This window comes from Tenrec ecaudatus, chromosome 6 (genome assembly GCF_050624435.1).
Source record: "Tenrec ecaudatus isolate mTenEca1 chromosome 6, mTenEca1.hap1, whole genome shotgun sequence".
Taxonomy (NCBI): Eukaryota; Metazoa; Chordata; class Mammalia; order Afrosoricida; family Tenrecidae; genus Tenrec; species Tenrec ecaudatus.
In genome coordinates this window covers 79,368,175-79,509,840 of record NC_134535.1, presented here as the reverse complement: position 1 = coordinate 79,509,840, position 141,666 = coordinate 79,368,175, and the positions used below count along the sequence as shown (strand labels likewise).

General features: G+C 50.0%; 4 protein-coding genes and 2 pseudogenes across 9 annotated transcripts; 1 reads left to right on the top strand and 5 right to left on the bottom strand.

The window, feature by feature from the left end:
* Positions 1-31,324: 31,324 nt before the first annotated feature.
* On the bottom strand, positions 31,325-37,928 carry SMUG1 (single-strand-selective monofunctional uracil-DNA glycosylase 1). The gene is made up of 3 exons (XM_075551551.1): positions 37,897-37,928; positions 33,857-34,158; positions 31,325-32,889 (listed from the first exon to the last, which is right to left on the bottom strand). Exons 2-3 carry the CDS (start codon positions 34,145-34,147, stop codon positions 32,353-32,355), a joined length of 828 nt encoding a protein of 275 aa, XP_075407666.1. The 5' UTR covers positions 34,148-34,158; positions 37,897-37,928; the 3' UTR covers positions 31,325-32,352.
* A 36,088-nt stretch (positions 37,929-74,016) lies between these two features.
* CBX5 (chromobox 5) lies at positions 74,017-111,691 on the bottom strand. Of its 4 annotated transcripts, none has more exons than XM_075551546.1 (5): positions 111,544-111,691; positions 91,907-92,082; positions 86,305-86,491; positions 83,461-83,561; positions 74,017-81,794 (listed from the first exon to the last, which is right to left on the bottom strand). In XM_075551546.1, the coding sequence occupies exons 2-5, from the start codon at positions 92,041-92,043 to the stop codon at positions 81,644-81,646; spliced, it is 576 nt and encodes a 191-aa protein (XP_075407661.1). In that variant the 5' UTR covers positions 92,044-92,082; positions 111,544-111,691; the 3' UTR covers positions 74,017-81,643. The 4 variants fall into 4 exon arrangements, with proteins under 4 accessions (XP_075407661.1, XP_075407665.1, XP_075407664.1 ...); XM_075551550.1 differs by lacking the exon at positions 111,544-111,691 and adding an exon at positions 94,502-94,616; XM_075551549.1 differs by lacking the exon at positions 111,544-111,691 and adding an exon at positions 93,751-93,845.
* A 719-nt stretch (positions 111,692-112,410) lies between these two features.
* HNRNPA1 (heterogeneous nuclear ribonucleoprotein A1) lies at positions 112,411-119,024 on the top strand. 3 transcript variants are annotated; one of them, XR_012784906.1, is made up of 12 exons: positions 112,411-112,514; positions 113,044-113,160; positions 113,557-113,703; positions 113,790-114,000; positions 114,081-114,173; positions 114,572-114,664; positions 114,928-115,002; positions 115,232-115,372; positions 115,965-116,123; positions 116,281-116,347; positions 118,647-118,723; positions 118,899-119,024. XR_012784906.1 is itself a non-coding variant. In XM_075551544.1 (11 exons), the coding sequence occupies exons 1-10, from the start codon at positions 112,500-112,502 to the stop codon at positions 116,334-116,336; spliced, it is 1,107 nt and encodes a 368-aa protein (XP_075407659.1). In that variant the 5' UTR covers positions 112,411-112,499; the 3' UTR covers positions 116,337-116,347; positions 116,577-116,920. The 3 variants fall into 3 exon arrangements, 2 of the variants coding, with proteins under 2 accessions (XP_075407659.1, XP_075407660.1); XM_075551544.1 differs by lacking the exons at positions 118,647-118,723; positions 118,899-119,024 and adding an exon at positions 116,577-116,920; XM_075551545.1 differs by lacking the exons at positions 115,232-115,372; positions 118,647-118,723; positions 118,899-119,024 and adding an exon at positions 116,577-116,920.
* A 2,451-nt stretch (positions 119,025-121,475) lies between these two features.
* NFE2 (nuclear factor, erythroid 2) lies at positions 121,476-125,035 on the bottom strand. The gene is made up of 2 exons (XM_075552921.1): positions 124,922-125,035; positions 121,476-122,483 (listed from the first exon to the last, which is right to left on the bottom strand). Exons 1-2 carry the CDS (start codon positions 125,033-125,035, stop codon positions 121,476-121,478), a joined length of 1,122 nt encoding a protein of 373 aa, XP_075409036.1.
* A 7,677-nt stretch (positions 125,036-132,712) lies between these two features.
* LOC142451977 (U2 spliceosomal RNA) lies at positions 132,713-132,828 on the bottom strand (annotated as a pseudogene).
* Positions 132,829-139,807: 6,979 nt separating this feature from the next.
* LOC142451490 (cbp/p300-interacting transactivator 1-like) lies at positions 139,808-140,321 on the bottom strand (annotated as a pseudogene).
* Between the last annotated feature and the right edge of the window lie 1,345 nt (positions 140,322-141,666).

Sequence of the window (141,666 nt, the reverse complement as noted above, 5' to 3'; positions counted from 1 at the left end):
CTGCTACAGATGTGTTTATCTAGTGTCATGGGTCGGAAAGGGCCTAGAAGTTCGCGGACTCCCATCCTTGGGTTTTACGGAGGAGGAAGAGATCTGTGTAGAGAAAGCGACTTGGGTCAGAAGCTGAGGCCGCACTGCCTTCTGCTGCTCCGCTGAGCCTCCGTTTCTCCATTGCTGCAATGAAAACCTTGGAGGGGACTGCTGGTTCCCTTCTTCCTCTCCTCACCTCTCCTCTCCCTCTTCCCCCACTTCTTTCTTTTGCCTTAGAACCTCCTTTCAACAAAACCTCACTCAGAACCCCAATAAAAAGTGGAGCTGTTCTGAAGAAAACCAGTGGGGAGCCAGCAGGGGTCTTGGAGGGTGTCTGGCGCCTGGGAGGTAGCTCCACAGTCCTCTACCCCAGCAATGGCCCCGAGGCCTATTGCCCAAGCTCTCCGCAAACCCTCTCCATCTAGAGCAGCCCTGATGCCCTCCGGGCCTCCCCCGCTAGACCTCTAGGAACCGGGGCTCAGAAAGAATAAGAATCTCAGAGCCCCAGTGGGAGAGGAGGAGAGACCCAAGAGCCCTTCCTGTGGTGGAGGTTTGTCTGGGCACCCTCTGTGCAGGGCAACAGAAACAGGACGGAGCGGGAGGAACGAGGGGTGACCAGACCAGGGTGGTGGCTCTGTGTCTGTACAGCAGCTCTCTCTGCCTGCCCAGGTGCCTCCACCCTCTCCCCATTTCCCACTCGGAGCCGCTGCCTAAGGCCAGGAAAGCATGGCCACAAAACAGGCATTTGCTTTAATTTTCCCTCGAAGGGGCAATTTAGCACAGACCGTTTGCAAGCTGTTGGCGTTCTTTCTTTACGAGGCTCTATCATGTTTTCCCAAAAAACGCTACCCCCAAGTGGATTCCTGGGGTCAGAGTTCACAGATAATTATTTAGGGGGAAGAAGAGTTGGAAGGAGCATGAGAGATTGTGGAGAGTGTGTGTGTGTGTGTGTGTGTGTGTGTGTGTGTGTGTGTGTGTGTGTGTTTGAAATCTAGTCAAGAGTGACTGAGACACGAAGAGGAACAGAAAGGTAGGCCAGGACAGCCCCCTGGGCAGATGCTAGTGCTGTGTGACTTTGCTCCAGCATCCTCCCTCTCTGGGCCTCCTGCAAGCAGCGCTCAGACTGTCTTCCAAATGAAATGCTGTATGACTCAGGCCCAGCCTCTAGGGCCATCGCACATTTCTTCCCAAAGACCTGGATACTTGCATCCTTGAATTCACAATGGGTCCAATTTCAGTGAATTCTGACTTTGGCATTTTCTCCTCTGGGATTTCTGTGACTCCCACTTCCGACTACATCCGCCCCCAACAAACTGCTGAGACTTCCCTGCTCTTCATTTCCGTCCCTTGGGTCTCGCCTGGCTTGGTAGGGTCTGGCTTTCTGAGGAGAAAGTGCTAGATTTTAGAGATTCTCTCAGCTGCTCTGGGGAACAGGGAAGTCCCCAGCCCTGCTTCCTTCTAAAGCTGGTCTTTTTCCACGACCTCCATTTCCCCACGGTTCTCGCCTCCTCTCTGCCCGGACACAAGCTGACAGGCATCAGCAGAGAAGCCTCCCACTGTAGACAGAGCCGCTCCGCCCACGCCGCATGCACTGAAGTCCTCAGAGGTCCCACAGCAGGTTAAGAGTCAAAACCAAACCCACTGCTAATGGGTTAATTCCACGGCACAGTGTCTAGTGGGTTTGAACCGTCAACCTTGCCGTTAGCCGCCCAACATGTAACCCACTGCACCCCCAGGACTCCTATGGAGTAGGTGGGGACTGGGAAGCCAGAAGCTTGAGGTCCCCTCACATACTCCCTGCACAGAAGGTGCCCTGCCTCTGGTGTCTTCTCGGGGGCCCCAGCACCGAGGTGTGGAAGCATCCTCTGGGGCTTTCTTACGACCTTCTTCCAGGAGGGACGTGGGAAGGGAGGGGAAGCCCAAAGCCGCAATGTAGGACAGGGGTCTGCTCTCCCTCAGACTCCTCCTTCCTCATCTGTTTGGAGGAATGTCCCTGGCCTTTCTGAATAGTTCCACCCTTAGCACTCTCAGGAAAGTGTGTTGAGGCAGAGGACACTTCTCACACTGGGAGAGAGCCCCAAGGTCAGGGTCCAATGTGGGGGCAGGGCGTCCTAGAGGCAGAGGGACTGGGAATTGGGGACACTTGAGTGGTGGGAAATGCTGTGACTCCCACAGGAACAGCATTTGCAGAGTCGGCCCCGCCAGAGCTGGCCCTGGGAAGCTCACGGGCCATCCTGCAGCCTGGACCCTCCGAGCCGGCCCAGGAAACCCAGCCGGGCCAGCTACTGAGCCCTGGGGATGAGCTGAGATGAGTGCGGGTTCTTCCAGGCAATAGTCAAGGAGAGAGGAACAGAGAGGGGCCCACAGGAGGAGAGAGGAAACCCAGACAGAACTCCCAAATAACTCCCAAAGTCCCCACTATGTAATGCGTGCTGTGCAATCAACCTTCTCTAGGACACAAAGAGCTCTAGGAGCAGAGTGGGTTACGTGTTGGGCTGCTAATCACAAGCTCAGCAGTTCAAAACCTCCAGCCACTTCATGGGAGAAAGACAAGGCTTTCCACTGTAAAGAGTCTTAGAAACTCACAAGGGACAGTTATACCCTGTCCTATAGGGTCAGTATATGTTGGAACCAACTTGATGACGGTGAGTTTGGATTATTTATTTATTTGTTTGTTTATTTTTGGTTTAGCACACAATGGAGCCCTGGTGGCACTGCCTGGTAAGCACTGGACTGCTAACTTCAAGGTCAGCCATTTAAATCCACCAGCCGCTTTGTGGGAGAAAGTTGAAGCTACCTGTTCTCATAGATTTTAAAGCTTCAGAAATCTTCGACAAGGTCACTATGAGTCAGGATCAACTTGATAGCAGTGATTTTATGGGGTTTTCAGTACACAAAAGGTCTCTGTACTATTATCCCCATTTTTTCAGATACATAAAGTGAAGGTAAAGGAGGTAAGGGAGCTAGTCCACAGACTGTTGGATTTATTTGCCATTGATCTCACTGCCTCCCTGCCCTCTCCTTGGAAGGTATCTATCTGTGCTTGTGTGTCTGTCTACATCTTCACTAGCACAGAAACACAGGCTCTTACAGCAGGAGGCCCATCTCCTTGTGGTGCGGGGATAAAGCTACGGAGTCACAGCCAGGAAGAGTGACTTCATCCAAATAAGAGAGCTGCTCCGCCCTAGAACCAGGGGTTTGGCTACTGGTTCACACTCAGTCCAGGCACTATATTAGGCGCCAGGGAAATAAAGATGAACAAGTCTTGTCCTGAAAGGCTCTCCCACCCCAACCTCTCTGTGCCAAACCTTGCATACGAAGAAAGAAGTTGGAGCAGTCCAGAAAGACTTCCTGGAGGAGGCAAGTCTAAACCACTCTAAATCTGAGTGGGAGGAGGGCACTTCCTCCTGGTGACTCATGCAGGAGAATAAAAAAGCCCAACCCAGATTCCAACTCATAGTGTCCCTGTAAGATGGAATAAAACTGCCCCCGCAGAGTTCCCAAGGCTGTAATCTTCACAGAAGCAGACTGCCATCGCTTTCACTCACAGAGCGCTGGTGGTTTTGAACTACCAACCTTTCGATTAGAAGCTGTGAGCGTTTAACCCCTGACTCACCGAGGCTTCTAATGCAGGAATTGGGAAGGTGAATGCTTCTGACCGGGTCTTCTTTAGGAAGCTACTTCGGTGGGGTGCTTAAAGGAGAGGAGTCAGGTTGGGGCCAATTCAAAGACTTCGAATGACAAGCAAGGGGACTGTGCTTGACCCCATAGGCCCTGAGAAGTAAGTCACGGAAGGCTTTGTCTGGGGGTGGGAGTCCCGTGTAAAGGGATTTATTGGGAAATTTACCCTGGAAGCAGCCCGCGTGGCAGACTTCCTGGGAGAAAATCCAAGGCAGGCCCCAAGCATGCATGCCAACAGGAATGTCTGTCTGTAGGGGTGAGGGGGTGGCTTAAGAAAGAGTGAGAGCATGTGTGTGTTTGTGTGTGCCCTCATGGCCACACGCATGGTGCAGAGACCAGAGGAGCCTGGTTTCACAAAACCGCCTTGGTCGCTGGCTTTGGGGGGTGGAGTGATGGATCACCAGTTCCCCGCCCCTTCCTTTCTCCCTCCAGGAACCTCTCTGACTGGGCAAGAGTGCTGCCACCTCCCTGAGACATTCTGCATGGCCTGCAGCCGCTGCATGCTCAGAAGATGGCCCCCCTGGGAATGCGCACACGCACGCACGCACACACACACACACACACACACGGAACACGATGAGCACCCCTTGCCGCCTGACCCATTGCCCTCCCAGATCTCATGCCATGGAGAGGGACAACCCGGGTGCTGTAAAAGGGTGAGGGCGAGAGTGGGACGAATTAGGAGGAATGCCCACCCAGCATCCAGGAGTTGTGGGAGAGCGGGGGCGCTGTTGGGGAAGGCAGTCCAACCTTGGGGAGACATGCTCTGGAGAGGCAGGCAGAGTGGGGTGGGGGAGGACCATTCAGACAAGAGGTACTGGGGGCATTAGGAGCTCACTTACCCCTCCGCTTCCTGCTCCCCCCTCTCCTCACTCCACACACTGGCTGAAGGAAGGGGGAAATCTGCCTTCCCTGTCCTCCTATGGGAGCCGGGGTGCCCAGGAAATCAGAATTCACTTCCCTCTTCCTCTAGCTGAGAAACCTCAAGAGATGGGGGGGGCCTGGGCCTAATGAGTCCAAGTGGGGCTGTCATTACTGTGACCCGCAGTATCAATTAATAGTGATTAGCAGTCCTCAGAGCCCCCTCATCGCAGCCCCTGTTACCCAGGGAAAGGGAACTGGCAGCCAAGAAGCCTGGTGCTGCTCACATGGCTTCCCTTCTGGAAACCCAGGGAGAATCCTAAAGTTACACAACCGTAAGAAGGCAGTCCCAGAACCACGCCTTTAGAGTTCCCAGTCCCTCCAATACCATCTGTCTGCCCACCTCCAGTCTGGAATGCCACCTAGCGATGGCACTCCACCGGTGTTGTGCTTGTTCAATACTTGCCTGGACCCCCTAAGACCCAGATTCTCCTGCCCGGGAAGTCTGGGAGACATTGAAGCCAGTTTCATAATTCTGGATCCTTCCCCACTCCTCCTCCAGACAGCTCAGGGTTAGACTCCCACCCTGCTAAGTGACAACCTCCCCCAATGTCTGTCTAATCCCAGGCAATCCAATGCCACCTTCCAAGAAGCTCTTCTGCCTTCTAACCTCAAGGGCTTCTCCTCGAATCCAGCCACTCGCTGCGCAGGAAAATGACTGTCTTCTCAGGAACCCCTTAAGCCCCTCTCCCCAAGTGTCTCTCTTCCCCACCGGCCAGGAAGCTCTCCTTGATGTTCAACACGAAGCTTGCCCTCGGAGGGGAGAACTTGGAAACGTCACTTATTCAAAGTCCCATTCTAGCCTACCCAGGCCACTGGTGTGGTGGTTGTGATGTGTTTGGGTCCCTCTGTCACCCTTCCAGAATCCCTCTTCCCATCCCTCACGGCAGGCCAGGGCTCCCACTTTCTCCATCACCCTAGATCAGTCAAGGCCACTCAAGGAGTGGCCGCCTCCAGACCAGGCACTAGCTCAGGCTGTCTGCCGCAACCCCCAGTGGATTAAGGGGGGTGAGCATCGTGCAGCCCAGCCCCCAGTCCTCGCTAGAAAAGGAGGTAATTAGGAGCTGTGCGGTCCCTGTCCCCCAACAGGTACAGCGGAGCAGCGGCATCCATCATCGCGGCAGCTGCCAGAGAAGCGGAGGGTCACGTGGCTCTGCAGGACCAACCGGAAGGCGGAGGGAGGCCGAGGGCCACCGGATTGGCTGGGTTGCGTGGAGAGTCAGGGCTGCAGGGGATAACCTGAGAATGACCTTGTGGGGACTTTAGCCCCCCCTGGCTCTGCTCCTCCCTAGACACCCCCACCTCCCCCCAGCCCTACCAGCCGCTTTCGTCCACCTGTCCAGCGTGTAAAAGCCCCTCTTACTATAAGGGAAACGGCCCGCTGTGTGTGCTTAATAGATCACAATACGTGTGCATGGGGGTGGGGGCGTAAGTGGGGGAGGCAGTTGTCTGGCAGGAATAGGTGTGGGCAACTCCAGGTGCACCCCGCTGCTGCTGGGGCTGGCTCAAAGGAAGGAAGGAGGAATAAACAGAGGGAAAGGCGGAGGGGGCCTGTTTGGATGGAGGAGGGCTGGTGCAGGTGCGCTTGTCTCTAATTGCCTGCGAGGCTGCCAGGCCGGGAGTGCGAGGCAGCGCGCTGGCAGCGTGGGCACACCAGGGCGCGTCCATCTGCGTGGGTGCAGCAGCCCGGGCTGGCACACTTGTGCTGATCTGGGTGCGTGACCAAGGGCTGCAGGGCACTCAGCGCAGGGAGAGGCCAGTGCTGCCCTTGTGTCTGTCTGTCTGTCTGTCTGGGTGCAACTCCTGTTCATCTGGGCTCACACAGGAGGGTTGCTGGGCCTGTAGGTGCTTCTGCACCCACACCGTGGGCTTTCCCCTTGACTGTTTCTGACCCAGAGAGAAGAGGGCGAAGAGGGCCCTGCACAGCAGCCCCTCTCTCCGCCTCCTGGACAAGGACCCACCTCCTCCCCAGCTCCAGGTCAGGGTGGCAGCTGAAGAGGAGGGGCAGCTTCACCAACACCTGTGAGGGATCTGAGTTATATATGCAAATGCCCTCATTAAAGATGCAGAACACTTCCCCAAGCTAATCACTGGTGCAGCCGGGTCCAGGATGACTGTGCTGAACAGAAGGAGGCTGGGGGCTGGGGGGCGGAGGGAAGAGACAGGCCCCCCAGTCCTCTGGCTGGCCAGGCCCCAGTCAGTCCTGGGCCAGAAGGTGAGGAACAGAGTCGACTGACCACAGCACTTGGCTGTGTCTGGGCAGGCAGGCCCAAGCTGCCCCCACCCCAGTCTGCATCAGGACCTGCCAGCAAGGTCCTATGGGAAGTACCGCAGCCAAGAGAGGTGGCCAGAGGAGGAGATGAGATCTCTCTTGGCATACACCTGGCAAAGCAGCCTCCTTGTGGTCTTGTCCTGTTACCTCAAACATGGCCTTGAGAACCTGGTTATGGAGAAGGGAGGTGCGTTACCTCCCCAGATCTCTGCCTTCAGCTCCATTGGGCGTCCATTTAGAACACCAGGTATATGTAAGGACGGTTATGCCTCTCCAACCTCACTCACTGCCACCCACGTGGCACCAGAGACAGACACCTCTGGTGAACCCAGCCAATTCACCCACATGCCCGACACACTCAGACAGCCCTGCGCCTCACCAGAAGAGCACGCCTTGCCCCACCTAGAGCCATCTGCACTTAGACACATGCTCACAGGCAAACAGTCCCGCCAGCCTCTGCTGTCCTTGCACACGTCACCCCATTTTGGGGACAGAGTCCACAGAGATCTCCCCTGCCTTACCTCCTCCCACCCCCACCTCTCCTTTCTTCACTTCTCCCTCCCCCTCCCGCCCTCCTCCCTGGGCACCCATTTTCCAGGGTTATTTATAGAAGCAAGCGATAAATTCAGTGTGTTTCTCGGCGCGCAAAGCTATAAATAATGGCACAGATCATTAAACCCCGAGAGCAGGCCCAGCCGCCCCACAAACAAGATGAAGTACAAACCACCACGTGAAAAAGAGAGAGAGAGAGGGGTGCAAGGCAGAGCCCCAGGTTGGGGCCCTCAGCTTGCACCCCTTGGCCCAGTCCCAGTGAACTTGGGCCTCAGCGGGGCCTGTCCGGTGTGAGAGGAGGGAAGGAGCAGAGATGAGGTCGGCTTTCAGCCCCACCCCCACTTCATGCTTGCCCCCACAAATGTCTAAATCCTCCCTCCTTTCTTCCTTCCTCCCTCCTCCCTTCTCTCCCATTTGCCATCCTCTGCTCCTCGATCTGTACCCCCATCACTGTTCCTCCATCGCTCTTGTCACCTCCCACCTCTCCTTTCTCTCTCCATCCTCCCACCTCTCTCCTTTACCTTCTGCCCTTCAGCGCTCCTCCTCCATCCACCTGTTCTCCCTGGCCAGCCCTCCCTCCCACCCCAGTGCGTCCCTGGGCCCCAGGGGGGGGCCTGATCCCACAAGAAAGCAGAAAGTCCCCAGTCAGCAGAATGCTGGAACTGGCTGCTGATTCAGTGTCTGCAATCTCCCAGGCGGAGGCGGCTGTGGCAGGGGGGCATGCGGGGGGGGGGGGGTCCCCCGGGGGGGGAAGATAGATGAGGAGTGCAAGAACAAAATAGCAGGGACACCGGGGAGAGCCTCCAGTCTGAGCAAAGTTCTGGGGAGCAGAACGAGAGCCCCAAACTTCAACTCAATTCCCCACTGCCTGCTGAGGGAGAGACGTGTTTTTTGTGCACGGACAGATAGTGATCATGGGCGAGTAAGGAGCAAGCAGACAGAAGTGGAGGGAACAGACAGAGGCAGGAGGGAGAGGACATGGGAGGAGTCAAAGACAGAGGAGCCAGGGGGCAGAGGGGTGAAGGGCCAGAAAAGCACTGGGAATTCATAGAGGGATCGTCCCACCCAACCCTACCTCAATCCATAGGCAGACACTTGAAGTCACATTTCGCTCCTGAGTCTGAGCCATAATATATGGGAAGTCTGGGACTCCCAACCACGGCTACTATAGCCCAACCTTTCCATCACAGTTAGAAGTCGCTCTACCTTTTAGGTCTGGTAACGTAGAGGGGCAGCGAAACAGATGGACTGGCACCATGACTGCACCCAGGGGCTCAGGCATAGGAACGACAGTGAGGCTGGCGCAGGACCAGTGATGTTTCCTTCTGTTGTGAACAGGGTCTCTATGGGTTGGACTGACTCGATGGCACCTAACCACACCCCAACCCTAGCCCTAACCCTAACCACACCCCAACCCTATCCCTAACCCCACCCCAACCACACCCTAACCCTAACCCCAACCCTAACCACACCCCAACCCTAACCCTAACCCAAGCCCAACCCTAACCCCAACCCCATCCCAAACCTAACCCCAACCCCACCCCAACCCTAACGCTAACCCTAACCCCACCCCAACCCTAACCACACCCCAACCCTAGCCCTAACCCTAACCACACCCCAACCCTATCCCTAACCCCACCCCAACCACACCCTAACCCTAACCCCAACCCTAACCACACCCCAACCCTAACCCTAACCCAAGCCCAACCCTAACCCCAATCCCATCCCAACCCTAACCCCAACCCCACCCCAACCCTAACGCTAACCCTAACCCCACCCCAACCCCACCCCAACCCTAGCCCTAACCCTAACCACACCCCAACCCTAGCTCTAACCCTAACCACACCCCAACCACACCCCAACCCTAACCACACCCCAACCCTAACCCCAACCCTAACCCCAACCCTAACCACACCCCAACCCTAACCCTAACCCAACCCAACCACACCCCAACCCTAGCCCTAACCACACCCCAATCCTAACCCTAACCCCACCCCAACCACACGCCAACACTAGCCCTAACCCCAACCCTAACCACACCCCAATCCTAACCCTAACTACACCCTAACCCTAGCCCTCTTGTCGACATTTGGGCCCACTCTCCGCCATCGACAGCTAGAGTGTCATCAGGTCCTACTAGGAAAGTTTCGTTTCCCTTGACGGGAGAGAGCTGAAGTCCTGTGGAAGCCCCAGAATGCCAAGCCCTGCTGGGCTCTTTTGAAGCCTATCAAACCTAAGCCTGGTGCTCAATTGTCTGCCTCCCTCACCCGGGCTGGCAGGCAAATAGACTTCAAATGGGGCAATAGGGATAAACTTGACAACCGCCGAAATCCACGGAGTGTGGGAGATGCCAGACAGGGAAGTTAAGGACTCTGAAAGTTGAGGGGGACCCATGAGCCTGGACAAGGTGCCGCCTGGTATTGTGGCCAAGGGTGGACAAGAGAGCTTTGGAGCCTCCCCGCCTGGCTCTGCCCTCCTCACCCCTTAGCCAGTGTGGCCATCTGCTCCTGCTCACTGCCCTGTCGACCACTTTGATGCAGAGCTTGGTTATTTGCCCAGGGATTTATAGTAGGAGCCGGGACAGCAGCTAAATCCCCGAGCCACAGAGGTAAATCAGCCACAGCGATGGGCCGGAACGAGGGAGCTGTCGGGCTGGGAGGCTGCACAGCAGGGCTGGAGAGGAAAACACTTGTCCCTGCTCCCTGGGGCAGTCGCCCATAAATCCCCTCAGGCACCGATTAGGCCTGGCAGCCTGGCCCGAGCTGGAGGGCTGGTGGTGCTGGTGGTAGATATTCCACCACAGGGGGAAGAGCCCACAGAACGGCCACAGCCCTGCACGTGACCATGGCCAGGTCTGGTCCTGGTTCTGTCACTTATTAACTGGGTGGCCATGGCCCTGCAGGCCCTCCCTTGACCTTGGTTTCTCCATCTGTACAATGGGAATCATAATGCCCTGACAGAGTGATAACCAAACTTCCAAACTCACTGCCGTCGAGCCCACGCCCACTCATCCTGACCTTATCATTGGGCAGGGTAGACCTGTCCTTCAAAGCTTCCAACTGTTTACAGCAGTGGTTCTCAACCTGTGGGTCGCGACCCCTTTGAGGGTCAAATGAAACTTGCACAGGGGTTGCCCAATTCATAAAAGTATCAAAATGACAGTGATGAAGTAGCAACAAAAATAACTATGGTTGGGGGTCACCACCACATGAGGAACTGTGTGAAAGGGTCGCAGCGTCAGGAAGGTTGAGAACCGCTGGTTTACAGGAATAGAAACACCAACTTTCTCCCCAAGAGCTGCTGGTAATTTCAAGTCGCTGCCCTTGCAGCTCACACCCAACACGTGGCCACTGCACCGGGGCTCCTCACAGGTAAAGGGATGGCTCACGAGAGCACATCACACGCATGAAAAGCTTCGCTCCGTGCCTGGTGCTCAGCAGAGCAGTCACGCAGGCTACGTTGGTGAGGTGGGTTTCAGGGAGAGTAGGAGGCCTGGTGACCTCCGAGGGGATCTCAAGGGCTCTTAACTCTGGCTGGCAGAGAAAGAACAGCCGTCTCCCAAAGCCCGCAGAGACCCTCTTGATGACGATTGGGAGGAAGCTCCTTCGGCAGAGCTGCACTTGAGCCTGAGCACCCCATGAAGGTGAGACCTTCAGCAGGGTGACTTCATGACTTTCAAAGCCTTCCTCCCTGCTGCAAAACAGAGAGAAGAGGATTGGCCTCCCGGGCTTACTGAGCATCCATGAGCCAATACCCGAAGAGCGTAGTGGAGGGAGACATGTTCATAGTAAGTGCTCCTTAGCTTTTTGTCTTCCCTGCCATTTCCTCAAGGCGCCTCTGAACCTAGCCGCTGAGCGCAGAGACCAGGGAAGGGGAAGAGGGCAGTGGGGTGAAGATCAGGGGACAAGGGACCATAAGGGATAATAAGGAGAGACAGAGTCAGGAGAGGTAAGGAGTGGGGGTAGGAGGAACAGGTAGAAAAATCTGGGGCCCCTTGGCAAGAGGAGGGAGGAAGGAGGAGGGTGGAGGGAGGAGGGAGAAGGGTGGAAGGAGGTGGGAGGAGGAAGAAGGAAGGAGGGTAGAGGGAGGTGGGAGGAGGGTGGCAGGAGGTGGGAGGAGGGAGGAGGGAGGCAGGAGAAGGGCGATGGCAGCACAGAGGTCCTTCAGGGAGGTGGGGAAGAGAGCCAGCTGGTGGGAGACAGAGGGAACCTTACAGGAATGGATGGAGGGTGGAAAATGAAAGGCGCCTCCCAGCAGGCCCAGCAAGAGTCAGGGAGGTGGTGGAAGAGAGGCGAGGGGCAAAGGGACTCAGAGGTGGCCCGGAGGAAAGCAGGGGGACAGAGGCCAAGGATGGCAGAGAAACAAAGGAGGAAGAGTCTCGGTGGGGGGGGGGGGGGGGACAGCAAGGCCAAGAGGGGTGGCTCATCACATCAGGCAAACATGATTGCAGGCGGTGGGGCTCGGTCGCCCCCTCCCCAGCTTTCATTTTCAGCTTGGCTTCCCCAGCCTCCCTCCTGCCAGCCTCCACCTTCTCCCTGCAGTGCCCCAGGGCATCTGTGGCAGCAGGGAGGGTGAGGGGCTTGGAAGCAGCTCACCGTGGGGGGTAGGGGTGGGGTGGGGGGTGAGGTGGGAGGGAAGGAAAGAGTTCCTAAAGTGGAACTGAGCCCAGGGGTCCACGCCTCCTTCTGGCAGCTCCCCACCTCATCTGCAGGACGATGGACAGCACCGGATGAACGGCAGGAGCCGGAGAAGAGTAATGGCGGCAACATTAGCATTTTGCAGCTGACCACGAGTGTGACAGAGACAGGCAATATGCTCCACATTTATCAGCATCCTGCAGTGATAGCACAGCATCGTTTAGTGAGCCCTCCGATTCTCGACAGCGACCCCAGGAGGCCTTAGCATGCCCATTTTACAGAGGACAAAGCTGAGGCTGACCATAGGGAGACCTCTACTCCTCTTGGAAGATGAGGCTTTCTACTCCCATAAAGAGCTCGTCCTGGAAAGCGACAGGGGCAGCCCTATGCTGTCCTCTAGGGTCCTGATGGCTTGAGACCAGCTTGATGGCAGTGAGTGTGGTTGATTTGGGGGACAACCCTCTTTCTTGGTTTCTTATCTAATCTCCCCTCCTTGTCTTCATATTACTTTCCTACTCCTGCTGCCTCACCAAACTTCAAGGCTTTTGGGCATTTCTCCTGGTGACCAAGAGGACCTCGTGTGATTAGATGAGACTGGCAGTCCCTTCATGTAGGACCCACCTGGGCAGGTGGCACTCAAAAAAGAAATCAGCTGTGTGATCCAACGATATCAAGTACAAAATCCAAATAGGGCAAAGGGTAAAGTATCGGAGCTGAACTTGTGAACACCCTGTTGGCAGAAGGCTAAGGAGGACAGTGGGAGTCCCATATCCATCTGCAGAGCATCTAGTCAGATTAAGCCTCTGGCAGGTCCCCTCTAGCCACGGGGAAGGGTCTCGAACAACCATACTATCAGCTAGAGATCACTGTAATCTTGATTATGCTGGATCAAACTTGATACTTGGTCAGTTGACCTCCCTCTTGACCCAACCTGAATTTGTTCTAAGTGTAAGTATTTTTTGTTTATTCCATGACAAAAATTCCTTCCCTTATAGCATCTGGGTCTTAAAGGCTTGAAGTTTAACAGGCAGCCATCTAGCAAAGAAGCAACAAGCCCACGTGGAAGAAGCGCACCAGTCTGTGTGATCACGAGGTGTCAACAGGACCGGATAACAGGCATCAGAAGACCCATAACAAGCAAACAAACAAAAACACATTGTTGAGAACAAGGGGGTTGGAGCAGAGACCCAAAGCCCATCTGTAGACAATGGGACATCCCCCCACAGAGGGGTCACAGGGAAGGGATGAGTCAACCAGGGTGTAGTAAAGCACTGATGAAACAAACAATAATCCTCTGGTTCTTTGAGGATTCCTCACCCCCCACTATCATGACCCCAGTGCTGCGTCTCACTTCAGACTAGAGTGGAGCATGTACACAGGTACAAATAAGAATAAGAGCTCACAACATATGGAATACAGGAACAGGAATGGGAATAGAGACACCAGAAGGGGAGAGGGGAGTGGGGGAGAGGAGGGGAGGAAGGGATCACTGACGGAAATCCAGGGGGAAGAACAAAGAAGCCATGGGGGAAGGGAGACAGCAGTTGGTGTGAGATATGAAAATAATGATAATTTATAATCTATCAAGGGGTCACAAGGGTGGGGGGAGATAGACTCAACAGAAAAAAAGGCTCAATAGAATGTAAATGTCTAGAAAAGAATGATGGCAACATAAGTACAAATATGCCTGATATAATTGATGTATGGAATATAATAAGAGTTGTAAGAAAGAGCTCCGAATAAAATTATTTGTTAAGAAAGAAAAAGAGAAAAAAGTAATTCTTCCCTGGCTTTTTAAATATTGATGGCGGTCTTTCCTTTCTCATTCATCATTTGTATTTTTATCTCTATATTATTATAACTGTGTCATTGTCACTTTATTTTGGTTTGTTTTTTATTGTTACATTGGGCTTCCCAGTTTTTGAAGCACCAAAGGAGTAATGAATAGGGATAAAAATGGATGTGAGGAATATTTAAAGAAGGAGGAGTCAAGGTGACATCAAGGTAGAGTCACCCACCCGGTGCTCCTGCTGTCAGACCAGAAAATGAAGAGGCATGGGGAGCAAGCCCGAGGAGAAAGCAATGGAACCAATGTTTCTGGAAGGACTTGGGGGAAGAGGGGGTGGGGAAGGGAGCGATGAGCAAACAACACCATAGACAGGGGAACAAGTAGGAAGGTAAAATCAACAAGGAGAAGGATGTAGAGATACTGGGGTGCTGGAGCAACAGCACTCTAGCTGAGGGGAATTACTACGAGGCAGAAGAAGGGCGAGCATGATGGTGGGGCAGGAGGAAGGTAAAAGGAAGCAGAGGAAAGATCTAGGAAGCAAAGTTATGGATAGAGGTATAAGCATAGGTGTGTACATATGTAAATATATTAATTCATAGAAGTATTGGCCTATGTACATATATTTATATGGCAATACATTGAGGTAGTGGATGGACTTTGGACCTCTGTTCAAGCCATCCCTCAATGCAAGAATGCTTTGTCCTAACAACCTGGCATTCTGGGATGCTCACCTTCTGGACACAGTCGCTGATGATAAATGGGTGCATAAGCAAATGTGGTGAAGAAAGCTGATGGTGCCCAGCTATCAAAAGATATCGTGTCTTGGGTTTTAAAGGCTTGAAGGTAAACAAGTGGTCATCTAGAAGAGAAGCAACAAAGCCCACGTGGCAGAAGCACACCAGCCTGTGTGATCACGAGGTGTCGACATGGTCAAGTAATAGGCATTAGAAGATTCAAAAACAAACAAACAAACAAAACAGCATATTGTTTAGAATAAGGAGGGGCCTGAGAAGAGACCCTAAACCCATCTGTAGACAATGGGGCATTCTCTCACAGAAGAGTCACAAGGAAGGGATGTGTCAACCAGGTCTTAGTAAGGCACCAATGAAACACACAAGAATCCTCTGCTTCTTTGAGGCTTCCTCACCACCCACTATTATGACCCCAGTCCTGCCTTTCAGTTCTGGCTAGATTGGAACATCTACACTGATACAGGTAAGAGCTCAGGACACACCGAATTCAGGTCAGATAACTCCCTCAGGAACATAAATGGTAGTAGAAATACCAGGAGGGTAGAGGGAAGGTGGGGGAGGAAGGGAGGAAGTGGGAATTGATCAGGAGTGTGGGAGGGAAGGAAAAAAGAGGAGCTGATATCCAGGGATCAAGTACAAAGAAAATATTTTGAAAATGAGGATGGCAACAAATGTACTTGATACAATTGATGTATGGATTGTTATAAGAGCTGTAAGAGCTCCCAATAAAATCTTATTTAAAAAAAAGCAGATGCGAGAGTTTATAAGGGATGTGGGGGTGGGGTGGGCGATAGGGAGGGTGAGGTATTGGGGAGAAACAATGAATGTGGGAGGGGGAAGGGAACACTAGAACTGATTGCGATTACCCAACTCTTTTTAAAAGTGACTTAACCCCCAAATAAAACAAAGCAACAGGCTGTAAAATTGTTTGTGGAAATGATTGTATAACTCTTCTTAATATGATTTAACTATTGACTTACCTGATTTATGAGTAATGTGTCACTAAAACCGTTTTTCAATAAAAGAGAAGTTCTATGGTAACGGGGGCATATGATCCCTTCCTCAGAGGGGCTGTTTGCGTTCCCTCCCTTCCCCACAGTAACAGAGGGCTAGACCGCCACCCAGAGAAGCCATGAAACAACAGGACCAGGTAAAGTCGCACGAGTGCAAAAGCGGTGCCCAGAAAGGACGCCTACAAACGCCCGCTTACTGCAGGGGAACCCAACCCTCCACCTCCGCTCCCCAACCCAGGAAACAGGAGCCCAGACGCACTGCCATCGGCTTGTGCCTACTCATAGGGAGCCTATAGGGCAGGGTTGAACTGTCCCTAGACCTGGTTATGAGAGTAGAAAGCCCCGTCTTTCTCCTGAGGAGCGGCTGGTGGCTTCAAACTGCTAACTTGTGGATCACAGCCCCACGTGCAATCGCTACGCCACTAGGGATCTTCTGGCAAACCCAGGCAGTAGCTCAAGAACCCTCCTGGCCTATACAGACATGCCCTCCTTGTTCCTGCACTGTGCGCTGAGCACCAGCGTAGGCTCAAGGCAAAGCCAACACTGGCAACAGCTGTCCCTTCCTTCTACGCGTTAGAGGAGAATTTACCTGAGGTGCACTGGGCCCGTCTGCTGCAGGGGACATGGTGGAAGTCCTCTGGGGTGGAAGAGCTTGGAAGTAGTGAGGAAGATGAAGAACCCTCACCCAGACATCCGAGGGGCAGGCACCTCCCAGAGCTGAGGAACTGAGGTTGATCTGACACACACACATCCCACCCCCCCCAGAATGTCCCCCGTGCCTACTCAGCAGTCCCTCTGATTCCAAACCGGCCTCCGAGGGCCTCCGTCTACCCCACCTTCCCGATGGTGCTGGTGCCACCTGCTCCATCAGCACACCCCCTGGGGGCCGGGGAGTCCAGTGGATTAGAATTAATTGGCTGAAAATAACAGGCCCCTCTCTCCCACAGGGACAATAGCAGTCCTCCCTGCTGGGAGCACTCTGGACTGCGGGAGCCACCGGCAGAGTGAAAGGGGGACCTTGAGCACCGACCAGACAGGGCACAGGGACTTCTAGGGCTCTTCCCACAGCAACCACAGAACGGCCGCTCCCGCCCCTGCAGCAGCAAAAATTAAAAGGAGAGAGAGCCTGCCCTTTCATGTGCCTAGGTAGGAAACACACTCCTGTTAAATGTAAAACTTGGTTCTAAAGGAGGCTGACGCCGGGCTGGGAGCTGTAAGCATGAGGCATCGGTGATGGATCCAGGGGCACCCCCGCAAGGTCTGACTGAGAGGCTGCTAGGTCCGGGGTGGGCTGTGCTAGGAGAACATAGGCCAGACTGGAGGGCAGCTGAGGGGTTGGAAGATGCCTGTGGGCCGACCCACCGTCCCTGGGGAGGTCAGGCCCAGTATGCATCCGTGATGTGGTTTCCCTACTCATCCACCACCCCAAAAAATGAAAATGAAAACACTGACCTCCTCATTTCCCTTACCGAGGAGCCTCGGGAGCACCGTGGTGAAGGTGCTCAGCTTCTGAAAGGAAGATCAATAGTTTGAAACCCGCTGCCACTGGCCGGGAGGAAGGCTGTGGGACATGAAGAAGGCAGCTTCACTCTGCTGGGCGGTAGCCGTGGGTCAGAATCGACAGGAGAGCAAGGGCTGGGGTTTGCTCTTGCCTGAAGCCTCCCGTTTGTCCTCAGCAGAAGTTCTTGAGTCAAAGTGGAAGCTTCTAAGCCTTCCTGTAGCACAAAACTATTGTAGCCTTGTCACACAGGAGGGTCAGGGCAGAGGGCCAAAACTCGCTCCCAACTCACTCTACCACCCAGGCCCCATTCTGTTACTTTGAAAGCCGGGCCAAGGCCTCAGTGAGTAGACAGACAGACAGACAGACAGACAGAAAAGCCCACCCACGAGAAAGACGCCCAGCCGACAAACCCCAGGCAGCACCTTCCCTGCAGTGTCCGGCTCCGCCATCCCTCTACAGAAGGCAGTGCCAGCCCTCCTCCACACGCACACACTTCCCCCACAGGACAGCCCGCCATGGCTCCTGAATGCCAACAGACCCGCCTGCGTGCACGCCAAAATATGGCTTCCTCAACGTGGCATTTGCAATGAAGAGGGTAGGGGGCTACGGAACACTGCGAGCAAAATCAGTGTCATCGAATCGTACCACACAGACGTACTCATCATCAGTTAAAATACTACTTTAAATAGGATGGCCAGCTTGTTCTCGATGTCTATGAAGGTTATTTTCATGGTGTTTTTTTAAAAATTGTATTTAAAGTCTTCCTCAACGCAGACCCATTCTGAGTTCTGTCACGTTCCCTTCTTCCATCTCCCCTAGATAGTGGTTCCCTTGTGGCTCAGGAACATGCCCTCCACCACCCTGCCTCCAGCCCGTTCATCTTGCCTAGAACGGCCTCCCTGCCAATTTCCAGAAGCTTCCCCAAGCCCAGCAAACCTCTCTCCATTCGCCTCCAGTCCCAACTTCTTCCGCCATGCGAGTGGCTCCTCACCCCTGGATCTTGTTCAACTCTGTGACGGGTGTGGAGAGATGGCCTCGATATGTATTTGAAGAAGTGAATTAAGAACTCCAAATCTGTTCCCTGCCAAGCCCTCTTCTCTGCGACTCACAGAATTCCCAGAAATAAGGAGGCCAACCAGGGACACGAAGGTGAGCGCATTGCCAGTCCTCCGCTGCCCCCTGGGCTGGGGCCTCTGTGGGACGCAGGCCGCTGGGGTAGATGCTGGAGTAATTCGATGCTTCCTGACACCGGGACTGGGTGCTTCTGAGGGGCTCTAGGGGCCTTTAAACATATGGCCTGGGGCTCCCTGTCTTCCTTTGGTTCTTCCGTCATCGTCTGTCCAGCTCGGCTCTGTCCTCTTGGACCGTTAAAACATGGGGATCTTTGAAAATGATGAGGGCAAAGAATGTACAGATGCACTTTACACAATTGATGTATGGATGGATTGTGATAAGAATTGTATGAGCCCCTAATAAAATGTTTTTAAAAAATTGGGATCAACTCAATGGCGGTGAGCTGGGTGCAAAGCACTGTGCCGGGTGGGACCTAGGACACGGTGGTGACAGACGCAGACCAGGCAGACAGGCTACACAGAAGGAGCTCGGTGTCCCTCGCCTGGCCGTTCAGGCCGGCTCCGCAGAGGGGGAGAGAAGCATGGGTCAGGAGCAGGAGGACATTTGATTGTCGCATCTCCAGGGAACCTAAGGCTGGTGAGGGACCGCCACCCACCCACCCCACCCTGCCCTAATCCAAAGACAGAATCAGCCCCAAGTCCGAAGAGAAGGCTCAATGAGAATGAGAGAGAATACAGGGCAGAACCAAAGAAAAAACAGAGGAGACGGGAAATGAGCCTAAGACTTCCAGAAGGCCTCACAGCATTTCAGAAACACACCCAACTCTGCTTTTTTATGTCCTTGCTCGGTTCCCTGCTCCCGGATTTCCCAATCCCATCAGGTGGTCTCCAGTGACAGGGGTCCTCAGCCCCCCTGTCTAAATGCCCAGGCCCCTCCAAGCCCTCACCCTCCAGCCCAGAAAGTAGGCCACACCTGGAGAAAGGTAACTGGTTCCCTTCCCCATCCCCAAGAGGCCCAGACACAGAGTCTGGAGAGGCAGGATGATGTGACACTGTGATTCCGCAGTTAGACCTGGAGTCACCTAGAGGCAAGACTTAAAAGATGAACACTAGCTACTCACCAAAGCCATCGCATCACCAACCCTGCCTTGGGGAGCTGGAGGGCAGGGAGGGCAAAGAATAGGGCTCCAAAGACTATAGTGTCAGCGACTCAGACACTACCCTTGAAGGACAAATAGGCCATCAAGTGGTAAGACATTCCCACGGGGAACGGGGTAACAGTCAGGAGGAGAGGGAAGGTGGAGAGAATGGCCTGAGGCACAAACACACATCAAGAAACACACGGGCTCATAAAAGGATGCTGGGGTGAAAATTAAAAAGAAAGAAAACGGGGAACCGATCACAATGCTCGTCACACAACCATCACCATCTGACGAACGACAGAAACCACGGGGGGAGGGAGACAGCAGTCTGTGTAAGATATGAAAATAATAATCATTTAGAATCTATCAAGGGGTCATGAGGGTAGGGGAGGGAGGGAAGAAAGAGGAGCTGATACCAAGGGCTCAAATAGCAAGTAAATGTCTAGAAAAGAATGGTGGCAACATCTGTATAACTATGCTTGATACAATTGCTGCATGGATTGTTCCAGGAGCCCCCAATAAATGATCTTTTAATAAAAAGAAAGGAAGGACAAAGAATAGGGGCAAAGGCACCCACCTCACAGGCAATTAGCCATTGCATCAGGGATACAGGACACAGACCCAAAACAGGGTGAAGGCAGGTGGAAGCCCCATGCGAACAAACCCATAATAAGACAGACTACCGAGCTGGATACTCAGAAGATTGAAAAGTCAAATATAAGGATCAAGCAAAGAGCTCCTCCATGGCTATGCATTTCCCTAGGTACGGGGACGCAGCCCTGAACAGAACAGTGCTTACCCGCATGGAGTTTAGCCTCTAGTAGAAGGCTACAGACCATCCAGGAAGCAGAGATATTAATAAATAGGATCCTTGGCTTTATAGATTGTGGGAGCTATCTTAATTGTCATGTAGGGGTGGAGTCTAGCCTGTCAATCAGGTCACAGCCCCGATGGTCCCTCCTTATGGGCGTGGCCTTCTCATAAGGTGGGCCCTGGGAACCTCCCCCTCCCTCTCTGCCTTCCTCTTCCTGCTGGTGAGCCGTGCTGAGACCTACCAGAGCTCTGTGGTGCTTCCACTACCGTTCATCTTGTGATGGAGTCACAAGAGTTTGCACCCACAGGCCTGGGATATGCCCGCAGTCTGCATCATTGCAGGTGTCTGTGTGAGTCTGAAGAGGGATGTGTGGACTAGTATGGACTTGAGTTGGACTGGGCTAGGATGGTTTCCTGATCTATAACGACTTCTTGATATAAAGCTTTCTTACACATATGAGAGTCACTGGACTTGTTTCTCTAGTCAACCCGGCCTAACACATCTATAAACTGTAATATATATATATATAGAGAGAGAGAGAGAAAATAAAGCATAGTATTGGGGAGAAAGGGGAGGGGAGGAAGGAGTCCTTAGAGAAGTGAGGGTTACTAAGAGGAAGAGATATTGGAACTGAGCCATGAGAGATGGGAAGGCAGCAGCCAGAGAGTCGGAGTAGGATGGCCCCGTGTCCTGAACACCGAAAGGCCAGCCTAGCTGGAGCCTGGGGAAGGGCAGGAAAAACAGTTGGGCCTTCAGTTAGAGAAGTGAGCCTGGGCCAAACAGGTTTTGTGGGTCTTGTTGGAGTCTGGATTTCCCTTCACTGTAACGGAAACCTTGGCATGAAGTAAATTGTGGTTCAGAGCCACACCATGGTGCCAGACTCCACCACCGCGGTCCCCATCCTGACTTTACCACTACTGATCTGCGCCCTTTGGCAAGTTAATTGAACCACCTGCTTGGGTCTTTTCAGATACGGAGATACATGTTTTCACTGGGTTCTGGCGAGGATTTGATGAGCATATCTGGAGTACCCAGAATGCTGCCTGGTGCCTGGGAAAAGCAATTATGTTAGCGATAATTGTTCGAAGAGTTTTAAACCGGGCAGGGATCTGACCTTTTTTCTACCACCGCTTGGACTGCTGGGTGAAAAACTGGACCACAGGGGAACAAGCAGGATGCCGGCTGGATTGTCCTGATCAGCAGCACAAATGAGAGGAGACAAGTGGTGGCTAAGACCCCGCCAGAGGACATTGGGAGATAAAATGAGATTGGGTAGATATTTTGAGGATGGGGCCAATAGAACATACATGTGGATTGAACATGAGAGGTTCTCTTGGATCGAATGAGAGGTTCGGGTTTGGGGCCTGAGTCACTGGGTAGATTGGAGTAACCCAAAAGGATGTAGAGAAGGCTTCTGGAAGGGTCAGAGCGAGGTCTGTAGTGAGGAAAACCAAAGGCATAGAGCAGAGGGGAGTCCGTGTCGGGGAACCATAAGGACGAAGAGCGATGAGATGGAAGCATGGAAAAATCGCTCCGGGTTCTAATGGCATGGTGTCTGAGGGTAGGAATTGTACCTTCTGTTTCTACTGGAAACCTCACAACCCCGATGGCAGATGTCACCAGGTACTCAGCCAATCTTTGTTGTTTACTCGGGAATGACCCGACACTCAGGATGGAGTGACATTAAGAGCACTCAACATTGTCTCCAGAGTCCAAGTCACCTACTGGCTGAGGAACATTGGACAAGTCACTGGCTCTCCAGGCTTCAGTGTCCCCAAGGCCGCTTCTAGTCATGATTCTCATTCCCTGACACTACACTCAGTGCTGAGCGTTAGGAACCGCTGTGGGTCCTTGAGAAGAGGTGGCAAGGGGTGCTCTCAGAGCTGTTGTGCAGGAAGGGAATGAGGCAGAAGCTCAGTGAGTGGGCTAAGGTCCCCTAGTCAAGTCAGGAGAGCCTCTCCCCCACCCCATCTCCAAGCTGTCCTTCTGTGATAGGTCAGCGGTTCGTGCAGAACTCAACAACTTGTCCTTGTTGGAGTACCCAGACTCAGCCACTGGACACCCTTTCTTTTCTACCTGCATTCACTCCTAAGGGGAATCCATCCAGTTTTCACGGGTGACTCCCAAATTTCTATCTCCAGCCTGGATCATACCAGTTAACTCCAGATCCACATATTCAGTTAACCAAGTAGACACCTCTACTTAGATGCTTAATAGGGAGCTCAAACTTAATTCATCCAAACATCTCAATGCCAATGTGTCAAAAATTGACACCAAGTCCTCCTGCCATTCCCCCCTGCCCCACCCCCATCAACTCAGGCCTACATCATTGTTCTTGCCACACGGGCCCTCAGCCTTGGTCTCAACTGTGATGCCTCTCTTTTTCTCACATCCTGCATCGATCATCAGCAAAGAGTTTGGTTCTATCTGCAACTCACACCCATGAATGTGCCTGCTTCTCACCACCTGCCCAACCAACCTCCTAGATTCAAGGCTCCTTCACTTTTTACCTGCTACTGAGCTCGGCTCTAACGGGCTTCCTACTTCGGTTCTGGTTTTCCTTAGTCTATTCATAAGGTGGCAGTAATAAAATGCAAGGTCAACCCTGTCTCTCTCCTGCTCAAAACCCTCCCGTGACTCCCCACCCCAATCAGAGCAAAAGTTAAAGAGCTTATTGCGACTTATTCATCACATGATCTGGCTGCTCCTGCCTCTCAGCTCTGCTCACTTGTCCGCTCCCTTGATTCTTCGGGCTCCCTCTCTATGGGCCTCCATGCAATTCCTCAGACACACCAGCCAGCCTTCCATCCGGCCGCTGGCCCTGCTGCTGCTCTCTTCCCTGAGAAGTCAGCACGAACACGGCATCTGGTAAACGGCAGACTCCATATGTTGGGGGGCCTGAGAAGAGATGAGAAAGAGGTGAATTGGAAGAAGAGACAACGGATTCAGGTCCCATGCAAGAAACAAAAGGGCTCATCTTGCTTTCTCTGTCTTCTTTAGGAACCGGGCTTTAGAAAGAAGCTCAGGGGACCTCCAGATGGGGTCCCACCCAGGTTTGGGGGGAAGCACTCCACTTTCCACCCTACCCTGACAGGATCATGTCTCTCTAGCATGTTTGTGAACCTCTCCCTAACCTGATGGTGCGTGGGCCAAGCCTCGTAGCCAGTCCCTTCTGCTAGCTCACTTCAGTCCTATCGGAGTTATTCCCCCAGCTTCCTAGGAAAAACCGGGGGAACGGGTCTGCCCCCAATCATCCCCTTCCCTATTTATTTCCACCTTCCTCCCAATGAGCCTGAGCCCACCCATTCGTAGTAAATCACACCCCCTTCCCTTTTCCCTAAGCAGCCCAGGTAGTATAGTGGTTATTCATTGGGCTGAGATCTTGATGGTTGGTAGTTCAAAACCACCAGCAGCTCCTCTAGAGGAAAGACTGGGCTTTCTACTCCCACAAGCAGGTGCAGTTTGAGAAACCTACGGGGGTCACTATGGGTCAGCATGGGACACCATGCAGGGTGTGGGGGAAAGGTGAGGCTCTCTGCTCCTGTCTGGGAAACCCACAGGGGCCTAGTCACCTATAGACTCACTGAGATTTCTTTGTTTCCCTTGCCCCTGTCTCTCTTTCCAATCTCCAAGCCCAGCCAGGAACACACTTAGCAAACTCCCTCTGAGGTCTCCAGAGGGGGGAGGCTGGGGCGCTGGGAAAACCGGTGGATAGGCTGGCATGGTGAGATGAGCCAGCCCCCACTCCCTCCCCCCCCCCCCCCCCCCCCGCCGCAGGCCTGCATCAGGGGGGAAGGCTAGTGGACTTGAGGGCAAAGGTGGCGGGCAGAGGATGTGAAAGGCAAAGAAAGGAGACAGGGAAACAGACAGCCGCGTCTGCGAGGGCAGGTGAGGCACAGGCAGCTGACGTCAGCAGCAAAGGGAGCCAACGTCGGAGGCAGAAAGCAGGAAGCAGGAGCCAAGTGAAAAGTGACAGATGGCGGGAGTGGAGGCAGGAGGGGCGAGAAAGAGGCAGGCATCCAGAGAGGCAGAGACAGACAGATGGACAGAGGGGAGGCCAGAGACAGACAGCCCAACAGAGAGAGAGAGAGAGAGAGAGAGAGAGAGAGAGAGAGAGAGAGAGAGAGAGAGAGAGAGAGAGAGAAGCAGGCCAAAGAGGGAAAGAGACTGGGATGGGGAGACAAAGGGATGGGGAGACGGAGACAGCAGGAGAGGGGAGACGCAGGGGCAGAGGCGCGCGCGCACGCAGAGCAGAAGGCTGCGCCGAGGCGGGGGCGGGCGGAGCGGGGAGCGGGGAGCGGGCGGGCGCCGGGAGCGGGCTCGTAAAAGGCGCGCCGAGCGGGGAAATTGCCGCCAGAATCGCTGAGCTCCACAAAACGCAGGCCGCGCGGCCCGCCGCCGCGCCCGCTCCAATCTCCAGCCTCATCGCCGCGCGGGCTGGTTATGCATTTAAATGTTATTTAATTGGATTGCGGAGGAGCTGGGGGCCAGAGCCGGGCCCCCGCCCCCGCCCCGCACGCTCCGCACGCCCGGGCTGCTAGCCGCCTCCGCGAATCTGTTTTCCGAGTCACAGATTGCGGGGCGCCCCCTCCCTACACGCTCCCCCACCCCCGACGGCTCCCCTCCGTGCCTGAGCTGCTTCTGCGGTTCTCCCGCCCAAGTGGAGCCCGGGGACGGTCAGAAAGACACCAGGAACCCCCAAAGCTGTCCGGAAATGCAGAAGACGCCCAAAAGTCATAGAGACACACAGACACCAAGACAGGACAGGGCCGCAGCAAAGACGGGCCATGCGCTCAATTACACAAGTGGCACCTGGAAGGGTAGAAAAAGGCAGAGATCCCCATGGATCACAAGAGCCCACAAATGCAGGCGACACTGCAGAGGGAACACCACCGGCAACCAGACTTTGTAGATTCCAACTCCAAGACAGGGTAGTAGAACTGCCCATTGTGTAAGCACCCGGCCCCCAGGTCTCCCAGCAGCCATACCAGGGGACAACTGATGCTAACTTGATGGGCGCCCAGGGAGACACAGAGACTTCCTTCGAAGGTGGGTCATGAACACCGGCACCCTCCCCCTCGTCACCTGGAAACTCGTCCCTCAAAGACAATTTGTTCTTGGCCCACACAACAACAGCAATGGCCCTCAGGTGGGTCCGGAGAGGGAACTCAGGACACCAGGCATCAAGTTTCCAAAACGGAAAGAAGAAACAAACTGGACTAAAGTTACAAGTGGGCTTTGAACGAGTCCCAGGGCAGTGCGAATGGTGAACACACTCTCAGGTGCTAACCAAAAGGGTTAGCAGTCGAAGGCCATGCAAAGGTGCCTGGGAAGAAAGGCCTGGTGATCTATTTTCCCAAAAACACCTATTGACAATCCTATGGAGCACGCTGCCCCTCGGACCCCCGGGTCATCATGAGTTGGAATCAACTCACTCTAAGGCAACTGGGAATGGCTTGAGAGTAGACATCAGAAAACCCCTTTCTAAGAAGAGAACTATCAAGAGAGAAATCTGATATTTGTGTGAGGCTCAACTTTTCCCTTGGTAGTGTAATGGGTAATGCTTTCGGCTGCTAACCTCAAGGTCAGCAGTTCAAAACCACCCGCCTTCCTCAGGAGAAAGATTAGGCTTTCTACTCCTAGAAGATTTGCCATCTCAAAAGCCCACAGGAGCAGTTGCGCCTTGTCCGGTAGCATCAGAATCCATTGGATGGCAGTGAATTTATTTGGGGGGACTTTTTTTTTTTTTACTTTATTTGTACTGACTGCAATGGGAGACCAAATTTTACAGCTTGGACAAGAAGTTAGCACCGTAAAGGTAGATGGAAGGACAGAATGACCTGCAGAGGGATGTCCTCCACACACTCCCACCCTGCAGACAGGAAATTGGTGGCCTGAAATGATCAGGGTCAAGCTGCTTCAATTAATGAAAATGGCAATGGCAACGCGCTTGGCACAGGCCTCCGTGGAGGGCTGTTCTGGGCTCTCAGCCACCCCTTCTGTGAGCCTGGCCTAGAGACTGACGTCAGCTCCTTGAGTGGGACACGGGGCCAGAAACTGTGCAGCAAAATTCTACTGCCATGTTGGTTTCGTCTGTTTTTGAGAGACTGGAGACCAAAACAGGAAGGACGAGAAAGTTCCCCCCAGTAGTTATAAGCTTGGTCTCGTGCCAGGTTGGCATGAAGGTCTCTGGAGAAGAAAACAATTCAGGCTCCCCCAATGCCATCTATTTCTGCATCACTGATGGTCTGCAACACTGATGCTAGGAAATTTATCCATGGGTCTAACCTGAATGGCTCATGCTCCAGTTGAAGTTATGTCCTTCTTTGAGATGTATGTGTGTGTGTGTTATATGTTGTATGTGTGTTATATATATAACAGAAAACAGCTGGCCTGAATCCTCGGAAACAAGAATCCTTGGAGAATCAAGACTCAGTCTTCTCTGCCTCAGCTATGCCCAGGCTAGGCTCCCAAAGTCTTTTTGATCTAGCACCGGTATGAAGTTGTTTTTGATCTAACCCCTCCAGCCTCCCTGACTAAAGCTACCATTTGTCCAGGGCAGAAGTTAACAAAACAAGAACTGGCACGTCCCATCAGCCATCGTCACATCATGTACAGTCTTTATGTCCCTTCTAAGGGTTTCCTCCCGTCCCCTTCCCTCATCCTGACCTCTCGCCGCTTGAAGTTGAGGCTGAAAAACGATTGTGAATATCTGACATGGTGGGGTGCTAAAATTTTTTCTAAATCAAATGAGGAGCTGATACCAAGGGCTCAAGTGGAAAGCAAATGTTTTGAGAATGATGAGGGAAACATATGTACAAATGTGGTTGACACCATGGATGGATGGATGGATTACAGTAAGAGTTGTAGGAGCCCCCAATAAAGTGATTTAAATAAATTAAAGATTAAAAAAATCAACTTCATGGCAGTAGTAAGATTTAACAAGTGATTAGAAAAGAACTCTCCAGCTAATGCCTGCACACACACACACACACACACCCCTCCTACTCACACTGAGAACTAATCGCTTCTCCTTCAGTGTGCCCAGAGCACTGTTTATAACTCGCTCACATGTTTTCAGTCTGATTTATACTATAATTAGATGCCTGTATCTCTCTGCCCTAGACAGTGAACAACATGAGGGCAAAGAATCATCTGATTCACTTCTGTCACTCCCTACACCACCTAGCATGGGGAACAGCACCCTCCACAGCCGTGAGAAAGGCTGCCTCAAAGTGAGGGCCCACTGGCAACTCCGTCCTTGAAGCCGTCTGTCAAAACAAAAATAAAAGCGCAAAAGAAAGAAGCCGTCTCTTACCTCCCTAACTCAGCTCCCCAGCTCACCCGAGTCTCAGCAGCACCCCACACAGAGCCTTGCCCTCCATCAAGCTGTGTGTGTGTGTGTGTGTATGTGTGTGTGTGTGTGTGTGTGTGTGCGCGCGCGCGCGCGCGCAGGCATTAACTGGGGCGGGACATAGAAAGCTGCATCGCTCCTCTGAACCATCACTGGGCAAAAGTCAACTACACGGGCACCGTCTTTCATTTTCTAACAAAACGCCACTAGTGGATGACTTTAAAGAACAGACCATTTTCCAGGCGGTTCGAGTTTTGCCCACCTTGCTAACATGTAACACTGGGGCATTGCTGGGATCTACACCAGCAGGAATAGGGAAGCTACCCATTTTCTACAAGCTTGATCTTATTATACTCAGTACAATTTTGTTTCTGTGCTACTTTTTCAAGAAAAAAGAAAGAACAGAAATGTATTGTCTCCATTTTGGAAGCGAAAAGTCCAAATCAGGGAGCATCGACTCAAAAGCAGGGTTCTTCTTAGCTTGGAGATGCTGCAGGCAGTCCTCATGTTCCTGGGCAGGTGGGTGGGTGCATCTGCACACATCATGGGCATCTGTCCTTCCTTCTGGGTGTGCTGCCAGACAGGGTGAGGGTTAGGGTCCACCCACTCTGGTTAGAAATCACTAACAAACAAATAAAAGCTTTTATGCTGAATAGGATCCAGGTCACAGACCCAAGCATCAAGGCTTCAATAGATAATATTAGGTGGGGTGGTGAGTACAATTCATGCACCGTTTGAGCGTGTCCCCCAAACCAGTAGATTCGTACATGGCTTGCACATGCATACCCAACACCGATTTTACGCCAGGCCTAGTTACATACTAGGTGTGGTAGTTATATAATCGTTTGTCAATTTGAGGATTAAGAGTGAAGAGATGGAGGCTAGTCTGTCAATCAAGATATAACCAATGAGGCCTTTGTGTAAGCATGGCCTTCTCCTGAGAATCCTGGCAACTCCTGTATTTTCCTCCTTGGAGATGGGCAACACTTTCTCTGTGTTCACTCCCTGCGAGACATCCCTGAGGAGAAACCACATGGACCTACCCTGATGCAGCCCTGGAAGCTGGAGAAGCCACGTGGAGACCCCTGCCAGCGCTGAGATGCTTACACCGCCACTGGATCCAAAGACGTTCTGCCCACTGGCCTGTGATTCCTGCATTCAGCATCATCGCCTGTGTTCGTGAGTGGGAAGAGGACTTTGTAGATTGGTATTGGGCATATGGACTAATATCAGACTTTGGGGCTTGGACTGGACTGGGTTGGGATGTTTTCTCAATGTTCAACTGCTCTTGTATGTAAACCTCTTTCTTATACACACCTGTGTGTCCATGAATTTGTTTCTCTCGTCTCCCTAGACTAGCACGCTAGGGAAAGGCAGAAACAGAGATCTCCTGACCTTCAAGATGCCCACGGTCCAGTCTTTTCCTTGACCTGCTGCATGTTGGTAGCAATTGCTAAAGCAGATGCCCAGAGTGAACCTCGGACCTCCCGCGTGGAGCTGGGACACACAGGTCGCTCAGTCCCCACACGTTTCTGATTGACAGCCAGGGTTGTAAACCACTGGCGTTTACACAGCGCTGCTGTGTTCGTCAGGGTTGAGTACAGAAACAAATTCATTGACACTCACATGGGTGTAAAAGGGAACTTTATATCAAAGAGCAATTATACATTAAGAAAACATCCCAACCCAGTCCAGGTCAAGTCCATAAGTCTGATATTACACCCTATGTTGATACTAATCCATAAATTCCTCTTTGGACTCATGCAACACAGGCAATGGCACTGAATGCAGGAAGATCACAGGCCAGGGGGTGGAAAATCTTGTGGATCCAGCGGTGGTGGAAGCATCTCAGTGCTGTCGTGGGTCTCCACGTGGCTCCTGTAGCTTCATGTGGCTTGTCAACAGGAATGTCTCACAGGGAGTGTGTGTGTCCTGCCTCCAGAGAGCTATTTATCTCAAAAAAAGGTCATCAAGCTGCGACCTGATTGACAGGCTAAACTCCACATTTTCACTCTTAATAGTCTCAAGTTGACAACAGATTATGCAAGGACCACAGCTGCCCAGTGTGATCTGTGCTATGCGATGGTCATGTGCTATAGCCCTGTTCCCCAGCCAGTAGCCACTAGGCACGTGTGACTCCTGAGTACTTGAAATATGGGTAGTGACTGAGGAATCATTTATTTTCTTACTTTGCTGTACTTATTCTTACTGTATTTAAAGTTAAACAGCTATACATGGCGAGGGGCTGCCATATTGGACTGCAAATTTGTAAATGGTCCCAAATCGTGTTTGGTTTTAGAATACTTATAACCATACAGTTTCGTAGCAGCTGAAGTCTCTGTTCCTTTGGGCTCAGGAGAAAGTGGAAGATCCCATCCCCTAAGGACACTCTCATCTGAACCAAAGCTGCTCGGGGACAGGACCCGGTGTGGTGAGACCAAGTCCTATCAGCTAGCTAACCCACTGCACTAACTCCCCCCACCCCACCCAGAGCAAAGGCACACCTTAGTACCCGATTTTGCTCAAGGTTAACACTGGTGGGCAAAAGCAGCCGGGGCATGACCTTTGTTGCCCTTGGCCCTTAATCCACTTCTCCCCAGTAAAAGGCAATCAAGGAACGGAGGGGCAAAGCTCCACTAGAAGCAGATTTGTCTTACGGTGAGATTTTCTACTCCCAGAAAGGGTTTGAGGCCGGGAACCCCCAGGGGCAGACTCTGTCCGAATTGACCCCATGGCGGGGTTTGGTTTTGCCACCCTCAAGCCATCCAGCCATCATCCGGACCCCAACCATCCACATGCCTCTATGGGCACCCAACCCTACCTCCAGCCACTCACCTCCCAGTGCCCGGCCAGACCCTGGGCTTTCCTCTGGTTCCTGCTCCTCCCCGGAGACTCTTCTCATTCTGGTCGCATTGTGCCCACACGGATGGACTTCTAGCTGGCTAGCTCACCCCCACCTGTGGGTTTCTGCATGTTGCTGGGCATTTCACATGCATGTTCAGTGTATCCTGCTTGGCCTGCTCGACTGTGAGCGCTCACACTAGCCTTTTCACCAGCTGACCCAGCTCCCCCTCCAGCTCTCTCCCCAACCCGGCCAACCCAACAATCTATTTGCCATCCCTTGAACAGAATGGTGCTCTTCTCCAAGCTCCCTCAGAATGCCCCATTGGAAATTCCACCTCCTCCAGAGAGCCTTCCCTGATCACCTCTGCTAGACATATGCAGAAACAATGGGTCTTCTCTCGTTGTCATTACTCCAGTGTTTAATCCAGTGCCCTGCAAGCACTAGGCCCTGAGGTCCTGGCTCTGAGCACAGGGCCACTGAAAGCCGAGAGGGAATGGAGTCTAAAGGGGCGAGAGGACTAAGGAGTATTGGGGAGACAGCAACTAAGAACCTTACTACTTCTGAGCATTGGGAGAGCCTATCCCAGGAGGTGGTCGGACCGTGTGCTCCTCATTTGGGGGGGGTGTCTCTAAGGTAGCTCAACTTCCAGCTTGAGTCACTTTGCCAGGCCCCACCAAAGGGGCGCTCCACACAGTCGTTCTGCAGGTGTGAGAACCCAGTTGGCTGGAGACACCGTCCACCTGCCACCTGCTTCTCCCGGGCTCCGAGTGCCGGACAAACAAGTGGACAGGCCCTCACAGAGACCCTGCAGCGTTGGTGATGAAAGGTCTACCGCCCACCTGCCCAAGAGAATTCTTTGACCAATGAAGGAGAAGGGGGATCTATACACTTGCCTCCTCCTGGCAATGCACGAGGGAGAAGAAAGGACCAAGTCAAGAAGGTTTCGAGTTTTTAATGCTTAGACTGAAACATCACAGACTGGGTTTTCTGGGCAGTTATTGGTCCACCACTGGCTGGGCAAGAACTGGCCCGACCCCCAGGCTACAGGTGGAGGCCCGGACCCCCATAGCAAGCCTTCACAGGTGAAGGGCTTCCCGTGTAGTGTGTGGCGCAATGCCGACCAAAAGAGCACCTGCCCTCACTCATTCCACCCTCTGCCTCTCTCTCTCTAGGTGCGGATCTCAGGCTCAGAGAGGTCAGCGGACTTGTCAAATGCCACACAGAGAACAAGTCTCAGGAGGTGGGATGACAACCCAGGCCTTCTTGGGGGCACGGCAGGGGAGGGGAGCAAAGGGGGACATGGGGAGCTAGTAACAGCTAGTCCAAGAAGGAAGGTGTTCTAAAATCGAAGGTGGCCATGATTGTACCACTCTTCTTTATATGACTGAACTACAAAATTGTACGATGTGTACCCTTTATGCCAATACAAATATTTTTTAAAAAGAAAAGAAAATTCAGCCCTTCTAAGTCCAGTGCCTTTCCTACTGGGCCCCGAGGACTTCTCCCTTGGACCCAGCCACTCTGGACATTCGTGCCCTAAGCTTTGGCCTGGTCCCCATATGGAAAGTGGTCGGCTATTTTGTGAGAATGAGTGAGGATCCTGGAAAGCGCTTTCCTCCAAAGTGGGAGATATGACCGCTGGCATCCCGCACAGCTGACCAGAAGCTCCCATGGTGGTTGGGGCTGCAGAGCCCACCTCCGGCTGGGTCTCTGTGGACTCAGCCTTAGGAGACATGAGAGCGAGATGAAGGGAAGTGAGGAGAGCGAGAACCAAGACGGAGAGCAGCAATCTCGTCCACACGCCGCCAACACCACCACCATGGAGGGAAGTCGGAAGACAGTTCAACAGATCCCCCAGCGCGTCTCCCAGTGGCCAGGGGGTTGAAGAAGGCCTCGCTGCTCCAGGTCAGATGTGCTGCTGTGCTCTGCTTGCTGAGAGGGGCCTCGGGGTCCTGGACATGGCCTTTACTCAGGTCTCAGGGCACTTCTTTCACCAGCAGCGGCAGCAACCCCAACTCACCCAGCCTCTCCTTGGCCACTGCCTCCCAGCCCCTGTTGGCCTGGGGGCTACGGGGTGAAGGGTGCAGGAGTCCCTCCACCTGGACCTCTGGCATCAGGTCTGCCAGAGCCCGCCGAGCCCGCTGCTCGGCCAGCCGCCCCACACCCACCACCAGCCGCACCCCGAGCAGCTGCACCTGCCGGCAGAGGGCTGAGTCACAGAGCCCAAGCAGTTGGTGGCGCTGCTTGGCGGGCAGGTCGGCTGGGGTGAGGTTGCGCCCGCTGGGAGCCAGGAAGAGCAGAGGGCACAGATTGTGGACAAAACAGTGGCGGAAGAAGGCCTCCGGCTCTCCACAGAGCTTCCGGAAAAAACCCCAGAATCGGGCACCGCTCACCTCGGAATGTGGGCACTCCAGGCCCAGCACTGGGCGCTTGGGGTGCTCCTCGGGAGGGGGCAGCACCGGGCCCCCAATGCCCAACCAGTCCCGGACCACATTCACCTCCCCAAAAGGCACCTGTGGGGAGAGGAACGAGGCGGCCTCAAAGTGGAGACCTGACACCTGGGCCCTTGGTACCCTCCAAGGGTCCACCCTGACACCACCCCCAAAGGCCCGAGACCAGACTCCCCGGTCCTGTGGCTTGCTTGCATCTGTGCATCGGCCTCCTGGCTTCCCCTGTGGACAGTGATGCAGACAATCCTGGCTGCCTCTCCTCTCCACCCGCGGGGAGCAAGTGCAGAAAGAACCTGGAGGTGTTTGGCCCTGCACAAGGCACCATGGGAATGGAACGGACAGCCAACCGAGGCAGAAAATGGGCTGGGTGCAAGGAGGCACAAGGGCAGGGCTGACCCTAGGCTCTGGGGGTCCTCCCAGCCCCAAGCCTCAGGCTGCCTTTTCCATCGATCATCATTGATCATCTTTCATCACCCAGTGGGGGTCAATAAAAGCGATTGAGCCTCCTGCCCTGGAGCTTCTTCCCCTCCCCTGCCCTGTCAAGCACCCCCACTGAGTGGCAGTCACTCATACTGGACCAAAGAGAAAGCAGTGAGGCCCTGAGGCCGGTGGAGACACAGGAGTCAGGTGACCAGAATGTCCTGCATCTCTTCCCCATGCACCCCTGCCAACCAATCTCCTGAGAGCCTGGCAGCCCTGGGCCTCTCCTGATCCCCCCCATCTCACTCTAGGGGAATGGCAGATCCATCCAGCAAAGTGAGCAATGGATGGGGCTGGGCTGGCGGAAGGAAGGGCTCTCAGAGGCAATTAGAGAGCTCACAGGGGAACCGGAACTACCATTAATGTGCTTGGTTAACTCCCGGCAGAGCAGCCGGAGAGTGGCTGAGACCACAGGAGCCAGTGTGCCTACTGGGAGGGTATGGGGCAGGCCGGGGAAGAGAGCCCAGCGAGTCCACAGCATTCACACCCTGTCCACACCCCCATCTTGGGAGCCTCCCCCTCCACCCACCGGGGAGGCCAGGCCCTTTACCCCAGTCTGGGCCATGCCAAAGGGTCCTGGGTTCATGCCCAAGAAGAGCACTTCCTTTGGGCCCTGGCAGTAGCAGGTCACGTAGCTGCGATGTGGCTCCCAGGCATACTCCACGGGGTTGTAGATGATGCCCACAGGCTCGGGGAACTGCAGCTGGCGTAGCTCCTCATTAAGGCGACGCTCCTCCTCCAGGAAGCCCTCTGCCAGGCTTTGTGGACAGGGCTGCAGCTCCGGCTGGGCTCCAGCAGGCTCTTCCAGGAGCCCCAGGGAGAAAACCTTGGGCAGAGCCATGTCACTGTCACCTGAAAAGGGGGCAGAACAGGAGAGACTCCACGCTGGCCAGGGCTCACATCCCCATTTGCTGAGCTCAGCGGGGCCCCTAAGCCGCTATGGGACCCTCACCTTGCTCTTCCCATGCCCAGTCTCCCAGCTTTGAATCGTTCAATTCCTGCTCCATCCCGAGAATGTGCCTTTCCATCCCCCTGACTCCTAATCGACCTGTTAACAAGACTCCCCAGGTGAGTGTACACGAGAACCCCCTGGAACCCTGGAAGCGTCACCTGGGAGCTATCAGTGATCATTCGGTGCTCTCGGATCTGAGGGGGGGATGCACATTTTCAACAGAGCATCAAAGCACAATGAAAAGTCAGGTCCGCAGCCCTGTGTGGAACCCTTTGCACTCTCTTGCCTCTGTTGGTGAAATCAGTCACTCTGCACCCAATGCAGCCTAGCTTCCTCCCCGTGTCGAAGACTCATCAGTGGTGAGCAGGAAGACTACTAGACTCTGCTACTGGGCAGGGCACGTCACCCTCTGAGGCCCACATTCCCTCCTCCAAGTACGAAGGATACTAACCTCCCTATTACAGTGACACACACACAGAATGAGGAGCTGTGTGTGCACGGGGGGGGGGGGGGCGTCGAGTCGTGTAGGCGAGTCCGTTTTGTAAGCCATAAAGGGCGTTCCCCTCCACCTCCTTCACACGGCTCCCACACAAGCCCAGTGTCCCAGCCTGGACTAGTCCACTCACCCTTTCAAAGTGCCTTTCTTTTCTCACCCCCGAAAAGCTGTATATGCCACTGCCACAAATCGAACCAGACTCCTCAAACCCAGTTAGTAGGGAATGCGATTCCCTCATGCCACACATCCCAGTGGTGTCTGTCCTCGCAGATGCAGCTCAAAGCATCGCTCCTCAAGCACTGCGCTATGTCCCAGCTTCCCAGACACCATCCACATACACGGAGGGCTGGTGTGGTACTGGGACTCTGCCTTAAACATAGAGATGAAAAACCACCGTGTGTCACCAGGCTTTGTGGCTTTGGGAATGTGATAGTTGGATTTTATGTCAGCTCGACTTTGTATCCAAGTTGGGGGAGGGGTGTGCAACCTGTCAATCAGCTCACAGCCTGATGATGCCTCCTTGGGGGTGTGGCCTTCTTATAAGAGTGAAACTGGGAACTTCTTTCTGCCCCTCTGCCTTCCTGCTTGCTGGGACTCTGCTTGCCTCCAGAGGTAGCCCCACAAAGGCCTACCATCTTTCCACAGATCATGGATCCACATGACTCTGTGATCTTCCTGCTTGCCACGTCACCTCCCTGCATCATCAGCCTGCAGCTACGTGAATCTGAAGAGGGCTCCAGCTAGCACTGGATCCACGGGCTTAAGTTGGACTGGACTGGGGTACTCTCTTGATATGAAATTATCATATGACATAAAGCTCTTTCTCATACATATGAGTGTCGCTGGTTTAGTATCTCTAGACAATGCAGTCTAACAGGGAAGAATGCCCCACATTCTTCAATTTCCCTCCATATCTCCAAGGCTCTAGCTCTTATTACATACTCAGCAAACACCTGCTCAGCTTCAGCCACTCCTTCATTTTCAATCCTGTTCACCAGGAGTTGCTTCCTGAGGGATTCCTCTGTTTCTCCCGAGTCCGCTCAAGGTTTGGCTGCCATGTGGTGCACTGCTCACAGTTTACAGACTTAGGCTCAGCCCCTGGTGTATTTCCACTGGATCTGAGCCTCCCATTTGGCAAAGACTGTGATTCCTTCCTACCTCTAAAACCCGTCCTCAGACCAAGACTGACCTTCTTCCCCTAGATCCACTGTAAACAGTTGTCAACTGGTTCTCCGCCCCCAGCCTCCGACGGGTTGTGGGTTGTGGAGAACAAAAGGAAAGTGCGGCCAAACTGGAAATCCTTCTCAGCCTGACTTCCGCGGAAGTCCAGACCGGATCTGTCTGGGTGGCTACACAACAGCACCTCGGGAGACCACACTCTGCACCACGTTAGCACAGTGGCTGCTTCAGCCCTAAGCTGTCTTTCCAATCCTCCGTTGGGTCTACCTCCTGCACTGGGAGAGGTGTGTGCTGAAGACAGCAAGGCTAGGCCTACACAGGAGGGACCAGGCTGGGCCTTGGTTTCGATGTCTGAGTTCCAAGGCCCCCTTTGATTGAAAATGGCACAGGAGAGTCGATCTACTTCAATCCTGGTCCTGACTTCCTCTCTAACTAGGAGGTCCTCTTGAGCAAATCACTGAACTCTCCTCTCTGCAAAATGAAAATCACCCAGTTTCCACCAGCTGTGTTCTCTCTCCCCCTTTGTTTCAACATTTGAGTCCCTAGGCGCTGTGGCAATCTCGTGGTGAGGAAGAAATCCAAAAGGAATAAAATATACATGAGGCCATGTGACATGTAGATGAGGCCATGTGACATGTAGATGAGGCCATGTGACACGTGAGTGGGCAAATACCAGACTGTGCTGCAGCTGGGCCTTCAGCTGTAATGTCCTGGAGCCCAAAGGAGAAACCTGGAAATTCTATCTAAAGCCAGAAATTCTATCTAAAGAACCAGAGCTTTGAGAAACGGGTGTGTGTGTGTGTGTGTGTGTGTGTGTGTGTGTGTGCGCGCGGGGGTGCGGGTTATTTCTAAGTGACTGTATCTTATTCCACTACATGCAGGGTGACCCAATTCCATTTACTATCAGCAAACAGCTCTCACCACGCAGTACAGAAGAGTCAGACACTGGCAGCTGAATTCAGGAAAGTCAAAAGTCTGTTCCCCGCAGTGCCCTAAAGTTCTGAAAGGGGGCCTGATGAGTAGTTACATGCGGCACAGTGGTAAAAATGGCACACCAGTGCTAGAAAATACAACGTTTGCCCCCTGCAGAATGGGCTCAAAAGGAGCCCTGGTGGCACCGTGGTTATAGGCTGGGCTGCTAACAGCAAGAATGGGCTCAAGTTGGCTGAAGATCTTTACTGAAACATACGGACAAAGGGGACTGAGTGGGGTCTAGAAAGCAGGAGAATGGGCCAAAACCCGCTTGGTGACCAGATTTTAACATTGGTAAAGCCGGACACCAGCGGGACACCATTGATAAAACTCATATCCTGGCGAAACAGCCACATGGCAGCCGAAAACCAAAAACCCTAGCTTGTCGTGCATTCTTTCCAAAAATCGGGACTTTTTAAAAACGACGCGGGGCAAATTGTTCAAAAGCGGGACATCTGGTCACCAAACGAGCGGACCAGACCCCTAACACAGAGCAGGCCGGATTCTGGATGCCCCAGAGCCAGGAGGGGCCCGAGGAGCTTTCAATTTAAAGTATAAACACCACCGGTGTGGGCAGAAGGTGCACTTAGTCCTCGAGGTTCTCGGGCATCCAACTCGGGAAGCGAACGCGGGATCGAAGGCACTTTATCCACTCCCGGGGGCGGGGGAGGCTCTCCAACAAGAATCCACGGGCACCCAGCAGATCTTTAAAGCCCTGACACTAATAACGTTCCAATAGAGGCCTCAAATAGACCGTGTCATCCCCTCCTGGCTCCCAGAAGGCCAATTGCTAGGGCAGCCCGAGAGCTGGGCGTCCGCCCGCGTGCTCGGCGCGACGGGAGAGCCAGGTCTCCCCGGCCTCCCGGGGGCTCGGTTCTCCTGGAGGCGGAGTGCGGCCCAGTCAGAGCGAGGGGTCCCCGAAACACGGCGCCTTGAGAGCGCCCCGCCACCTGCACCGCACAGCCCAGTCACCCGGCCCCAACTCCCTCACCTGATCGGACTCCCCATCCGGTTTCCGGTTCCTCCCCCCACCCTGCACCCGCCCCCCAGGCCCCAGGAACACTGGGAATCGCAGTCCACCTGGTTGAGGGACGGCGATTGGCGTAGCGCGGCCACTTCCGGCGGAAGTACGCAAATCCCCGGAAGTGCGCTAAACGAACCCTGAGCGACACTGGGGGTTGTAGTCCACTCTTGACATCAGGGCTCGATTAAGACGTGTTGGCAGATGAGAGGCCCCACTTCCGCGAAGACTTCGGAGAGGCTGGATTCGGCCCCAGAACGTTCACCGCATGCTTCTCCCAAAGGGATGCTGAGTCAGAGAACTCCAGTCACCTCTCCGCCCCCGTCTATTTGGGAAGCGTTAATAATGCCTATAGACTACTGCCCAGGATGCGCTCGCACCTGGGCAGCCTCGCGAGGGCCAATACTTATCAGGCTGCCCTGTGTGGAAGCCCTTTGTCATCTCTTACAGCTCTTTAGCAAACACTCCACGGCTTCACCGTTTGACTTTGCCTTCACCGCTGCCTTACTATCTGCTCAGTCCTTCAGCCTCCCACTTCCCCAAATCTTTCCCATCACGCTCTCCAGGGACCCTTTTCCCCTAACAGTATCCGCCCCCCTCCATCCCAATGTCCAAAATTGTCACACCACTCCTGCCCTTCCCATATATCAGTATCTGCATTTGTAGCTTGACTGCAAAAACTTCATAAGACTCAAAATCCCCTACAACCAGGTATCTTCTAGCCTCCTTCCTCCCTCTGCTCCTGCACACACAGCTCAGCCAGCCAGCATTATGATTGCAAATGCAAAATCTCCCCACAGGTGGTGTGAACGAGATCAATGAACCCCCAAACCGGACAAGACAAGATAACAAGGAAGCTACACCCTCCCCAAGTCTCTTCTGGTCTCTTAAGAACAGACAAAAGCGTGCAGGGTGCAGCAGGAGGCTGAGGGAGCTGTCAGCAGTGACTCTCTGACACCCTGACACCGAGGGTGAGGCTCTGCCTCCCCCACCCTTGCCAGACTCTGGAGAGGGAATCAACCATCAAGCTAAGCCCATTATTTCCTGAGCTTTAATTTGTACCAGATTCTCCTCCTCTCCCTCTCCACCATGGAAATCTCTCTCTCTCTCTCCTGCTCCTCAGCCTCTTGTGTGGTTTTCTCTCTGTCTTGCTATATCTCTTGTCTCCTTCTGTGTACAAATCATTGTCTCCTTTTTCTGTAAGGATTGAAATAAGAGTATCCTAAGTTTCTACGGAGGTAAGCTTATGTTGCACGGAGGTGAGAATGTTTGCACAATGGAAAGAATGTAAGAGCTACTGAATCATACAGACAGAAATTATTGAATTGGTGTATGTTCTCTACACCATTCAATAGAAATAAAATATTTTTAAAAGACACCCTTAGCTTCTAGCCTCTAGAAAAGAAAAAAAAAAATCTGTCATCAAGCATATCCCCACTCCTAGTGACCCTCTAGAGCAGTAGTTGTCAACCTTCCTAATGCCCGGACCCTTTAATACAGTTTCTCATGTTGTGGTGATTCCCCAACCATAACATTATTTTCATTTCATAACTATAATTTTACTATTGTTATGAATCAGGCGACCCCTCCTGTGAAAGGATCGTTTGACCCCCAGAGGGGTTGCAGCCCACAGGTTGAGAACCGCTGCTCTAGAGGGGTTCCAAGGTTGTAAATCCTCACAGGAGGTAGGTAGCCTCATCTGTCGCCCATAGGGCGGTTGGTGGCTTCGAACCACTGACCTTGCAGTTCACAGTCCAGCATTTACCCCACAAGAACATCTGAAAGCCATCTGTGGTTTCCCTTACTTCTGTGCATCTGCACTGGTGTATCTCTACAACGTTGGGGTGTCATTTTGTTGCTTAAGAACTCAGGGGGGGGGCAGCGAATCTGGGCACTTAATTGGGGACATTGGATTTGCTGACCTACAGAAGTGGAGCCTTTGAGCTTAGGCTTACTGGTGTGGGGTGCCTTTGGGCGCTTACTTCAGGGAGCTGGGTTGGCTGTCCCATGTAGCTTGAGGTGTGTGCCTTCATGTTGAGACTTACAATGGAGTGGTGCGCCCACTAGGCATTTATTTGCAGACCTAAGAATATGTCCTGAAAAATGACTGAATCCTGGCCATTGTAAGCTGTCACCTTCCTTAATATACCCTTAAATCATGAAAGAAAGAAAAAAAAGAACTCTGAGAGACCCACCAACCCATGGATGACGCTGCCAGCCTGCCAGCTGCCCCTCAGCCACGTTCAGTTCGTGTCCAGCATTTCCGGTTTATCATCTTGGCAGCCCCTTCACATTTCAAGTCTGCTGCTGGCAAAAAGTTTCAGATAGAACACGAATGAGTACCAGGTAAGCAGGGATCCATCCCTCAGCACCAGCACTGTGCTCCTGGTTTAACTACCTGGAAGAACGGAGACTGTAAGCCCTGCCACTCTGGGGGTTCACAGACAGAGTAAAGATGAGGCTTGGGCAGCCCTGTGAGTTCCTTTAGTGACCCGCTATCCCCGAGGAGCACGGGGAGGGGGGCGCTTTGAGCCTCTGGTCTGCGGGTGCTGCTGCTCCCCACCTGATGACTTCCTCCTAGGGAACAGGGGAGGAGGGAGGAGTGCTCCTGAAGTAGGAGTGGGGCCTAGAGACTGTCAAGAGATAGGTCTCCGAAGACCTCCCCAGCCTGCCTTCTTCCCTGGCCCTCTGGAAGCTCTCCGGCGGGCTAGCTGGCTGTGGTTCCTGACAGCGACGATGGCCACGCAGTGGCTCGGGTGAAGACCTAAAGCGTTAGGTCACCTAGGCTAGGATGGCTCTTGGCCACCATGACGGAGTCGCTGAGGGCCTCGCTCAGGCGCGAAGGGGTTAACGCGCTGGCCGGTCCCTCGGGCTCGGCGGGCAGCGGGCAGCGTTGGGCCATGAGCGCCATCTATCGGCCTCTGGACGTCCTGGCGCTAGCTGCCCGTGCAGCCCTGCTCAGCCTCCAAACTCCGGGAAACGGGAGGGGGTGATCCAGCTCCAGAGCCTCTTGATGCTGAAAACAGGAATTTGGGATCAGAGACGTTGGTAGAGGATCATGCGTCCCTTTTTCAGGTGCCAAGTGGCAGCCTGTCAACTCCCATCACCTATAGCCTAGGGAATCACAATGGGTTGGTTCTGGGGTGGCCACCCCCCTCTCCCGTCCCACCCCACAGCTCTATACCACCAAGCAGACTGTCCTCCCTGAATCCGGTCAACGGTCAACGAGCATTGAGTAAACAACGTTGCAGGATCAGTCGGGGGAGAACTAGAGAGGAGGGGGGACTGAGTGTGGACCCTGGACTCAGGCTGCTGCGATTCAAATCCCAGCTCTGCGGCTGACCTTGGACACGTGACTGGACTTCCCCGAGCCTCAGTGAGGTGTTCTCTCTTCCTTTCTGATAAGGATGTTATTTGTTAAGTAAGAGACCTACTACTGTCCCTAGCACAGAACCGGGGGCCCGAAGTGTGGGTGGTCATTCTTACAGCCGTGTGCCTGCCAGGTGGGGCGGGAGTGGTGGTGGCACAGGCAGATGATGGGGCTCAGGGCACAAGATTCAGGACATGGACACACGGCACGGAGGGACAAGACTGGGCGATCCATTCCTAAAAAATCACCATGACCCACAGGGCCGAGACTTGGGGCCTAGAAGTTCAGGATCACAAGGAAAGTACTTTGTTGGATCTCCCAAATCCACAGGAGATGGGGGAGGAAGGCGTGGGAGAAAGCAATCAATCGTGAAGTCAAGCCAGCCAAAGGCAGGGAAGGCCTGAGGAGGAGACACCAGCGAGGGAAAAGGAGGGGGTCGCTGGTGTGCAGGGTAAGCAAGGACAACTGCCCCCCAGGGACATGCCCTCCCAAGCACAGACACCCAAGTCGGAAAGTTTGTCGAGAGTCCGGAGATCCCTGCAATCTATGAACTGGGCCATCCTGGTTCTGCGTTTCTACCTCAGGCATACTGACTCAGAATCTACAGCTTATCAAGATCCCCCCAGGTGGTTCTTACAGATATCTAAAACAGAGAGCCTAGGCTGGAGTCTGCCACCTGGGACAGGCCCTCAGAACCCTAACACAATGCTCCCAGGGCTGAGTCTGGACAAGCTAACTGGGCCTCCTTGTTTTCCTGTGGTCTCCGTCTCCCTGGACCACCAGAGCTGTGCTGAATCCAGGATCTCTAAGAATCACCTAGGGGTCTTGTTGAAATGTAGACTTTGATCCAGTACACTGGTATTTGGGGTGGACATGCAAATTCTCAACAGAAGTTGAACCAGAAGGGACCCGGTGAAGCCCTGCTGTGGAGACCACACCCTTGGACTTTCTCACAAGAGCAGCTGCTACCTACCTACTGGTCCCAAGGGCACTCCCCTCTCCAAGTCCCTTCCAGAACTGGAGGAGCAGAGGAATGACTGAGAATTCATCCTTCTGTTTCTCAACTGGGCTCGTCAGTCATCTTCCTGATTCTGTCTCCTGGATCTCTGGCCTCCATCTACCTTCCTGGGAAATGGGTACCGAGGCTTCTCCTTCGAAGGGTGAGGGTGGAAGAGGAACGCAGTTCTCTTAGGACAAAAATTGCAGAAGCAGGGGGCTCTTGTCATCACCCCATCAGCCCCCACCAGCTCCAAGGCAGCATAGCCAATGGATTGATGGCCACTTAGCCGAGGATCCTAAATCTCCGCAGCTCAGGTGGCCTCCCTCTCTCTGGGGTCTGGACACTTGGGTCCCCAGGAGAGGAGCCCAGGCTGCCTGGACGGGCTGATTTGCATCACTTGCTTGGGAAGCAATTATCGGAGGAGCTGTCAGCTCTGCGCAGCTCTCTCCTCACTAATCGGATTTTGCCAGAGCCCCGGGCTGGGGGGTGGGGTGGGCTGAGTAATTTGGCTTGATGCGGTGGTGGAAATGTCGGGCGAGGAGGCTGGACAATCTGTCTGAGCGACGCTAGAGTTGTCCAGAGAGGCGATCCTGAGGGGACCACACAGACAGCAGACGGATGGCCAGCCAAGGGGACTGGACTGGTCCCCGAGTCCTGCAGCAAGAAGTGAAGGCTTGGGAAAGTAGGAGGAGCATCTCCCACAGGTAGGATCAAAAGAGGAGGTAAAATGAGGCTGGGAGAAGACCAGGCTGCCTAGCAGGGAGGGATCCCAGAATCCCAGGTGTTCAGGCTGTCCTTCCAGGAAGCTGGCAAGAGAAGGGATTTGAATCAAGGATTCCTCTCCGGAGCCAGCCCCTCCCCCTGCAGTAGGCCCCGCCCACATTGTTCCTGCCCCTGTCTCTGGAGCTGTCCCTGGCCTACTTTTGTGCCTGCAGTCCTCTAGAACCTGTCTCCTCCCTTTCCTACCCACACTGCCCCCTCACCTCTCCCCAAGGTATTCATTGAACTGTGACCCTCGCCCTGCCCTTGTCCTACTCCAAGCCACCCTTTCAGAGCAGAGGTAAGGACGCTCATAGCAATCCCCAGGTGTTACTGGAGTGGGTGCTCAGCGGTTCACCTCTCACCTTGCACGTGGGAGTTGCTAGCAATGCCGCCCTGAGCAGTCACTGGAATCTGTGTGTGACTGTGACGCTAAACAGGTTTCAGTAGAGCGTCAGGACAAGGATGGCCTAGGAAGAAAGGCCTGGCAGTCTCCTTCCAAACATCAGGCACTGAAAACCCTACAAGAAAGAGTCTGATTCACAACCAGCTGGGAAGTTGGTGCAGGACCGGGCAGTGTTCTGTGCCACGGCACACAGGGTCGCCAGGACTCCAAGCCTGCCCAACAGCGGCTCATGACCAACCCCCTTTCCAGGAGGAGTGCTTCTTCTACACCAAACCCCACCTGTGCTTCCCACAGGTTCCCTCCTGAAATCTGTGGTAGCGTTGTGAGGGGCAGGCGCCTGCCATCTCCGTTTTAGAGATGAGGGCATGGCCGTGGCATGAAGATCGAAGCTATGGCTGATCGGTGCACCCGCTGCGACCAGGACAGCCCTGGCCCCTGGTGTACAGTCAGTGTCTGCTGGCCTACCCTGACTGACACCCACATTCCCTGGTGCGGCCTTTCAGCCCTCTCCTTCCCTGGCCCCCTTACCACCTTAGCCTGGCCTTCCTTACCCTTTATGCCTCAACCCCTTGGAAAGCTCACCTTCCTCATCCTGTCCTGCCCCTCCAGAGTAGCCCACTCAGTCCCCCTTCCCGCCTTTGCCATGGACTGAGTTCCAAGGACCCCCCAAAGCCCAAGTCAAGTGCCACCTCCTTTTGGAAGTCCCTGGTCCTCCTGTCGCCAGCTCACTGGTGTTTCACTCAAGACTAAACTGCCTTATGACACGGGCTACCGCATGCTTTCCTTCACCTAAGCCTCTGCCCGCTGCTTGGCGCCCACTGCCGTCCAGCTCTGTTTTTGGTCTTTCTCGGCGGCATTCAGAGATGCTGCCATGAGAAGCCCACCAAATTCCCAACAGGACACGTGCAGATGGCTCTGGCATTGGCAGTGGTGTGATCTTGGGTAGATCAGTATCTCTCTGAGCCAGGGGCAGGTCATTTTTTCCTTGACCTTGAAGGAAAATCTGACCATGCCTACCTCGTGGGACATCGCGCACACCTTGTCTTACGGCCCAGGGTTTGTCTGCAGAGCACTGATGAACCTCTCTGTCTCTGAAGCTCACCGGACTCCAGCAGGAAGCCTAGGAGAAGAGACCTACCACCCAGCTCCCTCACTGCCAATTCCCAGGGGACCCGTCCCACCTGGGCTCCCTGAGAACCCCTTTAACAAGTGAGACGCTGAGTCCTCCCTCTGAAGATATTAATAATGAAGAAATAAGGCACTGGGCAGGGAACCGGATGCAAATTGCTCCCAATTCTCAGTCCAGGAAAGAGCCAGCCTGAGCTGTGGACCTAGAGAAATCCTGTGCTCGTTTGCATGTCATTTGCATTATATTTACATGTGATCAATTTCATGTTCACAGGCACAATCCTCCCAGTTTTTCCCGCCCCCAGGGTCCCCTCCCTGTCGCTGCCCCCACCCCCCCTCCCCAGCCCCTTCCCTGCAGGCCGCCTTTCTCCTTCCTCGGACCAGGGTCCGCAGGCCCCACTCCTCCCGAGGGCAAGGACTGACTGCTTGCCCAGTGCCCACAGTAGCTTCTGGGGATCTCACCCCTTAGTTCAGGGGGGGGGCATCCCTGCCTGCCCCCTCCCACCCTGAGCCGGGCAGGCGCAGCAGACAGCAAGCGCGCCTCTCAGCAAATCCCAGCCCCATTCAGCCTGGTGATTAATGGCGATGCCCTCCCCATGAACCTGCTTTTAATACTGAGGAAGTTATGAAACCGCTATACATCAGCGGCTCCGGCCCCGCTCCTCCACCCCCACCCTCGGCTCCCTCTTCAAAACCTCATTTGGGCTCTTGCCGCCTGGGCCCACTCCTCCTCTGGTCTTTGGGGAGGGGTCTGTCTGCCCCTGCTGCCCCCCACCCACCCCTGTGAGGGTCCACAGCTCATTTTCCTTTCCTCTCTCTCCCCTGCTCCTCCCACCCCCCCCCCAAGGCTGCATCTCAGGACCCATTTAGAATTGCTGACATTTCATCTGCATTACATACCTCACTCAGTCCCAGCAGCCATCCCTCATGCATGGGAGGGGGCGGGGCAGGCGGTGGTCTTAAGCTTGGGGAGATGGTAGGGAAACAGGGTTGGGGTAGGGAGATGGATAGCACCTCCTCCGCACCCCTTTCCCCTGGCGGTCCTCTCCCCAGACCTGAGGCAGGTGGGAACCTGGGCTAAGTGATGGCAAGGGCTGGTCGGTCCCCTAGCCTCTGAATGTGACCTGCAGGTCCCTGAGACCTTACAACCTCCAAGACCTATTTTAGACTGCACGGACCCTCGGGAAGGTTGTGCTGCCCACCTCCCCCGCCGCAGGCTTCTCCAAAGGCGACCATGGGGGTGATTGTTTAGCCTCTTTTACCTGCCCTGCTATAGTGCTGTAGTGTTTCCAACAGCATCCTTTTGGGAAGTCCCTCTGCATATCTAACCACTGTGCCTCATGCTGCAGTCAGTATTTTCTTCTTGCCTTGTCCTTTCGGGTTGAAAAGAAGCCATTGCCCCCCTCGAAATTCACTGAACCCTTTGTTCCAATGTGTTAGACATCATAAATACAGTCATCCCGCACACATACTCCTGCATCTTAAACAAATGAAAGGAGGCAGAGGGCGGAGCCACCTCAGAAAGGAAGAAACAGAGACTCAAAGTCAAGAGGAGGAAAGGCAAGAGCCTTGCCAAAATCAGGAGGCAAGACCTCTGGGTCCCAGGAACCCAGAGGGGTGCTGCCCTTCACAGAGAGATGGACAAACAGCAGGCCAAGACAGGCAGGCAGACCCAGACCCACAGAAGGAAGGCGATCTGGTAGGGAGACAGGCAAACAAAGACAAACAAACAAAGAGCGAGACAGACAAAGGGACCCTGGGCCAGGAATGGGGCTGTCCCTGTGGCGGCGGCGGCAGGAGGAGGCCGGCAGAAGCGCTGGGCGGTATGTCCCAGGATGGACACTGGAGAAGAGCCATGGCCGCCGCCTCTCCGTCTGTCTCTGTCAGTCAGGGTCTCTGCTGGAATGTGTCTCTGGGGTCTCTTGGGCTTTGGGCTCACAGGGGCAGCCTCTAATCCTTTTCCTGGGGATGCCTTGTCCTTGGCCCTCCCCACCCTGTCTCTTGAGTCTCCCCTCAGACTCAGGCCATTTTTTCTGGGGGCCCCCATGAGAACAGGACAAGCCTCCAGGCATGGGCTGGTGTGGAAGGACTAACTCCCGCCCCCACCTTGGGCCGGGGAAGGTGAAGGTAACAGGGCTGTCTGCCCAATGTGGCTCAGCCCAACACACAGAACCAGGGCAGCTGGTGCTGAGCTAGTAGAGACTGATTTTCTTGTTGTTTGTATCTCATTTGCACATTCCTCATTCCCAGCCTGCCAGTTGCCAGTGCCAGGCCCCCCTTCAGCTCCGTCAGGCCCCTAGGAGCTGAGGGGGGAGCAGAGAGCCAAGGGCTTCCTCACACCCTCCTGCCTCCCCTCCTTCCACAGCGCCAGCCTCCTAGCACTGTGTCCCCCCTCCCCCAGGCATCTGCTCCTCCACACGCGACTTGTCTTGCCTCTGACTTTAGTCCCTTCTCCATGAGCTCGATCTTCCTTCGCCCTCCTTGAAAGTCAGCCACCAAGCCCTCCTCTTCCAGGAAGCCTTCGTGGGCACACAACCACCCCCCACCCCCACCCCCCCACAACCCCCACCCCTGAGCAATGACAAAGCTGCCGCTCCCGCTCCCAGGGCAGCGAGAAGGCAGGCCCCTCAAGAAGAGTGCGTCCTGGCCTTTCTTGTCTCCAGAGGGAGAAGGAAGCCATGGTCTTGGTCCTTGTCGTCCGTAGCTGCCAAGCCATTGCACATCTCAAGGTGACCCCACCGGTTTGCAGTAAGGTTTTCTTGGCTGCAGTCAGACCTTCCTTCTGCGGGGCTGCTGGGTGGGTGCAGAGCGCCCATCTGCGGGTTGGCAGCCAGTTGTCTCCATTTCACAGAGGAAGCAGCAGAGGCCCCGGCTGGGTAAGCCCATTTCCCAGGGCAGTAGAACCAACCGACTCCAAATTCACTGCCAAGTCCAGCACAGCACACAGCAACCTAACAGAACTGAGGAAAGCTTCCCCTTTGGGTTTCCAAGGCTGTGCCTCTTCTTGCCCCCCACCCCACCCCTTTAAATCGTGTAATTGTTGTTTTTTAATTGTGGCAAGAATACACACATTCTCCAATTCGATAACTTCTGCATGTGTCGTTCATCGATTATACCCTTCCCACTGTGCGACCATGGACTATAAATCTTTATGGGACCGGAGAGCCTCAACTCTCTCCCCACAGAGTGACTGGTGGATTCAAACCGCTGACCTTGAGGTTAGCAGCTCAACACCAAGCCCGCTAGGCCACCAGGGAAGAAATGAGAGAGGTCTTTTCAATGTCCCACCTCCTACCCAGTCCCATAGAGCTCCTGGCCAATCCCTATATCTTTCTTGATTTTGCTTAACAACATGCCCTTGGTTATGACAGGCCCTAGGCCAGATCTTTCTCCCTGTGTGCCCTGTGAGCCTGGCAAACTCCAGCTCCACTCTCACCTCCCCTGAGAACCCTCTCTGTGGCCCCTCCTCACTCCCTGGGCTGTTTGTTTCCCCAGCACCCTTGGAGGGCAGGGGCTGCCCAGTCCTGTCCAGCTGTGTCCCTAGGGCTCCCCCAGACACAGGCACAGCAGCTGGTGACGGAGCCAGATGTCATTGCCTCCCTCCCCTGCCAGGCTCCCTGGACAGGCATCTCAAGGGAAACAACTGACCCACCCACCCGGGAAGTCAAGAAGACAGACCAAGACTTGGGGACGAGAGCACACTAGGAACGGATCCAGGGAAGCCGGAGAAAACTAATTTTGTTTTCTACAGAACGCTGGCATCGAACAGATGAAGTGCTGAGTGAATGAACAAATGTAGAGAGGAACGCAGCAAAACGGAGGAAGCACAGGGGGGAAGGGGAATCACAAAAGATGGAAGGGAGGAAGGTACAGTTGGGTGAGGGTCAGGGTGAGGGGGAGAGAAGATGCAGGGGAGGTGCCTTGGGGCCCTATTTTCCTGCCTGAGGCATGGAGCCCTCTGCCTGCAGGAGGACAGAGGCATCTGCTGCACCCCCTGATGCTCAGTGGCCCTTCCACATCCCTCAACTCGCAAACCAGACAGCGATCCCTGCAGGCAGAGGGCCTTCCTGACTCCCCACTCTGCAACTACAGAGTCTGAGGCTATCTCCAAGGCCTGCCTCTCCACGACCCACCCAAGGGCCCTCTTGGCACCGAAGGCAAACAAACCAAAAAAGAGGCAGCGACCATATCCCTCCTCACTCATGGGGTCAGTCCAGATTCAGAGGCAGCGTGGGTCACCTCAACACCCCAGGAAGGAACGAGGGAGGAGGTGTGGTGTCATCTCCCACTCCAGGCAGGGAGAGCCCCTGCCTGGGCTCTGTCCTTGCCTGGTAGGTTGGAAATGCTTACTCCAAGAAGCTAAAGAACCTCCCCCCCTCCAAAAAACAAAACAAAACCTCGCTACCCTTGGGCCCATTCCAACGTATAGCTACCCTGCACAGGCGAGCGAGCGAAGACACATTTCAGGAGCTGCAGGAGACACCGGTCTTCACCTCTGCCTGAGACCAGAGACTGCCAGCCAAGGGAGGGTCTCAGGTGGCTCTCAGCCAGTCCTTTGAAAGACACCACTCAGCTCTCCACCCAGCAGCAGCCCTGGTTCCCAGGAGCTCAGGGGGCAGGAGGCAAGTCCTAATCGCGCTGGAGCCCCACTGGGAAATACACACAGGGACTGTGGGTCCCAGAGGACCCCGCTCACCCCAGGAGCAGGCAACTTCCCAGGCTACAGCCTCCCTTAGACACCCAACCCCGCTGGCCCATGCCACTCACTCTATCTGGCAGTCTCCCATGATGTGTGGGTTACATCTCTCCTGGGTCCTCACGAATGGCTAGAGTTGCAGTGGTCAGAGGACCTGGAATAGGACAAGTGCTTCCCTTGGGCCTGGAGGAGGGGTGCCAATGGCTGAAAGAAAGGGTGGCTGGCTCAACCCCACCCCTTCCCCGTAGCAGTGGAAACCAAGTACAGACAGATGGAAGGACTTGTTGGCCGAGAGAAGAAACGGGGTTATGGGTTGCAAAGAGTGCGTTCCCCTCTATAGGCTTCTCTCAGCCCGGGTGAGACCCTGGGCGGTGGCTGCACCGGCCTGGCCCTGGTTTTTCCGAAGGGACCCCTGTGCTGGGATGACGGGAATCCTGCAACTCCAGAGGAAAGCGGGGAAAACCTGGTCCCGGAGCCCCCTTGTGGTCACGTTACGCCATCACAGGCAGCTCTAGGTGGAGCCAGGTCCAGGGGCTCATGCAGGGGGACAGCTGCAGTGCCCCACTTTCAGTGAGAAACCCAAGATAAGCAGACCCAAGGACACTGGTTAGGAGGCAGCAGGGACCCAAGAGAGCACTGGAAAGGCAGCTGAGATAGCCCGAGTGAGTCAGCCTTCAATCTGCCCCTCTCCAGTGCACCCTGCCCCACCCACAGTGGACCTCCGTTTCCTTATCTGGAAATAGGAATCAAAAACTCCCCCTGACCCACTGGTGCCTCATAGAAGGGTGGTAAGCTCTAAGTGAGATCATCATGTTCTACAGATGAACAGCTCTGTGTAAGTCTTAAAACTCAGGGTCCGGTATGTGGTGCAAGGAACTGGCCCCGAGAGTCAGGGAAGGAAGTCTGATCCAGGCATGGATGGTTCAGACTCAGGGGTTCTCTCCGTCCATCCGTCCTCGAACCCCTCACTCAAGACCTCCTGGGGAGAAGAAGTCGCTGGAGGCCTAGGAGCCATGGCGGTTGGTAGGTTCCGACCCACAGTGGCCCTGTGTCCAACAGAAGGAAACGCAGCCCAGTCCCGTGCTGTCGCCACAGGTGCTGTTACCTTGGAGCCCAGTCTTGCAGCTGCCTCATCAATCTTGCCCAGGGTCTTCCTCTTTTGTTCTGACACCTCTCTTACTTTATCAAGCAGGATGTCCCCTCCCAGGGCCTGGCCTCTCCTGCTCACAGGCCCAACGTATGTGAGATGAAGTCTCGCCATCTTTGCCTCTAAGGAGCATTCTGGCTGTACGCCTCCCAAGACAGATTTGTCTGTTCTTTTGGCAGTCCGTGTATACTTTCCGTATCCGTTGCCATCACCGTGGTTCAAATGCATCGATTCTTCTCCCATCTTCCTTGTCCGATGTCCAACTTTCACAGGCATGAGGCGATTGAAAGGACCATGACTTGGAGCGGGTGCACCTTTGTCCTCAAAGTCACACCCTTGCATTTCAACTCTTTGCAGAGGTCCCAAGTGCGGTTTGATCTTTTGACTGCCGCACCCACGAGCATTGAGTGTGGCTCTAAGCGAGATGAAATCTGGGACGACTCCATCTTTCCTCCCTTGATCGTGCTGTGTGTGACCTGCTGGTCCGGCTGTGAGAATCTGCAGGGTTTGCTTTGTTATTTTACGTTCAGTCGTGATCCAGACTGAAGGCTGCAATCCTGGCTCTTCATCCACCAGTGCTTCCAGTCTTCCTCACCATCAGCCAGCGCAGTTGTGCCGTCTGCACATGGCAGCTGTTCATAAACCCCGATGCTGAGTTCTTCTTCACAGAACCCAGCTTTCCTGAGGGTTTGCTTAACATACTTGATGAAGTGTGGTGAGAGGATACAAATCCATCGCACACCTTTCCTGATTTAAAACCATGCTGCTGCCCTCGTTTTTTTCCTACGACTGCCTTGGATCCGTGTACAGGTTCTGCTGGGCACAATGAAGTGGTTTGGATCCGTGTACAGGTTCTGCTGGGCAAAATGAAGTGTTTGGGAATGGCCATTCCTCTCAAGGGAATCCATAATTTGTATGATCCACACAGCCAGAGGCCTTAGCATGGTCCACGGAACACAAGGAAGCAGCTTCCTGGCATCCTCTGCTTTGAGCCAAGACCAATCTGACATCAGCAACGATGTCCCTTGTTGCGCTTTCCCTTCGGAATCCAGCCTGAACGTTTAACTGCTCCCTACCGATGTACTGTAGCAATGATTGCTGGATGATCTTCAGCAAAATTTTATTTGCATGTGATACCAATGATATTACTCTATAATTTGCACATTCTGTTGGGTCACCTTTCTTTGGAATGAGGACACATACGAATCTCTTCTGGCCAGTTGGCCAGTAGCTGTCTTCCGGGAGCCCTTAGAAAACTCAAAAAAAACACCCCAAAACCTTCATTGCCATTGATTCCATTCCAATTCATAGCAGCCCTTTAGGGCCAAAGAGAACTGACCCAGTGGGTCTCCAAGACCAGAACTCTTGATCAGAGCAGAGCGAGGGGCAGTTTCGAACTGCTGCCCTTGTCCTAAGCGGCCCAACCCCTCACCTGGAAGACAAGAAGCGAAGATGCGAAAGACAGCTCCACACCAACACGGAGACAGACTGACTTTCCTCTGATCCATGCCTCCTTGCTGGACTGCTTTCTTCGGCTTTTTGGAAGTTCTCCCAAACCTCTAACCGCAATCCTTCCTGGAGGGATCAGGGAAGATGTCTCCCTAGGGAATCCTCTGGCTTTTTGCCTGTTATACAACAAACAAATCATCCTGGACTCCTAGAGAGGAAGGGGGAGGGGAGGGCAGGGGAGTGGCAGTCAGAACGGATGTCTATCACCTTATCATCTCCTCCAAACCCAGGAAGCAGGGACTGCCTGAAGGTGGGCTCCCCTAGGAGGAGGGGCTGAGGGAAGATAACAGGGCAGGTTCCTAGACAAGGGCGGATGAGGACCTTCTCTGATGTGTCTTGGATGATGAGAAACTGGAGGTGGCTGAGAGGGGAGAACAGGAGAACACAGCCAGGGGCTTGTGCGGCCAGCGGAGAGAAGCCGGCACAGAGTGGGGAAGAAACGTGTGGCCCTGAAGCGCTGGGGACCTGAGCAAGCTCAGCCTCCTCCCAGTTAGCTCTCTAGGCTTGCACCTGTCCTCAACCTCATGAAGCTCTAGGGCAGCACATCCCACAAAAGAAAGTCAAACAGACTTCCTGACTCCTCCAAACCACAGGCCAGGAGGGATCCTGGCAGGTCCCTTGTCTGCAGGGGACATCTCTAAGATGTCCCTAGATGTCCCAGCTTTCACCAAGGGTCCTAGAAGGTCACCAGCCTTCCAGAACCACTACCCATTCCCCAGAGCCCATCAGAACTAGGACAAGGCTCGGGGGAACAAGACACTAGGACTCTACCCCAGAACTGTTTCCAGGGTTGAACCCAGGAATTTGATGCCCAAGGAGCACCCAGGCGATTCATAACCAGGTCTGAGGGCCCTAACCCAGGACTGTCATTAGGCAGGGAAGGGAAAAGAGGTTCAGAGAGGCATGGCAGTCTGCCCAGGTCACTCTCTGAAGACCGTACCCCACATGTGCAGGCACAGAGGTGCCTCACCTCTTCTCCAGAGCCTCTGCCCTGGACACCAGACTTGGTCTTCCACACCTCCCCCCTCGGTCCTCCCTTTCTCTGGTCCTTGTCCAGACCCCTTCTCTGCTTGTCAGCAGGGCCCTTATCTGCCCCAACTCCTGCTACATGGAAGGGCTGCCACCGGCGATCAAACAGCAATCCCTCCTGGAAGAAACGCCCCTATGGAACTGTGTGCTCCTGTTTGAGTCATGTAACAGGGAGCCAGAGCCCGGGACACCTTGGCTCCCAGTCTTCCTCGGTCACAAGGACACAGGCCCCGCTCTGAGATGGGACTGCCTTGGAGGGGGTGAGAGACTGATTTGTCACCCTCCGGGTGGACATGTCGAGTCACAGACTCCTTGAGAGAGACCAGGCAGAGTGGTGGGTGGAGGGACACAGAAAGAGCAAGGCTTATGAATATTCCACTCCCCCACCCACCCACCTAAAGCTGGCTCAAGCCACAGGTACAGCCCCCAGCCTCCTCCCCAGTGGAGGAGAGCTGTCTTCTCAGAGAGTGGGGGGGAGGGGTGCAGACACAGGTCCAGCAGGCCCAGACCATGTGAAGAGCAGCTTGAGCGGTGGGTAGGAGGCGGGGAGCGGCTGTCCATGCAAATGGGCCATGGGCATTCAAAGTCACACCTGTGACTGAGCCCTGCCAGCCTGGGCCAGGAGGCCTGACAGACCCTGGCCCATCTCCAGCGACATCGCTGCCACTTGGAAGAGCCTCTAGAAAAGCAACATCCCCCTCTCCTCCCCCCCCCAAAAAAAACACTTACTGGGGATTTGCATTTAAGTAAGATCCCCAGGTGATGTCAAGGCAGGGTGTCTCTCGGGTCAGGCTGTGGACGGGTGAAGTCATGCAATGACGTGGTGGCAAGGACCACAATGACAGTCAGGGTCCTCACGAGGATGGTTGTGAGAGGCCCGCCCTCTCCGGACACCTGGGTTCCAGGGAAGGAGGAAAGCTGCTCTGTCCAGATGGCCGGCGGCCCAGAGGAAGAGGCCAGGGCAGAGACATCAGAGCCTGAGCAAGCAGACCACGTCCAGGAAGGAGGAGCCTCCACCCTGGGCCTGGGAGACCCAGTTTCTCGTGCAAGGAACATGGTTCACATGCTGGCGATGCAAGAGCACTGCGGTGGGAGTCTGCCGCAGGCTTGCTGTAGAAGCCCAAGGAAGCAGCTTGCCCTCTCTGGGCCTCAGTCTCCTCGTCTGAAGGGGATTGGTCCATTGGGCCATCTTTGAGCTCCTTCTGGCTGCTGGTGGGCTGATGGCTCTAGGACATCACTGTGAGATAGACATTCTGAGACATCCGTGGGTGACCACAAGCCAGGCCGCCACCGCCCCCCTACTCTGCACAGAGAAGCACAGGGGTGGGAGAGAGGCCTTCTCACAGGTCCCCCCCCCCACCACCACCCCTAGCCACTCTGTCCTCATCATTGCCCTCTGGCCCTCTTCCCTCCGCAGGCGGCCAGGTGAGCCTGGGCACACCCCTTCCCACACAGCTCACGCTAGGTGGCTGCTGCCCCCTGCTGGCCCCACAAGGGATGACCACCTGGCTGGCAGTTGCATGATTTGAGGGCCCACCTGGTGGGAGGTGGGAGTGCTTGCACCCTGTTCTCAGACACACACACACACACACACACACACACACACACACACACACGAAAAGATGAGGACAGTCCAATAATGGACCGAATCCTCTGAAGAGAAGAGAAGCAGGATTAAGCGGACATGCTGATGCCGGCTGGACGTGGACAATTTAAAAGCTCACTGCCATAGAGTGATTCTAGCTCACAGAGACCAGCTAGCACAGGGGAGAATGGCCCCGGACGATTTCCAAGACTGGGACTCTTTGTGGGAGCAGAAAGCCTCACCGTTCTCCCTCGGGGTGGTTGGTGGTTCCTAACTGCTGACTTGGTGGTTAGGAGCCTGCCTAATGCCTACCTACTGCACAGCAGGACGCAGCACCAACACTGCTACGCGTGAAGGCTCCCTGCCTGGGCTGCCGACTCCAAGGATGACCTGGGGGCACTGTGGGTAGGACACTGGGCTGCTGACTCCAAGGACATCCGTTTAGTTCAAAGCCATTGTGGGTGTCCAGTCTTGCGGAGCCGAAGGAGCAGGTCGGCTCTGGCCGGAGGGTCACGCTGGGGGATTGTGAGCACAGTTCTGGGGACTTGAAACATGCTGTTTCACCTCCCATCGGGAGACAGCTTGGAATTAGCATTAGTCCCATTTCACAGGTGGACAGAGCCAGGCAGAAGAGTTCCAGAGTGACCTGGCACGGAGCCATCCTCTGAGACTACCAGGCTGTCCTGCCCGCAGGGAGCATGGGCAGAGAGACCAACAGAGATAGAAGCACAGGGATGCCACTGTGTTGTGGACAGAGAAGTCTCTAAAAGAGAGGAGGGAAGTGGGGAGGAGAAGTGGGCGGGCAGGGGAAGGAGAGAGCAGGATGGCCAAGAGAGGGAGGCCAGGGAGGCAGGCTCCCCTTTGACCCCAGGGCCCCAAAGATGCTATCAGGCCAGACCCGGCCGGAAAATCCTTCCTGGACCCCTCCACATTCCAGCCGCCCCGAGCTGGTTTTACAGCCTCCCCGCACAGCCCTGACACTGTTTATGACAGCCCCATTCTCCAGCCCTTGTCTCCAGGCCCCAAAGGCATCTGGCCAACTGAGGGACGAAAGGCTTGTGGGGGCAGGGGTCCACCGCCCATCTTCCCAGCCCCTCCTTTGAACCCTGCTGAGTGCCGGAAGGAGGGGGCTGGGTGGGCGCCACTAGGGCCCCTTCCAGGCTCCTCACTGCATGTCTGGCAGGGGAGGAAGCAGACCCCCCCAGTCTGGGCCACCTCCCAAGGACCAGCTAGAGAATCCCTCTGTCAATCCCTTGCTCTGTGACCTTGGGGACATGGTTTACCCGGCCTGGGCCTCAGTTTCCCTGCCTGTGCAGTCCTTTTCAGGATTTGACCTCTGCCATGCAGAGTGGGTTTCTCCTCCTTTCCCTTTCCACTTCCTTCCCCATCTCCTGGCTCCTCTCTGGACTGGGGAAGTTGACATTGGTGCTGCCCTTGCCAAGGGCCCCAGAGAGACCCAGTCCCTTCCTCATCTCTAAGTGGAGCTGCAGGGTCTGGGAGAAACAGGGAACACAGCTCCTCCTTCTGAGCAGCAGGAGAAATCCAGATGAAGCTAGACCTCACTGCCGTATCCTGCTCCCCTACTTGTACACACACACACACACACACACACGCCCCAATTACTATGCATAGTGCACAGCCAGGTGATTAATTGCCTGATTAATAATTACTCAGGCTAATAAAATAATTAATTAAATTGGCAAGCTATTATTTATCTGTTCATCCCCAGCTCAGAAGTCTGCAATGAGGAGTTTGGGAATCTCCCCTCCAGGCGCTTTCAGAAATGTGATCATTAGTATGGGGAAGGAAGAGGAAGGTGGGGGGTGGAATGGTGCTACTTCACCCTGAGACCCTCCCAAGGTGGAGAGGAGAGGCACCCCTCCCACACACACCCAGGCTTTCTAAGAGAGAAGACTGGGGGCGGGAGGGAGGACAGAAACTGACCAGATAACCCCCCAGTCCAGAGAAGAAGCCGACCAGTGAGGCACAGGACTGGACTGGGGCAGGGGGCAGGGGTGGGGACTCCACAAGCAACTCAGGATAGGGTGGGGGTAGGCAGCTGGGCACCCAGGTTTGGGAAATTCTCCCATGTGCTCACGCTAGCAAAAGATTGATGACACCATTTTCAACAAATGATCTTTATCTCACCTCTTGTCTCCCAAATTTATGATTTTGCCCCCAAGCCCCAGGCTAGACAAGCAGGGACCCAGTGAGCTGTGTGGTGGGGGTGGGCTGTTTTGGCGGTGTAATTCCGGCATCCATGGGAAGTCCTGGATCTCATCTGTTTAGCTACTTCCAGCCTCTGACAAAATCAAGGTCTGCACTGGACTCAGATTGGAGCCCCTGGAACCAGGTCTGGAATATTGCCCACCCACCTCCCCCCACACCCCAATTCCCCAGGCTAAGCAAAGAACCAGTATATGGGAGGAAGAGGGGCAGCTGAGTTCCTGGGGTGGGGGGGGGGAGGCAGAGCCTGCCTGGAGAATAAGGTGCCTGCCCAGGCAGTCTGTAGCAGATAAGGATGTCCTTGGGTGGTTGTGAAGCACGGGACAGCCAGGAGACAGGACTCCATCATCAGGCCTGCACACCAGGAGCTGGGCAGGCTGAAGTCTCTGCAGGACAAACAAGAGCCAACCTGGCTGCAGAGCAGCTCAAGGGGGAGGGGGCAGTAAGGAACAACTGTGTGACTAGATCACACCCCAAGGCAAATGTCACTTTTTTTTTTTTTTTTTGCTTTTATTTATTTATTTATTTTAACAATTTATTGGGGCTGATACAATTCTTTTCACAGTTCATACATATACATACATCAATTGTATAAAGCACATCTGTACAGTCTTTGCCCTAATCATTTTTTTCTCTTTTCTTCTTTTACATTTTATTAGGGACGGCAAATGTCACTTTAAAAGAGAGAGAGGTTGAAGGATGCTGAAGCAGCTAATGTGTGTGTGTGTGTATACATACTTACATACATTTTGGGTGTGTTTGTGCTTTTCAAATGAGTATAGAGGCTGTATGAGCCCAGCAACATCCTGCTGGGCAATGTCGAAGGGAAGAAGTCCCATAGGAAGGGACACTAGAACTTGACTCGGAGGAGTCCAGGAATAAACCAAAACCCATACACTCCTGGCTGTGCTGTCAGCTCTGACTCCTGGAAACCCCGTGTGTGTGCACACACGTGCAACTAACCATGCTCCAAGACAGAGGCTTGACAGGTTTGAAGTAAATCACCAGACTTTGCTTCCGAGGCACCTCTGGTGGAATTGGACATTGGCAGGGGAGTGCACCGAGTCTGCACTCCAGGCCCTGAGAAACATGTAGAAATGTGCCCAGTGGAGAAAGGGAGGCATGGGCAAAGGCATGCAGGAGCAGGGCATGTTGCATGAATGTGAGCAGGGGGGCAAGCAGACCACTGGAGATGCTGAGGTTGAGACTGGGTCAAGTGCTTCAGGGTCCAGCTGGTACTCCCAAGAGTCCAGACCTTTCCCTAGAGGCAATGGGGGGAGGGAGGCTGGAGCTTTAACTGGGGAAGTGATCTGGCCCAATTAGTGTTTGGGGAAGAAACCAGCAGAAATGGAGATAAGAGGCTCCCAGGAGGCTAGAGGCAAGGAGTCTCATGGCTGAGTGATCCCAAAGGATGGGTAGGTTGGGACCAGGCAGTAGCCAGGGATCTGGGAGCCGGCATATTAGATGCCAAGCCTCCAGAGGCCCAAAGCATGAGTCCTGCTGGTGCTATGGTTATACACTAGGCTGCCAACCACAAGGTCGGCAGTTCAAAACGACTGGCCCCTTTGCCAGAGAAGCCAGCTTGGTGGCAGTGAGTTTGAGGGTTTTTTTTTAAATCATGAGCTCAAGGAACCCTTGGTGGCTTAGTGGGCTACGAAATGAGCTGCAAACCACACGGCCAGTAGTGCAACCCCCATCAGTCTCTCCAGCGCAGCAAGACGAGGCTGTCTCCTACCGTCGTGATTAAAAGTCACACACATACACACACGGCGGGGGTGGGTGGGGACGAACAACAGAAACAACCAAAAGGGAGAGAGCAGATGGTGTTGGATATAAAAACAATAATAATTTATAATTTATCAAGGGTTCATGAGGGTGAAAGGAAGGGGGAAAGAGGAGTTGATACCAAGGGCTCAAGAAGAAAGTGTTTTGAACAGGATGATGGCAACAAATGTACAAATGTGCTTGATATAATTAATTTATGGAATGTTATAAGGGCTGTAAGAGCCCCCAATGAAATGATTCATTTAAAAAAATCCCAAGTCTCGGGAATTCAAAGAGGCCGTTTTACTCTGTCCTATAGTAGGGTCGCTATGGGCCGGAACCCAGGTGATGGCAGTGGGGGGTAAGCGGTCGGCTGTGAGCTGCAGCCTCGGAAACCCTAGATAACTGGGCCACCATGAGCGGGACCAGCTCCATGGGCGCGGGTTTGGTCTGAAAGCATGAAGCTGCTGAGATTATTTGGGGGGGTGGCTCCTGCCTGCCGTCCAGGGTGTGTGCAGAACTGGGTGGAAGACCTGGGACTTCATGCACTCACGCTTCTGGTGCGAGCGGGACCATCCACGGAGCTGAGGGTTAGGGAGCCCTGGCGAGGCGAGGAGCTGGGGACCGACGTCTGAGGGGAGTCAGGTTCCAGGAGTGGCCTGGAGAAGTGGGGGCAAATCAGCAGAAACCCCGCCCATTTGGGGGCCCAAGGGGAGGCGCGGCCGCGCGGTGCCTCCCGTGACCGGCAGAGGGCGCGCGGGAGGCGGAACCGACCTCAAGAGGGCTCTTCGCCCCCTGCTGGCTGGCCCGGGGCAGAACTTCCGTCTCGACGTGCGCGCACAGTAGGGCCTCTTCTCCCGGGGTTCCCGGGCTCACACCCGGAGGACAGTACCCAGAATCCTCCAGGCAATTGGGATCCCCTCCTGGGGAATCATCTCCTGCGTCTGGGGCATCCAGTTCTCGGGACCAGCGATCGCCTTCTTGGATTCCCTCTCCAAGCCTAGCAGTGGGCTCCCCAGCTTCTGTGGGAGACTCCAGGTAGCCCCGCCCAGGGCCGCTCCAGGTGCGCGAGTGAGTGCATGTAGGCCCGGTCCCCTGCCACAGCTCACGTTTGCATCCAGCCAGACCCTTCCATCGTCAGCATTTCCCGCAGTCCTCCTACAACGCAGGCTACTCGTTGCTCTTGTGAGCCGCAGTCCACTCGATTCCGATGCACAGTGCTAGTCGTGGTGCTAACCAAGATGGGGTTCCCTAATCACCCGGGCAACAAACTACAAAAGTCAGAGACTGGTGCGAGCCCAGCAGGCGTCCTGGAGGAGGGGGCGCTTCTGCTGGCCTCCCGCAGCCTGTCTTTAGAGATGCGGGAGGGCCCAGAGTTCTGGGGCGGGTCTGAACTCCCCAGGTGAAGCAATGGATGGGATGGACAGGTGGAGGGCGCTGGGGGACCTGTGCCGCCCTCTTGCAGCCCAGCCTCCGGTTCATCCAGATCCCGCTCACCCCATCCGGCTGGAGAGGGGCTCGCCTGGGGCGGGGGCGGGTCGTGAGGCCACCCAGGTGTCTGGCCAGGTGTTGAACAGTCAAAGAGGGCACCTGGTGGGACTCAGCTCACCCTCGAGCGCCGCAGCCTCCTCTGTGATGGAAAGAGGGCTGTCTCCTCCTAGTCCTTTGCCTTCTGAGTCTTACCCATAAGCTGCGACGAGGCTTCAAAAAATTCGTGGAAAAATGAAATCGAAAGACAATGGCATTTTTTTCACGAACTTTTTGAAGCCCTCTTCGAAAATCCCACCACACCTGACGAGCCTTCATGGTAAAAGAATTTCAGATGATTTGTCTCCACCCTCCCTCTCCCTGCCCCACCCCCCTTCCCCTGCCAGCACAACAAGGTGGTCATCATACTCTCTCCCCATCCGTACAAGCCCCATCAATGGGGAAGTCCTTCGTGGTGTCTAACCACCCACCATCCCTCCTGTTCCAGCTGCAGCTAAACCTAACAAGTTCTGTTCTCACAGGAAGCTGAGCAGCTGCCTTACCTACCCTTCACGCCACCATCCATTTCCATGGGCACCACCCTTGGGTCCGTCCTGACAGCCTTTCATTTCTCCCGTATTCGTGGACAGGGTCATCCAGTCTCTACTTTTCCACTCTCGTTACGGGACCTCCTCCCCAAGTGACACGCAGCTGGGACCACCGGTGACTCAGTTCCCCAGGGGTTCTCCGCCGCGTCCTCCTCCTCCATCGCATCCAGGTCCTCTCGCCCTACCTTCCAACAGGACACAGTCACATTACTTTATTCATCTTAAAAAAAAAATTGAGTTCTCACTCTGTGTCTGCCTGGGGTTCCTGGCCTCCGTTCCCTGCCACCCCCACCCCACGACCGCTGCGCTGGAGGTTTAAAGGACTGGGCAGGGCTCTCGGAGCACACTCCCGGAGCTCGGGGAAGGCTGCAGGTCGTACGCGCCTGGGAGATGCTGCGGTGGGGCGGGGGTGGTCGGATGGCCGCAGGCTTGGGGTTCCGGGTTCGAAGGGACGGGGACGAGACGCTTGGCACTGGGACTCCGCAGCTTTCCCAGGATTTCCCATTCCTAGCGCAAGGAAGACCCCTTGTGGCCATTGTAGGAAGACCCAGCGGGGAAAAGGGTCAGGCGCAGGGTGGGGGGTGTGGGCGCGCGGGGGCAGCACCGTCCGCGGTCAGACTCCCCTCCAGGCCCGGCCGAGGCAAGGGAGAGAGAGGAAGGTTAATGGTGAGTTAGTTGGTCAGCAGCCCTTCGCCCCACGCTCACACCTTCAAAACCCCACAGCCACAGCCGGCTTTTACCCAACAAGGTCACCGAAAACAGAACCAGTCGCAAAGGTGGTTGGTGGTTAGACTACTAAGAGGACTTCCCGAGAAGCAAGCTGGCAGGCGGGAGGATGGACCGCGACGAAGGGAGGCCAGCAGACGAGCCTCCCAGCCCACCTCTCGGCGGGCGGCGGCGGTCTGGGCTGCAGGGCTGGGAGGAGGGGCAAGGAGGGGCATTCCCGGCGCGGCCCTGCCAGCCCTGCGCTCCCGAGGCGACTCAGGTGTTCCTGGGACCCGGGGCTTCTCGCTGCCCGCACCTTCGGCCGGAAGAAGGGTGAAGGCGGGCGTGGCAGCAAAGGTCACTGAGGGCACCGTCACTGTGGGCGATCTGGGTCCCATCAGGACCGGGAAGTGCAACTCCACCATGCTACGCCCCTTCCCCCACCCTTCGACTCCGCTCGCCGCCGAGACCAGCCTGGGCAGCCCTAATTTGCATACATTTGCATGCCCAGCTGTGCACAGCTGCATCCGGCTTTGGACCATAAATTCGTGGCGGGTGGCTCCGGGCGAACAGGCCCCACGCAGGGCGGGCGCTCCCTGCGCCGCGGCTGCTCTCGCCCGGGGGTGCGGGTGGGGGGCAGGCGGGAGGTTCTCCCGCCTCCGAGGCCGCCGCTCGGCCCAGCCCCGTCTCCCCAGCTCGCGCCACCTTCTGGGCGTCTGTCGACGTGGACCTCGGCCTCGCGCACCTGCAGGCCAAGCCCGAGGCCGCAGATGTGGGCCCCTGGGTCTCCGGGACTGAACCCAGTGCCTTCCGAATGTGGGCACCCACCTCCCCAGGCTCCTCGGGCCAGGCTCTCCTGCATCATCCCTTGAACCCCCAAACCAAACCCACTGTCATTGAGTCCTTCCCGGCTCATAGTGATCCTTTTTAAGGTTTCCGACGCTGTCGGTCTGGTCTTTCTCCTGTGCAACCGCTGGTGGCTTTGAACTACAACCCTGCAATGACTCGACAAGGCCACCAAGGCACCTCTCCGGTGGGAGCACTGCCTCCCAGGGGTACCTTTCCTAAAAAGGTCTGATAAAGGTCAATGACTTAAAACACTGTGGACATCTTGGACTTGCAGGATAAAGCAAGGTGAGCCCCCTCACCCCGCCTGCACCCTCCTTTGCTGGCCCTTCTTTATTGCATGATTCCACCTGGATGGCTCTTCCTTTTTGTCTGCTTGGCAAACACACTCTTCAAACAGCAGTTCAGAACTGCCTCCTCCAGGCAGGCCTCCCGGTCCACCACCACCTGGTAGATTTGTAAAGCAGTTGCATTCACCAGTTTGTGCGCTCCTTCAGGTAAGGGAAAGACTTTGCATGCTCTTTGCTGTGCCCCGACTGACCGACCGACTGACTGACTGACTGAAGGCATGACACTTCCCTGGCACAGATCACCCCTAGGCTGTAAACGGAGAGAAACCATCGGGGTTATAAGTGGAGAACTGTAAAAGGACACCTGGCTCCATGTCAGGAGGCCTGGGGTCAAACAGGGGTACTATGTGACCTTGGAAAAGCCATTTCCTCACCCCGAGGCATAGGATGGGAAAAATATTGCCACTAGTAGATGCAACCCTATAAGACAGGGTAGAATGTCCCCGGTGAGTTTCTGGGACTAGCTCTTTACAAAGCACTGCCTTTCTCCTGAGGAGCAGCTGGTGATTTCGAACTGCTGACCTTGTGGGTCTCAGTCCAACTCCTAATCCCTATAGCACCCAGGGCTCCTTATGGGACTGCTTAATAAGAACTTCATAATAATTGGATATGATAGTACATACAATGCACTTAGTCCCTGTTGATTTCTTTATTTCAGGCAGAAGACATGATGACATGAGAGTTCATCTTGCCTCCATTTCCCTTGGGATGGTGGTGGAGGGCTTGCACCTTCACTAAACAAAGGATCCCAGAAGGCTTGAGGTCATCAGGATCTCGGATTTCCCCAGTATACAATTCATTGTGTGAGAACCCTGCCCAGTATACAATTCATTGTGTGAGAACTGGCCGTCAGGGACAGCAAGGTGGAAGGAAGCAGAACTGCAGAACCGCAGGTGCTAAATCCAAGGAGAATGGTCCTCTCTGTTGTTCCCACAATGGCTACCAGGGGGCAGCACACACCCCCAAATGGCCTCAGGCTGCAGGATTCGGCAGGCTTTTCCACTTACTCCTTAAAGACAGGTGGGCCTGTCTGGGCCTTCCTCTAACAACTGAATCCTGGTGCACACACCCTTCTCCTCCTCAACGGTTTCCCAACAGGTCTTGGTCCTGGTCTCCCAGGGCAACCTACCTCCTGTCTTTTTCTGGGGCTTTGTACTCTCGAAAAGAGTTACAGTCTCAAAAAGTCACAGCTGCAGTGCTACCCTGTCCTACAGGGTCACTATGAGTCAGAATTGCTGACCTCAAATGCCCAGCCTGCCCACCATCATGGCCAATGTGCCCTGTCAAAAGACAGTCTGGATCCATCTTCACCCCAGACAGCTGTGGGAGAACTGATATAAGGTTCCAGCCCCCTCCTACCTTTTTTTTTTTTTCTGGGTACGGCACCTGAAACTCAACTACCTGGCAGGAACTAGGGGAGGGTGGGGTCAGGAATTACTGTAGCCGAGAAGTTAGGGGGCCACTAGAATCCCTAGCCCTTTCTCCCCATCATTCCCTCCGCCCCCCACCCCAGCACTTCAACAGACGGTGAAGTTGACCCTGCCAACATTCTCCCCCTTTCTTTCAAGAAAGTGGGGCCCAGGAGATGCCTGGACAGAACTCGGAGAAACCGTCCCCTGCTTCTACTTCATCCCTCTCCCTTTCCCTGTTCCTCTCCATTAACCAAATGCCCTCTCCAGCTCCACTGCCCGTCTTTCTTTTCTTTTTTAACCAAGTTTTCTTTTTTTTAAATTTAAATCGTTTTATTGGGGGCTCGTACAGCTCTTATCACAATCCATTGTGTCAAGTACATTTGTACATGTTGCCATCATCTTCAAAACATTTTCTATTGAGCCCTTGGTATCAGCTCATTTTTCCCTTTGCTCCCTCATGAACTCTTGATAATATATAAAAAAATTTTTTCAGGTCTTACACTGACCAATGTCTCTCTCTACCCATGTTTCTGTTGACCGTCCCCCTGGGGGGTTATATGTAGATCGTTGTGATCAGTTCTCCCCGCCTTTCTTTTTTATTTATTTCCCCATCTTTCTTTTGGCACTAAATTTCTTCCCATTCTATTCACCCTTTAAAGATCCCATCCAACACTGGAAACCCCAAATCCACTTGCAGGGGGCACGTACAGATTAACCCTCCAGTGAAGGCCTCCTGAGCCCAGCCTGGTTATCTGACAGGATGTATTGTCGTTGATTATGGCAGGCAGCGATTAAAATGGAATGTCATTTGATCTCCTATTTGGATCCATTTTAAATTTGCTCTAGCTTTTAGTATCTGCTGCTTTTCTTTTTTTAAAAAATCATTTTATTGGGGGCTCGTACAATTCTTTTTTTTTAAACATTTTTATTAGGGGCTCATACAACTCTTATCACAATCCATACATATACATACATCAATTATATAAAGCACATCTTTGCCGTACATTCTTTGCCCTCATCATTTTTAAAGCATTTGCTCTCCACTTAAGCCCTTTGCATCAGGTCCTCTTTTTTCCCCCTCCCTCCCCGCTCCCCCGTTTTGCTGCTTTTCAATGGAAGTGTTTTTTTCTGTTTTATTCTGTTATTGTGAGTTTGTTTTCAATGTTTTCCTGTGTATGAAATCCAGAGGGCAGTCTACAGAGACGGTAAGTGGATTCATGGTTCCTTGGGGGTGTGGCAGGGGAGTCTGTGGGGGAAATGAGGAGCTAATAACGCTGAGTAGGATAAGGAAGATACTGTTCTGAAACTGTGATGACTGTACTGCTCTTCTTGATGTGACTGAATTCTGATTGTGAACTAGATGCCAATTAAAAAAAATAATAACAAAAAAAAATCCCATCCTTCTACCATCCCAAATACTTTCCCCTGGACCCACCACCACCAAACCCTCCCCAGTCAGCAAGTCAAGTCCGACTCACGGCCACCCTATGTAGGTTCCCACGGCTTCACGTTTCCCTGCAGAATGGCTGTTGGGTTTGAACTCTCGACCTTGCAATCAGCTCCCTCACAGCCCCACCGCCTCTCCCTATAACCCTCTCCTCTCGGCCGTGCTTCCCCTCTGGGGACACACGGAGCCCAGACACTGACGCACCATGTAGCAGAGACCTCAGACTCAGGAAGCAACGCCTCCGGTGCTGCGGGGGCCTCATGCAGCCTCCCCGGTGAGGACATCGCCATCAGAGCGTCTCATGCAGAGCACAGGAAGGCAAGAGGGGGTCTGGGACCAAGTGAGTTGGAGCAGGTGACGTTCTGCCGGCACGGGTTGCTGGTGTTCTCGATGAGTTTCCAACTGGTTGGTGGTGACAGAAGCAAATCCATGTCATTGAAAAATTTTGCTCACTGTCCATCTCTCAGAAAAGCCTGAGATGATCCCTCCCCAGCGCCAGCCACGTGCTAAACTGGGGGCCCCAGAAGGCAAAGACGACTCAGAGGTCCGTCTGGGTAGCTCCTTGCCCTCGGTCCCCTGAAGGTTTTCCTGGGCAGCTGTCACTGCTGAGCTGCCTCGCAGTGGAGTTAATACGAGCGGCCGGCCGTTGAGAGGGGCGTAATCATGATGAAGTTGGAGATGGTGACAAGCGAGGGGTTGAGTACTGGTGAAATGAAGCAGGCGGGAGACGTGGTGCTGACCCACCCATCCACTCACCCACCGCTATGTTGTAAGCACTCAGCACGCCCGGGTGGCTGGGAGGCCTGGTGACACATCCGGTCATGTGCTGAGCTGCTAACGACAAGGTAGGCAATTCAAACCTACCCATCGCTCTGAGGGGAAAAAAGATGATGCTTTCTGCTCTCATTAGAGATTTAAAGCCTTGGAAATCCAAAGGAGCAGATCCACCATATCTTGTAGGGTCTCGATGAGTCAGGATCGAGTCTCTGGCAGTGGGTTGGGCAGGCAGGAGCTGGTGGTCCGAAGATGAGTAGAAGTGGACTCTCTCATGCCCTGGAGCCCCGTAAGCTAGATGAGGTGCAGGGGGCTGTGAAGACATAGGAGAGGGGGGGGCTCGGGGAGGAAGGAATTACCCAAAACATGCAGGGTAGGGGTGAGGGGGGACACAACAGGGCCAGTAAAATGCTCAGGAAAATTCCAGAAGGGAAGCCCGGGACAGTCAGTAAAGGGACATCTGAGGTCTACTCAAAGAGGAAGGCTGAGAACAGAAGCAACAGGGTGACAGTTGAGCCCCAGTGATTCGGGTCTGCAGTCGTCCGTCAGTCCGTCCTTAAGTAAGAGCTGGAACGATGAGGGTGGGTGAGCGATCTCAGGAGAACCCGGCTGAGAATGAGAGCAGCCAGCCCTATTCCCAGGGTAAGTGGCTGCGATGAAGCGGCCTGAGGGAGAAGGGGACTTCTGGGCCACAGATGCTGAATCCATTCATCACTTTAAACACGATTAAAACACACAGTGCTACAGAGAAGAGGGAGTGACTTCAAGTGAAATACATAGAAGACACTACACATACATTTGTGTAAACAAGGGAATCTCAGTGGGCCAATGACAAAATCTGGTCCAGATCACAAACATAAAAATAAGCATTATAATAAGGTGATAGGGCTACAGTCTGCAGTCTTTATCGACATGCTGTTATGATCCCAATTTAAGAAAGATAAATGTTTTCTGAAAAATAAAATCACTATTCAACATTTGAATAGAAACCCTTCAGGAAACCAATGCCCAGAGAGGGGAATCAATTCAATCAACATCACACAGCCTGCAAATGGCAAAGCCAGACTGGAATTCTCCTGTAATGATTTTTTCCCCCAGAACCCCGGGTGGTTCTGGGCTGGAACACTGGCTGATTCTGCAGTGAGGTCAGTCATGACCCTGTGTGAGAACACACCCCAAAGTATTGCTACACGACACCATGAGGGTAAGGGGAGGTGGGGGGGGGGGAGGGAAGGGGGAGAAATGGGGAACTGACTACAATGATCGACGTATTAACAACCCCCCCCCCCCAGGGGGATAAACAACAGCAACGTGGGCAGAGAGACAGAGGAACGACAGTGTAAGACATGAACATAACAATCTATAATGTATCAGGGGTCCAAGAGGGTGGGAGGGCGGGGAAAAAAGAGGAGCTGATACCAAGGGCTCAAGCAGAAAGAAAATGATGATGGCAACATATATACAAATATGCTTGATAAAATTGATATATGGATTGTTATAAGAGCTGTAAGGGCCCCAATAAAATGGCTTATTAATTAAAAAGTATTGCTACAAAATCATAGAAACTTTTATTAAACAAAAAGATCAACATGTGAAACTATTATTTTTTTTTTAATTATTTTCAAAAAATCATTTTATTGGGGGCTCATACAACTCTTATCACAATTCAATTATAATTGTGGAAAGCACATTTGTACACTCGTTGCCCTCATCATTCTCAAAACATTTGCTCTCCACCTAAGCCCCTGGCATCACCTCATTTTGCCCCCTCCCTCCCTGCTCCCCACTCCTTCATGAACCCTTGATAATTTATAAATTATTTTGTCATATCTTACATTGTCCAACGTCTCCCTTCACCCACTTTTCTGTTGTCCATCCCCCAGGGAGGAGGTAATATATAGATTCTTATAATAGGTTCACCCTCTCTACTCCATCTTCCCTCGACCCTCCCGGTATCGCCACTCTTTCCACTGGTCCTGAAGCGGTCATCTGTCCTGGATTCCCTGTGTTTCCAGTTCCTATCTGTACCAGTGTACATCCTCTGATCTAGCCAGATTTGTAAGGTAGAATTGGGATCATGATAGTGGGGCAGGGGGGACGGGGAGGAAGCATTTAGGAACCAGTGGAAAGTTGTATTTTTCATTGCTGCTACACTGTACCCTGACTGGCTCGTCTCCTCTCCATGACCCTTCCGAGAGGGGATGTCCAATTGCCTAAAAATGGGCTTTGGGTCCCCATTCCGCACTCCCCCTCATTCACAATTATAAGATTTTTTGTTCTTTGATGCTTGATACCGATCCCTTCGGCCCTTGTGATCGCACAGGCTGGTGTGCTTCTTCCATGTGGGCTTTGTGCTTCTGAGCTAGATGGCTGCTTGTTCACCTTCACGCCTTTAAGATCCCAGACACTGTATCTTTTGATAGCCGGGCACCATCAGCTTTCTTCACATTTGCTTATGCACCCATTTGTTTTCAGCAATCATATCAGGGAGGTGAGCACACAGTGACATGAAACTTGCTTTCTGACATCTCCTCTGTCTAGGTCTACACTCTTCTGAAGGCAAGTGTTCCGTCCCTCCCACAGAGAAGCCTGCCTTTTGTATTCATGGCAGACTTGGCCCCCTCCATGGACTCACCGAAGCTAGGCTTTCTCACTGTTCTGAAAACAAGAGAAAGTCTGAAGGGGCACGATGCAAACGGGAGGATACTCTCAGCATTCTAATAGCATGTCTCCTAGGAGACACGCACACTCTGCTTTCCTGCCGACAGGTTGCTTCCAATTTTGGGGCTCCCGGTGTGTATGATTGGATGCACACCTAAGGTCTTCTTGGCCCAGAAAAGCCCACAGGAACCTTCCAGAGGCCCTCCCGAGCCCCAATCGACACCACACTCCGTCAGCTCAGGTTTTGAAACGGATTGGTGCTCCAACAGCCTCAGCGGTGGACTAGGCATTGCTAAGGGCCCACTCTGGGCCTGCTGGCTCAACCTCCTCCTATCCCTCTTGCATCTTTTACTCGCGTGTGCTTGGGGAACATTTCCTCCAGTGCTAATGCAGGTCCATCGGTGGTGTTTCGGCTGGGGAGTGGTGGTGAGGGATCCAAAGCACCTTTCAGTTACCGTCCTAAATGATTTGGGGATCAACTAAGCCATAACTTCTGTGGCAGTTACGTAAGCGATCAAATTGGGAAGGCGGGGGAGTCTAAGCTGTCAATCAGGTCACAGCTTGATGGCCTCATTTGGAGGCACAAAGGAGACATAGCTCACTGGAGACCAGACCCACACACACTCCCTGTTTAACATTCCTGATGACAAGACACATGGAGCTACACTGATAGAGCCAGAGCCCTGGAAGTGGAGGAGCCACACAGAAACCCAAGCCAGTGCTGAGATGCTTCCACCATCACTGGATCCACAAAGCTTTCCACCCACTGGCCTGTGATCTTCCTGCATTCTGTGTTCAAGTGTTCCATGAGTCTGAAGAGAAACTTATAGACTGGTATCGGATATGTCATATAGGCTAATAATGGGCTTATGGACTTGATCTGGACTGGGCTGGACTGTTTTCTCAATATACAATTACTCATTGATATAAAGCTCTCTTATTCACAAGTGTCCCTGGAATTGTTTTTCTAGCCTACCCGGACTAACACAGCTTCCCTTCCATTAGACATTCAACTTGGACTCAGTACAGTTTAATATACTCAAATGAGCACAAGGGTATGGAGAGTGACGTTTAAATGAACACAGAGATCTGCCATTTCCTTGGGAAAACGGCAACTACTCTGAGAGTCAACTATTCTGAGACAACTCTAAGGTGCAGCAGAGCATCACTACCGGCTGCCCAGACCTGTACTGCCCACGCCCTGAAGCAGAACTGGAGACTGAAGACACACCCCCTGGGTGTCCAAGCTCTTCACACTCCATTCCGAGTGCACAGTGAAGTCACCCAGAATGCAAGGCGGCCTCCTGCAATCGTCCAAATGGTTTAGGTTGGAGGGAAGTCATCCGTCCAGAGTAGACTCTTCTAACTCGAAACACGTGAGGACGAATGCTCTGTGGATTCATTGCCCAGAGCGCTTCAGAAGTGGAGCTCAGCCATCTGGGTTTGTCTGGGTGAAGCCTCTCAGAGGGCCTCACCTGGCCTGTCTGAGCTTCCACGTCCCTCACATCTGTGTTTTGGCACTCACACGTCCTCTGCACATCATCTGGGTTTTTTCTGTCTCTACTTCCTCCACCTCCCCAGCTTATCTTCCATGCTTCCTTATTGCATTCCTGAACTGCCCAGTGTCTCACAAGAGCAGACTTGTACCTCTCGCCCTGTTCCCTCCTCTAAACTTGCAGCTTGGCTCCCAGCCACTGCTGACCCAGCTCCTTAAGCCCAACCAGAAACCTTCGTCTCTGCTTCGAGTGAAAGCAAGGCAGGGCAAAGATCTGGTCTGTGCTCCGCTGTTTCTTGCCTCCTTTGCTCAGGGATGTGGGAGGTTCTCTGGAAAGTGGTTCCTGCCTGTCCCCTTGTCCCTCAGGATCATAAATGGGGCAATGAGACACCCCCTCCACCCCAAGAAAGAAGCTATCATTTTCATGCTGAAAGGGAAAGTCATACAGAAAGGAGTCTAACTCATTTACCTGGACTTGTTGCACACCTCAGATGGCGCCAATTACCCCAGGAACGTCTACAAAGTTCCCAACATTGAGCTCTTTTTTTTTTAGCTCTTAATTTTAACAGAAGTGTACCACAAAGAAAACCAACTTACTCAACAGCTCCCCCCCACACACACACACAGAGGTTAAGAGTCCATTTGAGAGATTCCTGGGAATCGGGTCCGCTGTGAGTGCAGCGATGCTTCAATCCCCAGAAAAGGAACAGGCCATTTCCCCCCTTCTTCAGAGCTGCAATGGGCAAGAGGAAAAGGTGCATGTGTCACTTTCCTCTTCCTCAACCCCTCCCCCCAGCCTGCTTATCAGGTCCCTATCCCTGGAAAGGTGAACACCAGCGCCAAGGAAAACAGGGAAAGCGAAAAGATCCAAAGGGACAGTAACTGAGAAGGACGGTGAACGAGGGGGAGTCAGGAGAGAGAAAATGCCAGTCCAGAAGCGAGGAAGGTTGCTCCATCTGAGAGTGGCAGGCGCTGCAGCCCTGCGGGCCTCTGGGAGCCGGAGGCAGCTCCATCCTCACTTCCCAACCCCACAAGAAGACCTGGCCAGAACACCCAGCCAGGAACTACAGCAGGGGGCATGTGGCAGAGGACAAAGCCCAGTCTGGGAACTGAGCTCTGCTCTCCTGACCCCAGCCAGAAATCCTTGGAAAAAGGGATTATAGTGGGGGGTGGGTTATGTGGTGGGAAGGCAAGGGGGAGGCAGGTGTTGCTTATGGGGAAATGCACGAAAGAATAGTCCCTCCATCCTTCGTGGACACAGGCAAGGGTCCCAGATGAGCAGCTCCTCCTGCCCCACCCCCTTGCTGTAGATGTAGTTCACAAACTGGCCCAGCTTTGGCCAATTCCTCCAGCCCTATCGGCTTCCTGCCCCAGGAGCCGGTGGGAGCAGGAAGGAAAGGGGATGCAAAGAAATGGGAGAGGCATCACCCCAAATAGTTTCATCTTAGCAGCCCCCCAGTTTATCAGCAAGCTCAATTCTCAGCATCTCTTCCACTCCCCCTAGCTGATAAAGCAATGTTCAAGCAAGGCTAAGAGGCAGAGGCTGTGGAGCTGGCATGGACCCTCCCGAGGCAGGGAAGGGCGGTCACGGTCACGGTCAACAGTCTATACAGGACTCGGCCTGGGGTAAGCGCTCAGAGTCCCAGAGTGGTGCAAGGAAGAGAATTTGACGGGGTTGAAATGAAAGGTTGCTTATGAGATTTAAAGGGGATGGAGAAAATGCACCAGTAGTGAGACCAAGAATGGGAAGACAGAGAGGAGAAAATGTGAACAAAGCAAAACAAAACAGACAGACACACAGAGAAGCTGAAAGAACTGAGAGGCAGCCCCAGGGAAGCAAGAGCTCAGAGGTGCAGGCAGATGGGCCAAAGCGAGGCGACTGGGGGTGGGGAGAAAGGGACACCCGAAGAGTGGAGTCCTGCCCTATAACCTTTCCACTCCTCTGACTTCATGCAGCGCTGGGTTTTCTTACACAATAGCTGGCTCCTTTGCCTGTTGGCCAATTTCACACACACACACACACACACACACACACACACACACACACACACCACCCACCCACCCACCCACCCCGTCCCTTTCTCAAGGCTTGGGCAGCAGCTTGGCGCGTTCACAGGCTTTAAAGGGCTCCCGTCTACAAACGCTAGCTCTGAGCCCCTGCTTCCATTTCCTTCCCAGAGCAGACTGCCTGGGGCTGCCGACTCGTAACAAGGCGATTTAGAGCTCTGCGCTCAGCCCGCCTGCATCTCAAAAGTCCTCCATTTTCCCCAGGCTGCCAGTGCCGCATCGATCTGGCTCATTCTTGCAGCCAGCCAGTGCAGACAAAAAGAGGCGGTGAAACTGCCGGGCAGCGGGCCTGGCCATCCGCAGAAGCCAGGGAGGGAAGCTTCCTGGGAGGGGATTTAAATGAGATGAGCTCATCTGCATGAGCGACTTTGAGGCACAGCCCCCACCCGCTGGGGTGGTGGTTGGGCGGGCATTCGGCAGGACTCCCGAGTCCTTGCAGCGCTACAGGGCAGAGCAGCAGCGCCCTGCCTCATGGGCGCACAACACCAGGTCTTTCAGCCTCTGAGGGTCTGGCCAGCCCCAGCTTTTGATTAACCACTGCATCACCAGGACTCCTGCATCTCACAAGAGGGTAGCCACAAGCCAAGATGCAGTTAACTAGACGGGAGTGCGTAGGCGTGTGGAAACACTGAGGCAGGGACAGAGGGGTGCAATGGTGAAAACTAGAAACTGACCGAGAGACTAGGCAGGCCCAGGCTGCTGAGGCCAGGAATAAATAATGTCCGCAAGGGCCTGGCTCTGACGTGGGCCAAATGGCTCTCCTGTCCCATGTTTATGGGGTCATGGACCATTAAGCCAGCCAACCTACAGATGTCTTCATGGACTTTACGAGATCAGAGGCGCTCCTATAACTCAGCAGCAAGAAGGGACACAGAGGGAAGAACTGCACATAGGAGATGCTGCAAAGCGAGGGGTCTGTGTGCAGCAGCTGTGTTCTTTCTGGGATGCCTCCAACACACTTCCTTCTCACGCTGCTGTGGCACTCTCTGCTCTTCATGATTCAGGGCTGCATTGGGCACGTTAACAAACTCACGACTTTCTTCACAAGAGGGATCCTTCTTTACAAGAGTAGCAGGTGGGTTTGAACCTCTGACCTCGCAGCCCAACACACTCCCATGCATGGGATTTAAACGACGAAATAAAGTCTGGACTGGCCATGTGCTTCCTTCCCTCTCATCCAGCTTCCAACTGCTCCCCCCCTCCACATTCCTGCTCCGTACCCCCAAAAATGATGTTCTCAGAGAAGTTTCTTTGACGTTTGTGAAGCAGATCGGAAACGCAGAACCAAGCTGTATTTACATACACACATTGGAACTGTCGAACCGGATTTATATTGTTGACATGACTCCCCCTCCAAATGGTAAAAACCAGGTGTAAGTGTAGCCTCTTACCAGGGGGCCACTGGGCCCCTAAAGGCTAGTGCTGGCTTTCTTCAGAGTCCAGAGTGGAGCAGAGCACGAAACCCAGGCAGGCCTGTCATCAAAACTGGTTCTCGGCCAAGGAGTGTGAGAGGAGACACGGTCCTTCTTACTCCTTGAGTCTTGCGCCACCCTGTGGCTATTTGCAGCAATAAGAGGCTATGGTCCCAAATTCGAGAAGGGGTGTGAGACGCGTATCTTCAAACTACCACTCCCGATCCATATTTGAAAAGCAACCATTTATTAGAACCAATACAAGAGTATGAAAAGAGGGCAAAGAGGCAGGTGAAGGAGGGGGAGAGAATGAAGTTTGCATTGGATGTCAGTTGTGGAAATACATAAATGCCTACTTTTAAACATTTACATTTAAAAAGTGAACATATATATATATCACTTATCCTTTTTTAAAAAAAAATCAAAAGCAGACACGTTTGGCTGAAATAAAACCAAGAGACACAACCTAAGCTTCCCCCACGAATCAAAGGTCCACAGAGAATCTGTTTTCCCATTTAGAAATGCGACTACAAAGGATGATTTGCCCCTCGGGATGAGAGTGAGCGGAAGCGCAGCCTCGTGGGCCTCGCTCGAGCCCCTCCTGCGGGAAGTGGCAGGGCTGTGCCCTCCCTTCTGTCCAGAACAGCCAGTGCGGGAGTGCAATCCACAAACGAGAGAACCGGAATGTGACAGCAGCAAAGGACCAACCAGGGCCTTGTGCTTTTTCCACGGGTTATAAATCCAGGGCCAAAGATAAGAAAGAGCCCTACGGCGAAGAGGAGCTGGACTGCCTCTGAACTGCGATCCAGAGAGCAAGGCTCTTGAGCCCACACCTGGACAAGAGAAACTGTCCAAAGCTTCTGAAACCAGAGGGAACAACGGTCAGGTTCAGACTGTGGGCATCAAGATGGCAGATGCTGAATACAATGGACTGGGGATATCAATGCCCAAAGCAGTGTGCTAACCTTTATTTCTAGAGAGAAAGAAAAATTTAAAAAACCACCCAACTTTCAGGCGGCTCTTTTTGGAGGATGTGTGTGTTCGGTGGCTGTGTTCACAAAAAGTAGCTGGTTCCCTGTGAGGCGGTGGCGGCTCCATACAGACACCACAGAGAGGGGTGCAGGACCCCAGCTCTCCTGCCATGAGCTCACGGAGCGACTGCAATGATGCAGAACAAAACCAGTGGGAACGGCTCTCCTCCTGAGGTCGCCTGTGTCTGCTTGAAGCCAGAGTGGAACCTCAATGCCCAACCTGCAGAGGAGAAACCAGCAGTAGCATCTGTCCCACATTTCCCTCACCCAGTGCTCTGGGGTCTGAACTGGCCTCTCTCTGTGGATGGGATGCATGACATGGAAACACGAGTGCCTCCCTGCCCCCAAAACTTCCCAAGTCAGCCTGGGCTATGAAGACTCCAACATTCGTGAAAACACTGTCAACGTATGAACTAGCAGCTTTGATGAGGGGTGGGGGCAGAGAACTTGCCGAGATCACCAAGCGGGTGGAGATGAACTCAGTGAAGCTTGAAGCCTATGTGAGAGGCTCAGACGGCGGCTCAAGGCCTCCTCCGTTGAGGACCCTGAAGTACTTTGTCAGCTTTGATGTGCAACGCCTCACAACACCCCTGTGAGGTAGGTCAGTATTATTCCCCCATTTGACAGATGGGGACTGAGGCATTCAAAGGAGCGACTTGCCCAAGGTCAGTCATTAAGAATCAGTTGAGGAGGTTGGCAGACCCGATCAGCATCCGCGCAATTCTCGTTCCACTTCCTCAGAGGGCCCCGGAGGGCAGAAGGAATCGAGTTGGTCGGTGCATCTCACTCTGTGAACTCAATCCACACACAAATATTAACCGAGGGCTTACTACCCAACCAGCACAAAGAGAAAAGCCTTGGAGAAACAAAATGCTTCTGAAAGCCTATGTTAAAGCGTGAAAAAAGAACATTACACTTTAAGCACCAAGAACATTATCTGGTCACAGGAACTATGATGTGAATTCTTTTGCAAAGAAGTATTTTACCTTCACTCCGAATGGGACCTCCCCTTCACCTCCACGTGGCACATACTAGATGTTCCTTGAACCCTGTGCTAAGGGGCGAAGGACTAAGTCACTCCGAGGAAAGGTTCTGTACTGAGTAACTCAAATTCTACATGTAAAACGAAGCAAGACCCCCTCAAGCTGGAGTCAAAAAAGAACCATGGCCTGGGCGGCGTGCGGGGAGAGCGGGGTGGGGGGGCGGGGGGGGGAGAGCAGTGGCCGCTGCCGCCGCCAACACCCTTCGGCTGCTGCTTATCCTTCCCCACGACACCCTTCCGGCAGCACTGCGCCCGTTCTGCCTCGACTCCAGACTCAAGAGTGCCAGTATCTCAGTCAGCTGAAAATTAAGGATACAAACGGCGACCTCTGCTTCCTGCTGAGGGGGGGCATCAAGCTCTCGCTACAATCAGACTTGTCATCAGCTTTCCCCTGACAGAGATGTTCTTTTTTAAACAAAAGAAACAGTAACTTGAGTCTCCCTTGGTAGGAATCATTTTGCCCTTATCCTAAAACCATGGTGGGAGGGGAACTCAACCCACACCCAGACCTGGTTTAGAATCAAATCCTAACTGTCAAATACGGACTTGAGCTTTGTGACAAGAGTCTCTTTATGAGTCTTAACAAGCAAGAAACTCCTCCTGTCCCCATGTCCTCACGGTAGCCAGTGCTGCAGGAGCCTACACGCAACAGAAGCTCAGCAATGCATCCACACACACACAATAGCCTCACCCAGGATACTCCAGCCCAGCAAGACCCACATAGCCCAAGACCCCAATAGACATGTTCTTTGCTCATTACACGGAACAAGCCCAGGTGGTAAGAAAGTTCAAGACGGATGGTTGACATGACAATGACAATTCAGGTGCAGTCTGTTTGGAGTAGGCAAATCCTTAAAAAGTGTGATTAAATAGGCCACTTGGGCTGAATCAATGCTTAGGTCACGCCCGCCAATCCCAGGGGACATCACACAAAAAGAGAGAATGACAAGATAAAAAGTTCATTGGATTCAATTTGGCCTAATTTCTTGATAATAGTTTCCTATTAGATTTTCCGATTAATACTGACGGCTCTTACCTAGGCTGTGATAATTAGGTTTTGATCTATTGTGACATTAATGATCACAATCGGTTGACTTTGAAATTCTCTTAATTAATGGCTCTTCCCTTGTAGGCTGCCTCCAGAGCAGACTCCTTCTGATGATCATCTCCGCCCTCGCCACCTTGTTTTAACCCCTTCTTGGACCGACCTTCTCCCCACACACCTGCATTCCTGATGACCGAGGAGCAAGGTGAGATGGTGCTGGGTAGGAGGAGGATCCACACAAGAGAACGTGCTGTCACAGGGGGGAACATGCCCTCTTAGCAGCCCCTCAAGTCAAGCATGATGTTAACATGACAAAGACACAAGTTGGAGCAACTCTAAACAGACAAGATGAGGTAGATTAGAATTCAATAAACTCAGCACAAAGAGAAACTAGAATTGTTTTGCCTTTTTTTATGAAGCCGTCTGAAGAGCCTTGACACTTTGCAGAAGAATTCATCTAAGGATTCTGATTTCCAGACGTAGCACACTCTGCATTCAGCAGAGAGGCTTTCTGTGGTCACCCGGGTCAGCGTCACGGACTTTCCTCTTAGGACATCCGACTTACACACTGACCAGAAAAAAACCTTCAGATTTAAGTTAAGGGATGTGCCTAAATGATCCTTTTAATCAATTTTGCCATCGAAAAGTATGTCCCTGTTTTAGGCTTAAAAACAGTGTTAGTTTCTTCAAAAACAGACGAGAAGTCGAATAAAAAGCAACTACTACAGAACCCACAATAATACATTCCACTGGATCTGCATAATGAATACTCTCCACAAGCATTAACCGTATCATTAGCTACTCGGGCAAAGCCTCTAAGACGAGGGCAGCAATCAGAAGTGCTGCTCGAACCCCCTGACCCACCCCACCCGCCCGCTTGTTCTTGTATCAGCAATAAGAGCATTTCAAACTAGCCCTTTATCTTAATTTCCTGGAATAAACCCTTGCTCTGGTCTGACTAGCTAGTTCATCTAGTCACAAGTCTTACTTCCCACCAATGAACCAGTTAACAAGCCTCTCCTAGTGGCACCAGGCAGTTGGCTCTGCTCTCGTATCGGCAAGGCGGGCCCATGGATAGCACCCAGTATACTCCACTACTCTCAGTCCGCTCATCCCCAACTAGCAAACAGTTCTTGGGAAAGGGAGGGGGTGATGTCTTTTTAAACTTTGGCACTCCACCGGAGCCAAAATATACTTGATGGAAGAAATGAACGCTGATATAAACTAATATGGACACACCTTGGCCAGTTCCATGCAGATCTTCCACTATAGGGGGTAGAGGTACAGAATGTGCCTAAGTGAAAACGGGGGGTTGGGTATTAAGGCTGGGTGGTCTCCGGAAGTGGAAGACACTGGGGCTGAACCCTCCTTTTGTTTGCATTGCCACAGGCATGCCTGCAGGCCAGATTATAAATCAGCACTCTAATTTCTCCTCCAACAGATCCAAACCAAAAGGATGAGGGCATAATTGTGAACTTTCCTTTCGAGCCAATTCCAGGAAAACATGGTCTCCATTTGCAATCTCGTCATCTGATCCCTCCTCGAGTCCTGCCATGGCAAAGTGGTATTGCAGGCACCTTCCAACCCTACCAGGCAGAGAGGGGCAGCCACTCCCTCCTCAGGCCAACACCAGGTCCCGCTGGCCCCTTCAGGTACTTAGGGGAGGGAGCTAGGTCAAACCAACAAAACCAACAGACGGTAAGCCCCCCCCACCTTTTTACCCGAGGTCCTACCACTCGGCTTGAGTCGAAGAAGAGCGGCTCCCACACAGCACGAAAAGCAGCAAGCTGTCTGCCCAAGCGATGCAAGAGGGCCAGACGGTGGAGCCGGCTGTGAGTGTGGGTTAAAAGAACACCAGAGCCCAATGCTCCCTACAGCAAGACAAAACCCAGACCACCACCTGAAGGGGTAAAAATGATCTGCTTCTCCACAGGTTTAAAAGAGACCCTTCATCCACGGTGACTTTCTCTTAACACTAGGGACACCTGTCTAGTCCAGGCATCAGAACCGCGGCTAACCTGACCTTGACAGACTCTGCTTGGCAAAGCTTGGCTACAAGCCGTGGCGAGGAAGATCATTAAATACTGACCACTGGGGGGCATGCAGCACGAGAGAGACAGCTTGGAGAGAAGACTATTAGGAAAAATGCACTTGAAGCACTCAGACCTAGGCTTAAGGGCGCTGAGCCTATCCTCCCTCCTTTTTTAAAACAGGTTTTTGTTCAAGGATGTCATTCATTCCCCTAGGGCCAGGGGGAGGGGGCCTCCCCCACAGGAACAAATGCCAGAGGCGCAGGCCAACATCCGTGTGCTGAGCGCTGCCATCAGCAGTGGCCTCTGGCTCGCTGCATCCCTATAGGGCCAGTTGGGAGAAGACAGGGAGAGAATCAAAGTTGTTTGGAGACACAGTACAAGACCATGATTCAGTAAACTGAGGACAGGGTTAGAGCGGTGGGTGATGAGTACGTGATACCACAGCATGATTCTGCTAAAGAAAATCAGGTTCTTAAGAACCCTGTTATTACCCAGAGCCATGGCAGTCCACATGCCCCAGACTTCCCTGGACGGATCTCAGAACCCAATATTGCTTTGTGCTAGGGTTGGGCGTGAAAAATATGGTCATTGCAGCCTATAAGCCACTGCCACCGGGAGGTACACAACGCCTCCTCGGATAGACGGCCATGTTTTCTAACTGCAAACCAAGTAACTCACATCACCTCCTCAGAGCTCGCCTCCTCTTTTTCTCACCTGCCCTAATTGATACCCTGGTGACGTATTTGCTGAGCCTGCTTCCCACCTTTCTTTAAAGATACCTTATCAGCTCAAGCACTAACATCAGTCAATTATCCAGCACTTGGATTAGGCTTGAGTCCTTTCAAGAAAAAAAGGAAGAGCAAACTCCCCTACCTCCCTGAGGTATGGGCTATGAGCTCTCACACAATCAAATCACCATGCAAAAGGACTTGCTGAGATGAGCAGGCACACCCAAAGCCCCATGGGTCCAGTCTGTCACGTCCCCACAGCAACAGCCGTCTCATCTGTGCAGTGGCGTTTCCGACAATTCATACAAGCACACGCAATTCAACCAGCAGCTAACAGATGCTACGAAGGGGATTACGACCTGCATGTTATGTGGCTCATCGGTGGACTGCAGTAATCCATCCAAGCCCTCATTACTCTGAATAATCCAGAAATGGTTCAGCACTCCTGGCCAGACAGCTACGCTTTAAAAATCAAATGCAACAACAAAAACAGCGTAGAGGTTGGTGCACTCTATAGAGTTAAGGCTTTCGTAAGCACTCATTCCTATTTCCTCAGCCTTGGGGCTGGGACATGGATGCTTAAAACCCCACGACATCTGTACTTCTAGTTCTGCTTCGCTAGCCCTCTTCACCTACACGAAAGGTACAGCAAAGGAGGCCGTTTCTTGGTGGAGGAGGGCAACACAAGTAGAAGGGTCAGCTCAGAAAATAACTTCATTACAGTGGCAAGAGAATTTTAAAAAGGAAGTATTTTGTTGGGAAGGGAAAGAAGATTCACGTCCCGAGGTGGTTGCCTTCCATGGAGACACATTGGAAATAAAGAGGGAGGTACAACCGACACTGAGCGTGAAGAAAGGGAAGACCATTTACACCTGGGGACTCTGGGTAACACATACAGGAGTCAATGAAGCAGGAAACCTACGAGGACAAACACTGAGCATTGAAAACTGATACTGTGTGGTCACGGGCTCCTCCCCCGAGAAATCCCCACCAATCATAATGGCACAAGGGGGAAACTCAGGTCCACTGAGGACTACGAGTCCAGTTTAAAGCCTCTTTGGTAAAAGGAATGCTGTGGGCGGCCACAAAAGTTGGCAGGGTTAGAGGGTGCCTAGCACCTTGGCACCAACAAGCACCAGGCAGTCACTCCAACATACATATTCTCCAAAAAAACGAGGGCTGGAAGGAAAGCACCCATCTACACACCATGCGACACTAAAGACGAGGACATCTGACTCCTACCCCAGCTTTCCTGTGGACCACAGCTACCTCCGTTAGTCATCTGGCCATCTCATGGCAGACTGACGTCACCTTTGCAGAAGCAGAATCACGGGAAACACGGCCCCGAATCCAGGGACTGAAGAGCGCCTCAGCAAACTCTACTGCACATTTCCAGTCCTCCAATGGGCAGTAAGTCTGGGAGGTTAAGGGAGACTGAAGAGAGGGCAGCCCAGAAGACCATGTCAAGAACCCTGTATTCTCCCGGGTAGGGTTGAAGGAGACTTGGAAAGCCCCAAAAGGTAGGCAGTTGCTTTTGGCTTTTTAAAAAGATGGGCAGCATCCTTTCCATCCCACCACCTCTACACAAAGGCCAGCCAGTCATGAATGTGTTCAAGATCCAAAGCAAGAAACCGAAACTCATCATCCTTGTAACAAAATCCCCCTATCTAAAAAGTGGCCAATTCTAAGGTGATTTAAAAAGTTAAAACGTATCTTGAGGTCACAGGAGAGCAGAAGGAAGACTGGGAATTACACACAGTATGTAAATGCCTGGTCTTCACAGAGACTCTTATCATGAAACAGACTATCAGTGATGTTACAAGAGAACCAATACCAACATTTCTCCTGCGGAGCACAGTGATAAGCACGTTTTTTATGGATGTGTTTAGGATAAGAGGGGACGGGGAGAAGGGAGGAGGCAGGGAGGTGAGTGTATTATATACAAAGAGAAATGTCAGAGACCACCCCCGTTCCTTTAGCTCCTTGCTGTTTCTTTCTCTTTGTTTTCCGCATCCTCGGGGTACGCATGCCACGTCAGTCTCTCTTCATAAAACGCTATCACAATCTGTGGGCACTTCACATTAGCTTCTTTGGCAAGAACCAGGTCAGCTTCATCTGTGTCTTTCCTGGAGAGAAAGAGGACAGAGGTTCAGGTTCATCCCACTGCATGGCGTTAGCTTACGTTTCAGTTCAAGGTGAAAAGGCCCCTTAGCATGTCAACCTTGTCAAGGAGAAATTTAAGAAAAAGATGCAAATTATTCACTGCTATCATTTGATGGCGACATGGGACAGGAGCAGGAAGCTTCAGTTAGGTGTGAGAAAACAAAGCATGGTCCGCTCAGTCAAAGAACCTGCATTCAGTCCGCGTCCCTTTTCCTCTGGTGAGCATGTACGTGCGCACACGATCCAACCCACTACTCCTGTAGAAGCTGACTAATCTACCTGGGGAATCATCTAGGTCAGGGGTTGGCAAACCACCTCAAGCCACGTGTGGCTCTTTTGGTATGTACATGTGACTCTGACAAAAAAGCTGGAAATAAAATAAAGCTACCCTACTTTCATTTATAATATTACTTTAAGTGCTCCATATTTGTAAAAGTCTAGGTATGGCTCTTGAATAGTTCTTAAAGTGTTCTGAAGGAAGTTTGCCGGCCCGAGCTAGGTGAGGAGGTCCAACCTTCGGCACCTGTGGGCTTTTAGACCCTGGCGCTAGCTCTTTTCAGAACCGTCGACTGAGAGTCAGGAAAAACGTAAAAGCTGGTCATTAAGGTGTAGAAACTACCTGGCAAATTTAAGAGGATTCACATGAACTTCAGACTCCACCAACATTTCCTTAAACTATGTTTCAAAATTAAAAGTTAATTGAAATTCTGAACTGCAGACCAACGAGAACTCCTCCTTTTCTAGAGAGAGACAGATTTAACTCACCACTCATGAGTGCGGAGAGGAAGGAACAAACGCACCAGCAGCCCAGAGCAGCGACGCAAAGGAAGGTTGTGGTGACGAAGCTGGTCACTCAGGGAGCAGAAGCCCCAGAGCCATGGATGGCTAACTTACGCAGGCAAACAAGGCTCCACAGCGCCTCGCTCCTGACGGCACAGTGGTCTTGACCAGAGCAGCATCTCAATCAGAAAATGTCACCTTCGGAGGGCGCTGGTTTTCAAGCAACGAGCGCTTCCTTAGTGGCACTGCAGCCCAGGCCCTCTTACAGAGCAGACTTAATCAGAAGCCCAGAGCACCTGGGAACCAGAGGCAGCAAGGGACCCACCATACCTCATTCTGTCTTTAAAAACCAAAGCGAGGGGAGGAGTACACTTTCCTCCAAGAGCAATTCATGCTGCCGGGTGAAGTAACTTGTGCTCTGGCCAGTATTAGCTGTAACGCTTTTTATTGAGATTATGTTTCTCTTTCAAACATTACTCAGTGGTCGTGGCCTTATGGCAACAGCAGAAAAAGGCTTACCCATTCCTGTCCCATGGCCACAAGCTCATGGTCTGACTGTAAATGATTCAGAACGCTGGAAACAAACGGTTAGGTCATGTGTATATCTTTCCTACCTCAGTTCTAACTTTGCCTGGTAAGTAGGCTCCTAACATATAATTTGGTTTAGTACTTCAAATCCATTCCGAATCATAATTCCCATTTAAAATTGGTGGCTGGTATTGACTAAAGATCCTTATATACTGACATTTTTAGTTTAGGAATATTCCATTTTGCCACCCATTCTTCCATACAAATTCAAGTCCCTGGCAAAGAAACACTGCTGTGAAGTAAGGCCCCAGAATCTCTCACCATTTCATTAGGAACATTAAGTCGCCGCAGGAATCTGTTGCCCCAATGATCTTCTCTGGCTCCAGTCCTCTCTCAAAGCCCCGGGCGATGTCATTGCTCTGCTATAAATAGAAGATGGGGAAATGTTACAGCTTGGTGGAAACACACACAGAATAAAAATCCTCCCGCTCCTCAGTTCAACAAAGCACAACCTAACTGAATGCCACCTGACACCATTTTTGTCACCAATTCAGAAAAACACAAGTACAACAGCGGGCAGCTACTATGTGATGCCAAGAGATATTTCTTCAAAACATGGCTGCTCTTCCAAGTATTCCTTCAAAAAATTAGGTGCAAGCCCTAACGCTTTCTCGTATTGATATTGCGTCATCATCCAAAACTTTCTGTAATCTCAGCTTGAATTGTCTCCAAATTTTAGGCTGACCCAGCAGTTTTAGCATCCAAGATAGCAAGTCCACACCGCTGCAACCCTTTGTTATCTTATAACGTTCAAATATGTCACTTCTTATCTTAGACTTCCAGTTTACCTTGCCACTCACTGATCAATATTTTTAATTCATCTTGTCACAGTCATTGGTACTTATGCAAGATCAAAGGTTCACATGATTCCGAGTAAACAGTACAAAACAGCACATTCTGAATAGTAGATACACCAACTCCTAGGCACTGCACTTGGTTGAAAAAAAATCTGGCTTGTGTTTATCTTCTCCTGAAGTGGATGGCCTCTTAGCATCAGAAGCAGAACTGGGCAGAGATTAAAAAAGCAAGCTCATGAGTCCTAGAGGACTACTAGACCTTGGTTTAAATGTAATCGACACTGGCGAGAAGGAAATGGCTAGAGTTTACAAATCAGGTAGTTCAAAATATGCAAACAGAGAAAGTAAGCAACCTATTCAGATCTGATCTTCATAATAAAAGCCCTTTGATCTAATATTCACCTTGCTTTGCTCAGAGATACAGAGCATTCAGGGGTCGGGTGGTCTCCAAAGAGACCAGAACCTATACTGAGAACGAAATTCCATGTATGGATCACGAGGGGATACGGACTCTTAAAAACACAGCCTCTTTTGGGGGCGCTTAAGGGGGGAAGAGGTTCCCAGATGTGCACACAGCTGCTCACAGCTGGAATGCTGGCGCAGGGACTAAGTCGTAAATCATAGTTGGCGGCTGAAAACCGTTTGCCACATAGGGAGGGGAGGGAGGGGGAGCGAAAGAAAAATGTTCAAGCTGCTGAAAAGGAGCCGAGGCGAGGAAAATGCTAAAATCATCACACAGGCAGTAATCTTAAATCAGGCAGAATGCCGACCTACAAATTTTGTCTACAATGGTGTACAGAAAGAAACGTAATCCCCTTCTGTACCTTTAAAACATACAACCACCTATCTTCCCAGCTGCCTACCCGACTGCTGCCAGACAGCAGAGAAGGCTGCCAAGGGCCCCAGATGAGCATTAAGATGTCAGGGATGTGGGGGCTGTGTCCAGGTCGGCAGCATTGAAACCTGGTCTAGGAACAAAACTCCTTGCTCTGGCCAATGACTTGAACTAGATTGCTCCTTCTTATAAAGACAGCCTAGAAAAAAATACATTGTGCCGCCAATGGCTAGCCAGAAGCCTTATTTCTTAGCTAGTGAATTAATCAAAGAACTGCAAAAAAAAAAAAAAAAAAAGAACCAAGTCTCTGTCCTTGGAGGAGGTACAGCAAGTCATGACACTCAGAACTGGCCGGCACAGGGCAGACGCAGACACGAGGCTGTCAAGAAGGCAAGCAGGGAGACAAATAAGGAGGCACCCAAACGGCCCTTTTACTTGCAGTTTCCAACCTTATTCTCTTCAATTCTTTTCAAAAACTGGCCTTTAGTTTCTCTCCAAAGGGAACCAGGAACCACTTAAGCCTTTTTAAAGATAATCCCAGCAATCCAATAAAATCCTTGCTAGACCAATTAGAAATATAAATACAAAGGTCTCACACTTGCCCTTTACTACAAAAGGAAATTGTGTCATTATAACTGGTCTCAGGGTCCATCTTGGGCACTAGGTTTAAAGTCTCCAGGTGATTCTAATGTGCAGTCAGGGTTGAAAACTACTGCTCTAGAATGATGGGTATCCAAGCAGAATGCAAACAAATAGGGGTGCTTCGCAGCAGTGATGTTAGCAGATTAAAAAAAAATTTCACAAGTGGACTTACATATTCATTTTATTTAAACGTCAAGGGCACGTTACACCCTTTACAACCTACACAAACGGTTCCACAACCTTGAAATGAATGAAGGGACGGAAAGCTGGGTGCTGTGTGTCCGTGTAGACATGTGGACACAAAGCAAAAAAAGGCAGTGCTCCCACGAGGGGTGAAGAGACATCATCAACCCCAAATTTCATGAGCACATTTCACAAACCGAACAATAAAAAACCTAAAGGGAAAAGCTGCTACTGAAATCATGCACAAACAGGGTCAAAAAGACTATAAGTGCCCGGGAACTTTAAAATCACTGTTACAGGATCTTTACCTCCATAAAAAAGAGCACTCAGCAAGAGAAAAGAAAGTGGCAACGTTTCAAGCTTCTCTCCAGCCCTCTGTAAGATAACACAGTCGTGCGTTTAAGAAGAAGGCAGAGAATAGTCTGGTGCTTTATAGAAATTTAATTTCGCCATCTGAATAGAATGCCAGCGGTCAAAAACTACATTTCTGATTTTGCCAGAAGGGGGCGTTGTAGTTTAATCAAGATGCTTCCCAGAAAATTCTTTGTTCAACAATTTTCCCTGCAGAACCAGAATAACCAGAAGGAGGCTTTTCTTTTGCAGCGTAGTTCATGGAACAAAACTAAACTAAAAGGAAAGGGAGCTTACCTCTCTCTTTTTTTTTGATTTGATATCGTCAGCATTGTTTGAGAAATTGGATTTCCTCTTGTTACTTTCTGACTTCTCCCTGGGTTTGTTATTTTCACCCTCCTTCATCTTCTTATACTTTTTCATAAACTCAGAAATTAGCTCGGGGCAATCAAGGTTTTTCTCGGGCTCCCAAGTATTGTGTTCCCTGGGCAATAAGAAAGGAGAAAGAAAGAAAATAAATAATTTTTAAAAAGGAGAAAAATTAAAAGGAATGGAGGGAAGAAAAAAAAAATCCAATGCCTCATTTAAAGCCAAAATAACATGTAGGCAAAAAAGGACCGAAATCTTATGCTTAGAGATCAATTTTTCCCTGAAAATCTACAAGAAAAATGAAGATACATGTCCACACAAAGTCCTGTACACAATTGTTTATACTTACGACCGTAACTGCCAGCAGCAGCACCAAACAGAAACCAATCAAATGGCTAAACAAAAGATGGTATTATGGTCACACAATGAAATACTATTCAGCAGTAAAAATACTGATCTATGCAACATTAAAAAAACCTCAAAAATCATTATGCCATGTGAAAGAGTCAATATGGAAAAGTCTGTATTATCTGATTCCGATCATATAAAGTATAAAAATGGAACAAAAAAGAACAAAATGAAAAGGTGAGACGGTGACACGTGTCTCACATACTTTGGACGTTATCAGGCAGAACCGATCCCTGGAGGAAGACATCACGCTTGGTAAACAATCAATGAAAAAGGCATGGATCAGCACAGTGCCTGCAACAAGAGGCTCACACAGCAACACCCATGGTGAAGAAAGAGGGCGCCACACCAGCCAGTGTGCACTGTTCTTCTGTAAAAGTACCAACAGATGGGGCAGCCCCTGACAACAGGGACATGGTGCCAAACCGGGTGTGGGGATGGTTGCACACCATACATGTGAGAGTGTATACTAAAAACTCATTCATACACTCACAATGTACAAAAGTCAGCGAATGGTTTTTATAGACTGTAAATGATACTTCAATAAAGCCATTCAAAAATCTTTCAAAATTCTGCTTCATGAGTAGTATGAGATGATTTCATATACAGATGGAACTACCACAACTCTTAAAGGGAGGACTACCCAATGAACCATGCAACCCGTCTTTTACGCATGGTATACTGTGATTAAAAGACTGGGCTTTAGGGCCCAAGAACGCTCAACACCAGGCATCCTCAAACTGAGGCCCGGCGAGGACATTTATCCGGCATGCACATTTTTGCCCCGTTTATTTTTTTACTTCAAAATAAAATGTGTTGTGTGCAAAGGAATTTGTTCAGTTGTGTTTTTTTTTTTTAAAACTATAGTCCGGCCCTCCAATGGGTCTGAGGGACAATGAACTGGCCCCCTGCTAAAAATAGTTTGAGGACCCTGCTCAACACCATACTGTTTGTTGTCCCAGCCTTTAATAGTTATGTGATCTTTGTCTAATTAATGGTTCAGTTCTCTTAGCTCTAGAGTCAGTGTGATGCCACTCCCCATAAGAAACATTGGGGGGGGGGGGACTGTTTGTAGGAACTTTAAGAGTGGAGAATGGTTGGGGTTAAGGTTCTGGGCCAACAGATGCTAAGCATTGCAATACATGAATTGTAGGTACCACTTAATGCCCACAGTACTCCAGACGAGAAATCCTGACTCACGTAATAAAGAATTCTTAGTATGTGCCGGTTTTGTTGTTTTTTTAAAAAACACATCTCTATCCAAAAGTATTGTTAAACCACTGAATCTTTTAATTTATGAAGGGAATTCAAAAAGTTCATGGTAAACCTCTATTACTGATATCTCTTAATTCATCTTCCATAAACTTTTAAAAGCTCCCTCCCCAACTTTAGGTCCAGTACTTTGACATTATTATACACAATGTAATCGGCACTAGCTACTGGACACTTGAAATGTGGCTTGTCTGAACTTATGCATACTATAAATATACCAGCACAAGAAAAATAGAAATATCAATTATTTTGAAACGGATTAATAGTTTTTATATTCTAAGTTAAATGATACATTAAAATTAATATACAATTTAACGTGATGATTATAAAATTTTAAATTACATAAGGCTGGCATTGTATAATGGGAAATTTCCATTATCTTTCACTTCTAATTCCTATGAATTTTTGATAGCACTCCAGGAGCCTAAATAATCATCATTGGACTCAATCAGTTCACGAGGTTTCTCAGAATAGTCTATTAGGTACTCTAGGGAAAAAAAATTTTACTGCCATCAAGTAGACTCCAACTCATAGTGACCCCATGGGACAGAGGAACACTGTCCCCTTGGGTTTTCTGAGATTTTAACTCTCTACGGGAGCGAGCAGACAGCCTCATCTTTCTCCCTCGGAGTGGCAGATGGTCTCCACTGCTGCTCCTGTATCAGTCAGCAGCTCAATGTGTACAGCCCACAGAGCTACTAGGGCTCCTCCCTGGAAGTTATTCATTAGGAATTGAGTCAAAATAGCTAGGAATAACATGGCTTTAGGTAGTAAATCTTCTATTTCTGCTATGCTTCAATTTTTGCTTATTTACTCCATAGGGCAAACTACTGCTCTATGATTTCAGCATAGGGCCATTTGCCACCTAACAAATATTCTAGTCGACAATTCAGTATCACTATTTAATGCTTACCAATTATGCCAATGCTCACTGCACAAGCATTCACAGTAGCTGCTAAAAAACCTACCATATATACTCAAGTATAATCCAGGTTTTTCCAGCACATTTAAAAAACATTTTATTGGGGGCTCGTACAACTCTTATCACAATCTATACATACATCTATTGTGTGTCAAACACATTTGTACATGCGTTGCCCTCTTCATTCTCAAAACATTTGCTTTCTACTTGAGCCCTAGGTATCAGCTCATTTTCCCCTCCCTCCCTGCTCCCCCCATTCCCTCATGAACCCGGTATTATTTTGTCGTATCTTATACTGTCCAAAGTCTCCCTGCGATAGTTTATTGTGCCAGCCTGGCCAATAAACACAAGTAGGATTAACTGAAGGGCAAAGGGATAAATGGCTTGCTTGTTCTGTGCCTCAGTTTAAAGGGGTACACTACCTGTGGGATGCCTAGCAATGTGGACTGTCGCTGTAAGTTGAGGTCCCTTTAAGCCCACACGATTGGAATGTTCATCTCTGGAGCTGGGGACTGACAGTTGATGACAGTTGGGGACCTGCCCTGCAGTTTGCTGCCTGGGTATATATAGCCCAGCTCTCTCTACAGAAGGGGACTAGTAACTGGCAGCTCTCAAAAACTTGAAGGACTGCTAGTGTCTCACTGCTTTATAACTTAACTGTTAATTTCTTGTATTATCTATCTGTATATTATTAAACGGTTTATTTCTTGAATTATATATCTATCTTTATAAATATATTTATATATAATTACTAGCAATCTGGTTTGTCTCTCTAGAGAACCCTGTCCAATACACTCCCCTTCACCCACTTTTCTGCAGTCCATCCCCCAGGGAGGAGGTTATATGTAGATCCTTGTAATCGGTTCCCCCTTTCTACCCTACCTTCACTCCACCCTGGTGGTATTGCCACTCTCACCAAAGGTCCTGAAAGGATCATCTGCCCTGGATTCCCCGTTTCCAGTTGCTATCTGTACCAGTGTACATCCTCCGGTCTAGCCTGATTTGTAAGGTAGAATTGGGATCATGATAGAGGGGGAGAGGAAGCATTTAGGAACTAGAGGAAAGTTGTATGTTTCATTGTTGCTACACCACCCTGACTGGCTTGTCTCCTCCCCAAGACCCTTCTGTAAGGGGATGTCCAGCTGCCTACAGATGGGCTTTGGGTCTCTACTCTGCACTCTCTGTCATTCACAATGATATGATTTTTGTTCTTTGATGCCTGATACCTCATCCCTTTGACACCTTGTGATCACACAGGTTAGTGTGCTTCTTCCATGTGGGCTTTGTTGCTCCTGAGCTAGATGGCTGCTTGTTTACCTTCAAGCCTTTAAGACCCAAGGTACTATATCCTTTAACAGCCGGGCACCATCAGCTTTCTTCACCACATTTGCTTACGGACCTATTTGTCTTCGTATCAGGAAGGTGAGCACACAATATGATTTTTTTGATGGCTGATACCTGATCCCTTCAATACCTCATGATCACACAGGTTGATGTCAGCACATTTTTTTTAATTCTGTAAAACATCCCCAGTTTTTTGTGATGGAATTAGGTACCTCAGCTTATACTTGTGTATATACGGTATGTGTCAATGAACAGATAAATGAATAAACAAAATGTGGTTCATACATGCAACAGAATATTGCGTAGGCATAAAAAAACAAAACCAAAACAACAAAAAAGAGAAATATTTTTTCCAGCCCACTCCACCAACAAAAAAAGAATATTGTGTAGGCATAAAGAGGCATGAAGTCCCGATCGATGCTACAAGACTGATGAACCCCAAATATGATGCTAGGTCAAATTAGTCAGCCATAAAAGGTCCAAGACTGTATGGTTCCACTTGTGTAAAGCAACTAGAATGGGCAAATGTATACAGACCCAAGGTTATTAGAGGTTACCAGGGATGGGCCCGAGTCAGCAGAAAAAGTAGAGTCAGTTGTTTAGGAGATGCTACTAAGTATTTCTGTGACCCACCCCCTCATTGCCAGTGAGTCAATTATAAAAGGCCCTTCTAGCAGAGGGGAACTTCCCCCCAGGGTATCAGAGGCACTAAATTTTTACAGGAGTAGAAGTCTCATCTTTCTCCCAGATTCCTTCAAACCAGCTACGCCACCAGGTCTCTGTGACCTTCTGTTAGAGGTGATAGTTTGAAAACATGAACACAGTAACAATTCCATGGTATTGTGCACATGAAGTAATGCTGAAGTGGCAACTGCTCTGTTACAGATGCACATTTACTACACACCAGCATATTACATGGCTTTTAAAGTTTAAAAAGACTACTCCTACCATGGTAACTAATAAAAAGTTTCAAAAGTAGAAAATGTTGAAATTAGGTGGTATATATGAGTATTTACTGCAAATTCCTTTCACTTAAGCCTGTGTTGTAGAAAAATGTCGTCCGTCCCCCCCCAAAAAAAGTATATGTGTAAGAGACCTGTGGCTTCAGATTTAACTATGTCAAGGTGGGTGGTTCTGCAGCACTTCTGAAATTGCTGGAGAGTGATTTATTTTGCATAACGTATACATTTTAGTTTAGGTGCATTGAAAAGAATACTAAAAACAGATAACACTTATACCAAGCTTATTGTGGGTCAGGTTCTGTCTGTTTACCCGAAAATCCTACGGAGGAAGCACTAGTTTTTATCCCTAGTTTGTAGAGGAGGTGAAATGATTAAGTAATTTTGGGAAAGTGCTGTGTGCAGCTTGTATTTTAAGGGTGGAGCACCAATCTACCCAGACAACCTGTATGCCTAGCCCATTCGTTATAGGGCCTTTCAAAAGCAGGCCAGGGCCACCAGAGTGAGGAGAAAGGAGGAATGCAGGGAAGGGGAGGGAAGGGGAAAGACAAAGATGGCAGTGGCTCATTGGGAAGGAACCAAATGTGTCAACTCCTGCAGCCTCGAAGTGTGAGAGGGCACTTACTCAGAAAAGCCTTTCCACTTCAGAAGATATTCCACCTGGCCCTTAACCACACGCCTGTCTAGCACCTTCTCCACGACATACTCCTCCTCATCCTCGGAAGAAGAACTGTCAGCTGTCCGCTTGGTTTTCTTTCCCATGTCTCACTGTCCCACTGAAGAGCCAAGGCCAGCGGGTTCCTGCAAACGTGAAGGAGGACATGATTAGACTCCCCGTCAGAAGAGCTCCTTCAGGATGGGGTAGCAGGTACAAGCACACAAAGTTGCCACACAGCCTCTTTGCTCTCCTGAAGCATTCTACCAACAAGTCCTGAGAATTCAATTTAAAAATTGGGTCGGGTCCTACTTTCCCAGCCACAACTTCCCCTTCATTTAAAAAGATAAAACGTATGAACTTACTTCTTCATTTCATACTCCAAAAGACAAATAGTGTGGGGTGTAGTCTGGGGGCTACTTTTTAAAACTGTTTTTTTTTTTTTATTCAGACCCTCCCTCCCTAAAAACTGTTTTAACAAGCAAGGCACTCAATGAAAAATGTGAGAAAGATCTTCAATTAAAAGAATTGGAATAGAAGAGCCATCAAAATAGAACTTTTGCTTTGCTCTGAGCATCTTGACTGGTAGCCTTAAAAGAAAAACAAAAAACCAAGCCTGCTCAGGCATCTTTCACCACATTTTCAGTGACTTGGTACATTTCCCTTAAACAAATTGAGCTTGTTCCTTCATAGAGCATCCATCAGCTCGCAAAAGGAAGCTGGCATCTCAAACACACGAAACCTTTTAGCCAGCTCCCTTGGGGTGGAAAGAGTCAAAATTTTAGTCCTAAAATTCAAAATTAGTCGACTGTTAATTCCCAAGACTCAACTAAACAAAACAGTTAAGGGGTGCCTCTCCTTTTTTCAACTGAAGTTGACTTTGGAGCCAAAGAAAGAGGAAGGAAGGAAAAGATGTCTGGTCCCAGACCAAGCATCATCAACATGAGGCCTCAAAACTCAGCGGGCCTTCACAGGGGACCCAGAAATATGCACACCAGGGGGACTCGAGGGAGAAGCTAGTTTTTAAAATTGCCATGCTGTTGTTGGCATAATCATCTTTGAGAATTCTTCCTTAACTGTATTAAATGGTGCCTACACGCTGGATTAGAGAGTAACAGGAACTGTTTTTCTTAAACTAAACCTCATTTTTATTTTGCTGTCATCTTTGAAGACTTTTTTTCAGCATTTCCTAAAATGTCCCTAACCAGAAAACTACTCCCAGTGAGACAGACGAGCAATCTCGAACTAAGTGAGAAAAAGTTGCATTTTTTTTGTTTACTTCGAATTTACAAAATTACTCCCCCCACAAAATATAGTGGGGAACTACCAAAACTCAACGGGCCCGTATTACTGACCTGGGATTAAACGATTTTCATTAAAACTGTGTATTTGGAAGAGGAGCTGGGGGAGAATGTAGGTAGGGCGTTTGAAAATAATTTCTCCATGTATTTAAATGAGAGCTTGAGTTTCAAGCAAATCGACCTGATTTGGTTTACTTGAAATACCACCAGCCTCCAACCTCAGCAGACAGGAAATGGCATACTCCAGGGAGAGCACCCCACCCCCACCCCACTCACCTTGGAATTTCCGGAGCTGAGCAGTGTGGGTCAGAGTGCTGGACTAAAACCAGCCCCAGCGAGAAGCATGCAGTTCAAGCATTGGGGCTATGGCCTCCTGCCTCACCAGGAAAACAAGCATTTACGTATGTGTTCTTCTGTTTGAGGGAGGAGAGAGAAACATCTCCCTTTAAACCTTCATGCAGAAGAGGCTCCCCAATGGGAGAAAACGAATTGGGGGGTTCCTCCTTTACCTACCGGATCGCCCCAGTTCTCTCGCTCCCTCTGGGCTAACAGAAGGGGCCTTCCCCTCCCAGGGCTGGGGCTTGGCGGGCTGGCAGCTCCCCGCCCCCACCCAGCTGCCTGGGCGCCACTGCGCAGCTGTCCCAGTCCGTTGCCATGGCAACTGGCAGCCGTGGGGGGGGGGGGCGCCGCAAGCGCGGAGGCAAACGGAAAAGTTAAAAGGTTTAACTTTCCTTTTCAGTCCAGACTGGGTGGAGAAATTGGAAGGTACCTTTCTTGGCCTCAAAGCTATGGCACTCGGGGCTCAAGAGAATGGCTTCCTGGGTTTTAAATGCGAACCTTGCGCCTATTGCTCCAAGAGCACTGAGAATTAATCAATAGCATTTTAAGACCATCTAACAGGATTATAGCTCAACTGGAGGGGGAGGGGAAAATAGGTTCTTCTACATTAGAATCAGTCCAAACCCCTAGTCCCTAAGCCAACCCCCCAGAAGCGCTTTAGACAAGGTCCTTTGTGCCATCTGTCGCTGAAGTTAATTAAAATTGCTTGGGGGGGGAGGATTACAGGAGAGATACTCTTTTATTTCTATTGAGAAATAGATTTGAAGTACTACCAAAACATCTATTTTTCAACCGAAATTGTATCTTTGGGGGGGCGGGGAGAAGAAGAGGTTCCTTCGGCCACAATCCTTACTGTTGTATTTAAGTCTCCTTTCTCATTACTTGTCTTTGTAACAATGTCAACCGTTGGTTAATTAACACCTACCTGATACACCGGAGGCATTGTGCTTACACACAGCTCTGCTTACCAAAAGTAGATCCGAAACCAGCCAGAGGTCCGGAGGGATAAAGGCAGTGCCTTCTACGTCCATAAAGAGTTAAGTCTTGGAAACTCACAGGGCAAGAAGTTCTACCCAGACCACAGGCTCCAACGATTTGGCATCGACTGGATGGCAGTAAGTTTGGTTTCGGTTTGGATATGAGAGGGCTTCAAAAAGCTCCTTGAAAAAATTCCATTGTCTGTTAACTCCATCTTTACTTGTACTTTTAAAAGCCCCTTTTAATACTGATAACAACTCCCTATCACAAAAATCTTTAATACTTGAGGGCTGAGATAAAGATATGTATTGTCTGAAGTTATATAACTTTCCTTTGTCTGGGCTCTACAGTACACTTAAGGGCATCCCCAAATCTGTCTAACAGCCACCGATCTGAGGAGCAAAGTGAGGGGAAAAGACCAGCAAAAACCAAGAGTCCAACTAAGGAAAGAGTGGAGACAGATGATTATTTTAGCAGTGAAGGAGAAACTAGGGCATGAGATCAAATTTTTTTAAAAAATCAATTACAGGGGATTTTCTCAAATTTGAATGCTGCTATCAAGCTTCTTTCCCTCTTTTTAACTTTTCTCAGCTAGGGATATGAGAACAATGCCAAAGGAGTTAGCTCAGGGTCCTGATGGTGTGATTAACTTGCCATGGGTGAGCTCGTGTAAATAAATTTCACATCTAATCCTTCATCACTAAAACATGCCAAATAAATCCCAATTGCCTCCCTCCTAGGAAAAGAGCAAGTTTATGCTGAAACCAGAGAGCTGTTGTGTCCCCCAAAGAGAAACTTTTTAAAAATATGCAAGGGCTGAATATAAGAGCAGCAGGAAACATGTGACCTTCCAAATTCCTTAGCTGTTAAAACCATATCACATGCTACAGGGTAAAGTAACTCCTGCAGGGCAACATGTTAGTATAGTAAATAGCGAGAGAGGAGGGGTAATTTTGGTTAGACACCTTTTAAAAAGAGGGTTGGTACGTTCCCTCCTGAGTAAAATACTTATTCATATTCCTTTAAACTCTTCTGAGCAGTGCAGAATCAAAGGATTAAACTAAACAAGAAACCAAACTCACTGCCAATGAGTTAATTCCAATTCACAGGGAGCCTCTTAGGGGCAGGGTAGGACGGACGGACTGACTGACTGCCTGCCTGCCTGCCTGAGGGTTGCCTAGACAGTAAATTTGTAAGGAAGCAGAAAGCCTTATCTTTCCCCCTGGAGTGACTGGTCCTGATGATTTACTTGGGCTAACAGCCCAACGTATCACCTATAGCAGATAGCAACTCTACACAGGGATCAGGACAGACAAGAAGGGCAGCAACATTTAAAATCCTGGCAAAACTTGCACCAAAAGGGGGTAAATTTAGCAAGTGAATGTACAAAAGTATTCAGTGTCCATCAGAAAATAGGGTGCCAGAACCATTCCTTCCCTTTCACCCTTAGGGGTGCATGGTCAGAGGTCCCTTCTTTTTTGGAAATGGGTTTTAGAACAGCTGAAAAACCAAACTGGGCCTGATGCCAGAAGTCAGAGTCCAACCACAATATTCTGTAAAAAATGGCATGCAACTGTCTTGTAAATCTCCCAGACAGTCACAGATCAGAAGCTGGCAAGGATGACGACATAGTTCTGATGGAATGTGTCTTATCTTAACCTTGAAGTTACAGAGCTGCTCAGGAGCAGCAGTAAGAAATGAGAAATGCACTCAGACACTGGAGGGGGCATAATTCTCTTTCAGACAGTGCGACCCAGTGTATTAGGGTCAAATGAAACACAAAGCCAGGCAGACAATTTAAGGGCTAGCGCCTGGGCCCAGATAAAGCATCAAGCCTGGTGGTTCCCACTGCACTTGGGAGGGAGCATTTCAGTATGAGAAATGAGACATGGCTGGCAGGATGACGGAGTGATTAAGGTAGAATCCTGATACCATGACGGAAAGAAGAGAGGATGAGCCGCTGAGTGCAACCTTATCCTTGTGGAAATCTCCCTGGGAAGGGGTGAGCCGCTTCTCAAGTTTCTAGTGCATCTTTCAGGCCCAGCAGCTCTGTCTTGTCTTGAATATAGACGGAGTTTCTGGTAAAAGCATCAACTACTACAGGTAGATTCGGCCAGCTAAAATCCACCCTTGAGGACAGAAAAAAAACAGCAGGTTCCACCAACACTTTATGTCAAGGATGCATGACAAATTCGCCTTACTGGCCTCGGAATGCTCGGAAAAGCACCTACAGTAAGAAGGCTTGAAAAAAACATCAAAGAGCTTTGTGGTCAGCACAGCCAGAACCCACATTCCAAGACGTTGACAGGAGACTGCTTTAACAGATGAATCTTCAAAAAAAATGAAAGAAAAACAGGGTGGTGGTAGTGAGGTGAAGCAGTAAAAGAGGGGTGTTTGTAAAATATCCCATACAAATAAGGCTAAGAAGGAAGTTCGACACTGTCAGTCCCCAGCAGTTAGAGAAAAAGGAGGCATCACCAAAGGCTGGGAGACAGAGAAGAAAACCATATGCAGTGGTTACCTCCATCAATCAGTCCTGGAACCACTGGATCCCTGCGCGGCCTCTGATGCCTGCTCTGTCCAGTTCAGGTTCTGCTCTGGTGCCTTCTGTCAGTCACCACTCTTCAATGCCAGCTGTCTCAGTGGCTTTGTGTAGCAAATTTTATTTTCACCATTATGTATGAGCAAAAAGCATACATAATTCTAAGTCTTTCTCTAAGCTTTCTTTACACTTTAAAACGGGATAGGAAACAATTCCTAAGCGGCAGGAGCCAGACCAAATGTGAAAATGGGCTCTTTACTGTTCATTTGTAACGCCCACTTGAGGCAGCCAAATGCCCCAGAGAGCAAGCCAGGGCTAAGGGTAGGGAAGGTTTAAGGCTCCTTCTCACATTACCCACTGCCCTCACGCCAATCCCGACTCTTAGGGACAGAGACGGCGCATCATTACAGACACAGGGCTCATCTTTCTCCAGAGGAGCAGCTGGTGATGAACCACCAACCTTGAAGCCAGCAGTCCAACACCTAACCCACAGCACCACCTAGTCTCCTTTTCCTATTAATTATGCCACTGAACTACAGTTGGCTCAGGTTTTTTAAATTCCCACTATTCCTTTAAAGTCCCCAGGGAAAGAGAAGTGGCTTGGGTAAAGACTAAATTGTCAGCTATGGCATTGGCTTCACTAAGTCCTCTGTATTGCCAGCCTTGCAGCAGCACATAAACCCCATGCAAACAAAGCAACTTACAGATTCATTTGAATCGGCCCTATGTCTTGTTGTTGGCTCTTAAAGGATTTTGAAATAGTGATGGTCTTAAGCATGTAGCACATACAGCATAAAACGAAGGTGCCCTCTATTAAGATGTTTTTCCCACTGGATTTATGATTTTCAAAGTAGTAGCCATGTGGCTTTTTAACAAAAACAGCACAGAGATGCACATTACAGCTGTCTGGGGCATCTCAGGTTTTGTTGAATGGGCTGATAACTATCACTGAGCCTCCACGGAAAGCACCCAATTCAAAAGCTTTTTCAATGTCTATTTAAAAGACTGGGTTAGGAAAGAGTTGAGGAGAATGACTAACTGTGGTCGTTAACACCCCTATCATTAACAAGCCACATATAGACAGCATACACTTTAACAGAGAGGAGTGTCGAAGGAGGAAATGCTTTCCCTTCGGCTAGCACAGCTCCAGTACAGGATCTTTTAAAAATCAGGCCAAGGCACTGCTTCAACCACAGTCCCAGAATCACTGTTCTGTAGCAAAGTAGCCTTGGTCCTTGCTTATCCAGGAAGCCACCCTGCTCCAGTGAGTCAGGGAGGGAAGAGCCTTTTGCTTTTACATAAAAATATACACATTGTGATTGCAAAGAAAAGCTGCCTTATACATTTCATTTGGTTGTTCTCCCCCACATTCTGACCACCATTTCAAAACACAAGTGAATGTGCACTGTAAGACTTCTCAGAGCTGCCTGAAAACCAATATTTAACAGTACATACAGATTCTTCATTATCTCAATACCAGATCAGTCTCACAAAATCATGTTTTTCTTAATCATTTTATTGGGGGTTCGTACAACTCTTTTATCACAATCAATACATACATCCATTGTGTCAAAGCATTTTTGTACATTTGTTTATCCCATCCTCAAAACATCTGCTTTCTACTTGAGCCCTTGGTATCAATGTTTCCCACTCCCTTCCGGCTCTCCCTTCCCCCCACAAAATAATTTTAAACGATCTTTTAAAAAGCGACTAGGTTTCGTCTTTCAAGGGTCTGTCGTCTTTAAACTTAGAGTATGCCAAACCTTGTGGTTGGGTGAAAGGCTAGTTATGTAATTGTTCAAAATGTATGAGAAAGCAGAGCTTGGCATCGCTATGGACAGTGCCTTCCAGGTGGCGCTCATCTGAATCGAACGCGATGAGGAGTGGACTAAAGAGGAGACCCTGTCACCATTCACACAGAACCTGGATATGTCCTCAGAGAAAGAACACTGAGTAGCAGCAGTGCTGGAGTTCAGGAGCACTCTGTGGCTAACAACGTGGCAGTGTACCTCTCTACACGTTTAACCACCTTGGAAACCGTATGAGGCAGTGCTACTCTGTCCTAGAGTTGCTCAGTCGGAATCGACTCAACCTCGTGGGTTGCATAGGTTACCATGAATTTCAGATTTATACATACTCCCTAGCAGACCACGCTCACAAAATATGGAAGCGTTAAAAGAGAACTGAAGTGCCTCCCCCAGGTAAAATTGGGGCCATAAAACAGGCTCAGTGCTTGCCCTATCAACTAGTTTGCATAGATTTCTGACATTAGTAGCTTGAGTTACCAGGTCATTTCAACCCATCTTCCACAGAAGGGCCTATATGTACTAAGCTGGGTACATTAGGTCCTCTCAGTCTTGATTTAGCAAAAACATTGAAGAGGCATAAGAGAGAGGTTTTGAGTAAGCAAAGAAAAATTTTCCAAGCATCTCTAATTGTGGAGAACTTATTAGAATTTAAACCAGTATCCTAAGTCTGGTAAATACATGCTGATAAAAAAAGTTTTCCTGTAATTGAAGTAAGAATAACAGACGGTAAAACTTCATACAATAAAGAGAGCGTTCCTTCAACATATGCCCTCATTTTGTGCTTTGTCATTACCTTAGTGTATCTGCATTATGAATATTAAGCCACAGCCTACAATTTAGACAAAGTCAACCAGTGCTGAACTTCTCCCCATCCCTCACAAGGGGATCCTTGGCAGCTTCTTGGACATCTATTATGATCCTGACCAATTTCTCCCTGCGACAATTTAAAAGCTGTAAAACAAAAAAAAAAAATACATAATGGGTGGTGACAGGAGAAACAAACCCATACCAGAAGTTATTGAACCTTGCAGGTCTTTGCAAGTGTCTCTATTGACATTTAAGTGTGAGTTACTATGTCACAATATCATAAAAGTGTACTCTACACTTCAGATATATTGATAGTTAAATGCAATGAAAGGCCACCACCAGATAAATGGCCAAAGGGACATTTTCAGACCACCCAGCAATTCAACTGTTTTGATGGGTTACTTAAGTCAAATACACACACACACACACACACACCGGACTTTTTTGCTTCAGTTCCCAACTATATTTTTAATTCAAATCCTATGCCAAAGAGATGGTCAATACAGCAATTCTGAATTCTGCTCTAAAGTTATTTGATAATATAATCTAAGTATTTTCAAGCATTGCATGGGTACTGGGTCGAAATGCAGTCTTTAAGAGTGAGGATTTTAAGTGTCCCCTAAGGCAGCACTGGTTAGCTTGATGAAAGATTGTGACAACGAGGCTGCCAAAAGGGCGCCTTTGTTTACAGCGGGAAGCCCAGTACAAGAAGAGAGCTGTGGGCCGACCCCAACCAGATCACAGCAAGGTCGAGTTAGAGTGTGCTTAGCCTGAGTGTGGGCTATCTGACCTACTTCATAGGGCTGGCTGACTTCGAAACAGATAAATCAAATAGAAGATACAATTATAAGTAACTAATGCTTTGGCAAGATTCCCTCTTCTTCTTTTTCTAGGATGGTGTAACCAGATGGCATTACTTCTTCCTGAAGAGTCCAATATATGGCAAAGTCATTTCATCTGTAGTTCTCTTAGTGGGAAGGTTTTGAACTACAAATTCCATTCCCTTAATATAAAACCATAGCCATTACAGTGGATTCATGTCCAACTCATAGCAACTACACAGGTGTTTAATGATTTAGAGTCGAGCCCCACATCTCAAGTATAATTTATGAAAGACATTTATCAAGTCTTAAACATGGTACAGACAGGAGAACGAGAGGAAGACCATCAGCTTAGGGCCACATGGCATCCAAGGAACCGTCGTCACAAGGCTACTTAAATAGAGGCACAAGGCAAAGTGCTACCAATTCATGATTGGTACATCAGTCACCGGGAGACTATAGAAACAGAACAGAACCATGACTGGGTCCGGTACATTATGTCAGAGCTTACAAGACTGGTCCTGAGCCTTCCGACCAAGCCTTCAGAACAAGACTGATATGGGTATGAATGACTTCCAGTACAGGGATCTCCATCAAAGACCCATTCAGACAAGCCCCTAGTGGAGACTACCCTTTCCAGGGGCTGGCTTGGAGAGAGGTGATGGGCAGGTGATTCACTTTGCAATGCATTCTGCCTGAGGGCAAGATTGTTCTCAACCCCAGTTAAGGGTCAAAGGGATTTAAAGGGAGGCCTAAATCACCAGCAAATGGATTTTCACTGCTGCAAATGCTGCTCGGAATTTAATGAAACTGTCCCGTAGGGTTCCCAAGGCTGGCGTCTGTTTCACAGCTTCCCTCTTGTGGGAATGGCTTGGGTGGGTTTGGAGTGACATTTTTCGGTTAGCAGTCTAGTGCTGTACCACTGTGAAGATAAGGTTAAGAAGAGTCTGTATTTAAGTGAGCTTTGGTGGTATCTGTCTTTCAATTCATTTTGTCTAAGACACTGAATGTATTGATGTGTTTATGATATCACATTATAAATCACCCGATTACCTTTTCACTGTCTATAGCAGTGGTTCTCAACCTTCCTCATGCCTCGACCCTTTCATACATTATCTCATGTTGTGGTGACCCCCCCAACCATAAAATTATTTTTGTTGCTACTTCATTAACTGTAATTTTGCTGTTATAAACCGTCGTGTAAATATTTGATAGGCAGGATGTATTTTCACTGTTACAAATTGAACATAATTAAAGCATAATGATTAATCACAAAACAATATATAATTATATATAATATATATAACAGTCTTCACACCGGGTACTCATATGTGGGCGTATCGACATGTGGGCGGACCCCCCTGTAGTCGGATAGAGAAGCAATATCTCGGTTCCTAAGACCATGGGAAAGATGTGTTTCCTGATAGTCTTAGGCGATCCCTGTGAAAGGGTGGTTCGAACCCAAAAGGGGTCCCAACACACAGGTTGAGAACCACTGGTCTATAAGGGTCCCAACCCACATCCATGATCCTATTCCTGACACTGACAATTTGCTTTTTCTTCATCAGATCTGTTAATCCATAAACTGCTACGTGTTTGTAATTTTCTTTTACATTTCATTAATTATGCTTTTCCTCTTTCCTTCTGCTCACTTTCGACTGAACATAACTTATTTTTCTAGGACCTTGAAGTCATGACATTAAACCCTTCCTGTTTTAATCAAATTGTTTGATACTATAAATTTCCCTCTGACCAAACTTTAGCACAAATTTTTGTATGCCAGGTTCTCATTTTCATTCATTCCAAAATACTTCCTAATATTCTATGTGATTTTTTTCATTGGTCCATGGGTTACATGGGTTTTGTTTCCAAGCATTTGGATATTTCCCCAGATATTCTGATTTCTAATTTAATTCCATTGTGGTAAGAATATAGACATTATGTGACCAAATTCTTTTAAATGAGTCTTGTTCTTTGGTCAAGAAGATGGCCTCTCTTGGTGAAATATTTCATGTGGCTTTGAAAAGACAGTGTATCCCGCTACCTTTGAGTAGTCTTTTTCTTAAAACGTTTTATTAGGGGCTCATCCAACTCTTATCACAATCCATACATACGTCAATTGTGTAAAGCACATCTGTACATTCTTTGCCCTCATCAATTTCAAAGCATTTGCTCTCGGAGTGGAATAGTCTATAGATGTCAATTAGATCAGGTGGGTTTCCTTCCTGATTGTCTTTTTGTTCTGGCAACTGTTGAGAGGATGGGCATCAAAATATCCACACAATCGCAAATTCTTAGTTTTTTCCGAGTTTGAAGTTATATTATTAGTTATATACATACAAACATTAAGTTTGCAATGTTCTCCTGACGAATTAATCCCTTTGCCACCTAACATGGTATTTAGCTATTTTTCCTATTTCAGAGGTCTGCTGTGGAAAAATAACAAGACGACAATGGAAAATATACAGCAAATAAAAGGGAAAATATTTGAAATTAGAGGAAGTTAAAAATAACTTTAATACATTTTCTGAATTATCTGTGCTTGTCTCAACTGTTCATGTAAATAAATGAGGTTTGCCTAATGTTTTATCAGCCCCTTGGATATAATTTACCGTCGTACAATACTAAACAAGCTAGCAGTGTATTATCACCCTCCACAACTCCCTGTGAGCTAAGTGAGCTTTCCTGATTTAGGGATGAAAACAAAGCACACAGAGTTCAAGGACTGCCGCAGAACAAACTTAAGGTAGATTTTCCAGTCTGTTAGTTGACCTCTTTCGCACAGGGCACTTTCTCCCAACATAATTATGCCTGCTGGTACAGACATGAACTTTCTTTAGTCTAAGCAATATAGATTACAATCAAAGGAATGCTTGAATTCAATATGGTTCCTCCTCTCCATGGGAGGAGGAAGAATGTGTTATAAAAGTTGGTCTTGAAACAGTACTTTCAACTAAGCATCTTAATTCCATGCTTTCTTTGTGTCCTTTCTAAAAATGAAGTCACTTAGTGTACTTTAAGAATGCAAGGTTTCAAAAATGTTCATGGAAAAATGAAATGCAACGACAATGGAATTGTCCTATGAACTTCTCAAGGCCCCCTCATAGGACTGAAAACATTTCATACTCTGTGCACATCCTAGTTTGTTACACAGAGACACAATCTGTCCGTGTCCAGTTCTGACTGACTACTAATCCTCGATAGGGCTCTAGGTGAATCAACTCTTAAAGTGGTCACCGAGTAACAGAAAGGATAGAGGTACCGCTAGAAGGCCACAGCTTTGACCCCTTACGGAGCAATTCCACTCTGCACCCAAGGAGCCACTGTGAGTTGGCACAGCCTCCAAGGCAACTAACAGCCACGACCAGGGGAGGAAATGCAGACGGCAGTTCACAGCCTCCTTGTCGGGAACTATTTCTACTCGTTAGAATGAGTTAAAACACAAGGCTAGCCCATTACATCCTTTTAGAACGTCTTTTCCTTCGAAAGGTTCAACTATCCAATCACCAAATACACTTTTTATCCCGTGAAGCTGACATCAGCCATCAACAACTTAGCAGTCATCATTCCTAGGCAAGATCACCCCAGAGAGCGCTATGCTGGCTCACATTTATAGATTCCCACGGCTAGAACAATAATTCATGACTTTACATACAAACTCTAAGAAGACGTAGAGATCTCATCAAAATCTTAGATCTGGAAGGCTGTCAGCTGTCCCATGGAGTTGCAAATAGTTCATGTGTCCAGCTGCTGATCAAAAGGCTGGAAGGTTGGAGGGCCACAGGCCTGAATCCACTTGACAGTAACTGGCTGGTATCCAAGTCCTTCCATATAAGATGAAGAAACTAAAACTAGGCGCAATGAGGCCAAACGGCTGACTAGGTCTATGCCTCTAGTTCAGTGGTTCTCCACCTTGCGCAGGCCGCAGCCCTTCCACACCGTTCCTCCTGTTGCAGTGACCCCAGCCACAACATTACTTTCCTTGCCACTTCATAACACTCATTTTGTACTGCTGTGAATCAGGCGACCCCTGTGGTGGTGATCCACAGGTTGAGAACCACTGCTCTGGTGAGTGACAAAAGAGGAAAGAGAACCCAGGATTCCCGAGCCTAGGCCCACCACACCCCTATTCCTATGCCTCTTTCCTTTTTTAAAATAACTTTCTCATAAACCTGTGGACATTACCTTATGTGACAAAAGATGTAGGTATCTTAAGGGTCTTGAGAGACGTTTACCTTGGATTGGGCAGGTGAGCCCAAATTACAATCACGTGTTTCAGACAGGGGTCCAGGAGTTTTGAGTCTGACAACTTCAAGAGCAGCCAATTAACAGAAAAAAAGAGATGCAGCCATAGCCAAAAAGTGTCAATAGAAGCTAGAAGAGGCAAGGAACAGATTTCCTGATAGATTCCCCCAGAGGGAGCCCAGTCCTACCAACACCTTGATTTCAGACTTTGGGCTTTCACAACTGTGACAGGATATATTTCTATTTTAAGCTACCAAATTGGAGATGAATTAGGTACAAAAACTACAGGAAAGGCATTACAGGAAGACATTTGAAAAATCACAATACAAGAGGACATTTCAAAAATCACAACAAGCTAAAGTTAATTAAGAATTACAGATCCCAATTCTACCTTGCGGACCGGGTTAGACTAGAGGATGTACAGCGGTACAGTTGGGATCTGGAAACACAGGGAATCTAGGACAGATGAACCCCTCAGGACCAGCGGTGAGAGTGGCGACACCGGCAGGGAAGGGGGTGTAGAAAGGGAGAACTGATCTCGGGGATCTATGTGTAACCTCCTCTCTGGGGGATGGGCAACGGGAAGGTGGGTGAGGAGAGACGCCGGGAAGTGTAAGATAAAATAATAATTTATAAACTATTAAGGGTTCATGGGGGAGGGGGGAGCGGGGAGGGAACAAAAAGGAAAATGAGCTGATTCCAGGAACCCAAGTGGAAGATGAATTTTGAGAACAAGGGCAACGAATGTATAATGCTTTACTCAATTGATGTATGTATGGATTGTGATAAGAGTTGTATGAGCCCCAATAAAATGACTTATTAAATAATAATAATTTAAAAAAAAAAAGAATTATACTTCAAGTGATGTAAAGAATGACTAAAAATGTCAACCCCTCAATCCAGAGTAAACACAGGCATTACTGGAGACAGCTTACAAAAAAGGTAGACCTCAAAGACAGATCCAAAAGCGCCTAATGTTTACACAGCTGCTAAAAGAGCCGTGTAGGTTTGCCCCCACACCCGCTCACTGGTGGAGCTCCTGGACAGACAAAACGTAGGCACCAGTTGTGACTGTGGGTGTTCTGCCAACACAAGTGTAAAGTTGTTATCAGAAATTAATATGGGGCTTTAAGTGGGTTACAGAAACCCAACAAATCTGTCTCTTGGACTCTGCACAAACCAGGACACCTTCCCATTAGAACAAATATCAAAAAAGCCATCCTCTACAGAAGAACAAAAGGGAAGTGAGGTTTATGTCCAGGAGAAAAGAGGATTGCCAGAGTCCAAGCTCATGAATAACAATGTAACAATAGTAGCCATACAGAACCAGTTACAAGTAATGTTCTCACTTTCAAATGTTACTTTTTTTTCCCCAACTGTTACTTTTAAAGTCAATAACCACAACTTAGCTTAAGGCCTGTTTCATGTAAGCCAAATAAAAACATAGATTATACAAAGAATACTGAAAAAAATCTGAAAAGCTTTAACTAAAAATCCCGACTCATACTGACCTGATCAGAGTTATTAATGCGGAGGTGTGGTGGCACAGTCACTGAAGCACTTCACGACTAGCCAAAAGGCCAAACTCACCAGGCACGCTCCCGGGGAAAAAGATGTGGCAGTGGCTTCCAGGGGAAAACCTGGGTAGTTCTACTCCTCCCTACTGGATAGCGGAAGAGGAGAGACTAGAGGGCAGTGGGTTTGGTTTCTGGTTGGATTTTAAACAGGCACGTCCATTAAGATACGAAAAACATGTTATGTGGTTAAATGCAAACTGCAATGAAAGTAAAAAAATGTTTCGGACTTTCTCAGAAACTCTGTGCCTTATCTTTCTCTTTTCTAGCGCTACTTTTAAGGGTGCTGAGTCTTCAGAACTTTACTAAACCTTTAACTCCAGTCTCTTCAAATACATGCCCCTCTCTTGCCCAGCTATCCTCTGGCTCTCCTACTTTTCAGACAAAAGCTTCCTACTTAAGTTTTTGGGTGGATCAGTGAAGACGTGGGTTTCCCTATTGATGGGCACTCCCTTTAGGTTTCCTTGCAAGAGGACGCCTCGACAGTCTAGTAGTTTTGCTCTGGTGTATAGAGTCACAAGGAGTTGGAACCACCTCAAAAGCACCTAACAACAAAATATTCTGAGCACAAGCGGCTTGACTCTCACTTTGCAATATCTCAACTCTTTGCATTATCCATTTAAATCCCCCCCAAAAGAAATGTCATCAGAATCATCAACTCTCACACTTGCAATCAACAGCATGGAGGTGGGCATATTTGACCTCTGAGGGCTTGCCCATTTTCATAAGGAGGCATAGGTCAGACACGCCTCCACAGTCCGCCCCTCTTTATTCTGACACCAACCGTGCCTCCCGTGCCTCTACATCTACGCTGGGCTCCATAATTGGCACAGTGCTCCAGGGTTATGGGGGCTTATTAGGGAAGTTAACAGGAAACAGTAAGGACAGTCAATACCGCTCCTAAACCAACATCCAGTGTCTCTCTGGTCCTTGGTCTCTCTCTTGGTGGGCCAGGAAGCCAGCCCAGCCTGTCTGTCACTGTCTCAGTCGGGCCACTTAAGAATTCTGGTCTCGGCAGGCCCTTCAGACAGAGATCTTGGAAGCACTCTTCCATGGTCTCGGACTATATTGTTTCCCAGATAGCTCTTACACACCGAGGAGTCACTGACAACAGGTGTCGAGTTTTAACTTTTAGCCCACCATATCCCCAAGGAGGCCTGGTGGTGCAGTGGTTAAGCGATGGGGCTGAGGTCTGAAAGGTCAGCAGTTCAAAACCACCAGCCATTCCAAGGAAGAAAGATGAGCCTTTCTGCTCCCATAAATTGTTAGTCTCAGAAATCCGCATATATACCCTGTCCTATAAGATCACCAGGAGTCAGAATTCACTCAATGGCGGTGAGTTTGGTTTGGTACCCTTAAAGAAAGCAAAACATGGTGTCAAGTCACATCCTCCAGTAAAGTACTCAAACATACTCACTCACACCCTCTACAAAGGCCAGGTCTTAATCCCTCCAAAATGGGATTGTAGCCACACGCACAGAATCCAGAATTAGAATACATCATATAAGGGATTATGGCTGGAAGGCCATATTAACTGACTACATCATAATACTCGAAGTGAATTCATAATGTAACATTTTCTAGTTGCATATCATGGGGAAAAAATTCTATAATATTTCAGAGTAAAACACATCAAGAAATACACCAAATGATAGGGTGTCAAGATTTAATTTCATATAAATTTCTGTGCCTGGGGCTAGAGAGGAAGAAATCTTAGTGAATATCTAAAGTGGCACAATTTAGACATGTTTTTTCAGATCAGTGTTTACCACCACCTCCTCCTAAAATTCTGAGTCTACACACGACGTGGCTCCCTGGTGCCGCAGTGGTTAAACATTATAAGGTCAGCAGCTTCTCTGCAGGACAGAGGAGGTTATCCACTCCAATATTTAGTTTCAGAAACCCGAAGGGGCAGTTCTACCCCATCCTATAGGTTCTTGGAATGACTTGCTGGCAGCGAGTTTTGCTTATATATATAGTGATGAGTTGTGAAGTTAGTTCAGTGGAAACTGATCTGCATTCAGAAAATGAAACAATATTACCATAGATGAGAAAAATATCAAAGTGCTTTGCACATAGTAAAACTTGTTTCAATCTGAATCTGTGAACAGGTTCAGAGTAAAATGTATTTCTTACCCAGGGGTCAAGGCCAAAAAAAGTTTGAGACACTGATTCAAAAGAATCCCAAGCAAGCAAGCTAAATCAAGTGAAAACCTAAGAATCCCCTGAAGTAAATTCTACCTTCTTGGAAAACATTATTTGTAATAATTTTAGGAAGCCAAATATTAGGTACAATCTTGTGTTTTAATTATAAGAAATGCCATTCTCTATACACTGTATCATCCTTTTCCTTCCCTTGATTTAATTTCCAATAGGTAAAATAAAAGGTTTCAAAGAGACAATCACTTATTTTAGAGCGCCTGTTATTTTAGAACAGCTTTCAGTTGGAGATTTTGCCCCACCCATCCATCACATTTGGTAATGCCTGGAGAAATGTGGGTCAAAATGGACAATGGGGGGGGATGGGACTGAGAGTACAGGTAAGATGCTCCTGGTTTTTAATGGACTGAGGTCAAAGATGCTGTCAAATATCCTACAGTGCACAGGATCAAAACTAAACATACACCCACTGAAACTTGATGCTGTACTGGTTTCTACGAAGGCAGATTGCCACATCTGCCTTTGTCCCCACACAACTGGTGGGTTTGAATCAACAACCTCTAGGTCAGCAGCAGAGCTCTCACCACAGGACAGCACCTCACAATGAAGATTATCCAGTTCAAAATGTCAGCAGTGTGAATGATGACTAACCCTGTTGTAGGTCACAACTACACTCCCTTTCAAACCTATACAAACTGTGGACCGACAACCTTCACCCAGGTCCCTTGCAATCGTGGACACTAAGCAGCTGCCTCAAAATCATATCCTCACATAGGTTTATAATCAGGTATAAAAGAGATCCGTCCTTTTGCAAGGGCCAGATATGGGGAAAAAGGAGAAGCCTCTTCATTATGAATTCAAACAGAATCATCTTTTGTGGGGAGCACTAAGTTGGAAAGGTCTGTAATCTCAAGTGCACTACTGTCTATGCAGTCAAATTTGCTAGCAAACACTAATCAGTATTTTTTGTGACGTAAATAAATCAGTGAAGACTGGTATAATCTTTATGTAATGAAAGTTTATATATTTCCCCCTAAATATTCCAGGATGAATAAACAGAATAGGTGTTCCCACCAAATGGACTACCTATTGAAATATAATTAATAATCAAGCACCCGGCCAAGAGGAAATAGATTCAAAAGGCAGAGTTACCAAGGTGATGAATGGATCTTCCTTCCCTAACACCTGAATACCCTTCAGCAGTTTCCTTCTACTTCACAGTCAAGCATCCTCAAAGGGACAGAGATTCACAAACCGTGTACTCGTGTGGGTGGGAAGAAGACACAGGAAGGGGCTTCACAAAGTTTGTAGAAATACTGTATCATCTTTAAATTCCCCTTTCTCACGAACTTTTTGAAGCCTTCTCATATGTATGGAGAAAAATCTCTTGAGGTAGTGTTATAGGCATTAAAAAACAAAAGCAAAGGGGAGGGGTGGGAAAGAAAAATAAAAGCAACCCACTGACAGGAAGTCAATTCTGACAGCAACCCTTTACAAGGTTTCTCAGACATTAAATCTTTACGGAGAGCAGCTGCTGAGTTTGAAACACCAACCTTGCAGATAAGCGATAACACACTTTTAGCATAACAGTGAGCACACACCAAGTGACTGCAAAGAGACCCTTAATTTTTTTTTTTGATGCCCTACGTGTGCCACTTAACGACAGAAGCCCTTATTCTCATACCAAGAATCTTCTTAGGTAAAAGAGCACTCTTCCCTAAGAACTACCGATATGGGATGAAATTGCTAACAGCAACTTGAAAGGTTAGATCCGAACCTTAGAGGGGCACCGAGTGATTTATTGCTAATGAGGGAAGAGAAAGGTCACAACTGGAAGAAGAATGCAACTAACGTCACTGAACTGTACATGCACAAAAACTTTCTCAACAACAAAATAAAATGTAGACAAACAAGAGAGTTTATCTTTTTGAAAACAAGGAGCAAAAATGGTGGTGATAAGTCCCTGATTGTGACTGGAAATATAAGAACTACTACTTTTATTTGTTAGTTATTACTGAAGAGATCTAAATATTAAAAGTTCAACCAACACAACTCGATCCCATTATGGCCCTAGAGAACACTCAGCAAAACTTTTATGGGTTTACAAACATATTTGCCCAGGGAAATGTAGTTTCCTAAATTCTTCTCTGATGTTTGTCCGTAACTTAACTCATTGCCCTGAGTAGATTCCAACTCATGGGGGCCACGTAGGGCAGCAGCAGTCTGCCCCTGTGGATTTCCAAGACGGCAGATCCCACAGAGCACCTACTGGTCTCGAACTGCCAACATTGTGGTGAGCAACCCAATTAGCCTATATCCATTTTAACAACCAAAGATGCCAGTTTCCAAAGTCAAGAACCTCTGCTTCCCAAGCCTACAAAAAGTAGGGGATGATTGGGATGTTGCGAGGTGGGTTAAAGGGCCAAACTCAGGCATACAGAAGCAAATTTAAGCTTTCCCCACCACGGAGGTGTCTGGGATGGAGGTGCAAGGTTTTCTTAAAGCAAATACTCCCCGCCACACGCCACCACAGGCTTTGAAGACCCTTCCTTGCAGCAACCAAATCTAAGACCCCCCCACTCTGGGAGCGCTTTCCTTAGGCTGTCCGCTTACTGGCTGCAGATTGGGTCTCCATTTACCCGCCCGATCCTGCAAATCCCACTGAAGTCAACACACCGCTTGGGCGAGAAGCCGACCTACCGCGCGCTTCCTGGTCATTGGCGGAGAGCGCCGCGGCTCAGGGGCGCAAAGCCCGCCTCCCACATTCCGATGGCCCGAGGACCCATCCGTCGGGAGCGGAAAGCAGACCTAATTGGCCTGTAATCTCGCCAGTCAAACCCTTCGGCGGCACAGCTTCGAAGAACTACAGGGATTAAGACATCCCGCCCCCTGGGCTTCCATTGGCTGGCTCGGTTTACCGTTCCCTGCTTCACTACCCCCCACCCCGCGGGCCATTCATTACACACAATAACGGGCCCAGTGGAAATCGGTTTGGGACCTCTTCGGGGTGCCCCACGTCGTCTGGCACTCACCCGTAAGTGAGCGCGACCACTCACGCAGACGTCCGCCCTCTGCCGCGGTAGCGAGGCTGAACCACGAGCCACAGCCGCCGCCGCCGCTCCTGCGCAACGCCAACCGCCCGCCAAAACGGGTCCTTCCCTGCGCCTGCGCAGCCGATCCTAAAACCTGACCCTTTCTCCGCCCACCACGCGTACGCAACTCCCGCCACTACGCAGGCGCCGTGGACGCCCCGCCTCTCCCGCCGGCCATTTCACGTGCTCCAGACCCCGGGTCGAACCTACGAACGCGCCTGCGTAACCACGCCCTTTTACGGCACATGCGCTCTGGGGTTCGTCTTCGCCCGTTCTCCCCCACCCCCCGCATCTCCCATATGCTTTTTAGTCACAACCTAAACGCTTTTCTAATGCATCTTGAATGTGGTTTGAAAAATAATATAGTATTTGGAACGTGGAGAATCAAAAGGTTTAAACGCCCTCGCACTAAAATAAAACTATTGCTCACAGTAACATAGGATTTCAAAGTTTTTGGAGCTTGGACAGCACCCGCGATTCTAAACACCGTTTTTTGCTTTTTTTTTTCGGTTACCAGCCGAAAGCCTAAACCTTATTCCATCAGGGTTTCTAGGGACATTCAAATATGAATGATTAGTCCGCTAGCCAATAAGACTAGTTGAAGAATAACATTATTCAGGAACCAATAAACAGGAAGGGGTGGAGACGAAGTAGAACGCCCCAAGGAGTGACGTAACAAAGGAGGGCGGCAACACAGACCAATAGCAGGAGGGCATTTTAGGTGTCATCCAATCAGAACCAAAGAGGGGCGGGGTCCACCAATGCCAAACGCGCGAAGGCGGGATAAAAAAGAGGCGTCGTCGCTAGGTGGGCAGACACAGCGGTGTGCCTACTCCTTTCTGCCTGTGGACGCCGCGGAGGCAGCATCGTTGGGGCTTTCTCTCCTCGCCGCCGTCATGTCGAAGTCCGAGGTGAGTGGAATGCGCGCTCTCGCTCCGTGTCCTCCCCGCCTCCCTCGTCGCGTGGCGTCCTGCTCGCCTTCCTGGCACGCACTGCCCACCCTGCAGCCCCGCGGTGGTTGGCGCGGCCTACCCCTCCCAAAGTTGGAGTCGCCATTTTGTCCTCGTCGCCGCCATGAGGTCGACGTCCTGTCGCCGTTGCTTAGTTCACCGCGTTCCACTGAAGCTGGCCAGGCTTCTGAGGCACACTCGCATGGTTTTCCGCCCTTGCCTCCTCGCGCTTGGATTTCCGAAAACTTTTCGGTCTTCCAGTGGCAGCGTATCCCTCCCGCCAAGTCCTTTTGTTGCGCGTGCTGATCCGCGCGTCGGGGCGCGGGCGCTGGGGGCTTCGCGGACCGATCGCCGCCGCCCGCCCTCCGTAGGAAGCACGTGTCTTGTCACAGCTTGAAGGAACCATGGGCGGGGGGGCTACCTAGTTGAGCCCCTGCAGTCTTGGGACAGAGACCAGTGTGATAGCCTAACACTTGCCTCCCACCCCTAGTCTCCTAAAGAGCCCGAACAGCTGCGGAAACTCTTCATCGGAGGATTGAGCTTTGAAACCACAGATGAGAGTCTGCGGAGCCATTTTGAGCAATGGGGGACCCTTACGGACTGTGTGGTAAGACAAAAGGCCTTAGAACGAGTGGACTGGGTCCCCGTTCCCATCCATCCACTTTGCGTGGTTGTAATCAATTGGTAGCAATAAAGGAAAGCTTCCTGGTCTCACGGGTGTAAGAGTTTAGATTCTGAGCACCTTGAATGCCGAAGGGTATGGATTACAGTGAAATCCCAGAATCGAATCCTCTGATCCTTGCCTAGGGAAGAGGTCAGCTTAAAATTGGGTAAAAGGGAGGAGTGCTTTGGCAGTGGATTGCCTCCACTCCTGTGGCCCTGTAGGGCGGGTGTGTCCTTGATTAGAGATAACCTTATTTGGCTTAGCTGTCTAGTCTTGTCCTTGGGTGATCTTGTCTCAATACATTATCTTGAGTACCTTACCACCATGTTCTCACTTCAGGTGATGAGAGATCCAAACACCAAGCGCTCCAGGGGCTTTGGGTTTGTCACCTACTCCACTGTGGAGGAGGTGGACGCAGCCATGAATGCACGGCCACACAAGGTAGATGGCAGAGTCGTGGAACCAAAGAGGGCTGTCTCGCGAGAAGTAAGTTTCTACTGTGCATGCCTGGAGGTTGTAGTTCTTGACTGGGGCCCACATTTCAATTTCTAAAAACTTTGCTTCTTATTAAGGACTCGCAAAGACCAGGCGCCCATTTAACGGTGAAAAAGATCTTTGTTGGAGGCATCAAGGAGGACACTGAAGAGCACCACCTACGAGATTATTTTGAGCAATATGGGAAAATTGAAGTGATAGAAATCATGACGGATCGAGGCAGTGGCAAGAAGAGAGGCTTTGCTTTTGTGACTTTTGATGACCACGACTCTGTAGATAAGATTGTCAGTAAGTGTCAGACAATTGCCTCAACAGGGACTCTCAAGTGTCTGAAACTAGTATCTTATTTTCTGATGTAATTTTTTTAGTTCAGAAATACCACACTGTGAATGGCCACAACTGTGAAGTTCGAAAAGCCCTGTCGAAGCAAGAAATGGCCAGTGCCTCCTCCAGCCAACGAGGTGTGTGTGGCTTAAAGTTCATTTTTGTTTTTAATCATTTCATTAGGGGCTCTTAGGGCTCATCACAGTCAATACATAGCATCCATTGTGTTAAGTATGTTCTCATTTTCAAGACATTTTTCTACTTGAGCGCTTGGTATCAGTTCCTCATTTTTCCCCTCCCTCCTGAACCCTTGGTAACTTTGTAAATTGTTATTTTTTCATGACTTAGACTGATGTCTCCCTTCACCCACTGTTCTGTTGTCTGCCCCCCTGGGGAGGGGTTATGGGTAGATAATTGTGATTGGTTCCCCCACCTTCCACTTACCCCTGGTATTCCTACTTTCATTATTGGTCTTGCCGGGTTAAAGGTAATCCTTAACCCAACCAATAGGATCTCACATGGCTTATTTCTTAAGGTCGAAGCGGTTCTGGAAACTTCGGTGGTGGCCGAGGTGGTGGTTTTGGTGGGAATGACAACTTTGGTCGAGGCGGAAACTTCAGCGGACGTGGTATGTGTTCCTTTATCGTTTACCTCATGTAGTAGTTAACTAAATCCATCCAGCCCATTTCCCCAACACACAGCAACCCCTTATCATTTAACAGATGGTAGGTTTTGAACTATCAAATCCACTTAAGCTCGGGGAGCCGGAGGGTTGTTTTGAGCCCTGCCTTTGGTCAACCCCACTCTAGAACTCCAATCTTTCATTCCAAACATGCTCAAATGTCGTAGGGTTTGTCTTGTAGAGTGTATCTTGAAGTGTCTTTCTTTCAGGTGGCTTTGGTGGCAGCCGCGGTGGTGGTGGATATGGCGGCAGTGGGGATGGTTATAATGGATTTGGTAATGATGGTGAGTTGGGTTGACTGGGTAGGGGTTCTCTCCTTGTAAAGAATGTGTAGGCAACCTTTTGTTGTCTTTAGAATAGGCTGGTAGAGACTAAAACATTTAGTGCATGCATGACCAGCTCAACTCTTCACCATACATAACGCATGCTGTGAGCAAGCCTTTAGCTATTGCGCTTGCGCAGAATTGACTGTCAAATTCCTTTGTCTTATTGAGAAGAATTGTATTCTTGTAGGTGGTTATGGAGGAGGCCCTGGTTACTCTGGAGGAAGCAGAGGCTATGGAAGTGGTGGACAGGGTTATGGAAACCAGGGCAGTGGCTATGGCGGGAGTGGCAGCTATAACAACGGCGGAGGCGGCTTTGGCGGTGGTAGTGGTAGGTATCCAGTGACCCAAGTCCTTGGTGTTGGTAGCTAGACTAGCCTCTCTTGAGTTTGCTCATCTTTGGGAATTTGACGCTCTTAGGGAATAAACTGTTACAGTGCATGGTTTATTTTCCAAAGTAAAATCTTGCTATACTACCTCCTCCTAGCTTTAAGCTGGGGCCGCCTCACTCCCAACTAGGTGCATTACGTAGATAGTGTGGTGTTTTAATAGGCTAGCTGCAGAATTTAGCACATCAACTCTTCCATTTGGAACGTTGGCATTTAGTTGATGGATCCAAGAAACTCGTGTGCATTTGCCCTAAATACAAAAGCAGCCTTCAAGGCCAGAAATAAGTATTTCTGATACATGCTCTTTTGGACATCTTGGCCATCATATTAAAATGGGCTGATGGTTAAATTACTGGATTATTCGACTTAAATGCCTTGCCTGGAGAAGATGGAATTTAAAGGATGAGCAGTGGTTGGTGCCACCAGAGCTTGGGAGGAAGGCAGATAGATAATAAAACCATTGTCGTGTGTGTGTACTCAAAACCATTTCAGCAAGCATCTTCAACTAACAGGCAAAGATTTTTCTCTTTCTAGGAAGCAACTTTGGAGGTGGCGGAAGCTACAATGATTTTGGCAACTACAACAATCAATCTTCCAATTTTGGACCAATGAAGGGAGGCAACTTTGGAGGCAGAAGCTCTGGCCCTTACGGTGGTGGTGGAGGTCAATACTTTGCCAAACCACGAAACCAAGGTATGTACACAATGTTGGAAAGTTAGTGTAGCCATTGACAGTACTGGTAAATAAACACCCAGCAGTTCAATTAAGGGCAACTTTTAAATGGTTTCCTGATATCACTTAGGAAAGTGTTTGTGAGCACTTTTTAAAAAGACAGTTTTTCCTCCCTCAGGTGGCTATGGTGGCTCAAACAGTAGCAGTAGTTATGGCAGTGGCAGAAGATTTTAAATGACTACCAGGTAAGTGAGCACCTTCTCCTGCTTTGCCTTAGTTTTTGTAATTGCTAATAAACCTAGTAACCCTAATGTAGCTGAGCAGTGCAACATAGTTAACGTAATTGCAGTTTAATTGTGGATACTAAGTTAATGTTCAGAAGAGCAAAATTTGTGGGAAACAACTTGCTGTTGGATTGTAGCCTTGAGTCTTAATATGTTTAGATTAACAACTTTATTCCATATTGTTCAACAGGAAACAAAGCTTAGCAGGAGAGGAGAGCCAGAGAAGTGACAGGGAAGCTACAGGTTACAACAGATTTGTGAACTCAGCCAAGCACAGTGGTGGCAGGGCCTAGCTGCTACAAAGAAGACATGTTTTAGACAATACTCATGTGTATGGGCAAAAGAACTTGAGGACTGGATTTGTGACTAATTGTGTAACAGGTTATTTTAGTTTCTGTTGTGTGGAAAGTGTAAAGCATTCCAACAAGGGGTTTTAATGTAGTTTTTCTTTTTTTTTTTTTTCTTTTGCACCCATGCTGTTGATTGCTAAATGTAATAGTCTGATCATGACGCTAAATAAATGTCTTTTTTAAATGTGCTGTGTAAAGTTAGTCTACTACTCTTAAGCCATCTTGGTATAAACTGCCCCGGAAGTGTGAAGTGTAGACTCCATTGAGGGTGGTGCCAGGTTGATTTGAAACACACTTACAAATAACTTGAGAAGACTGCTTGGGCAGAAGAGCCGCTGTTAGAGACCTGGGTTGTTAGTTGAACTGACAGTTGCTGTTTTGTAACCTGGAGTTCACCATTACAAATGGGCACCCAAGCAAATTAATTAAAAGTTTATTTGGTTATAAAAATGGTTGTTGGCACATCCTATGCAATATATCTAAATTGAATAATGGTAGCAAATAAAATTGCAGATGGAGTTGGAACTTATGTATCATCAATTATCATGTGTAATCAATAAACAATTTAATCTTGAGTGGAATGGCAACTGTGTGGATTTTGGACTGGCAGAGATTTGGACTTAACACACCCACCCACCCCTGAACTATGTTGCATATTGCTCACAGAAGTTCAAAACTCTGCCAGAGAATAGACACCAACTGCCAACTGCTGGCTAGTGCTTCCCTGGGACTCCACAACTGTAGGGGTGTTTGGAAGACCACCTAAAAATGACCCACACACCAATTTTTCTTTTTTGGCAATTTGAAAAATAGGTTTGCATTAAAGGAACACTGCAGTTTCAATGGGTTCCGGTTGGGTGGGTTTTTATAAAGATTTATAGGTAATTCAGTCATCTGGGAAAACAAATTAGTGGACAACTTAACTGTATAAGTTACTTGACTGCAGTTTTCCTTTAAATAATGGCAAAAGGGTTCACACAGCCTAAAGTGTTAATTGTATAGAAAATGACAACATCGTTAATGGTTACCTAATCAATAATTGTTAATGTTTATAGTGCCATTGTATCTAGTATAGAGATTGTTCCATATTCCATCCTGGGTATGTTGTTTGAGGGTGGGGGAGGGGTGGGAGGTGAGGGTTGGAGGGGGGCTGTGGATGATAGTACTATGAGTTTGATACTGGCTGAGTTTGCAATAGCAGGTGGAACCTTAACTGTTGAGGGAGTTTGCAGATACCTCATGATTCCCGACAATGCCTTTAAAGATCGAGGAGAGATGTTCAGCTACTAGGAACGGCTAGCAAGCATAGCGCGAATGGCTTCGAGCTCAGACACTCTGCAGCTGAGAGTAGACACTTGTGGTATGTGGAGTACAGATAAGCCAGGGGCAGGACACGCACGCTCCATGAAAGCTAGGAGGGAAGTTTCAGTGACCCATCGCAAGGAAGGAGGCAGACAAGAGTAAGGCACATCTGACTCTTAGGACTAGCAGTCAGAACCAGGAGGGAAGGTTTTATTGCTATGCTGGTAGGTAAGAACAGATTTTACTTACGCCCATATATAGTTAACTTACATATTTCTTACCGTATGAGCCAAAGAAAACTAGTCCAGTTAAAGCTGAACTTGGTTTTTCTGGAGATATACTATTAATAAATCTAGCCTCTGGCTTCCAATTGGAGGAAATGAAAACTTTTAAACTATATTTTGACACGTAGTTTTCCCTTTAATGTAAATATCTACTTAACCCATTTTCTTTACAATCACGGCTCAAAGTAATGCATTCTACTTTTCTCCCCCAAAATGAGGGTGGGTGGGTGGGTCATTAGTGGGAAGTGGGGGTGGAGTGGGGCTTGGCTTGACGGGGCTTGCTCTCGAAAAGAACGAATTCTAAGAGGTTGCTTGCTTTTCTAGGAAGAATCTGCTACTTCAGGCTTTCCACTCTTAATTTAAAATTAACAGAATCATCTGTCCAAGCTCACAGCTAAAGGGTAAGTCAATTTAATCTTGGTATTGGCACAATAAAAAGTAAGAGGACGTGTTCTGCCCCCAAGAATCATTCCGTAAAATCTGATGGCAGAGTCAGGAGAATGGGTGATGACGGGCTTGTGATGTCCTTTACCTCTGCCTAAAGTTTGCTCATTGCCACCTTTTTTGTCTTTTCAGGAACATCTTTGTGAGGACAACCTCAGTCACTGCTAGTGCTTGTGCTTACTGCCATGCAGTTGACATTGGCTGCTATGCAGCTTTAAACAATTCAATTTTGTGAATAATAAATTTCCTCTAAATTTTGTTCTGTCTCTTATTCCTGGTGAATAACTTGGTGTTGTATTGTGCATTTACTTTTCACCTCTGAATTTGAAAATGAGATCCCCCCCCCCTTTTAAATGGACCTCCTTGTTTAAAATCCCATCTCAACTGAATTATTTTTGGCAGTCAAGTCCCCTATTCCCGGTGCTACTTGGTTCTTAAACAAGATGAAATGTTGGCATTCAATTAGGGGCTTAAGTGTTTGTCCAATTCATTCCACACTGTAAAATGAAGACAGAAACAGGCATAATCTGGCCCAGTAGAAGTAAGCTGTTGGTGGTCTGGCTCCATTTAAGCATGTTGCCTTTCTTACTCCCCTGATAATGAGGGAAAACAGTTGTAGGACAAGCTAACAGCTGCCATTGAGCTTCAGTGAATCTCTTCTGGGAGCTGAGCTTGAGGAGCCATTCTGTAAGAGCGGAGTGAGTGCCTCTCGTTTTAGGTGAACAGGTTGTATTTATTAGCCAGCTGTCACAAAGGGTCAACTGTTGACTGGAAGAGTGAGGCTTTAGCCTTTGGTAGTTTGTTGTTTTTTTAAGACTCTGGTAGTTTTAAGGTTAAGTGATATTAAAAGGCTCACTGCTTTTCTAGCAGTGTAAGGTTTCAGCACAAATCCTGTTGGGTCACATACATGAGGCCTGTCCATGCTACTGGACAAAAGGTGGTTTACAGACCCTTGTGCCAGGCAAATGTGTCAAGTGTTGCAATGAGAATGGCAGTGTTTTTCTCTGTAAGTTGACATGCTGTTGGTGTGTAAGGATTACAGCCAAAGTTGATGGTTTGAAACCCGCCCCCCCCAAGTTAGCCCAGAGGAAACTCGGCTTTTCCAATTCACAGGCTGAGTTCTACCTACTCTGCCTTACATGGAGTTCCGTGCTGGGCTGCCATCTGGACGGTAAGCAGTTCAAAAGCAACAGCTCCAGAAAAAATGGCCTATTCCTGTGAAGTGATCATCCAAAGCCCATTGGGATGGGGGCTTCTGAGTCAGCATTGCTTTGGTAGTAATATTGCCAAAACCTTAGCTGCGAGGTTGAAACCGTTTCTCCTGTGCAGTGTTCTGATCAAAGTACAAAACTGCAGTTATTCTCTAAACCCAGACCATGTGTTTCAGAATCTAGAGTAAGATGGCATCTGCGTCCTTGATCACACTAGTCTGTTAGGTTTCCACCTGTGAAAGGTTTCACTGCCAAGGTAAAGCTAGTGGAGTGGAAGTGAAGTAAATGCTCTGAACGGATAACTTATTCAGGGGTTAGGAATATAAGGTAGGAGGCTAGGCAATTCCAAATAAGTAGTCCTGGTGATAGCTTGTAGCTAAGCAAGTTTCCAAACTGAATAGCAGGTTGTAAAGGATCTAGAAGGGGAGACACCAAGGCAAAAACCCCAGTGGCATTTAACATGACCAGAGAGAAACCATGCTGTATTAAGTCAAAATTGGATGTTGAACCAAATTTAGAAGAGTTCTGACTAAGGGAGTACTAGAGAGGTAGGCTCATGAAAGAAGGCCAGTGAAAGCGGTGTTTGTGCTCTTAGGCTTTGAGAGGTCTAAAACCCCAGTGACCTTGCAGACAGGCTCGACTCAGCTTTGGTAGCTCTCCTAACTTAGGGAGTGTGGAGTTTGTTACCTATCTGGAAAAAGAAAGCAATTATACTGCTCAAGACAAATAACTAGACACTAGAAGTATTCAATACCCTAATCTTTGTCCATACTTATGCAGTTCTGGTGGTGTTAGGTTATATATTGCATTGTTAACCACAAGGTTAGCAGTTCGAAACCACCAGCTGCTTTTGGGAGAAAGATGAGGCTTCCTACTGTAAGGACTTAGACACTCAGAAACCCACAGAGGCAATTCTATTCTGCCCCTTTCTGACTCCTGGGCAATGAGTTTGACTTAGGTCTTTCTCTGTTGGACATGCCCAAACATGAGCTTGTCCCAACTTCCAGTGAAAGCAATACGTTCTAAGGCTTCATCACTCTTAAGAAAGACAACAGATGGATATTTTCCGCAGTTTTATAGACCAAATTAACAAGACCTGAAGATTGGAGCTCTGGAAAGCTGAATTGCTGTAAAGAATATTCCCATCATCTCATGTGCTTGCCTAAAAGGCGAGCATGCGCCAGAACATAGGTTCCTGAACTAATTTGACCTACCTTTCCCTTTTCAGGAATGTATCCAGCACCCCCTTGCAATTAAAATGTTTGTGCTGTAACCCATCATCCAGGTTCAAATGTAGCTGTCTGCCACTGCCGCCTCCTCCCACCCTGTAGGGTAGTATTGCCCACGTTGGGAACTCCTGCCCCCGAGTCTCTAAATGACAGGTATATCCGTTGTCCACACTGGTCTAGAGAACTCAGTTTCTTCTGGGCTCAGGATTGGGGAGTACCTTTACTAGAATGAAAGAAATCCTGTTACCAATCCCACCCACGGAGTCAAGTCAGTCTGTGGCTTCCGACTTGGCACCTCTGGACACCAGGAAGACGGTCCCATCAGCAGCCTGTTGCAGTGCATACTCCTCAGGGGAGTAGCTGTTGCCGGCTCCATCCCGCAGGTGCTGGAAGATGTCCCTGTACAGCTCTGTCAGCTGTTGGCGCATGGCCTCCAGGGTCCGGTCAGCCTCCCCCCGGGCCCGGAGAAGCCTCTCCCGCTCGCTGCCCAGCCGATCCAGTTCCCGCTCCAGCTGCACGATGGTCTCCAGCTTTCTCTTGCGGCAGTTCTGAGCAGCGACCTTGTTCTTGCCCCGACGTCGGATGTCCCTAACAAGTGCCAGCTGGCTGTCCGTCAGTGGGTACCTTGCCAGCAGCTCATTAAAGTCATCTACTGGCAGGTTGACAATCTTATCCGTGGGAAAGGGGATCTTCATGGCCAGGGCCCGCCGTTCATCCCGACTCCCTGACTCGCCCCGGCCACTGGGCTTGGCTCGCACAGGGCCTGAGGAGGACTCTAAGGCCAAGGGCGTCTCAGTAGGTGGCAAGGAGTAGTTGGGATGGGCCAAGGAGTTGGGCATTAGTGGGTAAGGGTACTCCACTGGGTACATCTCTACATACTCGCTGTGCCGCCGTCCAGCCTCTGGCCCCTCCAGCTCAAGAGATTCTGCATCACTATAGTTAAGAGATAATCCTGAGTCTGATTCTGGGTCTTCTTGGGGCTTGGGCGTCCCCACAGGCAACCCAATGTCTAGGAGAGCCAGTGGGTCTGAGAGGGGCTCACTAAGCAAGCTTGACAGGGTCAGTGGCTTAGAGACTGGGATGGCCAAGTTACCATAGCAGTATGGGGGCTCTGGGGCATGGGATGTGGGTGCTGGGAACTCAAAGGGTGGTGGAGGGAGAGGGAAACCAGCATCAGGGTGAATTGAGCAAGGGCAATAAGTTGAAGGTGGGAGGGGCCCAGCATATGGGGCTGGGGCTGGAGGCTCAAATGGTGGCTCACTTGGAGCATTTAGGCCCTGCGAAGAAAAAACAAAATGGGTTGGAGATGTCTGGAGAATAAAAGAAGCAGAGTAGGACAAGGTGTTAAGCATCTTTATAAGAAATAGTCACTTGCTGATCCAAATCGGTGGTCAGGCTGATCATGATAGACAAGAAGAAAGTAAAAGGAAATAGTGGAAACAGCTAGAAGGCAAAGGGCATTTATAGAGGTCTAAAAGGCTTGTACACATCAAATATAGATGAGGATGGGAAAATAGATCTATGTGCATACATTTATAGGTTTAGTATTAAGGTAGCAAATGGACATGGGCCTCCTCTCAAGTACTCCCTCAATACAGGAACACTTTGTTCTATCAAACTGACATTCCATGATGCTCTCCTTCACGACATAATTGCTGAAGACAAAGCGGGTGCATAAGCAAATGTGATGAAGAAAGCTGATGGTGCCCGGCTATCAAAAGATATAGCATCTGGGGTCTTAAAGACTTGAAGCCGCCATCTAGCTCAAAAGCAACCAAGCTCTCATGGAAGAAGCACACCAGCCCGTGTGATCACGAGGTACCGAAGGGATCAATTATCAGGCATCAAAGAACAAAAAATCATAACATTGTGAACAAGGGGAAGTGCGGAGTAGTGACCCAAAACCCATCTGTAGGCAATTGGACATCCCCTTATGGAAGGGTTACAGGGAGGAGAAAAGCCAATCAGGGTATAATGTAGCAACGATGAAACATACAACTTTGCTCTAGTTCTTAAATACTTCCTCCCCCTCCACTATCATGATCCCAATTCTACCTTACAAATCTGGCTAGACCAGAGGATGTACACTGGTACATATAGGAACTGGAAACAAGGAATCCAGGACAGATGATCCCATCAGGACCAGTGGTGAGAGTGCGATGGAGGGTGGGGTGGAAAGGGGGAACTGATTACAAGGATCTAAATATAATCTCCCTGGGGGACAAACAACATAAAAGTGGGTGAAGGAAGATGTCGGACAGTATAAGATACGACAAAATAATAATTTATAAATTATCAAGGGTTCATGAGGGAGGGGAACGAAGAGGGAGGGGGGAAAATGAGCTGATGCCAGGGGCTTAAGTGGAAAGCAAGTGTTTTGAAAATAATGTTTTGAGAATAATGAGGGCAATGAATGTACAAATGTGCTTTACATTTTTAATGTATGTGTGGATTGTGATAACAGTTGTATGAGCCCCTAGTAAAATGATTTTTAAGAGATTTAAATTTTTTTAAATATATAAACAAAAAAAGGAAATAGTCACTTGCTTTGAAAATGATGATGGCGGCCTATGTGAAAATGTGCTTGAAACATTGGATGAATGTATGGATTGTGATGAGATGTAAGAGCCCCCAATAGAGTATTTAAAAAATAGTCACTTAAAATAATAATATATAATAAGGGTTACTGGAGTGGAGAGGGAGAGAAGGGATGGGCTAAAGCTGATATCAAAGAGTTTAAGAAGAAAGAAAATGTTTTGAAAATGGTGATAGCTGAATTTGTACAATTGTGCTTGATCTGATTGAACTATGGATTGTTGTATCTGTAAGAGTTCCCAATAAAATGTTTTTTTTTAAAAAAAAGTCTTTACATCTGTTCCCAGAAAAAAAGCATCCTAAGCAAGAATGGAAATACCTGGGGCCAGAGTTCAGAAAGGACTCCCTACCATTGAAACAATTAGGAACCTCTCTGCTCTCCACCTTTACCTGGCAGAACCCTTTCCTACTGGGGTTATCCCAGGTCAAAGGGTCAAGTTTAAACCCCGGGTGCCCAGCAGAGGGTGCTGGTGTGTGGGAGGACAGCCCACAGGGGTGGGAGAAGGGGCGGGGTAGGGCCAGAGCTGAGAGTTAGGAAGCACCTGTGAGCCAGCCTAAGCTCTGCCCTCTCTTCAGCCTCTGTCCCTTCCCAGGTGCAGCAAAGAGGAGAGATCATTCTGGAAACAGGGCCCCCAAATTATGTCAGGAGAGCCACCCTGCCCGGCCCAGCTTGGGACAAAGGCACCATTGTTCAGCTAACAGATACCCCTTTGTCCAGCCAGCAGGAGGAGAGGCTGGCATAGCCGGACTCCCCTTCCTGAGGCCCCTGAACCACTGCTCTCTTACCTGAGGGAAAGGGGCCCAGCTGCGAAGGGCACGGAAAAGAAAAGAGGGAAGAAGATGGTAAGGGAAGGCCGAAAGAGAAGGGGCGCATGGGACGAGGGAAGATGGGGTAGAGAGATGGAGTCGCTCAGAGCTGCAGCTGAGAGAGCCTGCACCCAATCAGATCCTTCCCTCTTCCCCTCTCCCACTCTCGCATTAGATCTCCCACAAACACAGCCCTCCCGCCTCCAGTGCCTGGTACATTTGCGGCTTGAGACCCTGAGCCCTGTCCCTTCCAGTCTCAGAGCCTTGCTCTCTGGCCTTCTCCTTTCATGCACTGCTCCCCTCCCCCGCTCACCTGCAGCTCTGTGATGGACATGATCTCTTGCCACGTCAGTTCCATCTCACCCAGCTCTGGAGTCCGCAACGGTGTCACCCTGTTCCTGCCCTGCTGGGGAGGACACGGGGGCATCCTACTGGGCCAGCCAAGGCCTAGCTCAGGTTCCCCCAAAGTCCAGACGGCCCCCAGCAACCTGTGGCAAAGGAGAAAAGAAGGTTAAGGTCTCAGCTGCTAAAGGGCAGCCCCTTTGCCCTGCCCCCATGGCGCAGTCCCTTCCAGCTGCACCTGAGGGGAGCAGAGGCCTCCCCCCTCAGTCATGCCTGCCTTCTGCACCGACCCAACCAACCACCGGCTCCCTCGGCTATCTTATCTGCCCAGGCTGCAGGCAGTTCCTTTGGGAACACAGTAGGTCTTAGCTGGGTTTGTGTTTGGGGTTCGTTTTTTTTGTTGTGTGTGGTTTTTTTTCCCCTAAAACAAAATGCTGTATTTTCCCCTACTTCTTATTCCCCGGAACTGGGCAGAAGCAGAAGTTACGGTGTTTTGTTTTTATTCTTTTCTCTGGAGCAACACCAAGGAAACCCCCGTTTTGCTCATGTTCACCCTCTTCTTCCCAAGAGGAAAGTGAGTGCCTGGAGATCCCCAAGGAGGGTGTTGTAGGAAGAACCAAGTAGCCAGCCCCTCCCCCTCCCAAAGATAGGGTCCAGGCCTGGTGGCTGATAGCAGCCTGCCTTCTCCTCCTCGCCTGGTCCTGGGCTCCCCTGCCTGGGCCAGATAAGGGGGTTATCAGCTGCCTGCAGCAGAGGAGAAATGGGTTCTGGTGACATTGGACCTCTGCCTACGTCTCCACAGGGTCTGCGTGGCCACTCCTCAACCCACATAACCAGGTGTCTTTTTCCTTTTCTGAGGTAACAGCCATCAAGCAGATTCCAACTCCTAGTGACCCTATTGTATGGGGGCAACTACCCCTGTGGGTTTCAGAGACTAGCTCATTAGGAGAAAAAGAAAACCTCATCTTCTGGCCCCAGAGTGGCTGGTAGTTTCCAGTTGTTGACCTTGAGCTTAGCAGCTGAACCCATAACCACTACACCTTCAGTGGTCAGTAACTGTAGCAGAGACGTACTGAGTGCTTGTCCAGAACTTCAATGGTGTTTCTCAGGTGTTCACATACGAGGTGGATTGCCACAAAGCCCCTGTGTTTCCATTTAGGAACTGAGACCCACACTGGTACATGACGGGGTCAGGTCAAGAACCAGTACTGGCTGGCTCTATCTTCTTATACAGCCTTCTAGAATGACTGTCAGATCATATCCCACCGGCTCCTGGGTCTTTGAACTCCATGTCTCCACCAATCAGTTCTTTTCCCTCGAGGAAATAGCTCTTTAGAGCACTGAATATATCCCCACTCCCCCACACCCAGGCTCTTTTCTATCCCCCTCTCCCCACCACCACCACCACCAGGCTCTTTTCTGGTAATCTCAGCTCTCTAGCTGCAGCTCTGCCACAAAGCAGCAATGTGATGTTGGGCAAGTCATCTCCACTCCCAGGACCCGGGGCTCATTGTTTGTAAGATGAGGGAGTTTGGACAAGTTGAACTCCAAGGTCTTTTGCTACTTGGACAATTTAGAGTTCTCAGCAACTTCTCACCCTTGCCTCTACTTTCTCCTCTTTGTCAGCACCTCTCCTTATTCTACCTCCCCACGCTTGGCACTTTGCTCTCCCTAATTCTCTTCTTCCTACCTTGAGCAAGCAATTCCCAGAAAGCTTGGAGGGGGCCTCCTGAAATCTTAAGGTGAGTGTCCCCCCGAACCAGTTGCACCTATCCCCGATATGAGCAAAGACAAGCTGGCTGGCAGGGGAGGAGGAGGAGGGGGATTTACAGATCACAGATGTTGGTGTGACTAACCACTGGCACTGCATCCGTCCCAACTCTTAACCACCTTTGTAGGCTTTCTGAGATTGTAAATCTTTGCAGAAGCGCATAGGCTCACCTTTCTCCTGCTGATGGATTTGAACCACTGACTGTGCAGTTGGCGGTCCAACGCTTAAGGAGGATAGTACCGGATGACTTCACATTGTATGACTTGAGACCACTACAAGGATGGCCCATCATAGCTATTCAATATGGAATGTAATCCTTGATTTACCATAAAATGATTGAGAACTACAAGTGATTCTTTTGAAAGAGGATCTCCCTTAGCCACACCCCCTTGATCTATGACCATCCCGACTGGGAGCTGGTGTAGGCATAGGCCCTTGGCCAGTGAGCAGAATGGGTGGGGTGTTTATGTCTGTCCAGGATGCCATTTCAACACCGGAACCCCACCCTCCCCACCCAGGTTCTGGAGGAAATTGCCCAAAGGCAAAGTGAATGGAGAACAGAGTTAGGGGGGAGGGACAATGACTCTTGCCTCATAGTCCTGCACCTTCCTCCTTTGTCCCTCCTATCTCCCTGGAGCCCACTCCAAGGTGCAATACCAAGATCCTGCCCTAGGAGGCAGGGCACCAGGTTCTCTGGCCCTCCAGCCAGATGCATGCGGTTGGGCACACTGTCTCATATTCTTGGAGCCTCTACGATCTGTCTGTCTCTTCCAATCCCTGGAGACAGGACTAGAGAACCTCTTGGTGTAGGATGTAGTCCAGGGAGTCATGAACTTGAAGGGATGGATGCCACATTCTTCCTGTCTGTCGTACTTCCAAAAACTCAGATTCCTGGCATCTGCCTGAGACCTACTGAATCAAATCCACAGGGGCTTGGAGCAGGAATTAGCATTGCAATACCTTGGGAAACACTACAAGAGGTCCAAATGTATGAATTCACCGAAAAGACCACCACCCCAAAAAGCAGACCCACAAACAAATCACCAGGATTCTCCTAGCTTTCAACCTTTGATTCAGGCAAGGCTGGCCTTTGTGCTGTTCTGGTCTAAATATCACCCTCTTCTCATCAAATCCCCCTCTCCCCATAAGAGAGACCTGAGAACTGATCAGGGGAGGCTCAAAAAACTCACTGCTGTCAAGTTATAGCTGACTCACAGGGACCCTATAGGGCTGGGTAGAACCAACCCTTTGGGTTTCTGAGACTTTTAATCTTTAAGAGTAGGCAACCTCATCTTTCTCCTGAGTTGCTGCTGGTGGATTTGAACCGTGGGCTTTGTGGTTAGCCGCTCAGTATGTAGCCCAGTAGGGTGAGGCAAAAGGTAGAGGAGAGGGCATTGAGGAGAACCTGAGGAGAACCTCTGAACAGCTCCAACTGGCTTTCTGTTGCAGTAGCCAGTTTGCCCCAGGCTAAAGGGGAAGCAGTTTATATTTCCGTAGATGCACAGGATGGGTGGTGGTCTGTACACCAGGCATAGGCTCCTTCTGGGTCTTAGGAGCCTACCTTTTAGAGGCTAGGGGGCTCACAGCCCCACCAGTAAAGTAAGGGTGGAATCCAACAACATCAGAGAAGAGCTGGAAGTAGGGAGATAAGGGAAAAGAGCCTGGGAGTAGCTAATCAGACAGAAATCTTCCCCTCTCTTTTCTTTTACAACAAACAGTCCCAGCTTTCCAGGTGGATCTGCATTTTGAGTTCACACAACATCTTACTACCCCTGAATTGACATGTCCTTCTCTAGTCTTGAACAACTTGGATGAGTTAGGACTGGGGCAATCTCCAGGAACTACCCTCCATCCTCTTCCCTCACCTCCTAATAGTCCTACGCAGAAATATTTTATCTCAATGCCTGAGTGCTCACCGAAGGTCTCATCGGAGCATCCTGCTTGCACAGACAGTGTGAGGATCATGTCCAGAAATGAGCTACAGAGATGAAGCTCTGCCCAAGGGTATTAACTTGCTTGGGGGTGGGGGCGCATGGGAGAAAGCAAGTTGCCTCTGGGTCTGTGCTCTGAAGCTCCTCAGACAACCTCTCCTGGTGTCAATCAAGGGAGTGAAAGGGGTCAAGAAACCTGAGGTATGGGATGGCGGTGAGCAACCTATTTAGGGAGATAAAGGCGAACCCAAGAGAGAGGTAGAGGTACAGAGAAATGCTCTAGAAAAGCAGAAGGGAAGGCCTGCCTGCCTACCTACCTTCCGGAGAAGAGAGATTTGATCAGAACAAGATTCCAACTCCCAGGGGGCATGTCTTACTCAGATCAGTGTAAAGAGAACTCCAGGCCTTTGGGGGCTTTAATGGCTAGATCACCCCAGCCTTCCCTTCCAATGCTTCCCGGCCCCTGACACCTCAAGCTGCCAAAAGTCCCGAAGGAACCACCCTGGGGGCTGACATCCTCTCCCTGCGGAGTCTAGCTGATCCAGCCCTGACCCTGGGTCCAGAGAAGAGACCATCGGCCAAGGTCAGAACTCAGCAGCCCCACCAGCTCACCTCTCACCATGCTCCAGAGAACACGGTGAGCCATCCAAGCATCCAGTGTCCCCGGTTCCTCAGCATCCCCAGACCCTCCCCAGTTGGCCAAACAGGCCAGGGTCATGGCATGGAATGGAGGGGTGAAGAGTGCCATATGCCGGGGGTTATCTAGCAGGGACTCCACAGCAGGCAACCTGTTCAAGGGTCCGTCTGGGCCATTCTTCAGCCCCTCAAAGCTTCCTCTGGGAGCTCCTGTTTGGTCCCCGCCTACACCCTCCCACCCCCCACCCCCACCCTCACCCCGGGATCTTCCCATTCAAGAAACCATCATCAAGGTCTACTCCCAGAGGAGTTCCCAAAGATGTCAACTTTTGAAACCAGGGGCAGCCTGGGAAGGCCGGAGATCTGGAAATGCACTGTCCTCTCTCGCCGCCTTTCCACCCCCCTCCCCAGATCTCACTGCAACCACCCACCCCCCCCACCCCCGCCCCGGACCCAACCCTTAGCACCTGTAGCACAGTCCAAGGGAGATGAGGCTCCGGGTGTTGTCTCCGAGGAGGCTGGGCCTGGGCTGACACCTCCTGGATGAGGACTCCTCACTACCTCTAAGAACCAGGCAGGGCCATGCCCCGCCCCCAGGCCATTTCTAAGTGCCGAGTGCGGTGCGTTCGGGGCAGAGCCTGAGACTGGGCCGGGGGGAGCAGGGGCAGGCGCACCAGCCTCTGCTCTGAAGCCCTGGGCCTGAGTCCTCGGAGCTTCCTCCGACCCTCCCCTTTCCCGTGGCCCTCCTCTCCTCCTGCCCCTTCTGGCCAAGAGAGGAAACTTGAGCCCAGTGTGGTTTTCTGCCCACACTCCCGCCCCCACCTTGCTCCTGGGCAGCGGGGGGCACACATGGCTCCCGCCTCTAGGAACCTTCCCTGTGAGCCCTTGACTCTGACCAGGTCCTTGTGTCTTCACGGCATGTGCAGAGTCCCAGCCGGATGGTCCATTCAAAAGTAACCTCTAAACTTGATATGGTTGTAGCCTCCTTCCCACTGCCCCCTTGGCTCTCTTGGGGACAGAGAAACTGAGTCATAGCAAAGCGATGCGCAGCTGGCAATAAAAAGAAAACGGGGGTCTAGCTTCCCAGCTGTTCAGGAAGATGAGGTCGGGAGTAGGCTACGTTTAAGGAGCGTCTGTAGGCTCTGGGGAAAGGGTAAGGGAGTGATGGGGGGAGGGAGGGGCAGCTGCAACTTTGATGTTTCTTTTCACCTGTAGCCTTCTCCCCTCCTCTCCCTCCCCCCCCCCCCCCCAGCCTCTGATGTCCTAGGACAAAGGCCTCTTTCTTGGCCAGGTTCTTTGTCAGTGAGTGAGGGGAGTTGGGTGGAGAGGCAACCAGGAGGGAGAATGTTCACTTCCCTTAAAGGGGCCCCAGGTGCCCTCTGGTCCCCTCTTTTCCAGGCAAAGGCACCCCCTCACATGGTAGTCACACACCTCCTGGGTAGCCTAGGACAAGTGCTAGGACATCAGGTGAAGCCCAGGTACAAACGGCAGCTGTGTCACTCAATCATCCCTTTGCCTTCGAATCATAGAACCCAAGCAAGCCCCTGGGCCAGAGTTCTCTCGGAGACCAGGCGTCAAAGTGAGGCTTGTTCCTCCTAGCTTTTAGCGACTTTCAATGCTAGGGAAAGTCCTTTCTTATGTCTAGCCTCAGTACCTGCAGCAACAAGTTATACTTTATCTCTGCTCTCCACCTCATCTGGTGCTTAAGTTAAACCAGAAACACTGAAAGACAGGAGAGGCAGACAGATGCCACTCCAAGCAAGGCTGGCACTTAGCCAACAAGCCCCGACATGATTGTGCGCCCTCAGAAACATTAAACACTTGTTTATCAAAAAGACTTTACTGAAACACTGAGAAGACAAGCTAACTACTGGGAAAAGAGCTTCAGAAACCATATATCTGTCCAGAAACTAATAACCAAAATATATCTAAAACGTCAACAACTTGACAACAAAAAGATGAATAACCCAGCCATAAAATGAACAAAGAACTTGAATAGATTTTACCAAAGAGGACATTCAAATGACCACTAAACAGGAATATCATCATTAGCTATCAGAAAGATGCAGTTTGGAAACTGATTGTGGTGGCAATTCTATGATACTGCTTGATGCAATCGAGCTATGGAATGATATATATATCAACTCCCAATTAATAATAAACTAAAATAAATTTTAAAAGATGCAAAGCAGACCCAAGGCTCTACCACGACATTGCTGTGGTGGTGCCATCCAGTGAGCATTTGACTGATTATCTCAAGGTCAAAGGTTCAAATCCACCAGCCTCTCTTTGGGGAGAAAGATGAGGCTACCTGTTCCCCTAAAGGGGTACAGGCTTGGAACCCCTTCATAGGGTCTCTGTAAGTCAGAATCAACTTGATGGCAGTGGTTTTTCAGTTCACTTATATAAAAAGGCAATTCTATGAAGACCAAAGTTTGTTCGTGGTTTCCAGGTATAGAAAAGAAGGGTAAAAGACGGTTAAATGGTGATGAAACAATAGTAAGGGTAGGGTTCGCAGCTGCTTCCTGTAATTGTCAGTAAGTACACCTGTAAAATCTTGAATTAGCAAACATTGTCTAGCAGCTATCTCTACAACAGTGACCCCAAAAAGTAGCTACTGAAGTTGTCAAAAAAGTAGCTACTGAAGTTGTCCAAACAGTTGGCGTGATTTGGTTCCTGAGGGTGGAGTTTTTAGGATCATGGTTTCATGGGACATTCCAGGCAATAGGCCTTGTAACGTGTCTTGTGCTTCTGTTCCTGTAAGTTTTCAGATGCTTGCAAGCAGCCATCTCAATGATAGCAACTGAGCCAGAGTGGGCAAACACAGAACAGTATTTAAAATCCTCATCGATTCTAGATTTTCTGGAGCCAGATCCTGAAATCATGTTGAAATTTTAGTCAGATAGGAAAAGGAGGTCAAGAGAGGGGCGATAAAGTAATGAGCTAGACTGATGACAGGCGAAATGGAAGTTAGTAATCCAAAAGACAGAGAAGAGAAATCAAGGAGCAGGTGAAGGGTAAACTATTGGGTGGGGCATGGGGTGGGTAGAGGAGGTTGATTCATAGTTTGGACTGTTTTGCTTAATAATTAATTGGGATTTCATACATATATAATATCATTCCATACTTTAATCACATGAAGTGAAATTGTACAATTGCTACCACAAGTTTAAACTGTTGAATTCGAAGATGATGACTCGAAATGTGTAACCCTCCCCTGTCGATACCTAATTTATAATAAAAGTATTATTAAGTACCAGTATATATACATATATCTCCCCTGAAGTGTAGTGAATATCAAATGATATTCATTTTTAAAATTTTGTGTAAGGTCTGAAAGGGTTGTATCCTTTCAGCACATTGATCCAGTTTGTATGCTGAGCAAACAATCCAAGAAGGCGGACTCTATAAAGAAGCATAGGGCATTAGGTGTAGAGAAAAAAACTCATTGACCTGCAGATGACGCAATCGTGCTTGCTGATATTAAACTGATAAGAACAGATACTACACTTGATCTTAGCCAAAAGGCCGAGAAGCGATGCATGTGCTTGCTGAAAGTAAAGAGGATTTGAAGCACTTACTGAAGACGGTCAAAAACTCTAGCCTTCAGTGCAGATGAATCAATCATACTTCAAAAGAAAGAAAACAGAAATCCTGCAACATCATGATAAACAGGAAAGATTGAAATTGAGATTTCGTTTTATGTGGATCGACAGTGTCCGCTGAAGCCGCCGTCAAGAAGTCATTTGATGTATTGAGGAAGCCTTCTGCAAAAGACCTTTTTAAAATATTAAAGAGCAAAGCGGTCTCTTTGAGGACTAAGGCCAAGACTCAAGAGGCCCTCAACCTTATGTGGGATGGAGTGGAATCCAACACTTTAGGCCACGGGCTTGGCACAAGGACACTCTTGATCAATCCTAGGACATGATGACTTCATTGCGTGTTACATGTAGGTTCAGAAGTTCAACTAAATGACCAGGACTTGAATCTGACTCACATTCTTGGGGATTCAGGTATCGCTCTCTCTCAAAATGGATGAAGGGTGATAACAGTCATACCTGTGACTGATTAAATGATTACATCAGGTTACGGTGCAGCAATAAACATTAAATGAGTACTACCAGGGTGCAGTACTGCAGATACAATTATGGATGGTGTCCATTTAACCAATATGTATCGATATGTATTGGGTGAATGCTCTGTTTCATATTCCAGGGAAACAAAGCTAGAATGAGCCATGGTCTAAGTCTTCAACCAGAGTCTAAGCACGGGGCTACATTAACTAAGGTCTATGTTAAGAGTTGTGGAGCAGAGAAAGGAATAAATTCTGCCTAGTGAAGGTCAAGGAAGGCTTCACAGAGGAGGTGAGGATGGGTCTGGGCAGCAGAGAAGTAGTAGGAATTCACTAGGCGGAGAAGGGATAGGGAAAGAGTACTCCCAGCTAAGGTGAGGAAGCACAAAGGCGTTAAAGAGATGGGATGTGCTTGAAGAGAAAGTCTGGAGCTGGAGTGTAGTGGTGCAAATGTTTACAGCCCTCAAGCTGCCAACCAAACAGTCGCAAGTTCGAACCCAGCCAGCAGCTCTTTGGGAGAACAGCCCTGAAGAGCTGCTCCTGTGCAGATTGACACCTAGGAACCCCCTGTATGGGGCAGCTTCACTCTGTGCTATAGGGTCAGGAGCTGCAATGGACTCCCGGGCAGCCAACAACCGACTGTAGAAAGCCAGGCTGGAAAGATGGCTGGATCTCTCCCTGTAGGCGATGGAGATCCACTGAAATGTTTGAAACCATTTGCTACTTATTTGGGGGACCTTGCAGAGTTATGTAAGGCAAATGAAGTAAACAGACAGCCTTCACTTAGCCCACTGCCTAGGAGGAGGTCGCCTTCCCTTGGCCCCTCCCTCCTGTAGGAAGAGGCCGTTACTGCGGTTCCCAGGAGGTGTCCTGACTTTACAACCCCCAGAGGAGGGGGTAGTCCCTTCTGATCCCTCTGAGGTCCCTGAGGTTCAAAGGCAACACCCATCTACACGGCAAGGGTCCTTTTTTTGCAGGGGATCAGAAGCCTAAATGCCAGCCTGAAAGGGGAGCAGCGTGTCTGTGGCTTGATGAGGAAAGGAGGCCTCACTTTTCCCAATCCCAATATCCTTCTATTTCAACACCAGTAGCACTAGTAGAATATGGGGGGGGGGGAGGCAAAACTCAGCTGCAAGCATTTGGAATTATACCACTCTCCATGTCTGCTGCTCACCACCTCCTGAAAGGCTGAACTGTTACCCCTGCTCAAAGCCGTCGTCCCCACCCTCACTCCCACAACGCGTGTGCACACCACCACCAGCATCAGGTCAAGCCACAGGCCATGTTGCCAAACACCCCGCAGGGTTATGCAACCAGCTTCCCCGAGAAGGGTGGAGAGCGCAGAGGTGGAACCAGGGGAGGGCCTTGGGTCCCAGAGGGAGCTGGGTGCTTTGCCTGCTTGTCTGCTGGTCTGACCACAGTGGCCCCAGGGGGCGGGGGCAGGGTTGGCCCTTTATCAGTACCCTGCAGGGTTGCACCCGCCGCCACCCCCTGGCTTCCTCTCTCAACAGACGGAAAAGGGAGGTAGCCACAGGGGGCAAGGGGAGGGCTGGTTATCCTAGGCAGCAGAGCCAGGCGGTTGCCCTGATGGCTGAGGGAGGTTGTAGAGGGGATCTGCGCCCAGGAATAGCAAGGTGGCTCTTCCCAAAGTAAGAGGGGAGGTAAACTGAGGACAGACCTCCTGAGCCACCCACTGGCTTTTCCTATCTTGTAGTTTGAGTAAAGATGGAATTGGTTTAGTTTTTTTTTTTTAATCCTTTTATCGGGGGCTCATTCAACATTGATCACAATCCATCCATCCATCCATTGTGTCAAGCACATTTGTACATCTGTTGCCCTCATCATCTCAAAACATCAGCTCCTCATTTTCCCCTCCCTCCCCGCTCCCCCCCTCCCTCATGAACCTTGATAATTTATAAATTACTATTATTTTGTCATAGCTTACACTGTCCAACGTCTCCTTTCATCCACTTTTCTGTTGTCCATCCCCCAGGGAGGGGGTTATATGTAGATCCCTGTAATCAGCAACCCCTTTCTACCCCACCTTCGTTCCACACTCCAGGTATCACCATTCTCTCACCACTGGTCCTGAGGGGTTCATCTGTCCTGGATTCCCTGTGTTTCCAGTTCCTATCTGCACCAGTGTACATCCTCTGGTCTAGCCTGATTTGTAAGGTAGAATTGGGATCATGATAGTGGGGGGGGCATTAAGAACAAGAGGAAAGTTGTATGTTTTATCATTGCTATATTACACCCTGACTGGCATCTTCTCCCCGCAACCCTTCTGTAAGGGGATGTCCAGTTGCCTACAGATGGGCTTTGGGTCTCTACTCCGCATTCTCCTTCATTCACAATGATATAATTTTTTTGTTTCTTGTTGCCTGATACCTGATCCCTTTGATACCTCGTGATCACACAGGCTGTTGTGCTTCTTCCATGTGGGCTCTGTTGCTCCTGAGCAAGATGGCTGCTTGTTTACCTTCAAGCCTTTAAGACCCCAGATGCTATATATTTTGATAGCTGGGCACCATCAGCTTTTTTCACCACATTTGCTTATGCACCCATTTGTCTTCAGTGATTGTGTCAGGAAGGGGAGCATCAAGGAATGCCAGTTTAATAGAACAAAGTGTTCTTGCATTGAGGGAGTACTTGAGTGGAGGCCCAATGTCCATCTGCTACCTTAATACTAAGCCTATAAACATATGCACATAGATATATTTCCCCATCATCACATATAAATATATTCACATATGTACATGCCTGTATTTAGAGCTCTATAAATGACCTTTGCCTCCTAGTTCTTTCCTCTATTTCCTGTTACTTTCCTCTTGTCCTACTATCAAACTCAGCCTTTATTTGGTTTTCAGTAATTCCTCTCAGTTACATTACCCTTGATCAAGCCCTACTATGCCTCCTACACCCTCCTCACCACTGATTTTGGATCACTTGTTGTTTCCTTGTCCTTGGGGTTGCTAATATCCACTTCCTTCCCCTGCCCATCCATTCCATTGTTTATCCAGGTATCCTCCCTTTGATTCGCTCTGGTTTTTTTGGGGGATGGGATGGGGGGGTTCAGACTGTGCTGCCTCCCCACCATGTGACCCCAGCAATGTCCAGTAAGAGACAGTGTCACATGTGCTGCTATCCTTTGCACAGCCCCCCGCAGGGACATCAATCTCAGAGCCTGGGTGCCAGAGTGGGGTCCGGTCCGCTCTCTTTCTCTTCCTCCCTCCAACCTGCCTCCGTGTGCGTGTGGCATGCCGGCCCCTCTCCCCGACTTGTAGGTTCAGTTCTGCGCCCCGCCACACTGACTTTTGTTTTAGTTATGGATGAAAGTAGTTCTTTCCCTCATACGCAAATGCTTAGAGGACTAACTCAAGAGTTGAAGGAAGAAGGAGCTACAGGAACTTTGAGGCCATTCACTTTAGGACTTGCAGGAGTCCAGGGAGTTGGGTAGAACTGAGGCTTTCAGTCCTTTGCATCCAAGAGCCGTGGCTTGCTAGCCATGTCCTGAAGAAGGACTCGGGCCACAAAGGATGAATGAAGACTGATAGAGGAGTCCAGAATAGTCCAGATGAAGTAATCCCCAGGACTGAATCTAGAAGAAATTGCAGGATACAGTAGAATGAAGACCAAATCTTGAATCTTAAAATCTGGGCTTCCATCTTGGTCTAACTCTTACTGTCTAGGTCACCTTGGGAAACTCAATCTTTTTGAGCTCTGTTTCCTCACCTAACAACAACAAAAAGATGATTTTTATGTCTGCTTCATAGAATTGCTGCATAAGATGGGATAATCAATCTGAAAGTGGATCTGTTAAGATGGGGTTGTGAAAGCTTAGAAACCCAGAGGCCAGAGCACCTGAAAGACTGAGGAACTGAGAACAAGTCATGGGGACTCTGGGAGTCCTAATGGCACAGTTGGTTACACATTGGGCTATTAACCACAAGTTCAGCAGTTCGAAACCACGTAGTAAGGCTTACTACTCTTTTAAAGATTGACAGTTGGGGAGCAGATTACAAGGATCTACACATAACCTCCTCCCTGGGGGACCGACAACAGGAAAGTGGGTGAAAGGAGACGTTGGACAGTGTGACACATGACAAAATAATGACAATTTATAAATTATCAAGGGCTCAGGAGGGAGGAAGGAGCGGGGAAGGAGGGGGGAAAATGAGGAGCTGATACCAAGGGCTCAAGTAGAAAGCAAATGTTTGAGAATGATGAGGGCAATGAATGTACAAATGTGCTTGACACAATGAATATATGTATGAATTGTGATAAGCATTGTCCGAGCCCCCAAAACAATGATTAAAAGAAAAATTTTTAAAAAGATTTACAGTCTCAGAAACCCACGGAAACAGATCTGTACTGCCCTAAAGAGTTATCGTGAGTCAGAGTTCACTTGATGCGAGTTTGGTTTCAAGAGAGATGCTTGGAACCGAAGTGAAGAACTGAAGTGAACAGTTGATTCAAAGAGGGGAACAGGGCTAGGACACCACGGGGCCCAGTGGGGGGTCTAGACTTCCAGGAACCAATTGTCCGGCCATGGCTCTCCCACCCCCAAGCACGGTTGGGTAGGGTCACCTCTAACCATAGAATGGGCACGGTGCCAGCCTCAAAGGCTGCAGGCACCTTCCAGGAACCCTACGGCCACCACCCCACCCCACACTGTTGCAATCCTCCACAGTGGGTGGAGCTGTGTAGGAAATCCTACCTCGGCTCATTAGCGGATGGGAGGCTGGATGTCTTGCCCCTTTTCACAAGCAGCCTGCTCACGCCAGCCTCCATCTCTGTTCTGCTCTTCTGCCCCTGGAATGCCCGCCTGGGTCTTTTTTATCAGCCTGAGGCAATACAGAATGAACAGAAGATTGTGAGTTTGAATCTCCGCTCAGTGTAGACCTGGCAGTGTAGACTTGGACACATAATTAAACCTTAGATCCCCGTGGTAATCCAGAGACCAGTTGTTATTAGGGATCCAATGAGACATTGTGTTGTGGTCACTAGTATGCTCCGTTTTACCTCCAGGTTTCTAATACCCACTGCCATGGCTACACAGAACTCACAGGATTCATGATCCAAGGGTTATTAAAGAAGTTGACAAGATGTAATGCAAGTGAGAAATGTTCAGGATACAGTCATCCTTCAGGAGATATGACAAAGTGCTTTCGGGTCTGCTAATAGATGCCCAAAGGCCATACCCCTTGGCTGTCAGCCTCCCACTGGAGAAGACATTGAGCTGAAGCTCCCAGGGGTCAGCAATCCCAGTTTCCCCAGTTAAATGCCCAGAGGCCCCCTCCCACCAGCCAGTCTCCTTTGGCTCAAAAGCTCTCCGCTTTACTTGCTCCCTGGGCTGGGGGCTGGCTTCCTGTCACAGCTGTCTTCTGGATTCAGGAGGTTCACCACCCAGGATCCGAGGTCCAGAGGATACAATCCACTCCTGGCCCTTGCTGATAATGAGATCCTTCCTCCTACTCCTCAGAGAGCTCCCTTACACAGCAAGATGGCATTCCAGGGAATCGTGTTAAAAATTACTCACAGATGAATCCTATCAAGATTCCCCCTCCCCCCTCAATTTTCTTACCAGACCCATGCAGGACAAAGTCATTGGGTGGGAGTTAGAGACTTTGGCTAGAAGAAGCACATTACATAATCCACTGCCGGCAACAATGTTACAGTGATTGTACAAAGAGTTCATTAATGTTGCTTCCCTTCCTCTGAGCCACTCTGCAAGGCCCAGCTCAGGGCACCTGCTATGACTGTTACATGTTTACTGGCCACTTCGGCTCGTACATATAATTTATTTTTCTTGCTCCTTATATGATTAGATATGTACCAGAGAATTAAGGACTGCATTAAATACTTTCTTTTCTTATTAGCTAAGCCATATCATTTCACGTTTTATTATAGCACCATGTAATACATCCTACTTCTGTTGAACCCATTCCGACTGTTGAGGGACTCAACAGGACTTGGAGTTCCTGAGGCTGGAATTCTCTATGGAGGTGGATGGCCTCCTCTTTCGCCCCTCATGGAGTGTCCAGTGGGCAGACATGCCAACCCTTCAGTGAGCAGCCCAATGTTTTGCCCACCATGTCAGCAGGGCATCATTCTACTCATGATGGTATGAACAATAGTTACAAGACTTGACTCAGGCACAATGGCTTAACAGTTGTCGAGAGCATGAGTTTAAGCGTCAGGAATACCTATGCTCAGATGTTCACTCTGACATGCAGTAGGATGCATTAGTGCCGGGGAAGGGAGCGGGGGCATGCGGGGGGGTGGGGGGAGAAAGCCTAGACTTGTTTAAGCTCTCCATGCCTAACTTTCACTACTTGTAATGTGGAAGAATAGTAGTGTTTATTTTGCCTGCATTCTTGTCAGAATGCTGTTTACTTTGCAAGTAACTTTTATGAATGTTTAAAATGCACAATACGATTGGGGGCTTTATTCTTCCATCTCTAGGGATACAGGGCAGCAGCAGTCAGATAAGTCAAATTCATTCGGCCCCAGCCACAGCTCTGGAAGCTCAGTGACCTGGTCCAGTCCCAGCTCCACCACCAGTGACATGGGCACTGCCTCATCCACAGGGTCTGAATTGATGACAGCGGAGCTTTGGGCAACCACAGAAGGAGAGAGTGACTCCGCCCAGAGCCCCAATGCCCCAGTTTGGCAGGGACCCTGCTTCCTCCAGTTGACCTGTGGAGTAGGGTGGAGTGGTGGCCATCCCTTGATACTAGTTATTAATTTCTGCAGCTGCATACTGGCCAGCAGATGTGAGGCAGGGTGCTGGTTGAAGGCTGGGGGGTTAGTGGGAGGGGTGCTGATCAGAGAGTTTATTGGAGGTGGAGAGCCCGAGGAACCAGTGGGAACCTCACTGGCCTGGGGTCCACTTGAGGCTGCCCCAGGGTAGTGTAGAATGGTCTTTTACTCCCAGGTTAGGGTGAGCCCAAGAGCTCATCCTCCTTCACAGTATGATGCCACCATTGACATCAGGTGCAGGCCTCCACATAGTTGGCATTTCAGAGCTTTGGCAGAGGTTGTATGAATTGGCTGGCGGGTGGTGATGCTGCCCGAGGGGGCGGTTGTGCAAGGTCAACAGCAGTTGAAAGCGGCAGGTCCAGGATTACACCTTCTTTCTCCCTCCCTCCAAGGCCCTGGGCACGAACTCCAGTAGGCAAGGACTCCACTCCAGAATTTAATTTTTTAATAGATATAGTTTGTTGGTAGCTGAGTGCCTGGGACATAGTAAGCACTTTCAGATAGTATATTTATGGAACCTATATTTATTATTTTTTTAATCACTTTATTGGGGGCTCGTACAACTCTCATCACAATCCATACATCCATTCAATTTGTCAAGCACATTTGTACGTTTGTTGCCATCATCGTTCTCAAAACATTTGCTTTTTAATATTTATTATTAAATTTGAGCCGGGCACTGTTGTTTCCAACTCTGTTGGTCAAGAAATTCGCTTGCTATAATGTGCACACTGCTTTCGTTTCCTAAGAGGGAGATTCAGTTTCTAGCAGGGTTTTGATCTATAATTTTTCTCGTTGTAGTTATGACTCCAGTCTGCCCACGTTTGACACATTTGGGCTCATTCTGGTGTCACTTTCAAGGGGCCATGACAAGGACTGGTTTGAAGCCCTGGTTGAAGGCCACTCAAACACACAGTAGCCACCACAAAGGAGGCGGACGTGCCAGGAATGGTGAAGATGACAGGGGACTGGGCGACATTCCATTCTCCTGAAAGAGAAGTTGTCATGAATTGGGAGTTGTCTTCACAGCAACCAACAACGGTAATATAGTTTGAGAATATTACGGTAATTAAAGTGCAATCTTTGCCTTCGGCCATTCGCAGTCTAATAGCACAGACACGTGTCGACACATAGACAGAGGTGGCCGGGGAAAAGAAGATGGACAATAAGCTGTCTCAGGGGAGACTTCGGGGAGGAAGGAACCTTTCAGCTAGTCTACATAGATGGGTGCATCTGAGTTTTCAGAAGCAAAAATGGGAGGTAGGTGGGGGCAGCACTCCTGACTGGAGAAACAATAAAGGCAGAGCTATGGGGGTGGGGTGGATCCTGGAACGTTGGATCAGTTACACTATAGGAGAGCCCTGGGCTGTGGAGGAGGTCTAAGTGGGGAGGACTTGTCTGCAGTTTCTTGGGACAGCAGAGTAGGTCAGAGTGACCAGACGCAGGGCTGTTCCCTGGCAGGGGGACAGTTCCTGCCAACATGCTCAGCTAGCTCCTCGGGCTAGGCTGAATGACCCACTGAGGAAAACTCACGAGGGAAGGAC

Coding starts and splice junctions, on each gene's coding strand:
- HNRNPA1 (XM_075551544.1), top strand. Junction 114,174..114,571: donor TGCCTCCTCCAGCCAACGAG/GTGTGTGTGGCT, acceptor TTATTTCTTAAG/GTCGAAGCGGTTCTGGAAAC. Junction 115,003..115,231: donor TAATGGATTTGGTAATGATG/GTGAGTTGGGTT, acceptor GTATTCTTGTAG/GTGGTTATGGAGGAGGCCCT.
- NFE2 (XM_075552921.1), bottom strand. CDS start 125,035: ATGCCCCCGTGTCCTCCCCAGCAGGGCAGGAACAGGGTGACACCGTTG. Junction 122,484..124,921: donor TGTCCATCACAGAGCTGCAG/GTGAGCGGGGGA, acceptor TTTTCTTCGCAG/GGCCTAAATGCTCCAAGTGA.
- CBX5 (XM_075551546.1), bottom strand. CDS start 92,043: ATGGGAAAGAAAACCAAGCGGACAGCTGACAGTTCTTCTTCCGAGGAT. Junction 86,492..91,906: donor AAGTGGAAAGGCTTTTCTGA/GTAAGTGCCCTC, acceptor CTTATTGCCCAG/GGAACACAATACTTGGGAGC. Junction 83,562..86,304: donor AATCAAAAAAAAAGAGAGAG/GTAAGCTCCCTT, acceptor TTCTATTTATAG/CAGAGCAATGACATCGCCCG.
- SMUG1 (XM_075551551.1), bottom strand. CDS start 34,147: ATGGCTCTGCCCAAGGTTTTCTCCCTGGGGCTCCTGGAAGAGCCTGCT. Junction 32,890..33,856: donor TTGGCATGGCCCAGACTGGG/GTAAAGGGCCTG, acceptor CTCTCCCCACAG/GTGCCTTTTGGGGAGGTGAA.